This window comes from Centruroides vittatus, unplaced genomic scaffold, assembly GCF_030686945.1.
Source record: "Centruroides vittatus isolate TY-2023 unplaced genomic scaffold, ASM3068694v2 contig_728, whole genome shotgun sequence".
Classification (NCBI taxonomy): domain Eukaryota; kingdom Metazoa; phylum Arthropoda; class Arachnida; order Scorpiones; family Buthidae; genus Centruroides; species Centruroides vittatus.
Window position 1 is genome coordinate 52,899 of NW_027122465.1, and position 112,850 is coordinate 165,748.

The 112,850-nt window shown below is 29.6% G+C and overlaps 6 protein-coding genes across 6 annotated transcripts; 3 read left to right on the top strand and 3 right to left on the bottom strand.

Moving 5' to 3' along the window:
- The first annotated feature begins 1,035 nt into the window (after positions 1-1,035).
- Positions 1,036-8,297, top strand: LOC136980864 (glucose dehydrogenase [FAD, quinone]-like). Its single transcript, XM_067277063.1, has 11 exons — positions 1,036-1,149; positions 3,005-3,207; positions 3,294-3,483; positions 3,595-3,723; positions 3,891-4,012; positions 5,517-5,687; positions 6,036-6,186; positions 6,319-6,479; positions 6,577-6,754; positions 6,826-7,048; positions 8,080-8,297. Exons 1-11 carry the CDS (start codon positions 1,065-1,067, stop codon positions 8,234-8,236), a joined length of 1,770 nt encoding a protein of 589 aa, XP_067133164.1. The 5' UTR covers positions 1,036-1,064; the 3' UTR covers positions 8,237-8,297.
- Positions 8,298-8,674: 377 nt separating this feature from the next.
- On the bottom strand, positions 8,675-11,696 carry LOC136980886 (transmembrane protease serine 3-like). The gene is made up of 7 exons (XM_067277094.1): positions 11,661-11,696; positions 11,597-11,609; positions 11,473-11,528; positions 11,312-11,400; positions 10,975-11,243; positions 8,950-9,104; positions 8,675-8,863 (listed from the first exon to the last, which is right to left on the bottom strand). The coding sequence occupies exons 1-7, from the start codon at positions 11,694-11,696 to the stop codon at positions 8,675-8,677; spliced, it is 807 nt and encodes a 268-aa protein (XP_067133195.1).
- A 4,279-nt stretch (positions 11,697-15,975) lies between these two features.
- On the top strand, positions 15,976-63,252 carry LOC136980870 (coiled-coil domain-containing protein 141). Its single transcript, XM_067277070.1, has 36 exons — positions 15,976-16,228; positions 20,734-20,856; positions 20,943-21,134; positions 34,295-34,403; positions 34,594-34,853; positions 34,954-35,073; positions 36,668-36,859; positions 36,932-37,129; positions 37,210-37,308; positions 37,385-37,507; positions 40,826-41,014; positions 41,086-41,241; positions 41,338-41,508; positions 42,567-42,692; positions 42,769-42,957; positions 43,027-43,353; positions 43,489-43,611; positions 43,690-43,863; positions 44,211-44,394; positions 44,506-44,654; positions 49,304-49,573; positions 50,260-50,440; positions 50,515-50,811; positions 50,888-51,051; positions 52,338-52,489; positions 52,575-52,704; positions 54,186-54,366; positions 58,215-58,236; positions 58,485-58,668; positions 58,740-59,009; positions 59,127-59,304; positions 59,609-59,648; positions 61,840-61,963; positions 62,192-62,396; positions 62,468-62,665; positions 62,735-63,252. The coding sequence occupies exons 1-36, from the start codon at positions 16,139-16,141 to the stop codon at positions 63,112-63,114; spliced, it is 6,270 nt and encodes a 2,089-aa protein (XP_067133171.1). The 5' UTR covers positions 15,976-16,138; the 3' UTR covers positions 63,115-63,252.
- LOC136980872 (uncharacterized) lies at positions 22,491-61,044 on the bottom strand. The gene is made up of 3 exons (XM_067277072.1): positions 60,876-61,044; positions 26,546-26,696; positions 22,491-23,273 (listed from the first exon to the last, which is right to left on the bottom strand). Exons 2-3 carry the CDS (start codon positions 26,587-26,589, stop codon positions 22,646-22,648), a joined length of 672 nt encoding a protein of 223 aa, XP_067133173.1. The 5' UTR covers positions 26,590-26,696; positions 60,876-61,044; the 3' UTR covers positions 22,491-22,645.
- A 67-nt stretch (positions 63,253-63,319) lies between the features above and the next one.
- Positions 63,320-80,357, bottom strand: LOC136980871 (myosin light chain kinase, smooth muscle-like). The gene is made up of 22 exons (XM_067277071.1): positions 80,124-80,357; positions 71,934-72,082; positions 71,587-71,617; positions 71,317-71,493; positions 70,580-70,689; positions 69,719-69,811; positions 69,339-69,641; positions 68,630-68,932; positions 68,347-68,436; positions 67,822-68,025; positions 67,623-67,708; positions 67,421-67,548; positions 66,333-66,525; positions 66,093-66,255; positions 65,709-66,023; positions 65,239-65,326; positions 64,967-65,170; positions 64,720-64,900; positions 64,494-64,654; positions 64,230-64,382; positions 64,032-64,155; positions 63,320-63,953 (listed from the first exon to the last, which is right to left on the bottom strand). Exons 2-22 carry the CDS (start codon positions 71,956-71,958, stop codon positions 63,732-63,734), a joined length of 3,354 nt encoding a protein of 1,117 aa, XP_067133172.1. The 5' UTR covers positions 71,959-72,082; positions 80,124-80,357; the 3' UTR covers positions 63,320-63,731.
- An 18,602-nt stretch (positions 80,358-98,959) lies between these two features.
- On the top strand, positions 98,960-106,838 carry LOC136980866 (ras-related protein Rap-1b-like). The gene is made up of 3 exons (XM_067277064.1): positions 98,960-99,266; positions 101,645-101,818; positions 105,910-106,838. Exons 1-3 carry the CDS (start codon positions 99,125-99,127, stop codon positions 106,266-106,268), a joined length of 675 nt encoding a protein of 224 aa, XP_067133165.1. The 5' UTR covers positions 98,960-99,124; the 3' UTR covers positions 106,269-106,838.
- The last annotated feature ends 6,012 nt before the right edge of the window (positions 106,839-112,850 follow it).

Here is a 112,850-nt window from a genome sequence, read left to right on the forward strand (position 1 = left end):
ATCATCATTTAGAATTAAACTAAAACGATTAGAAACAAAACCTTATTGTTTCTAAAACGTTTAAATCATATTTTTTCAAGTGTCGTTTAAAAATTATAAAGTTTAGTTTTTGAGATATACAAACGAAAACATTAAATATCAAAATCGGGGCCTATGACAGTATTCATTGCAAAGTTACCACATTAAAATCTCATCGACAATTACGATTTATTAAAATGATTTATAGCCTCTTGGATCTTAGAAGTTAGAAAATATGTTCTAACTATATCTAATATCCGAGTATTATAATCTGTTATTAATACATTTGACGAGAATAACTATAAATTTCAATTAAAGATAGAGAAAATATTACGCTTTATTTTATTTGATTACATTTATTAATTTTCGAGGAATGATGTTTGTATATGGTAGGTATATATGTCATATAGTCAGGCCTACATATACATATGTCGTTGTTCCCGACAAATATGTTGGAATATCGCTATATACAGTAATTTACAGCACATAGTTTATTTATTAATTAAAATAGAAAAAATAAAATCTACTGTAGATGGCAAGAGATTATATATCATGTATCGAAAACTCGTCCTTATTCTTCTCCAGTCTCTGCAAGTAAAATTGGCTGTTGTCGGGTTTAAGTACATTTACTAAGTGTTCTCCAGTATATTCGGGTTACAAACGGTAAGCCAATTGACCATTATTTTCACATAAACAACTAATTATTTGCATATTATAATCTACGAACTAAATATTAGAAATTTATTATACATATCTACACTATACATACATAAAGACTTAAGTAGACAGTATTTGAAATTCTATGATTTCTACGAAAATCATATCAACTTTCACGAACAAAAAACACCCATTGTAAAGAACTTGAATGATTTTGCAATAATTACGCGATAAATGTATCTTGGAAGATATTAATAACTAGACTTTATTGTTAACTCTAATCTTGACTTGACCTTCGGAACTTAGACGTGTTTATAACTAAGGTGAGACAGCTTCGATGCATAGTAGCAGATTCGACAGATATAAATGATTCACAGATTTACGGAAAAATGTTTCGTCTTATATTACTTGCATTGATTTCATTCATACGAGCAGGCCATCTAGATTTTCGCAAGGAGTACGATTATATTATTGGTGAGTATTATCAATAGAAAAAAAATTATGTTTTGATATATTTATAAATACTTTTAATGATACAAAATGATTTTAAAGCATGAATTTAGAAGGAAAATATTAGAAATAACACATTATTAAAGTTTATTTAATGAAGGAATAATGAGTTAAATGTTATACTTTTATTAGGAAAGAAACTAATTTTTCTCAAATAGAAGATTCTACTTTTTTTCTAAGATAGAAACTCAAACGACAAAAACACATACCACTAAACCCAAAGATCAAATAGCTTAAATTTGAGAGTAGAGATGAGTTTTATAAAAATTTGTTAATGCTAATAGCGAGTAAAATCTTCATTAAGTCCGACATCACTCGAGATGTCGTACCGGTACGTGACCCCTTCTATCTCCCCATCTCCTGGATCTTTAACCACCAAAATTTATTAGCAAAAATGCTCCTAATTTACACTTTTCCGTACAAAATTTCAGAAATTTTCGACAAAACACACAGGAGTTATTAAGCTTGAAAGTGAGTGAACAAAATCATTTTAAGGTTCCCTGAGTTTAAACACGTAAAAATCTTGGGATGATTTTTTGACCGATCGTCATACTTTCCCTCTGTTATACGTAACAGCCGGGGAAGTAAAACTAAATAGATATAAATAGGTTTAACAATAAAATTGGATAAAAATTAATCTTTATGATATACATTATTAAAATAAGGAATAAAATGATCCTCTTCCTTTCAGAAACACACAAAAGTATATAGAATATATAAAACATTAACTAGACCAGTGCATATTTATGGATGCACTGGTCTAATTAATGTTTTATATCTTGATAAAAGATAAAAGAATTATTGCAGCGGAAATGAGATATTTTACGAGAACAGCTTGATACATCCGTACAGACAAGAAAAACAATCAAGAAATTCTTTTAAAAAATTGATCGAAAATCAATAATTTGATATATTCGAAAATACAGAAGTAACTATAAAATATATGTTGAAAAAATAGGGAAATAAACGAATATCAAAGAGAATTTTGAATTATAAACCTCCAGCAAACAGATCTTAATGGCTAATTTGGCCTAAAGCATAAAAGAAAGAAGGAAAATAATATCTTAAAACATACTGAGTATCTTTGTCATTCAATAATTTGACAAACTTCAATGTTTTTCATTATAAAACTACAATATGAACACGTTTTAAAAGAATTTTACGTTAATTTAATAAATAATAAACCAAACTAAATTATAGTATACATTAAATTATCAAATCATGTAATCGAATTGCTTAATCTTTACAATAAATACATTATTCATGTTTCTATTTCGAAAAACCGGAATTAAATTACTTATTAAGTCAAGGAAAAATTTGTATTTCATTCTAGCGTACAAAGTAGTTTGAACAACATTAATGTACTCAATAATTTGTTCTAAATTCTAAGCTTCAGAAAAATTAATTATACAATTATGTGAAGTAGACTCTACACAGTCGATGTGTATTAAAATGTCTACAGGATTATGTAATGAAATATTTCTTCTCATAATAACTAGACTGATTTTTATAACGCATGAGAACGATTTAAATTTTCACAAGGAGTACGATTATATTGTTGGTAAGTACGAGTAATCAATTATAAATAAAATATTATATATAGGCCTAATATATATAGGGGAAACCACGCCAGAACTTAACACTTAAGTTTATAAGCGTTGTAAAATAGTAAAGGATATAAATAGACGTTTCAAAAGGAACAAAGTTTATTTTGTTACTATAAATGACGTCCACACTTAAAGGGAGGGAGGGGGATTAATTTACAGTGAGAATAAGAATATAATTGTTTTTACTAAATAGGACCATTGTGCTTTTTCAGTCGGAGCAGGATCAGCAGGAGCCGTAGTGGCAAATAGACTGTCAAAAGATGCTAATATACACGTGTTATTATTAGAGGCAGGATCTAATCCTAGTCTTATCTCTGAAACGGCAGCCTTTCCTGCAGAATTACAGCAAACGAAATATGATTGGGAATTTAAAACAGTTCCTCAGAAACTGTCTTGTTGGGGACTTAAAGATCAAGTATGTTTTTTTTTTTTTTTCCTAAATGAAAATCTTAATAAATTTTATTATTTCCAAAATAATTGTAATAATTTTTTTCACAATAGCGTAGCCGCTGGCCTCGAGGTAAAGTTCTGGGAGGAAGCAGCATTCTTAATTACATGTTATACGTAAGAGGAAATAAAAGAGATTTTGACGAATGGGCTAAAGACGGTGCGACAGGATGGAGTTATGATGATGTTTTACCTTACTTCAAAAAATCCGAAGATAACCGAATCCCCGAAATGAATCAAAATGGTACAAAATTAAAAATGTTAAAAGCATTCCATAAATTGTCGATACTAAATATAGAAGGGGTAGATCTATTTCTAAAATTAATCATTTATAGTTATAAATCGATTTATTTAGGTTATCACGGCATAGGAGGAGAACTAACAGTAGAAAAAGGACCCGAAAACCCTTTTAAAAGAGCATTTTTGAAAGCAGGGAAAGAACTTGGATACGATATAGGAGACTACAACGGTGAATTTCAGAAAGGTATGAAGCAAACGTATTACTCTTTTTCATTGCTAGTGGATAAGGAAGAATAAAGATCATTCTGTATTCTTCCTTATCTCGATATAACGTAAAATTACATTGATTTCTTTTTATAATTTAATACCACATATTCTGCTATTTCTTAAATTTTATATAAATTTTTCCAGTATTTTCGGAAGTGCAAGGAACATTAAAAGATGGAACTCGATGCAGTACAAAAAAAGCATTTTTAGATCCAATTAGAGGAAGAAGAAATTTAGATATTCTTACCTCTGCTTTCGTAACAAAGGTATCTTAAATTAATTTTATTATTTACTACATTAATTAAATCAAATTAACTTTTAAGATTTTACAATGTAACTTATTATAGAATGATATGTTGCATATCTTATCTTAAATCATTCTAAATCAACATAATTTCTTTATAAATATATTTAATAATTAGTTTGTAAATAAAATTAAGTTCATTATAATCATTATAAAGGTGATTTATTATGAATTTCGATACGAAAATCAGCAAGAAAATAGCACACTACGTCACAATTTTCAGATATTGAAACCCTTATTAGCCTATATCAGGTATCTCGCTCTCTACTTAACGTACCTATCTCTCTTTCCTTCCCAAGGCTATACCATTGAGTCAGGCCTTTCCTTTAACATCCTATCCTATATCAGGTATCTCTACATTTACCAATGTGAAGTAGATGATCGAAACGTGGTTCGGATTACACCTAAAAGTGTGGATTCCCTTCTTGATATATCTGCCAATGTTCAAATAGGGTAAATGAAAAACAAAAACATACCCTAGTATGATTTTTATAGGTACAATACTACTGTACAGTACAATATCCATATGCTATCTGTATGTTTATCATTATACAAAAATATGTATATCTTTTTTTATCCTTACATGTTAGAAAATTTTCATTTATCATTTATATTTTCACACACTGTCTTATCTTAATATTGTCAAGAAGGGAATAGAGCAACATAAATCTAATTGATAAATTCAGTTAAACTAATGCAATGACATATCATATAGAATCTGATGTTCCGATTCACCTCCGAACGTGATCGAACTTCCTGATATACACTGTCAGAGATCATATCATTGCCCACTAGCGTTATGAAAATGCTTTAAAAGTCGACAGAAGGAATGTGGTCAGGGACGTCGAGAGGAAATGGAATGGGAATTTTTCTCCAGCTTCTTTCCTTCTCGACAACTGGGAGGAAACTTAAGGTTTCCTACCCTTATAAATTAATGCTATTTTTACTAATAAAAAAAACCCTGTAATTAAGATTGCTTTTTATTCACAAAGAAACAATGGCAAAAAGGACCCGTTCTATCTCCGGATCTCTAAAGCGTAAAAGCTCTTGTGAACCCGAATGTCTATAACACTCCTCAATACCATTATGAGCAATGCCTTTACATTTGTTCGTAATAAATGATAACTGGAACATTTCTTTAATGAGAGTTTCCAATCGCATCTGATAGAATGTGTGCCTATAAAATGCCTTTCACTAGAGATGTTGATGTTGACCAATTACCCATCGTATTCTGGACAGTTCTAGTTAAATTTCTTGGACAGTATATTCTTGATTTTACGATTATATGTAGCATTCTAAGATGCTTGAATATATCTTTGTTTTAGAGATTGCTCTTAACTCCAAGAACACAATGGCCCTTTACCTGTGGGTACAGTCTAAATCATAGTGCGGAATAGTACTTAAATATTGTATTTGAATGTAACTAAAAATGTATCATAAAATAAATTACTTACTTAAATTTACAGATTAATTTTGATGATGATAAACACGTAAAATCCGTGACTTTTGATTACAAAGATAGAACAGAAACAGTTTTAGTTCGTAGAGAAGTAATTTTATCTGCAGGTGCGATCAATTCTCCTCATCTCTTGATGTTGTCAGGAATTGGACCAAAAGAAGATTTAGAAAAATTTCAAGTAAGTACATAAGATAAAAAAACTATTTAGGTCAATAATAATAATAATATAAGACGTTGCTAAGTCGAACCGAGTTAAACTGACTGTTTATAGGTCCCGAGAACAGTATATAGGGTTTTCTATATAATACGATCGGCATAGAGCCATAGTGTTTGTTTTTCTTAGTCACTATTACAACAACACCATTACAGCCTTGCATGGCACCGTAATAAGCAATTTTGTACGGTGCTATGCAACGAAATACCGATCACATAACTAAAATTATTATTACTAGAAATAATTGGGTTGCGTGTTGTTCAGTCTAATCCCACTTTCCTTTATGTTTAATTAAACGCTATATTTTTTCAGATACCCGTAATTTCCAATTTACCAGTTGGAAAAAACCTACAAGATCATGTCGCCACTGTCGCTTTGATCTTTACAACAGATGGGCCACATACATTACTAAAATCCAAATTGACTACTGATGATGTAATAGAGTATTTAAAGAATGGTCAAAGTAAGAACATATTTATTTCAGAGTTGCTGTAATAATTTAATGTCAGGACGGCCGAGACGGTTAAGGCACTCTGACAAACTCGGGTTTGTTAAAGAATCGGTTATATAATAAAATCGATTATTTTTCTTTTAGATAATTTAACTACAGTGGGGGGTGGCGAAGGAGTTGCCTTTGTGAATACAAAATATAATCTTATAAAAGATTGGCCAGACATAGAAATAATACTTTTTAAATTTAGTTTAGCTTCTGACGGAGGAACAACATTCAGAACAGGGGTTGGAATTACAGATGAGGTAAGTAATTGGCATGTAATGATAATTTTCTCTCTTACGTTTCTTTTGTTCGATTTTTTAATGAATCAATTATAATATACGTTCGTCTATTTTTCAGATGTTTACAAAATATGCAGGCTCGTACGTCAATGATGAAACGTTTACCTGCTTTCCATTGCTACAAAGGCCTAAAAGTAGAGGAGAAATTCGATTGAAATCGACAGATCCTTACGAACATCCAATCATCGATCCAAAATATTTTTCTCATCCAGATGACCTGAAAGTTTTAGTTGAGGGTATAAGGATGTTTCTTGAATAACTGATAAAATTATTACGAGTTATTCATTCATTGTATTAAATGTTTTAGGAATGAAAATTTGTCTAGAAATAACATCTACTTCCGCTATGAAAGAAATAGGAACAGAACCAATAGAAACTATTATTCCCGGTTGTGAAAAATACGAGAAATTCTCAGATGATTACTTAGCTTGCGCTGCCCAAACATTTACCCAAACAGTATATCATCCAATTGGAACTTGCAAGATGGGAAGTGCCTCTGATGACAGATCTGTTGTGGATCCTGATCTCAAGTAAGTGTAGAAATTCGAATAATTATTAGCAACATTCAATGAGCTCTTGTATCATTTAATGTTTATTGATAAGTTAGGTGAAATGTATCAGGCTAAGGGGTGCATGATATCACAGATTCCGTCCCTCACCACCTGGCTGCCCCATTTAGACCTGGCCAAACCCATAACAGGCTTGCTAACAGAAGCTCTCTTAGTGTCCACAGGGAGGAAAGAGTTCAAGAAAAAATAAGCACTAGCAATAAACAACTCAGAATTACAAATAAAAATACCTAATCTATGAAAAATCTATGAACAACATAATAGATATAATGATAATCTGTTATTGTGTTCTTTTCATTTTAACTTATTTTATATCGTAAATGCCTTATAGGCCTAACAGTTTTTTTATTCAAGAATAGAGTTAGCCTAATATTATGGCTTTGGTACTGTACAACTAGATTGCTGGTTTCTACAACTAGGTGGTAGGTTTCAAATCATACCCATTATAGACAAGCATAACTCATTATGGGAGTTGGCCGAATAGTCTAGTGATAACTAGACAGGAACTTGAGATTTTGGCTTCCCAGAAGACTAAATGGCCTCCAAAAATTTCCGAAATATCAATACTAAAATCAAAATGAAATTCTCAGTGGTCAGTCCAGAGGAACCAGAACCCAGGACCGCTTAGTTAGACAATGATGGTAAAGAACAGGGCTTTTATTTTGTTTTGTGTGCACTAAGATGGCGTCTTTTCCATACCCATCGTGTAAACAATGTTCTTCAACTATTCTATTTTAAACTATTTTAATGTAGTGAACTTGTGATGTGTTCGATTACGATAGTTGAAAAGAATGCGATAATTTGACACTATATTTTGAAAGGCCAACCTCATTTCTATCAATAATCAGATGTTTGAAAATTATGATTTTTTAACCACTACTTGTGATACTTTTTACCGAGCATTTAATTTAATTTTTCCTGTTACAGTTTTTTTTATGTGATTTTTCTGAACCTGTGAGCCATTTCACCCCAACATACTCTATATTTTTCAGAGTTATAGGTGTTCAAGGATTACGTGTGGCAGATGCTTCTGTTATACCTCTCATGGTGACCGGACATACAAATGCACCTGCAATTATGATAGGAGAAAAGGCTTCGGATTTGATTCTTAATGATTTAAAAGCAACAAGATCAAAGAAAGAATTATAAAAAAAATAATAATAAATAAATTCGCTATATTGAAAGAATTTAACGTACGAATTTATACATATAAAATACACGTGTAAGTTATTGTTATTTTACATTGTTAAATTAAATAGTTATAAAAAATTTAAAATTTTGTAATAAAAAATATATCAAAAACAGTTCTTCAAATATATCTTACACTCTCGTGAAACATTTATTAATTTAAATTATAAATAAATTTATGTATACAGAATATTTATTTCACTTAAAATATAAACAATAGACTAAACATATAATTGATGTATCGATTCTGTAATTAAAAACTTAATTACAAAATATTGTGGGGAAATATGTATTATATCCCCAAAAGTACTGTATGTATTTCAACAATGGTTGATTATTTATAAAAAATGTGATGAAATATTTACATAAATGATTTTTTAAACTGTATATATCATCAACTCAGTCCAAATCTACTATGCAAAAATCTTCATCTACATTATCTTTAATCCATTTTACATAACGATTGATAGCTGTATAAACAGCAGGTATACCTAATGGAGCGCATCCTGCCCAAGTTCCGAAAGAAGTGATACCCACAGTTATATTTCGATCACCTTCATCGAGAATAAGAGGACCTCCCGAATCTCCCTAAAATTTTATTAAAACACATTTTTATCTTCGTATAGAATTGTTATAATAATTCAAATTCTTCAAACTAAAAGAATATTACTTACATTGCATACTCCAACCATTAAACTTCCCGCACATAATTGATTTTTTGAGAGATAAATAGTGCCCAAACCAGCAACCCAATAAATGAAGCTGCACCAACGGTGAGAAGAAATGTCCACCTTCACTACTTGCAACAGTTCCGGTATGCGATTATTGACTGCAAATTAGAAAATATCCAGGCATATTTTGAAAAACATTTTTCAATTTATTTATCAGTTAATCTTACTAATAAATTATTGTTTAATTTATTTAAATATGTACAAATTTGCAATTATTTTGCATCTATATTCTTAAGTCTTCGGTATTGGAAGAATGGGAAAGTAATGTTTGGTTATTATTATTTTATTTTTCAATAATTCTAAAATGACTTGGAATTTAAAATGTATATTAAATGGAAATGAAACAAAAATAAAATCAAGCTAGAGTTTTATAAAGCTCAAGAAAGATTTTACGATTTTTTTTATACAACACAGTCGAGATATTTTAAAAACTATAAAATTATAACTGTAATTTTTATTATTAAGTAGATAACTCTCAGCGAAAACTGGTGGTTATGTATAGTACTTAATAAGAACATGGAAAAGAGAATTTGCAAATAAAAAAATTAGTTAGTTTCCATGCCACCAGGTGACATTAGTGCGCTATAAATAAAGAACATCAAGTCGATCAAACTTTCTAGTGTGCCTCACGTATAGCTGGCTACAATATTACGATAAATTAGCAATGTTCTTCAGCAGACTTTAACAAGAAGTTTATTTCCTACACTTTACGTCTCACTAAATTGTTATTTATTTATTACTCCGATTATTGGTAATGTCGACAAGGCAAGAGACTACTATCCCCATACAATAAATATGGTCCTAATAAAATATAAAAGAATTTGTTTAAGTTAGTATCATCAGTATTATCACTGGACAAGATCGGTAGACAAAAATTTTCTAATTAATCTAAATTCATCTTTAGCAATGAATGTGTTTTTGAAGGAAAGTGGTTCATGAATCTATTATATCCCTTCTAAGTGAGAGCCGTTATGGAGAAGACAGTTTAAGTATATGATATATTCTATAAATAATTAGAACAATCTATTTAGAATCTATTCTATTACTGTATATCTAGAATCTAAAAACTGCAGTTCAAAAGTGACACTATATGCAGCTGCATTGATCAATCAACTATTAGTATCAGTTTATGTAGACCCGAAACATGATCAACTAGTTTTTATTGTATACTACAGTAATATTACACTGCTTCAACAAAAAAAGAAGGTATTTTTGAAGTTTTTATTAATAATTACTTTTTCTTATATACTTTAAATATATAAGAAATATTTTCGTATATGTTTCCTGTACTATAGATTACTTTCATATAAGATTTAATTTAATTTATATACATTAAAAGCGTGCTGTCAGAGCACTCAAGGTAGGTTGTGCTTACCCCAAAATACCAGTAAGAAAGTCTGTTTGGCTAAGTTTTCAAAGCAGAAATGTGAATTTACTTGAATCTCTGTGTTAATATACATGCATTTTGTACCTCCCATTCTAGGTGAGGGGCTAGAGTTTTAGATTTTCAAGTCTCCTGCGAACGAGGACAGCATTAGGCGATGCTTTTATCTCCCGTAAAGTTGCTAGACTTAGCTCTTTAAATGTTACTCAACGGGTAAATAGATCGAAAGGTAAGCATTTGTCTCCTGTTTCTGTCTAATATTTTTGGCCATAACTAATGTAATTCTCGAGAAAATTGATTTTACAACAGTAATATGATACCTCAAATAGTTCTTTATAAAATACAAGATAAGATTTGCCAAAAATTTTGCATAAAGTACTAATTGTTTCTAAAATAAATAAATAAAAAAGTCATGAATTAGAGCAGTGCAAATACTGTCGTCCAGTACCGATCGGTAACTATTCTCAAGGGAATTAAGATCTTAATGATAATATACATTTCTTAAATAAATATGTAACATTTATTGTACTTTCAGTATCTTGATATTAAAAATTGAAACATATTTAAAATGCAGATTAACTTACTTCTTCGAGTATTTCCCCATCCCATGGCAAGAGCCATCTTTCCTACAAAATCTTGATTTGTATTTGGAATACAAACTGCTTGAGTGTTTTCATCAAATTTTAAAGGTGTCGACAGTTTGCATAAAGCAATATCGTTTTTCACTCTGAAAGACTTATATTCTTTATGAATAATTATGGACGAAAACGAAACTTTCGTCGATGATGAAGATCTGTTAACGTTGCCCACGACAGCAGAAAACGAACGAATCGGATAAACTTTACCTCTAAAACTTAAAAATAACAATAAAATAAGATATTATATATTTAATTTAATTAACTATGACAGAATTTTATTTACTCCACTAAACAATGCGCTGCTCCTAATAACCAGGACGAAGATAAAATGGAGAAGGTGCAAGTAAATTTTTTATTTCGATAGAGCGCAGCCTAAAAATTGTATAAATTAAAGATTCGTGTATAAAAAATCAGTATTTTTTATTTATTTAAAACAATACTTACTACCCAAGGATATTCTCCTTGAGGAGCATTTTTTCCTCCTATTATTCTAGGAACTTCTATATATAATTAAAATAACAATTTATATTATAAAATTTTTAAAATAAAGGAAAATTCAATAACTTACCTTTCCCAATGAGCTAGAATAAAAATATGAAATCCTGTCATTAACTGTATTATATAAAGTATACTGTATATGGTGTGTAAAATGCAATTAAATTTCGCATAATTTTCGGTTAAAACAAACAAAAATAAAGTTTACTCACGTTTTCGAGTCCAGCTTTGAATTCAAATTCATCAAAGAAGTGTTCATTTGTTAAACACATCTATTCATAAAAAATATATATGTATAAATAAAATTAAAGTAAACTATATACTTACTTTGTTTAATTATTAAATACCGTCACTGAATGTAGAAAAACAGCAATAAACAGAAACGAATGCCACTTAACAAACATAGCACAAGAGAATTATATCTGTTGTCGGAAGTAATAAATTCGGAGTTAATATGTAAAATGAATTCATTGTAACTAAATTGTGAGAGTTATTTATTTATAATATAGAGCGAAATCGAAACAGTTTTTGAAATTTTTCTTAATGAAATCGGCATTATTATTAAGAAATCGCTCTATTCATAGTTGAAAAATCTAAAAAATAGTGTAACTTTTTAGAGGTGATATGCAAAAAAAAAAAAACAATAGTCATGATATTTTATAAAAGAAAAAAGTATTTCCTGAATATTGCAAAATTCAAAATTTCATTGTAAATAGAAAACAGAAATTTCATAATTGTAAATTTAAAAATTAGATTATTATTAGTTAAAATACATAACATCGATCTTACCTTTAAACATAATAATATTAAGGTAAAAATCGTAAGCGTAAATACGTTTAACATATTGTAGTGAATACAGTTAGTACTTTTTAAAAAGTGTAAGTGCTTTTTATTCAAAAAAGTATGACACACGGAGGAAGCCATGTAAATTTTAACCCTTATTTTAACAATAGAACATCAATTATTTTAACAAATCGAAAGTATATTATATTATTAATTTTAAAATTCGGTCAATTATGGAATTTCAGCAGCAGACCGAAGCCGTTGTATATTATTATTATTTTCTTTTTTTACTTTCTCTTCCGCCATTTTTTATTTTTTTTAACGGAAAAATATTTATTAAATTTGTCATGTCAACGAACGTTTAATAATGTTTGCATATGAATGTGTTTAATATAATGCAAATGTATACCACATCGGCAATAATTTACTGTATATTTACAACGGATTAGTATTTGCATAATTGTTATTACCGCATAAATCTTATTTGACATATTTATTTTCCAAGATAATTAAATCGTTAAAATACGTCTCGATAATAATAATAATAAATTATTTTATTTTAAAAAGAAATCTTATTACTTTTAATGGATATTTTTACTGAAAATTAACTTTGATTTACTGAACTAAAATACCTAAAAAATGACCTCTAAACAAAGGCCAATACCGAATAACTGCCGTTATTTTATTCAGAGGTTTGACTGTATTTACAATATATATACATATTTAACCTTTATAACGTCTCTAACATTTGATATATGTTTTAATGTTATAAATGACAATAGCTCGTATTTAAATGCGAATTACATATTCATCACACGTTCAATATCACTTTGAGAATTCAAAGTATAAAGTTCTTTTTCTATTTTGTATTTTTATGGCGGAATTTAACGTAAAGATTGCAATTCACGAGAGAGATTATATAGCTTCGAATTAAAGGAAACTCGTTTTATGCCGCATGATTTAAGAGATAAATGGTCAAATGATGGATAGATCAGATTAAGCTTAAATTTATAGACCTGTCATCCAGATTGTTAAATACAGATGAGAATATTAAACTCTTAATTTCAGACTTAGTTCTTAGAAATTCTAGATTTTATTTACGTTAAAAATACAATGAAACTGTTTTAAAATGATTTTTTTTTTAAATCTTTTCTGAATTAATTTTATATAATCTTAAGAATTTAGAGAATTTTTTTGAAATTTTTATTTAAATTCTTAATATATAAACCTATATATGACGTTACCGTTTACAAAATGCAGGAATTTAATTACAAACCTATTATTCAACGTATGAAAGCGATCACGTCATAATTTCTTATGATAAAAATCTATTATTTCTTCATTGCATTTTTATTATTTAACTGTTAAAAGTAGGTCTTAACTATATATTTAGCATATTATTTGTTTAAAACAGATAATCTTTATAAAAACTTTGTTACGAGTTGTTAAACTATTTTATTAAATAATTTTTTTATGATTTTTGAAACATTTTAATTCCAATAAGTATGAAAAATACTGAACAAATAAATAACACTAAAACTATCGTTATCAGACATTGTTACGGTCGTAGCACAATAAAAGACTCTAGTTAAAGATGAAGAGATATTCATCTCCGACACTATTTTCTCCAAGTTTATATCCTTTTCTCTTAATCTTGTCTCGCCATCGTTTATTCTGTCTCATATTACTTTACTATGTTATTTTGCACCCCTGCTTAACCATTCTTCATCTATCTCTCTTTATGGATATTGGTTCTCTGATCTTAATTTTGTTTCGTTTATTTTTTATCTCTAATCTCGATAAAATCTCAATTTTAGTTTATCTATTTTATATTTTAATTCAATGTTATACAAGATAAGGATACTTTTTATTATTGCCGTAGGATCAGTTAAATTGGTTTTACGATCGACACAGTTTATATGACGAGTAGGATTCCTGTATGTAACATTAGTAAGTATACTTTCGGATTAAAGGATGAAAATGGATAAATCTGTAAATGAAATCTATATTATAAGTAATTTTTACACGGTAGAAAAGTAAGGAATGTGATATAGAGGTATTAAAGAATAAAAAAATCTCTTCTCGGTGGAGCATTATTCTATAGGTAATAAAGGGCAATTGCCTGGGCTCCAACCAACAAAGGGATCCAAATCAATCTTTTGTAAGAAAATATTTCCCTCAAAAAATCCCCCCGAAGTAAAATTTCTGTAGTCAACACTTCAAATTTCAAACTCACTTGGTTCCCACCAAGCTATAACGCGCCATTGACTCTTCTTATAGCTTTTAAATTGTATATACAAAGTACACAAATGTGTAGTTTGTAGGAAGGATTTACTTATATAATAAATGGACTTAATAAATAAAAAATGTATATATTTAAAATATAGTTTACTAAACGTATTAATTTATATTGTAAAAGTTATAACATCATATGTGTAAGATACGTATATTTACAGACTCCCACGTTAATGAATACGGAAATTCTTCGCCTAAATTCCACCTATTCTCGCAAATAATTAACTGCTGTTGATTTCCATTAAAATTAAGAAGTAACCGTGTATTATACAATAAAATTTAATTTACTAGACATTTCGGAAGGGTTTAAATCTTTATCACTGATGCTTAATCATAATATATCACCCCATTTCCAAAAGATGGCGCCATAGGTATAATAGGAAATAAAATACGAATTTTTTAAACAATAAAACTAATTTTTAAATATAATTTTTTTAAATTAATAAATAAATAAATTTTAAATTTCTGACTCATTAATCATTATTACATAAACGTATGAAATTTAAAATGTTAATATATGTATTTTTAATGTAAATTATTAGATAATGTATGTTAATCGTAAAAACATTATAATAACTCGACGAATTCAAGGACGTTCAGATTTACGTTTGGATTTTTGCCACCATTATTCTTCTCAAAAAATACAATTTTTCACTAATCAAATAACAAAGATCGGGTTACTTATTTGCAAGTAATTAAAAAACGTGCAAATGCGGTACCTCTTAAGCCATCTGCTGCCGGCGTTTACATATGTGAGGCCCGCACCTCGTAAGAATCCAGTCACGAGACATGCCTAGAATAAATTTAGTTTTCTCTCCCTCTATACTAACTGGATACAATACCGCCCGGGCATTTATTCTAGGAATTGTCAGGGTGACAAGATGATGAGTGTCGGGCAATAAGCGGCTTCCAACAAGCGTGTTATTACCCCGCTTTAGTCTCCGGACGGCTTAAAAAAAAGAAAAAAGAAAAAAAACACTTATTTTGGATCAAGAAGTTCTTAAAAGAAACATCATCCTCCCCCCGTTTAAGTACCCTCATTTTAGCTATATTGACAAAATATTCTCGTTCGTATAAATAGAAAAAATAATAATAATTATAAAAATTAACAATGAACGTTTCTGTTCGACATACACAAGGCTGTGTTTACGTTAAGATAAGTAAGCTTAAACACGGCGTAAATCGCAAAGAAAAATAAGAATAGTAATAAATGTAACGATTATGTTTAATTTGAAACGATAAAATATTAATAATAATAATTTATTTTCGGAGTAAAAATAAATAAAAATGGAAGGAACGGTAGCGCAGCATCACACAGCCTTAGGCGTACTTTTCGTTTCTGCCGGTAGGAAAAACCAGTTTGTAAAGACCGCTAGAGGGACTGAGATCGAACATAAGAAAGAAGTAAAGTATGCCGGTTAGGAGGTAGAAATCGCTGTTTCATTCGGCCGTTTCTTGGCTTGAATAAACGTGGTGGCAGTGAAGTTAGAGAGATGCGCCTAATCCCTATACTTGTTCATGTCAGCTAGCACTTATCATGACTGATAAAACCAAGTTACCCACTACGGCCGTCAGCACCATAGCTGTGCAGTCGGGCAATACCAGAATTGTCACCGCACTTTTACAGGTGAGTAGATAATTATATCAATATCAATCTTTTATTTGTTTAACTCCTCTTGTCACTTTTCATTTCTCCTTTTTATTATTATTATTATTTTTTTATGACTTGGATACATTCGGCGCGCTTTATTATGATTTAGGTCATATATTTTACCGCACACCTGTCTTTCTCCGTGTTTCCTGTTCCATAAAAATTACATATATATTATTTAGTTTAGAAATTGTTTTATCCTCGATAACGAGTCTTAAATAAGAAGAGTTTTGAAACATATTCTTCCCCTCTTCCATTCTAAAATTTAATTAGTTGTTTCCTTAAATGATTAATTAATTGTTATTTATGAATACTTCCTCTAAGAGAAACTTAATTATTCAGAAAAACTGTAGATTTCGTAACATTTTTGTTATTCAGTAATGACTTTATCATACCTAAAAGTATCGTATATCAATGGCTTTTATAAAAGAAAAGAGGAAAAGAAACTGGATTCACTTTTGCCGGCCATTAAATAAGTATAAGCTATTTGCTACATCAATAAACTAAAGAATCGCGAGATGTGACGCAAGCAAACGTTTTGTTTTTTATTCTCCTGTGACGTCTAAACACGAGAAAGAAAATCGACACCAGAGGGACTTTGTTTTAAACCTTTCGGTATTTACTCCAGTCACGTGTTGTGGGAATAGAATGCGTTGAAATTTTAAAAGTAAATAAATAGTTGCTGATATGACCTTGAAGTAAACAGTTTAATATTAAGTTAAGAAGTATGTAAACTGTAGTAGATGAAATCAATTTGACCTTGCTTGTAATAGACCTTGCCAGGAAACGATGTAGCGATAATGTACTTTATAACACTGCCTATTGGTAATAACACAAGATGCACTTATCTTTTCTTTTGAATAATTCTAATGAAGCAGGTGCGAAAACATTATCTACTATATCGAGTTTACTACCTCACGTTCCATTTTTACTGGATAAAATACTTGTTAGCCTCAATACTTCTTTAGCCTGGCGCAATAAATTGTATGCCACAGCGGTACACGTGGGTGGAGTGGACACCCTGTAAGTGGGTTGATGTCGATTTTAAAATTCTCAATTTTCCACGGTTTTAAAGATCAAAAGAAAATGATAGAGATGTCTACATACAAAACAGGATATACAATCGATCGACATTAATTTGTCAAGCTTCGATATCCTTTTTATGTACTCTACTTTCCGATATCCGATTGTTTTTTTTATTAAAAGTGACATAATTTATATCCTTTATAAAACAGATTAAGGGATATTCCAGCGGAAGACCGACCAAAGGGACTTGTAATTATTCGTAATTGCTGATAACGAAACCAGATTGTTCTTTATTATCTTCGGTCTGGGTGGGGAAACTCTTTTAACAGTTGTTTATGGGCGGGCGAGAGAACTTTACCTCATTTCTAAATTTACACCAGGGCAAAGGAGGAAGTCAGCATTACTAGAATATTAACATTTCGCTGATATGTTTTATGTAATTTGTGTCACCGGTTTGTTCGACCAGTTAATCCAGTTTTAAAATTAATAAATAATAAATCAAATTAAAAAACATCAATTTTTTAATTATTTAATTACGTTCAATCTTATGTACAGATCACTTTTTTTATTCGACAATAAATATTTACAGGGTTTACCCTCAGAAATAATTTATATTTAAAGAATAACAGTTGTTAAGAGGTAGCTTTGTTATCGTCGAATTTATTACTAAAATTAAATGTGCGAATTAATTAACATCCTTTAAAAATCGCCGATTCATGTTGTCTGCTTATGTGTGTCGATGTTTATCAGATTTAAAAAGTCACACGCTATTATTGATACTTGTGAAAAATTAAGATTGAACTTCATTCAGAGGTCATTAAGTGTCAAACGAGTCATAAATATCAGACTGATAGTCGAGACGTAAATCCTACGTAATTTCCCTCCTACCCACTGTTGAATACCTACACGATGGCCTTGAAATTGCCCAGTTGTCACACCTCATCGATATACCTGTTGGATTTGTTGCTCCTCGACTCGATTGTTCCGAACAAACTCGAATGGCAAAGTAATCTTAAAATAAAATAATTTGACTCTTCTTAAAAAGTTGTTTTGAATAATTCTTCGAATTATTATTAATTCATTCCCGATTGGGAAACCGGATAAATAGAAGTATTTGTTGATAACTCGGGACAGGAAACAGATGTCGACCAAGTTCTTAAGCAAAGAATATTCTTTTACTTCTATATTAAAAGTTCAGATGCGGTGTGTTAAACAAATACTCGTTCTTTTGTTTAAACTTACGCAACAGTTTCTAAGTACATCACATCCTACGTTGTCGGAAACAGGTAAATAATAAAGCATCGAGATTTATCTCTCGTTTCTGTTTTTCTACGTAGGAGTATGATGTCATTTTCCCATTTGTGGGTTTGATTTTTACCATATATAGCTAATAAACATTGTTGAGAGATGAATGCGAACTTAGATTAGTTTACATTACACACTGTTATTTTATATGTTTTATTCGTCTTAATAAATATAAATTTATATACGAACATTTAAATAGATATATTTTCTTCGTATAATTAGTTTAATGCTTCAAACGTATCTGACATTGCGTAAATTTAAGTTTTTCTTTATTATTTAATTGAATAAAATTAGCGCCCGACAATCATTCAATTGTATGTTTAATTGAAGAGATTTTTCAATTGAATTTAATTTAATATAAACTTGAAAAATTCTTTTCTTAATCTGTCAACTGTTTAAACTCTGTAGATAATGGTTAGACTGTGTTTGTTGTTTATTTTGATTATGTGAGATTATCTTCAATTTTCCATAGAAAAAAAGTAAAGATAATTGTAACGGAAAGCATTACTAGAAAAACCATCCCACGCTTTATTTCGATCTTACATTTTTATGATTGATATGTGGGATGTACGCTTAGCCCACCGTATTCAATCTCAACCCACATCTAGGTATGAGGATTCATTTTCAATTCAACAAATAAATTTTTAATGGATGAGATTCCTGAGATACATATAGATACAAAGTGAGTTTTGCATGATCAGAATGTTAAAAAGTATGAACTATTTCAATTTTTTATTCCCCTTTCTAGTATCTTTCATTACTTTTATGTCATTTTATCCCTACGAGTACCTCATTCGATTATAAATGGAGATAAGTACAGCATACATACATCCTTGAGCGCAACTCCGTCAAACCCGAAGCCAAAAAATCACATTAAATCATCATGTTTGGGGATCAGTAAAGGGTTTACCGATTAGTTTATCTTTTTTCCTGGTGCAATAACATCTTGAGTGTCAAAATTTGAACGAAATAATACAGAAAAATTAACAAATTTTGATGTTACTTTATTTTTAATAGAATATTTATTATATAAATATAAACATTTCAACATAGGAAAACGGTAAAGTGAGACTCGGACGATAAAAAAAGCGGTATTCATCGCTTAATAATCTTGTAGGCGGGAACGGAAACAGACGAAACAATTAATTAATATTAAATAAAGAGTGCATTTATATAGAAAAAGTAACAAAATATTGACTAGAAAAATATCATCAAATTAAAATTTTAATAATAAACTCCAGTGAATAAAATATATTTTCCAAAAATTGTTAGTTTGTGATGATATTTCTATTGTTTAGATTTATAACGATGATCTTTTTTATATATATATATTTGACGAGAAATTTTTATTAGAGAGATATTTTTATAAACGTTGTTGCAAATTTTATTATACTCGGACCGAAATTAATTATATAAAATGTAAAAGTAGTGGGTGTAACCATCTGTCTGAAGTGTAATTGCAGAAATGATTTAATCGCATCCAAGTGCTCATCGAAAAGCCATTACTTGGTGCTAGATTTTAATCACAAAAAAATAATAAATATTTTTGAATTAAATCTCTCATTTTATATTATTAATTAACCACTCGTTTAAATGTTTTGTTCAAAAATTTATAGATCCAACGCGTATAGACATTTAAATAAAATGTTCGAAAATATACTGTTACAACTGATAAATATATGAACTAGTATTCTATGTTATATTTATACAGTATTATTTCAATTACGAAAACCGCATTTGGTAAGAAAATCTCACTTCACAACGTGGAGTTTTCCGGGTTTTCTTCGTGTGTCTAACTTCTGATAGGAGCCAGTTTCCCATAAAATCCCTCCCGGGAGATACTTGTTCCCTTGGGAGATCGCCCATGTTTTGTTTTCCCTAATTCCATCAATCCAATCTTTAAATTTCATCTTATTAATCTTAATCTTTTATTATCGTACTTTAGATTTTCTAGAAATATTACTGTAGTTTAGATTATTAAAAAATTTAAAGGATTCTCAAAGTATTAGATTTCTAAATTTAGCATAAACAATTATACCAGTGGATGTCTGTCGGAGTTTTGTTCGGCTCTTATGCATTTTATTTTAAAAAGTTTCTATAGAGATATTAAAGAATTATTTTGAAAAAATTAACAAACAGTTTTATTTCAGAGTAAAAATACCTTTCAACTGAAAATACACGAATTGCAGCCATGTATGACAGAAGTAGGAAGTTGCCTAGAAGAAGCTTCCAGTTTATTAAAGCAGCACAAAGACGTAATGGAAAAAATTCGGGTATGTTCTTCGTTTTTATAAACGTTTTCATGATTATTGATTTTATTAACGGGAAGAATTATAGAGAATTGATCGAAATTTAACAGAAACAACAAAGCCCTGTTGAAGAACTGTTGCGCCAAGTGGACGGAGCCGTAGTGACTCAGAAATCGAAGGCTGTTGTGTACGATTGTATGGCCAATAATCTCAGTCAAGCTTGGAAAAATGTAAATGAACAACTAGAGAAACGCTTAAAATTGTTGGAGCTGGCCGTATCATATTACTCGAAAGCTAAAGAGGTATCTTCATTAACATAACATTTATTTATTTTCTAAGCCATAACCTAATCTTGATTAATCATTCTAAGTATTATTAAGTAAATAAGTTTAATATCTATTATATAAAACAATTTACATAAATTTTTTAATCTAACAAAAGTCACTAAAAACTAATTCTATTCTATATAAGTAAGTGTTTAAAATAATTTTTTTTTAAATTGAAATATTGCTTATTTTTTGCAAACTTAATTGGCTAATAGGCTACTGTAAAATTGCGCCTACTAACACTTCTGCACTTTGCAGAATCCAAAATTTTGTGGTGTTAACTGTTTCTAGCTGTTGTATGAACATTTAAGACAATTCCTTTATTAGATAGATGATCATGCATGTTAATAAATGATTATTTTAAAAGCATGAAACAACTTAAGCATGAAATGTAGATACTCCAATAACTATATTGGAGTATCTACATTTCTTGTGTGAAAATATATGAAATCTTTTCATGCATAGAAGATATTATAAATAAAATCTATTAACGATTTTTAATAATAAATTTAGAAATTTCAAGTAAATATCACAATGAAAAATTTGGAAAAACGATTAAGAGAATTTGAAAACCGCTAATTATTTGCATAATAAAGTTATGAAAGTTTGAATACGTGTCATAATTTTAAAAGTAATGCATAATTTCTTCTAGAAGTATTATTTAATTAATATACAATTAAACAGCAGACACTTATTTATCATTTTCTGTTCATTTTTGTTTAAGGATTTTAAAGTGTTATAAGTTTAGGTAATTACTTAATTACTCCTTGTGGAGAAGCATTACTTCACTTTCCTTATCGAGAACAATGATGTAATTCACTGTTTTGTTAAGATGAGGGTCCTTCCCTTATACCGAATACGATAAGATCTTATCTAGTAAAGTTACTGCCACTTAAATCGAAAATTTTTATCTAACTTTCCAGAGCCAAGAGGATAGAAGAAAACTATAAATCGTTCACTTCTAACCAGTAGAATTCTTGCTTTTACAGTATTATCTTTATAAAATTGTGAAGATTTATAGTAGATAACAACAGATTGAAAGAAATTGTGACCAGAACTAGATGACAAAAATCTTTACGTCATTATACTTATTAATATGATTCATTGATAACGATGCATCATGCAGTATGGAATGAAATAATCATCCATTTAATTCTATCATATTCTTCTTGCATTATTCATCATCCGTATGTTATCTTGTTAAGAAAGTAACTTTTTAGGATGTGCAAGTGCAATAGTTTCTTCGATGATTTTGCATATATTAGTTAATTGTTTCCTAAAAAAATTACATCAATCATAACATCTAATCTAAAGCAAACTGATATAAATATTGAAATATTTCAAGATGAATATTTAACTGACTAGTCTCTTTAAATTGTTTATTTGTTAACTATATATTTATCATTTCAATATAAAAATAAATTATAATTATAATTACAGTAAATATGAATATATTTATATATTTTTTTTTTCTGACATTACCCGTCTTATTCCCTGTTGTATTCGGCATTATACAATAGGCGCAAAATATCCATACGGATTATTGCACGTTGCTGAAGAGGAAGTCGTCTCATTGTAGATGCAACAATCTGTCCAAAATAATGTTCTTCGTCTTCGGGTGCTTCCGACTCCATTCGATGCTGTAATGATTCGAGTAATGCCGCAGCTCGAAGCTTTAATTTCGAACGGCGATGATTCTTATTATTTTTATTATAATTGTTGTTTTGCTGTAGAGATTTGGTTTGATTTTCCAACGATATCGACTCCAGCTCTGGTGTTATTGGTACAGATACTGGTACCGACGAATTTGGTATCACTGAAGACGATACCGATAAGGGTACAAAGGACGTTGGCATCGATATTGGTACTACCGGAGTTGGTATCGATATTGGTCTCAGCGGGGGTGGTTGTAGGTCGTTCTCTAAGAGGCCATCTATTTTTGGAACGATATATCTCGGTTTTGCGGTTATTAAGTCTGATAATCTTGGTGGCAGAGGATCGTCGTCGTTACGGTAGTCATTCTCCTCCTCGTATATTTTAGCTTCAACATCAGTATCTTTATCAATTTCGAGGTCGGGTGATTCTTCACCTTTTGTCTGTGAAATCTTCAAATTACTAATAAAAAGATTAAATTGTTTAATAAGCTTAAAAAACTTTATTCGAATTTATTAGTTTACTGTCATTTTTAAATTCATCTTCGAGTTAGCTAATATTTCCTAAGAGAATAAAGAAATAATGCATTAACATTTATATTTATAATCAACTAGATTTCAATGTCAATCTAATCAATAAAAGTATAAATAAAGTAGAGAAAATAAGAGAGTATAAATATGTCATACAGGCCTACGTATTGTTCTAGAAACATTAATAACTGATAAATTTCAATAGTGTAATTTACTGAAACATGTACAATATTTTGTATAATATAAGGAATGTTTTTTTATTATAAATTTTAGGCCGATATTATTGTGACATTGTCATAATGCTGGGCTCCAATTTTTAATTATCATTTAATTTTAAAAATCCACGTGACTTCCAGTCCAAGCCGGAAGTTAGTGTATAGTTAATTGGGGCCTCTGGCACCTAAGCTTTCCTTCCGTATCTGGTCTCGATTTTCATCTAACTCACCCCGTTCTCGAGATCAACGAAGGACAAACGGACGGACGATAGTGAGAATGTATAAGTCTGCAATCTGAAAATTGCACCCCATCAAAATACAATAATTGAATAAGAATTAACTTAGGAAGTCGTAGAAATAAATACATAACAGTTGAAATTACAAAAAATCCGAATTAGATCAGTATTTAGATCAGTATTTAAAAATATTTTGAAAAAATTTTATTTACAGATAATTACTCTTAACATTTATCCTCATTTATATATATAGAAGATGCTTGTTTGTTTGTTAGCTATACACGCCCAAGCCGTTCGACCAATTGCTACGAAACTCGGCAGTTACGTTCAAATACTTATAACTTAGAGAATGTCGTACACCCCACCCCAAAATATCGATTAAATTTCTATTTATCAATTAATTTCCGTCTTCATTTGATTTGTCGGCTTTATATGTAGCACCATCTATTGACAAAAAAGTAAGAAAATAATAAAATATAATTTATAATTTTAAAAATATATATATTGTATTTACTTAATTACTGCGACAATGATTTAGCGCGATATATACGCGCTATTACGTCATTACTGCGACAGGTAGCACATGGCACTTGCCTGAGCAGAGTGGAAAATGTTACCCTGTCAAATTCTATAAGTACACTGTATTTAATTTTCCACATCTAACAACTGGGGTTTTTCATTTCTGAACGGTACTTTCTTCATTGTAACGAGCGATTATTTGTCATGACATCGTCACAATGCCGGGCTGCAATTTTTCGTCACTGTGTTTCTCAAATTTTTAGTAGTGTTTTGCCCCTGTACATCATGTTTTTTCCGTTAGCAGCCGAATCGTGCTGGTTATGTATCTAACTCTCGTTGAGGGGAACTTTTGAATCGGAATAACGTCATGTCCGGTGCAAAACGGAAGTTCGTATATAGTTAATCTGGGCCCCCTTCTAATAAGCTCTGCACATCTGGTCTCGATTTTCATCTATCTAACTCCGTTCTCAAGATTAAGGAAGGACAGACAGCCAGACGGACGACAATGGGAATTTATAGGTCTACAATTTTTTCGAATTGCAGCCCAATAAATATCTTCCAGTAACGGAATCTATAAAACCATCGAACACCGGTAGTCGGTCGCGAGTTCGCGTATGGCCAACGGACTGGCCACGTGGAGTTTTCCGGGTTTTCTTCACGTTAGTAACACCAAAATAGGGGCCAGCTTTACATAAAAGTTTTCCCGGAATGCATCCTCTTTGGCAGATCGCTCATTCTGTAGCCTAATAAAACAAATCAATTCTAATAATTTTTCTATAAATATGATATTTACGAGGACATACTTAACTACAACAAAACCTGGACACCCTGTCCCTCCCCTGATCTCCCCTTTTTAACTCATAAACCCGTTGCCCCAAACTTCTTTCACTGATACTGCTTAAAGAAGTTCTAACGTTCAGACAAATTAATATACGTGCAACGATTTTAAGGCACAAAGTAGAGCTTGAAGTATTTTCCTGTGCCGATGATTATTTTTCCTATTTATTATCACGGTGACATTGCGTCATTCAAAATTCCCTATAGTTGTAGTCTGTGTAATGTGCACTTTATTCACATGTTGAGTCTTATTGTCGAATGTGGCTCTACTATTCTTATGTCACAATTTCAAAAATTTTCTTTACTTACAGATTAGATGCTTTTGCTGAGCTCTACTTTTTCAACCTGGTTTTACGCATTTTTACAAGTTTTTTTTTTTAATTATTATTATTTAAACAAATCATATATGAAGTCTTCGGACGTTAAAAGTTAGCAACTTCGATCACATGCGGCGCCATCACAATCTGTCTAACACGGATATCACTTTTCAAATATTAATAGTAGTCCAATATTAATTAGTAGTCATCCTGAGCATCCTCTCTACCTTGAGGGGGTCCACGACTACTTTTCGTCGAATTACTTCAACCCCCTTCCGCAACAGTCCCTTCTTCCTACAGGACCAACGGTATGGTGGCATTCGAATAGGGAGATTACATAATACAAGGTTACTTTCGAGCAGACAGTGGTTTTCCATTCTGCCAAGTTTAAATATTTGGACCGTTTTCTCGAAATTTAATTCGCTGGCAGATTACCATTTGATATTCGGCTGCAAATGGGATAGTTGTTACAGCTAACACTTCATAGTATGACTACTATGAAGTGTCCATTCTTTCATGTCATTAAATTTTTATTTTTCTTAACGTATTTGTATATTATGTCCCATTCTTATTGAGATGCACGTTTATTCAAACAAGAATGTTCTTTTTAAAACAATTTCAAAAACAAAATTCTTTAGAACAATTATTAATTTATCTTCAAACGGACAATAAAAAATAAAAATTGTCTAAGTGATCAGTAAAAGAAAATACCCTCAACAAAATATTGTAGATGAATACTTCCGGAATGGCATTTTTAAGTTTTTAAATTCATTACATCAGCTCTTCTTTTGATATACAGAAAGTTAAATATTTATTTTTCTTAAATAATTGTGAATATTTGATAAAAATGTAGTATTTTCCATTGTTTTTAAAGTTTAATCAATCCATACAGCTCTTTACATTCTCATAAAATTTCCCGAGTTTTATTTAATCAACGTATAGCCTAAGTTTCCTTCTAAGAAATGAATAGAGTCGTTTAGTCTATAAACTATTTAATTTTGTTTTCATGTATCCTTTATTACTTATAATAAATTTACTCAAAAGCGCATTCAGATAGTAATTACGTAATTATTAACTTACGCATGTTTTTCCGCTGCCTTTTTCAAAAATTCCATTCGAGCCATGTGTGGCCATTTTGACGATCTTCCTTCCGTCGGGGCACTTGATCCTCTTTGTATTATTTTCTTGTAAGTATCTCTCAGAGTTCTCCACTTTTCTTGGCATTCTTTGGCTAAAAGCATATTTATTAATTCATTTTATAATATTCGTTATAAAGACTTAACAGTATTATATTAATATAAGTTAACTAGTTGTGCCTGTGCGAATTATTCGCCAGGTATATAAAACAAAATATTGAATAAAAATAAGTAATTATTTGGTAAATTATCGGGACAGAATCTTTGCGAATATAAACGGTGTTTTCAGTTCTCGATTTCTATGCGAGTTCCTCTTTTTGGATATGTTGTTGGGAAAAGGCAGGCACTCAACACTTAGGCAATCTGCAAAGGGGTCGGTCTCCTGGGACGACTTTCTGGGAAAACTGATTAATATTTAGGAGTTAGACACGTGAATAAAACCCGAAAAACTCCACATAGGTAGCCTATTGGTGAGGCGCAAACCCACGACAACTACCATGCGAAAATCAAACGTAATTTTTTTTTTTTTTTTGCAAACATAAGATCGGTTTTTCTCGAATATTCTCAGAAAATATGTTAAGGTGTCAAATAGCATTGGACTATATCTCAAATATACAGTACATATCTTGTGTAATTACGGAGGTGATAAAAATTTACATATAAAACAAATATTCTGTTCATGTAGTTTGTATACATGTATAAAATATTCGTTTTACCTCAGAGAAGCAGTGAACACCCTAACTGTCGCATATGGTCCACGAAAATCCCTCATTTTCCAGCACATTCCACTAAACTTCCTTAAAGTTAGTATGGTGTCATGTTTATTCTTGGACCAAGAAGAACAGGCTAGTCCCAATGGGCTCTCTTCCGTGGACACTAAGAGAGCCCTTTAATCAAGCTCATTCTGGATTCGGCTAGGCCCACAATGGGCCGACCGGATGATGAGGGATGAGGCCAGATATATCCAGGACGAAAAATTCCTGGGGTTTTTCAACCCGTCCGAATTCGAATCCGGGTCCCCCAGAGCAGTAACCAATTTAAGCGTATACATTATCCAAACGTAAGTTACACATAATCACTGTCATAATATCTTCAGTTTAATATACATTAGCTTGTTAATTTTGGGATATAATAATCTATTTTGCTTACCATAAATTGAGTTATGAAATAACTCAGTTTATGGTAAAAAACTGCATAAAATCACGTATGAAACTATAATGTTGCTGAATAAAATTTAAAATATTGCAATATTTTTAGATTATTTTTTTATATATAGAATTTATGCGATATACTTATCAGATAATTTTAGCAAACTCTTCATCAATATAGTTGAGAGTAGTCACGATTCTTTCATTTATTGGAAAATATTTTTATAGATAAACTATATTTTATTGGCCATTTAGTATATTGCTGTATTATGAAATGCGTATCATATTACCATTAATCATATGCATGTATTTATATAATAAAGCATCTAAGAAATTTCATGTATATATTTACAAATATTGATAAATGATTTCGGTATTGATCGCTAATCAATTTGTCACGTGTTTCACTTATTATATTAGTATTTATGATTAATGCTGTTGTATAATTATAGAATTTTAATTTATATTTTCAGGTAAATAATACGTATAATAAATATAAATCTAATTGTAAAAGAATAATAGTTAAGAATATATTTTAAAAAATATGATAACAGATGGAGCCACCAAATGTCGCCGGAAAGTTAAGCAACTGTTTATAAACATAAACAGTTGCTTAATTTCCTGGGACTGGTTATTTTTGTAGTATTGGAGAGTGGCAATTATCGTCTTCATGGCTCACCTATATTAAAGCAATAAGCAAATTAAGTAAAATAAAATAATTGTTTGTAAGTTTATAAAGCATTTTGCTGTATTGTATTAACTTATAAAGGTTTAATTATGGGGATTTAGGTTCTATTTGTTTTGATCTGAAGATACAAATGATAACTAAATGAATTTTACGATTTATATCATTAATATTTTTCGAAAAATCATTAACGATAAGTAAAAAAGGCAATTTTATTTTTATTTTCCTTTGGAACATATTGTAAAAATGTACAATACGAAAGTAGTTTAGTAAAAAAGACAGATAAAAAGGAAAATAATTAATATAATTGCTATCATCCTGATTATTCTCTCTAACACTTATAAATGCTACAGCAAGTATAAATATTAGAAAATCAAATTCCATAATATTTTTTAATGTAAAATAATATGTTTATGATGAAAAATACATGTTTTTTTCGTAAAATTTAATAATAAATTTTAAGTATTGTATGAATATATAAAAATCATTTTAAAAAATATTTTTTAAAATTGTATTCTTTGTAAAGAATACGCAGTCTTTCTACAGTAAAAAAAAAAAAAAAAAAAAAAAAAAAAGGTTTCTTTGACAATTATTTTAACTTGTTAAACCAAACACATCGAAACATTAAAGCGTGTATTAACACAATTGATTTGACATTTATTCACAATAGGAGCAAGTATTTTGTACTCAGGAAACTGTTTGCACTGTGAATGATGATTTTTTTGGTTTCTAGGTATTTCGATTAATTAAGACAATATATACCGTCTGATATTAACTTGAGAAAGTTAAGATGCTGCGTATTAAACAAATGTTATTACACAGGAAGAATCCTAATCATCATAATGAAGTGATGTATTTGTCAGGGTGCATTAATGCTAAGTATAGTTTCCCTTAAAATAAATAAAATCAGGAGAGTATCTACAAAATTTCCGAGGAGACAAAAAGAAAATACTGAAAATTACGTACTGCTTCGGATTACAGAATGATTTATTTGAATCTCACTTGTCAGAAAATTTTAAAATAAAGCTTAAAAGCCGATAGTAGTTTCCACGGTCTCCCGTTAGATCCTCCCAAATAAAATCTCGGGCTAATTTCTCGTCGGTCGGGTGCTGAATTGATAGGTTCATACGCCCACTGTTCTCTCGCCTACGAGAAAAGGCGTGGATGAGTGTAAGCACTTGATCTCTATTTTGCACGAAAACTGGATATAATGGTCTTTTATCGCTATAATAGGATATTCTCATTAATTTATTTAATTTAAAATATATGCTCTCCATCTCAAATTAATAGTGGCTTGCACCTGTACATCATATTTTTCCTTTAACAATGGAGTCGTGCCGATTATCTATTAACTGCTTTCATGGGAAAACTTTTGAATTGAAATGACGTGACTTCCAGTGCGAACCAGAAGTTTGCATATAGTTAATCAGGGCATCCTTCCCCTAATCTTTCCATATCTGGTCTCGATTTTCATCTATCTAACTCCGTTCTCGAAATCAAGGAAAGACGGACGGTCAACAGTGGGAATTTATAGGTCTATAATTTTTTCAAATTGTAGCCCAATTACTAAACTATAAGCTTATGAATTAAATTCTAATACTTTGTAAACTGATATAGTAAATAACTTTTGTATAGTTATATAGGTCTAGTCTATAACTAGCATATAGACCCTATATATATAGGCTATATAATATAATATAATATATAAAAATCATCTTTTGACTCCTGATTGATTAAAATCCTTATCCAATTCTACGAAACAAAGTTCACTAAAGTTTATTAATCTAATTCTTATGATTTACCATAGCCATCTTACATAACTTATATCTAAAATGACCAGATTCTGGAGAGACGTGAGGCGAACCCTTCGACGTGACGTCAGATAAATCACGTGATCGATTCCACACTCTCTGACATCATCGATGACGGATAATACGAACAACCAATGAACATTTTACTTATCCTTATAGGACCTACTCTTGTTTACAAAATAATGACCGACAGCGATAACGACAATGAACAGTTAATTACGGTTCCGTGTGTAGCTTTGTTGGTTTTAATCACCTTTTTTTAAACTTGGATAATTAGCAAAAACCATCAGCTCCCTTTTTTTTGTAACCGATCCTCACGACCGTGAAACTTGCACGTGATCTGGTTGGTCATTATTACTATCCCAGCTGTGTTATACTGTATGTAACAGAAAGTAGGGATCATTTTTGACCGATACCAAACATATTTAAAGGAATCGGAACCTTGAAACGTCGAGGAATGTAAAATTTGGTGGTTTTCTTATGTATTATGTGTATGTAGGATGGTTTGTTCACCCACTTTGAAGGTAATGACCGACAGCGTTTAGTTAGTTACGACAACGCAACATGTGGAAGATCTGCTTAGGAGACTTGTCTCCCAGGAGGACTTTTATGGGGAATCTATTTAAGTATTAAAAACGTGAATAAAACCACGTGGCCAGCCCGTTCGAGAGGCGCAAACACACGACCACTATAAGTTGGTGGTGGGTTCGCGCCTCGCCAACGCCAATAAAGATATTTTCAGGTAAAAATATATTTATATTCAGATCAGGTTCAGATATTTTTCTTATTTTTGACTAAGTTCTCTTCTTTTTCGCTCTTTTTAACGAAATTGGCATGGTGGCTTGTATAAAGGGCATTGATGCTATTGAATTTTGATGGTTAAAGGAGATAAAGGGGCGTCATGTGTCATATTTCGAGAAGAATAGGACTTAATGAAGATTTTATTCCTTATTAACATTGACACTTTTTTTTTTATAAAACTCACTTCTACCCTCAAAATTAAGCCTTTTGCCATTTTCTAGTACAGTAATACCCCGAACTTACGCGATAGGTGGGACCGAGCGATAACCGCGTAAGTCGGGGTATAATTACGCATATAAATACATACAAATTATTTTAAATTGGGGCCGGAGAGTAAAGAAAACAATAATTTAGAAAAAAATGTTTAATAAAATCTTAGATAATACATATGTGTAACAAATTATATTATTAAAATCGTAAACCGAAGTTATTTTGATGTAGAAGGCTTCATAAAATCTAACAAATTCGTCTGACGGATCAAGGATTTTTTTCTCTAGCAAAATTTCCTCGTAGCATGCTAATAAATTTTTTTATTTCTCGTTTTGTAGAAGAAATGCGCTCTGCGTTGGAGTCTATATTTTCTAAAATTTGTAACCTCTTTTCATTTTTGTATCGAAGTATCGAAGTTTTTATAACAGATGTCGCCTCACACAATTTTATTTATTTTGCTTAATAGTACAAAAGTTATTTGTTTTAAATAAAAAGACTCGTAACAGCCGGGAAAGTTACGCATCTCGTTGCTGAATATTTTAGGTTCAGGAAGTCTTGAAACGTGGAGATTTGCAAAAAACTCGGAGGATCAAATTCGACACGATTCCAATACTTTCCTTTGTTATGTATACGTAACAGTGGGAAAATAATATATTTTTCTGTGTTTACATCGTAAAACGACGTTTAAGCATATTGCCTTTTAAGTCCGTTCAGTGGCACCTCCCCAGTAGCAGTTTCGATCGACTTTTTCGATGCTCAGAACCTACTGTTCTGACAGCAATCTGACATGCCTGATATATACAGAGTACATAGAGGTCGACTCGATTCGTCTGATGTATATGCCGTTTCTGCTTAACCTACCGATTTTTCCACTTGATTCGTGCAGGTGGCAATTCAGCCAAACACACTATAATTCAGCTGCTGTCGGCAGCCAACGAGCAGCCGAAAATATACAGGCGGCACACTGGGAGTTTTGTCGTGGGTTCTGGCTTGCCACGTGGAGTTTTCCGGGTTTTCTCCACGTCTGTAACGCCTGAATAGGGGCCAAGTTACCCATAAAAAGACCTCCCGGAAGGCATCCCCCTAGGCAGATCGCCCAAGTGTTGCGTTGCCGTAACAAAAGGGGAGATAAAGCAGACAATCAAGTTGACCTAAGGTTGCTATGGATTTACATTAGTAACAATAGTTTGGACTAACGCAACCTAATGGAGAATGATCACAAATTTTAGACGTTGGTTCCTTCTAAAGCCCTACTATAGCACCCAAATTACATGCTAGATCTATCCTCCGAATAGTTCTTTGGGAATAAAATTTCATAAGTGAAATCGAAAATCATTTTTATCTTGCTATAACTACTAACAAATAATTTTTTTTATCGTTTATTAATAAATGATATAAAATAATAAATTTTAATATTATTTCTTAACTTTACATTTACACCGATTATAATTGACATTTTAACCGAAATTATTCCGTTCCATCTGACAACGCCATCTACGGAAAACCGTCGTTAACAGGCAACAGCAACATATCGGGCGTCGTTAATTTTACTAGAACCAACTTGCCTGGTTTTCGCACAACGGTGCTTATCGATCTCCACGCCATGCATTTCTTTCGTATTTTTCGATAATCCCATCTCAAGGGGTTCCACAACCACGGATAACGTTTCACTTCCGTTATAAGAACCGAAGTTAGTTCCGTGCTCCAACTCTCCGCCATTAAAGAAAAATTAACGGAACGTCCTGTGATTGGTTAGATTCGGCAGCACGATGCATATTTCTGCCGCAGACGTCAGAAACTAGCTGAGGTCATCGATGCACGCTTTGTTACTATGGAAACCAGCCGTCGTATCGTTCAAACTGATCGATGTCTCGTTCGATCGATCGATTGATCGGATATTTTGAAATAAATATAATAAAATGCATAATCAGTATAAAATTTAAGGAAATAAATTCAACTGAAGCTCAATCCAAATATTTTTTTTACATATAAAATTGGTTAATGATCAAACATAATTAATCAAACATCCAATTGGTTCATGTTTGATTAATTGCAGTGAAAGATAAAATATATTTTATATAAGTTTTGACTTTTTCTCCAATTACATATTACAAAAACTCAGGATTTCCAGTGTGAAATGCTTTAATAATAAAATTATTACAAATAAACACATGAAATAATATATAATTGTTATTATAAGTCCACTTATAAAGGAAGACATTTATTCATAAATTAATGGAATTAGTTATATTAAAAAATAACAATTTATAAGAATGACAGTACAATCAAATGAATTCTAATATGGATGAACAAGAATAATTGAGTTAACAATTTATATTAAGATAATTATAGGTTTTTTAGAAACAATTTCTCCTGTTGATATTGAAGTCTGGTATTGATAATTTGAATAAATTCTGTAAATTAATTAATAAATGAAATGTATTATCACATACATTGTGTGTCAAAATTTACAGCTATATTTTCACTTTAGATTGTTATAAATTAATGTTATCAAATTTGTATAAACTTAGAAAAAGATAAGTATAATTTAAGAAAATGAAATCACAAATACAGTACAGTCAACATATTTTTTAATGTCTTAATACTTATTAATGCATTAATACTTATTATTTTATCACTAAGCGTTAGGCATTAAGCATTGTGATAAAAGTTTTTCATTTTTAAAATAACTGTATCTTTTACTTTATTTGTTACTTACTGCCATTACAAACAATCTAACAAAGATGATTAGCTTTATGTTTTAATAGAAAATAACATATTACATATTTTATAATAAAAATTCCAAGTTTAAGTAAATATTGAATTATTAATTCAGAAAAATTATTGGATGGAATTCAATGAGAATGAGATTGTAAATTTTCAGAGTAGATTTTAATGAAAAAAGATTTGATTCAACTTCAAATTAAAAGTTGTGCTTTTTGAAAAAGAAAAAACTACTTTAATTCTAAATAAATTATTATATTATTATTTTATTGTTTCTGTTTTTTATTCAGAATAACATATCAGTGATAATTTAGTTTACAGAGTACTTGAATAAAATTCAGTCTGATCTCATCGATGATACTTTACCTGCCGATTCTAATATGTGCCATATTCAATTACAACATTTACAGTATATCAGAAAAGGTAAATCAAGTTTTAATAAATCTTTACGCCTTTCAAATTAAAATAGTTTCATGATCTATTTCAATTTTATAGATATTTATCAAAATTAAATAGAAAAGGTTGTTTTTTTTTGTTTACTATTTGTCAAAAACTTTTTCCTTATATTTACTTTATGGATATTTAATAAATAATTTTATGTTAAATATTTCAGGTATTCTAGAATCATCACTTCATACATTAAATGCTGGCCATATTTTGCTGGAAGAATTGCATCAAGTAGGAGAAGATAATTTGGGTGATGCTCGACCAAATCATGTTTATCCTGCCGTCCAACAAGCCACAAGCATAATTGAAAAACACATGGAATTATTGCATGATCAGAAATACAGGATAGATATATTCTGGAATAAAAGAAAACTGATTCTTGAACAGTGCTTAGAAATATTCACTGTGTCAAATGAATTGGAACAGGTATATATATATTATATATTGAAATTTAAGTACATTTACTAATACATATATATATATACAAGAAACATCTCAAATTGAACTTACAATAAATATATTCTAGATACATAGTTCACTAATAGAAAAAGTTCAGAACAGTAAATTTAATAATGAATTGGGTGATTCAGTTACTACTGTTGAAAGACTCCAGAAGAAGCACAGTCAGTTAGAAAATGAAATTAAGGTAAATTATTTTATTAAATAAATAAATGATAATTAGCTATTTATATTATAATTGATATTACATTTAAAATACTTCTGTTCATAAAATTGCATTTCTGAAGTGATATTTGAAATGTTTGTATGAACATTTTTCATTAGTTACAGATACCTAAGAAAACCAAAACAAATTAATTTTACATTTGTTAATGACTGATAAATTATATATGAAAATAATATATATTATTAGTTGTTTTACAATTAACAGAAATTTTTAATATTTTATTTATAAAATTTGTTTAATTAGCTATATCATCATTTAACTTCAGAGAAATTAAAAAACATAAAATATTAAATTGACACGATAAAAATAAAATAAGATAACCAATTTTAATCTGTGGGGAAGTTCTCTATAGCTAAGAGCAGTGACGGCAAACCTTTTGAGTGTGTCAAAATTCATAAAAGTCAACAAACACTTAAGCCCAGATGCTGTCTTGAAATTCTGCAAGTTGCATCTCCAAATGATCAATTTGTATCCATTGGAAACCATTTAATTTCAAAGTACTGTAGACTACTACATCTGGAAACAGTGCATGTCACCCAAAATGTGTGGTGTGTGACCTTTGACACACGTGTCATAAGTTTGCCATAACTAGCTTAAAGAGTTCCCCATGCAGGTATGAAGGAAAACATATCCAATAAAGAAAACATGCTCTACAACTCTAATGAAAGAACCAAAAGTTTATTTCACCATCCTTCAGTTCAGTTCAAGACTCACAATTATCACAATATATACCTTAATTCTCCATCTCTCTCCTGCACTCACTGTTTGTGACATGCACAACCCAAGAACAAAGAGAGGAAATACCATCTTGCTGCACTTTGGGACCTACTTCTCACCTCATCATTTCTTCTCATTTGCCAAACCAAAAGTTTTTACTTTCTGTCCTATAGGCTCGCACAAGGATTCTTCTAGATCTGGGTCCCTCCGACGTTATCGAGCCATGGGAAGCTTGGATTCTATCTCAACCCTTCCAACCATGACAAGCCAATTTGATAGACAAAACATCCATGATGAACTAAACCATGTGGTCTTAGGATCACAATGCATTGAATTTAAATTTAAATATTGAATATTAAAACAAAATTGTAATTATTATTAGGAGAGAAATCATTGCTGAATATTGTGTAATTTTTTACACAATAACAAATTTTTTAATCAGAAACATTTTAATTCTTTTAGAAGAAAGCTTTGAAATTACAAAGTGCTTTAGAAGAAAGCTTTGAAATTACAAAGTGCTTTAGAATAAATTTGAAATTTTAAAATTTTATAATGGTCGAGTGAATAAAATTTTATTTAATCAAAGTTCTATATTTATTATCAGTTTTTTAGTTAGAAGATCTATATTTAGATACCAAATTTGTTTTGGTTTCCTGAATTTATCATTTTTCTTCTGAATTTCATTTTGTTTAGTTTAAACAATACACTACTATGGAATATTTACTAAAACTTTTCTATTATTAATTAAATACGTTAATTGAATTTTATACAATAATCACTTTTTTAATGAAAAATAAATGTAAATGCATATTACAAATAATGTATTTTTGTTCAATAGGATATTCAAAATCGTGCCATTCATCTATTACATAAATTAGAGAAAGCTGCTATTGCTTCCAACCCATTATCTGAAAGTGTAAAAACAAAAGCTTATTGTATGCTTTCTGAATGCACAGAATTTTTTGCCCATCTTGAAAATAGAAATCTTTTATTATGTGTAGCACTTTCGTTTTTTACTGTAGCACAACAGGTAAATAACACTTATATAATTTTAATTTTTAAAATAAAATACATTTTAAAGCAAATATTATTAATTATAAAGGCTATAAGAAAATTAGAAAAAATTGAAAATCAATTAAGAATGCTATCTGGAGAATCTATGAATTCTTCCTTAGTTCAAAAATTTGCTCAAATTCAGCAAGAGATAGAAGATATTGTCAATCCAGCACTACAGGAAGGGAGATCACTATTGGAAAAAGTTGATAGATATGAGAAAGGCTCACAAGGTGTTGTAAGAAAGGTAAATTTTGTATTGTATTTATCTATGTAAATGATATTATATTAAATATATATATATATATATATATTTTTTTTTTATAGATAAAGGAATTAGAAAATCATTATCATCAAATTAAAAATATAATACCAGATTTTAATACACTTGAAGGAATAACAAATTTTTATAATAAATGTAGTTCAGTAAGTTTTATGTGCTATTTACTATTTTATTGATTCAGTTTATGATTTTTACTAAAATAAAATAATTTTCTGACAGATAGAAATTTGGTTAAATAATATAGGAGATAATTTTTTGAAAAACCACACTGATATGGGAAGTAATTTTACCACTGCTACAATATTTGTTGATTTACACAAACAATTTCATGCAGATGTTAAGGTACAGTAATTTTGAAATTTTATATATTTAACTAACATGAAGCTATTATTTATAATAATTACCAAAATTTAAAAAATGAATTGCCATATTTTCTTGATTTTAAAATGCATATTTTTTTGCCTATTTTTTACTTGACCAAAATAAAGATTTGTCTTACAACCAAGGGCATTTTTTGTTTGCAGTTCAAAACAACAATCAGCATTCATTGCAAGTAGATCACATAATGTATTATGATCCAATAATAGATATTTTTAGCTAATTTTCTTAATAGTCATATCAGTTCAAATGAGTTTTGCTGTAATATGCATTTAATTTAAAGTTCTTTTCAACATTTGAAAAGCCTTCAGGATAACAAGATGCAAGGTAGAAAAGTTATTGTATGTACAAGTACAATGCAATGGATCATGGAAATACAGTTGCCAAACATCTATATCATGGAATTTGGTATTTATATTGTTTCAAAACTTAATAAAACCAATTACAGTAAAATCTCAATTTAATGGATCTTTATTTAAGGGACAAAATTTCTGGTCTATATCATATGTCAAAATTAATACCCTGCTAATTTTAAAATGCTTTTTACATTTTTTCTTTTTTTTTCAAATCCAAGAATTACTGCACTTAACTTTACTCACAATGGGAATGTCTCAATATATTATCATCCAAGGAATAAGTAGGAAATTCGTTTTGTCTTTGTCAAATTTAAATTTTGTTTTCGTTTTAAGTTTATTATTTATTTCTTTAGATAAATATAATTAAAATTCATTTGTATTTTCCAAAAAAATGTATTAATGTGGCCGTCGGCCATAATATTATACTTGTATTTTAGTAATTTTAGTTAGTCTTAGTATTTCCTTTGTTCTTTGTCTTCTCTTTTCCTAATCTTTCAAAGATCGTTATTGCCTTGGGGTGGGATTAGTGGTTCTAAGAATCGGAACAAAGAAGAGTAGAATGTGCGGCCGGGTGGATAGCGCCCAAGAAGAGGCACTTTTAGACGTGACACGGAGGAGATCAGACGTGTAAGGAAGAGCTCGAGAAGGAGCTGATCGAGAGAGAAGTCCGAGGCTGTCCAAGCAGGAATCAAGTCAGAGAACTTATCGTAAAGAAAGAATTTTGAATAACGATATAGTGAAGCGAACTTTGGAAAAACGGAAGTCAGGATAAAAGAACCGAGGCCCTCCCAAGTGCGTATCGGCTTGAAATAGAAAGTCCCGGGTGAAGCAACATTTCGATTCTTATTTCTTCTCACTTTCCTATCTCCCTTATTATTTCCTTTAGTATTAAGTTAGCTTTAAGTTAGAATTAAGTTAGGTTAGTTCCGCGATATACGAAATTTCATTGTCACGCGATTGGGTAACGGCCACCCCGTACTTTGTGCGGCAAAAAGGAAGCCTTTGTGAAAACTACGCTGGGTCTAAAACCTTTATGTAAATAGTTGGGATACCTGATTGAACCTCTTTGTACAAAGTGTAATAAAGGGACATTTGTTATTTGTATAATTGTTGTTGGGTCCTTCTGTACTTACGTTCGCGGACAGTACGTTAACACTTGTATGTACACCACATTAAAACATAATTTCCAAAATATATTTGTTTGTTTATTTATTTATTTTGATTTAGATCATATACTTGTTTATTACAGTCTCAGAGCTATGGTGAGTAAGTTACATAATCATTAATATATATAGAAAACTTTTCCGTGAAATTAAACTTCTTATACATATTTAATTTTAATTACACAAACTTATCTGCATAAGTAAAACAAACAAACTAATTTGTGAATTTAACACATACATTCAGAAAACCTACTTTATTGCATAAGAGACTTTTAGCTTTAATAGACACTCCCTGTTTTGAATTAGTCCATTAAATCAAAGCTTTACTGTACTTAAGAAATTTTATCTCCAAAAAATATCTTAAAATTCAATTTCACTCTCATGGTGTGTCTTAGAATTCAAGAAATATGACATGTTCTAAAAATTTTAAAAATAAATGTTCTAATAGAAGTAAATAATGAATCTTTTTTAGAAGCACAAATGCAATAAAATTATGTAAGTGCTTACTAACATACTGATGAAGACCGAGTTAACGGTCGAAAACGTTTGTTTTCAAATTTTTATTACTGGTTTTTAAAAGGTTGAATGTGAATTATTAATTACTAACATACATCTATAACTATTGAAGTATAAAAATAAATTATTTAAAATGCTAAATTCTTTTAAAAAATTACTGTTACATAAGTAAAGATGTGAGTATGCATAATTCAATATGATGACTATATTATATATGATATGTATAATTATCATAGGGTAATCCTCAAGTAAACAGATATTTTTATTTTGTCGATGGACATTTACTTAGCCCTTTCAAAACTTTTCCATTTCCAGTAAAATATAATAATATTTACTTACACAAACAAATGTTTTCGTATCTCTATCGAGAACTGCTTTAGTCTCAATAATATTCTACCAATGGAATGCCCAAAATTCAAAAATTAACTGCCAATCAAGTATTCGAATTATTTGGTGCAAATTAACTTGGCTATTTATGTTCTACTCCTTTATATACATTCACTGTCCACATATTAATATTTTATCCCAAAATTCTGTGAATAAGATGTTAATTTTGTTGTGGATCTTTCTGATGTGTATATTGCTATGTGTATGATATAGTATTGTTGTCTTTATAATTTATACAGTTTCCTGCTCTGCTAGCTTTGTATATTTCCAATTTTTCCAATTCTCTTATATGGTCTATTTGGAATTATTTCTTTATAATACTATATCATACACATGGCAATATACACATCAGAAAGATCCATAACAAAATTGACATCTTATTTATAGAATTTTGGGATAAAATATTAATATGTGGACAGTGAATGTATATAAAGGAGTAGAACATAAATAGCCAAATTAATTTGCACCAAATAATTCAAACGCTTGAATTGATTGGCATTTAATTTTTGAACTTTGGGCATTCCATTGGTAGAATATTATTGAACCTGAAGCAGTTCTCGATAGAGATACGAAAACATTTGTTTGTGCAAGTAAATATTATTATATTTTACTGAAAATAAAAAGGTTTTGAAAGGGCTAGTTATAAATTCCAGTACTCAATTGTGAAATTTTGATAAGGACATTTACTTATTTGTTTTCACAGTTCTCTAAATAAATTTGAAATATGTTGTAATTATTTTAAAAAATTATTATAATATATTTTTGTATATTGTATATTAAAATTTATCTTTCAGCACATATTATTTTTGAAATTTGTGAGTATTATAATAATTAAAAAGAAAAATAATTTATATTTATAGATGAAAAGTAAAGATATTGAAGCTTTAATAGATTCTTGTTCAACTGTAATGACAATAAGCAAAAAAGCACTAAATGAGATACAAAAAAAAGATGAAATTCATCAACGTTGGCGAAAACTCTGTAATATGATAGAGAAAAGAATATATCTTTCAGAATCATATGTTTTATTTCATCAGAATTATAAAGAGGTAATATTTTTATTAAGTGAATACATATAATAAGTTTTATACAATGAAATTCTTAAAATTTTTTAAAATAGATTTATGAAAATATTGTAAATGTTGAAAAATTATTTAAACAAGCAAGAGATAAATCATCTGTATCTGAAGACATAGAAAGGAAAAGGATTTCTTTAGAGTGTGATATTAATAATATTAGACATTCTGGAACTGCATTTATTGAAGCTGCTTATAAGGTAATTTAATGATTTTATTTATTACCTTTTTGTTAGAATAGTAAATTATAGAATTTTATTCATCCAAAATTATATATTTTATTATCAATTTTTCAGTTAGAGGATCCATATTTAGATACCAAATCTGCCATTTCATGTGTTGAAAGATTATTAAAAAATCTTAAGAATCATTATGATGATATGAATACTATTTGGACCGCTTGGAAATCACAACTTGCAGAAAAGGATAGACAAATATGGGAACAGTTCTGTAGAGATGTTGAAATGGTAAAAATATTAAAATTTTAATGATGAAATTATTAAAAATTTAAAAAATTCTAAACTTGATATATTGTAGATATTTCTTTAAATTTTTATATTATTTTAATCTCTAGGATAATTCATATAATAAATAAATTTTATGGGTTTATAATCAAGTTACAATTTAGTAACTTGATCATATTATATAAAATGTTTTAAGGATAATAACACATTTCCGAAAGTATGGGCATCATTATTTGAAATCATTTTTTAATTCTAAGGAATCATATGTCATCATGATCTTTCAAATTCATTTGTTCCAAATGTATGTTCACTTGTAGAACAGTTTTGTAATCTGATAGTCATTGCTTAAGGCAATTGAAAACATTTGTTTTGCATTAAATTTACATTTGTAAACTGGAGTTTCAGTGTTTGGTGGACATTTTATACATTTAGCTCTATATTCTGGTATCCAAACTTTCTCCATCTGAGTTTCTATTACAATGAGGGATGTTCTTTAGTACTTATTACATATCCAAATCTAATAATCTTGGAATTATTAATATCTTCAAATTATATTTATGAAAAATTTTTCAAGTTGTGCTAGTTAACGTGGGAAGCAAAGGTTATTAGATATTTGTTGTATTTTGTATAATGGGAATCAACTATAATTTGTAATTATCCCACTTAATTGGCAGCAGTACCCTCACTTTCTTGTAATATTAAATTTTCATTGCTGTCCACTGAGTATATATTAAAGAAAATGAAGTTCATGTACACTTCCTAATAGGAAGGACTATACAAACTTATTTATTGTGTTACTAATAAACATATCCTGTAATGACTTCATTTAGTGTTTGTTAGAAAAATAATTAAAAATTGTAATATTGCTGAAAATACGTATTGATAAGTAAATATTGATAGATTTTTTCAGTGTTTTAATGTCATTTGGGAAATTACTTGAGATTATTCAGAATGACCAGGAAAAAGTTAGAATTCTTCCATTGAGAAGTAAACTAATATTTAAGTAATGGGATATGCCTACATATATTTATATAAGTATTTAATTTGTTTAATTTTTTTAGACAACTGAAAATGTACATAGACTTGAAGGAAATTTATTCCCAATTTTGTCACGTGATATGGATCAAGTTGGTATTGTAGTAGAATATTTGAAACGTTGTTCTGATGATACAGCTCCAAAAATAAAGGTACTTTGAATAATATTACATATTTATATGTATTACTTAACATTAATATTTTTATAACAAAACTTGTGTATATTAGCAAATTCAGTCAGAAGTAGAAGCATACTTTAAAAGATCAGATTTCATATCACCAACATCAATGCTAAAGGAAGAAGAAGCTGTTATGAAATCAAAATTACAAAGTGTTTATGCAAAACTTCAGAAAGATGTTGCTTCTTATCAGATTTTAGTAGCAAACATGAATGCACTGTTTCATAATTTGAAAGAAGTAAGAATTTTATTTTTATATCTTTTATGGGATATCAATAATTTTAATTAAAACCGTATATATATTTAGTTAGATAATTTGATCGAAAAGCTACAATCAGAATACCGAACAACAGTACTATCACAGGATGCTACTCAAGCAGAAATTCAGCTTCAAAAGTTAGATACTACACATACTACAATTACAGAATTGTTCAAAAAAGTTGAAGAAGAAGCTAAAGAATTGATAAACAAGATTTCTGAATTAGAACCCTTTGATGCTGCAAGAAAAGATAAGGAAAAAATATTATATTTTATTAAAACATGTAAAGACCAATTCACTGTATTATTAGAAGAACAAAAGAAGAAAATGAAAGATAATCTTCAGATGTGCCATTTCAATGCTGAATTTAAAGATGTAATTACTTTTTAATATATATTCTTTTGATTAAAATAATTTCTATAATAATTTATTGAATTATAAATAATTAAAATTATAATTATAAGATTAAATTTTTATTTTAAAAATTAATAATAATAATCAAAATTTTAGATTAATCATGAAATTGATGATGTCCAGAAACAGTTAAAATCAATTGAAAATAGTTTTAGAGATTCTTTAGATGCTGCCAAACAAGCACTTTGGACTTTTAGAGATTTACAAAAAGGTGTTGAGGTATTATGAAATATTCTTATTTGCAAATTGATCTTCAAAATATACAATAAAAAAATATATTTTTATTTATTTTACTAGCATTTGGATCAAAAAATTAGAATTTTTATGGGAACTTTCAAATATAGCAAATCAGATAGTATTCAAAGAGAAATAGAAGCATTAAGAATAAAATGGACTTCAATTCAGGCAGAAATAAGCAAAGTTCATCATCTTATTAACATAGCTATAGAATGTTTTCAGCTCATAGAAGAAGTAAGATATTAAATTTTGTATTTGATTTCAGATAATTTTGCATAAAATTTTAATGTTTTCTAATCAAAATACTACAGTATAAATATAAATAAATTATATAAATATGCTACAAAATTATACAAAGATTTAAGAAATATTTTGATTTTTACAAAATATTTATCATTTTATAATTAATTTTGTTTTAGAGCTCATTGAAAATTGTCATTAATTACTAAATTTTTTTACATTTGTTCTATGCATCTTTCTTGACCAAATCTGTCATGAAGATGGTTTTATGTTATTAAATATGTCCTGGAAATCTTTTTCTAAATTGTAATAAACATTATTTTTCTTTAATAAAATTTTAGGCCAAAGACTGGTTTAAAGAAGGAAGTCAATTGTTAGTTACTATTGCTCGAAAATCATCATTGTGTAAGACAACTAATGATGCAGAGAGATTATTAAAAGAAGTTGAAGATTTTCTCTCAACAGGCAAAATTAAACAAGAAGAAAGATTTTATAAAATCTCAATACTTGTTCTTCAATTGTTTGGTAAGATATACACAAACTTTGCAAATATTTCAGTGCAATTAATTAGACAATAAAATTAATACTTTATTTTTATCTGAAATAAAATGTAATAATATTTTTTTTAAATAATAGAAGGAAAAACTCCTAGTATAGTTCAGCAATTGACAATAAGAAGCAAAGACATGAGTGAATCATTAGAAGTAATTAAAAAAGAATTATATAGTCTTATTGAAAATCTGAAGGCAGCTGAAGAAGAACAAGCAAAAGAACAGATTATTAAAGTAAGATATTTTAAACTTTTGACTAAGATAATGGGAACAATTTTTAAAAATGTTATTATTGATGTTTTTTGAAGTTATGTTGTGTAATATACTAAAATTTTTTAAATTATGAGTAAAAATAGTCTCATCTCTTTTATTATTTTCACAACTAAAAAAATATAAATATTAATTTCAATTAGATTATTACAACATAGTATAAACAATGTTTCTATAGAGATACAATACTGTTTGAACAAGGGTTTCTCAGGAATGTTTTTTCATTTTCCTGTTCCTGAATCCCAAGAAAAGTTAGTTGGGAAAGAGGGAAAATTGGCTCTTAAAACTCAGTAATACCCACATTGGGAAATAAATGTATTACTCACAATGCATCTTTTAGACATTTTTCCTATTTATTGCTATGTAAAGCTACATTGTGTTAAATCAGTGGTGTGCTGTCCAAGGAAGCTGTGGAAGCACCATTTCCCTTGTATTTTCTAAAATATAAATGCAATTATTTTCATATTTGAATTACTTAAAATTAATATTTTATTATAACTGCATTATGTATCTTTTAACAAATTTCTGTACTACATGTGAAAAACAATGATAAGATTGTTATTGTATATTCAAATATAAATTCATATATGCATATTCCCAATGGAAATGCTGTATTGTCAAATACAGGACAGATTCCATGATGAAAATATTTGAATCATGTAAAGCAGCCAGATTATATGCATTTGCACATGCACTTTGCAGAGCACCAACCTCACATGGTTTAGCTCGTGAATGCTAAACACCAAAATATCGTATAATGCTTCCAATGATTCTATCCACAGCCGGCACAGCTTCCCTATGATCAAATGTCACCGCACACCACTGGTTACAATATTACATGCCATTAAAAATCCATGTACGACACCAGAATCAGATAATACATAACCAGCTAATTTTAGCTTTTGTAAATCAAGCACGTCTGATCATGGGGAACAGAAAACAGTTTGTATTTACACAGAAAAATATTTATTTTCACAACCCAGGATTCAACTCAAAGTCATTTCAGGTAAACTAACTAAATCTAAGGTAGCTTATATTAATATGGCATTGGGTTATGAAAATAAATATTTATCTGTGTAGACACAAACTGTTTATTCTCCACGATGAATTGTTTCCACAAAGTGATGGCCGATACTACCAACCATATTCAATCAGTTTGTTTGTGGCTGACAATTGTGATGTACAGTAAAAACTTGTTATTTCGAAACTCAGGGACCAAAAAACCCAATTTTGAATTATGTGGGTTTGAATTAGCCAAATGTTTTTCAAATTGAAGTTTTTTTTGTAATTCTCAAATAAAATTATGACATCTTATATAATTTCACTTGTTTGTTTACAAATGTATTAATATTAGGAATTATTACTCAGTAATTTAAGCTATTTCAAAGAAAACAGTCAATTGGTGTTTATTTAATCAAAACAACAAAGCATAACCAAATTACATTCAAAGCAAGACCTGAAAATAACATATGGAAGAAGCTTAGCCATTATTACAGATTATTAATGAAAATTAAATATAAGAGATTATTTCAAGAATTCTAGGGAAATACAATTTCCCATTTTCAATTTCCAAAGATTTCAAAATGTTGGGAATTTGGAAACCCTCATTTGAACTATAAAAGCTACCTTGAAATAACCATTAAAAAGTTTTTATTATACATTTCTCACAAACTGTTATATTCCAAAATTATAGTTCATCTCACAAACGTAACACAAACTATTTTTCTATATACTGTAATTTATATTAATACAAATTATAATTTCTTTAATGAAAGATCATTTTAATCTTCAAAGCAAGAATATATATTAAAAGATTCTTGCTTTGAATATTTAATTCAATATAAAAATATTTTCAGAAAAAATAATATTTTAACAGTTTAAAGTGATGAAAAATAGATCAAAATGATATTGAAAATCTTTTACTTGTGAAATTACTGCTGAAGATATTATACAAGGTCTGATCAAAAAGTATCTGACCTGAGGTCAGGGAAAAATGTGTATGTATCTGTTAGATTCATACATTAGTCCCTTTCAAAATAGGCTCCTTTTGAGTTCACATACTTCTTCCAACAGTGCTTTCACTGTTGGAAGAAGTAAGCATTTTTCAAAGTCATTTATCAGGATCTCTATCACATGCTTTATTGCATACTAATGCCATAAATCATCTTTGCATCCTAAAATTTCTTTCTTTGAATATCATCTTTAGTTTGGGAAAAGAGCCAAAAGTCGGCTAGAGCTATATCTAGGGAGTAAAGAGGCTGCTGAATGTGTGCAATACCATGTTTTGCAAGGAATGTCTGGATGAGATATGATCTGTGGGCCAGAGCATTGTCTTGTTAAATGCTGTTAGATATAAGAGATCACAGCATCTCATAGGTGATGTAAAACAGTCAGATAGTACTCCTTTGTCATAGTTTGTACTGTACAGTACATGAGGGGCATACTCCTGATGAACTATGCTCTAGTGGTAAAAAAAAATCATCACCACCTTTACATTGCTGCATGATTACTGTTTCTTCTTTGGCTGTGGAGACCATAGCACTTTTCACTGGAATGATTGTACCTCTATTTCAGGGTCTTACGTATAGACCTAGGTGTCATCTCTGGTTATAATCTTCATGAAATCAGGATCTGTCATGTTCTTCCATTTTCACTTAATCACCACTACACTGTCACAGCTTCCCTAAAGGATGGCCAAGAAAAAAGTGCTTTCCTGTGCACAACACCACACCAATTGCCCTGCGCACCCAACCACTTTCATACAAGCATTCACTCATCTTCCAATTCCCTACCTATTCTGCCATTCCTCTCAAAAGTACTCCCCAAGTAAACATTCTCTAACCTGCTTTATCATCACACCATTTAGCTGTATCTTGCACTCCCTCATTTGCCATCTCTTTCAAACACTAAAACTTTTGTTTTCTCTCAACTTATTCTCAATGCCATTTTTTTACAGCTCTCAAGATACTGCAGTTAACCTTGGTTTCTACAAGTAAAACAGTATCATCAGTATACAATAGGCAATTGAATTCTCACCACCCACTTTCACACTGATTTGCTATTCTTTCTACTGTCTCACATATTTGTCCAAGTACAAGTTGAATAACCAGGGAGACATCACACATACTTTCATTCTCATCCAGACAATCCTGTCATTAATGCATTCATAAGATTTAATACAATTTTTAAGACAGGGACTAACATAGAGACGCACTCCATGTTTGCCAAATTTTCTTATAGAAACACCAGAAGATACATGTAAAAAACTCTCCCACTCATTCAAGCACTTACTCTTACATTTTGTTTCAAATGCACACAATACATCCATCTTTCCTTCATGCATCACATTCAACAGCTGTTGCTCTTTCAACATAGACAGATCCTGAACATTCCATATACTGAATCTCACCTCATCTTCACATCTTTTAACACGACGCACAGAGGCCTCTTTCCACACTATTCCATTTTTAACGAAAGCTCTTTTTTTGGGGGAAGGGCTAACAACCCCTTAGTCTGACCCAGGGCAAATCAACATAGGGACTAATAGGACTTAAGCCCTGAACCCCCAAGTATCAAGGACCCAAAAATTGAATTATTATAATAAATTTTTAATACATTTTTATTAATTCCATTAATTTCATAAATAAATGTATTTCAACTATGATTTTGATGTTATTAAAATTTTAAACCCCAATTTAAAGATTCTTAATCTAACAAAAAATGGTCTCCATTGGACTTCATTAAGCCCTAGGCCCCAAAAAACCTAAATCCGCCTCTGGTCTGACCTCTCACCAGCAACCTTTCTGACATGTGTGACCCTGCCAGTAGCCATGGCTACCACTGGTTAAGCCCTCAGGGTCATTGAGGCACACAAACCCCACCATCATGATAAGGTGGAGACTTAATCACTAATGCAACAATAACAGCATAAACTGTGTTATCGTCACATAAACTGAGATAGCTGCATGTCTAATGCATCTATCTCAGTTGTCAGTTGCCTGACAGTGACTGCAGGGTAAGACAGGCTCACCAAAATTCACACAAATACAGTTGGGTCTAAGGTCACATGATGACATAATCTCCCCAGCTTGCAAAGGAAAAAAAATAAGATCAGAGGCTTTCTGATCAGACCTTGTATATTATTTGATGATGATAATAATAATAATAAATAAATATTCAAATTATACATTTTTTTAATTGTTTAACCTGTTTTTTTAATGTTAAATTTAATAAAACCAGAGTTTTCTCTAACTGCAGTCTTATTTACTTACTCTACCTAATGTTACCAGTTCATTATTCTTAAAATGTAAGTTAAGTTAAAAAATTTTAATAATTTAAATTTAAATGAAATGGTTAAACAAATTATTATGAAATATTGTTATTTATTCAATAAATTTCTAAGTATTTCTTGATCATAATATTAGAATCAAAAAAATTTATTTAAAAGAAAATAATTAAAATTATATTAATAAACATTTTTATTTTTTAAAAAAAGTGTTTATTCGTATACTTTTAATAATTTTTAATATTAATCTTTTAAGAAAAATAAGCATTATTTAAGAAATAAAAATAGCATTTTAAATAAATTATTTTATTTTTAATTTTTCTAACAGGATATCAAGGCTGAAGCTTCAAGACAATTTCATTCAGAATTTTCAACAATTATTCATAAACCAATTGAAATTTCTGAAAAACAAGTCACAACAATTCATACATCTTCTCCAAAAATTATTAGAAAGGAGATAATTGAAAGTCCAAAACTTCAAAGACGGACAATTAATGGAAAACCTCCTATATTCACAGTTCCCTTAAATGATAGCCAAGTGCAAGAAGGATCAAAATTTGTATTTTATTGTCAAATTGAAGCCGGCCATAATCCTATAGTAGGTTACAGAAATTTATTCAAAATATACATAAACCATTCTCAAATATTTTGGATAGAATCTTTTTAATGTTACTGTACACCAGTGGTTCTCAATTCGTGGTTTGCGAAACACGGGTGCTCCGTGAAGCCACTTCAAGTGTTATGTGAAAAAACAAATATACAATTAAAAATTGTTGCATAAGAAAAATCAATATAATGTAAAATAATTTTTGTATGGGAATGTAATTAGCAAACACCAATGTTGTCATCTACTAGACCGAGTGTGCTTGATTTCAAAAATGTTTGCCACCCCTGCTTTAAAGCTGATGTATCATAACTGTTCCGTGGAAAACAATGTGAAAGTTTAGTGTTTCCTGACTTCAAAAAGATTGAGAACCACTGCTCTATACTATATTGCAATTTGAAATTTATTGTTTAATTGAATTGAATTTTTTTAAATAAAAATCTTAATGGTGGAATAATGGAATCTAAATGGAACTTTTAATTTTACATTATTTAAGTAACTTATTTTAAAATATTACTTGAAATAGAAAAGTAATATTTTCATTTTTTTTTAATTATATTAAATTTTATCTTATAAAAAATAAATGTTCTTAAAAAAATTTTGCAAAATTCTATAATTTTAGTCACTTGCATTTATGAGACAAAATGTTACTTATTTTTTATTTTTATTTAATCATTTAGGTTAGATGGTATAAAAATGATATGTTGATTTATAATAATCCTGACTATGCAATTGGTTTGGAAAACAATATTTGCACTTTAACTATTGAAGAAACTTTACTTGAAGATTCTGCAGTATATACATGCAAAGTTGAAAATGAATTTGGTAAAGCAGAAAGTAGTGCTCATTTACATGTAAAAGGTTAGTAGAAATTAATTAAAAATTTACAAATTGTTCTGGTTTATTGAAATTCACCTCATCTTCAATTTTTAAAGAAACCAGACCTCGTATTGAACCACCTCACTTTACTAAAGAATTGGAGCCTGGTAAAGTTAAAGAAAGAGAATCATTTAAATTTATGTGTCAAGTCACTGGAAATCCTTTACCACTTGTCTCATGGTATAAGAAAGATGTCTGTATTGATAGTTCACCTGATTATATTATCATCTTTAATAATGGATTTTGTCAGCTCCATATAAAAGAAGCCCATCTAGAGGATGAAGGATGTTATTCTTGTCGAGCAACAAATAAAGCTGGACAAGCTGAATGCAGTGCTACATTAAATATCATTTGTAAATAAAAGTTTTTATTACTTATTAACTTTTAAAATGTACATTTATTAAATTATATATATATATGTATTTTCAGCTTTATTTCCCATTGAAGCTCCAGCATTTTTAATTCCATTATCAAATGTCACAGTAAGAAGTGGTCATAATTTACATTTAGAATGTCAAATCCGTGGCTATCCATCTCCAATTCTAACATGGTCTCATAATGGAGTAATATTAAAGGAAAATAGCAATACTAGGGTAAATATCTAAAAGATTTTTTCAGAATTACAAGAAAATGTATTTGTATATATCTTTAACTTAATCATATAAATAAATTTCCATAACATTAAATATGTGCAAATAAATAAATTTTTTATATAAGGTTTCAAATAACAAATACAATTATGTAATACAGTAAAAATTTGCCATTTATTTTGTTGACAAGACTATGTCTCGTCTCTAAAATTGCACAGCTGTCAATGGCTGCACACCTTCGAGGTATGAAGGAGTACATGTCAGAAGTTGCAATTTGGCACAGAGTATTTGGTGCCCAAATCATGTGCACAGAAAATAAACCAGACTTGTAGATAGTCATGGGACCAAGAACTGCATCAAAAGAAAATATGAAATGCTGAGGCTGTTTCTACAAACAGGCACAAGTGCGAGACTTGCACATGCATTGCTTGTGCTCTCCGAGACATAGTCTCATCCCAAAAATGGTTTTGCATTTTACTTGTTAAGATTTATATGTATATTTGTAGTATGGACTCAGGGCTCTTTTTCTGAAAAATTACTGCTGGTATGCATTTGTAATGACTAAAAATAAAGTTATGTGTTAGTGTAACAATAAATAAAAACAGTGTTTAATACTACTAATTATTTATTTTTTCTTTTTAATTGTACAAGTTTATAATGTAGTATTTACAGTATTTTGTGTATAATTTGGCTGCACTTTCTTCTGTGTTTCTTGTTTTGGATTTAGTGTCATTTGCTAAATGGTGCTGTTTTAATAACCATGTGTTTTTCACCTATATCTCTTTCAAAATATTATCATTCACACTTCTCTAAACCTTGTTTTTTGACAGGAGTTTAATGGCAACAGACAATTACCTGACAATATTACATGTTCAACAACAGATGGCCTGCAACAAATGGGTCCATGCCTCCATTTACTTTTGACATTAGATCCAATTGGCCCAGTTCATTTCATTCATTTTTATCATGCCAGTACCAGACTTCTTGCCTGAACTTATAGAATGTTTCTTACTATTCAACTGCCAGTATTATGTACAGGCTATCATACTTTTTATGCTATCTGCTGGTACAGCATTCCAGCTGAAAAAATAGCCCTGACTATAATGATATATTTCAAGAAAGATTTTTATAAAACTGTTTATGACTTTTTAACTATGAACTGTACTTCATAACAGTGATTTTATTTAATTTGTAATATAATTATATTATTATTAAAAAATAACATATTGTATTTGTATTGTAACATTATTGTATGTAATATTTTATTGAAACAATCAAAACCTTTGCAGCTTCGTTTTGATCAAAATAAAGCTGTACTAGAGAAGCCAATTGCTACTCTTAAGGATTCTGGTACATATACTATCACTGCTAGAAATCTTGCAGGAGAAGCCATTTCATCTAGTTATGTCAGCATTAAAGAAAAATTAATATTAGAAGCTTCGTGAGTTTATGGTTATTAATTTTTCATATTATATTCTGTTGTATTAAAAAAACTGAAATTGTAAAATATATTACCAATTACTTAGTGATTCAGATGCAATATCTGATACAGACATTGTTAAACCAATTATTAAAGAAGCTTTGGAAAGTCAGCAAGTCTACATAAATGGCTGTATTCAGTTGGATTGTGTGATCATTGGAAATCCAGAACCTGAAGTAAGGATTATTATTTTATAATACAGTAATTAAATTTAAACAGAAATATTAATGATTGTTCCTTTAACATGATATTTAACTTTATGTATAAAATCCATTAAATTTTTTATGTCATATAAATTAGTGAATGTGATATATCTTTAATTTATTATTAAGATTCAAATAAAAATGTAGAAATAATGATAAAATTACAAATAAGGTATTACTACTAAACATAGGCATCTAAATATATTTATTTACATTTAATTTTTTTTAAAATAAATGATAAGTCAGTTTGAATTATTATTTATTAGAAGTGTAAATTGTTTTTAATAATTCTATTGTAGAGCTTCATTAAATTAGTTTTATTAGCTTTCGAAAGGTTATTCAATATCTAATTAAATTAGTAATTTTATAGTAATCACAAATACATCAATATTTGCTGTCATTATTTTAAGTTAAAATATCTAATACATTAGGTAAACTTTTTAATTTTTGAGTTATAAAAGAATAAAGATTTAACACATCGAATTAATACAGATGCGAAATGCCTACTTTGCATATAAATTTTATTGCATTGTAAATTAGACTTAGAACCAGTTGCAAGATGATCAATCTTCTAGAAAGGTATTCAAAGCTGTCATACTCATGTCACACTTATGTAAAATGATTGTCATATATTGTTAAATTCAAGTTGCAGTTACAAATTTTTTTCATCTAATCCATTTTGTATTAAAAAAATATTTTGGGAGATTAATAATTTAATAATAAATCATCTTGTTTGATCATATAATATACATAAAGTTATCTATACCAATATTTTATTTCATACAAGCAATAGAAAAATCAAAACAATTTTTCAATGTTTTATATATGTAAATATACATTCATTTAATATGATTATTATTAGCAAATAAGCTGTATCTGTATTTAAAAAAAAAAAATAAAAATAACAGAAATCGGTTTCTAGTTTAACATTAATTTCCAATCAAAATCTCAATTACGTAATAATTATTTAATATATTGATATTTATTCAATTCAACAAATTAAACATATGCAAACATGTAAAAAAATACCACTATAATATTCCAGCAAAGTATTCCTGTTGTGTCCCATGCTTTGAATTATATTCTTTTTTATGTTTTCTTTGTGGCCATTCAACATAGTCAAAAACATTAGTTGTTTGATTTAAACACACATTGCTGGAATGTTATGGTGGTGTTTTCTTACATTAAGCAAAAATGAATATTAATGAAGATGTTAATTGAGATTTTTATTGGACTTCAATGTTAAATTGTTAGGAATAACTGAATGTTTATTTCAATTCACTTTTTTAAAAAAATGATACAACATTTCAGAAGTAATGCATTTATTAAATATTTTATACTGTAAATCTTAGATTTTTATTTATAATGTATTTATGATAAAATTAATCTCATTTCAATAATAAATCTTATAATTAATTACTATCAAATTTTATGATGATATAAAATTTTTTTAGGTAATCTGGTATCATAATGGAAAACCAGTTAAAGAATCTGATAAACTGAAATTGCTTTTTGAGGGTGATAGATGCTCATTAATCCTCAAAGATATTAGTTTAAGTGATGCTGGAAGTTATAGGTGTGTGGCAATTAATCCTGCAGGAGAAGCATCTAGTGAATGCACCATATCAGTAAAATGTATGTATTTATATTTATAGTTTGTGCTAGTGATTTTTTTTTAATCATAAATATCAAGAATGTTAGAATATTTAAAAATTAATGAAGATTTATATTTCATTTAAAATGTAAATATAAAAATAGATTTTTGTTTTGCCAAAATACAAATTTTTAAAAAGAAAATAATTTACGTAAAATATACAGTGATGTATCAAAACTCTGGGTGTCAAAAAATGTATATTAATTAACTCTTTTAATGATAACTTTGTTGTTGATGATCTAATTTTCATTCAGAATTCAGAATTTTTTAATTTTGAAAATACACTATATTTTTTGTTTAAATATAATGATTCTGTAAATTATATTTGGAAAATCTAAGTATTCCTACATTCCTTGTAAAATATTGGCTTGAACTTAGAGCACCTAAACTTAAATTACAGTATATTTGATGTTTATGATACTTAAATGCTAATTTACATGTATATTTGAAAATTCAGACAGGGTCTAGCTCCAATTAGTTCAGATTTTCAATCTTTCACTGTAATATATTTTCATTAGATTTTAATTTTCTGTTTCTAATTTTATTGTCTTCATTACAGTGGTCTTATTATAGTCATTTTACAGTACTAAATGTTACCACTTTATCTCGAAACTAAACTGTAAAAAATTTATACTGTATACAATGTTTCTAACTTTAAAATCTATAGTTCTCATGAAAGAGGACAGCAGTCTTTGATATACAAAAATGACAACTCCGTCTTTTATATTAATTTTTATACCAAAAACAAACCTCACTCAAGAAAATGATAACAAAATAAAAATTTAGTTCTTTGATTGAAGGTTTGTTTGACATGAAAATAACAGGACAACGATTTTTGATTAAAAGTAAAATTTCCTCTCTTCACAAAGGTTATAATCCTAGCATAGGACTCTGGTATAAAAGACTGATTGGTGCACTATACCAGCCAATTGGGTTAAATTTGCTTAATTGGCTGGCCATATATATTGATGCTTAATTATTTGATATATTACTGATGTAATAACATTTATTTTATTCATATGGTCAGTCAATAATATATTCTCACTAGTGACTATAATTTATATAACAAAACAAATCACTGTAGTTTACAAGAAAAATGGATATATATTTAGTGAGTTTAAAACTTTATATTCAGATTCTGCTCAAGTGCTGTATCCATTTATCCTGTAAACTACAGTTTATTCTGTTACATTCATAAGTAATGTGTTGTGCAAAGATTCAGTCTAACAGAGAAATGGGGCAAACTGTATTGTATGGAGGTTACTTGTAGTTTTAAAATTATCTGTTACATAACAACAAAGCCATTTGTTGAATGAATATATATAATTCATTGTAGTTAATAAATTTTTGTACTATCATCTAATTCTAAATCCTAAATAAATATTAATTTCCATCACTAGTTTTAATTTCTTGCCCTCTGTGGATATTCAAGGCTTTTCATATTTGCTAAAAGACTGCCTAAATCTTTGTTACTTTTTCTTAAATAATATAGGTATTGCTCCAGCCTCTACAAAGCCTTTTGTTTTTGCTAAACTCCACAAATATAGAAATTAAGATTACTAGTGGAGAAACTTACAAGACCTCACAGAAGGAATTTCCCCTTGCGTAACATCGCACACCAGAGAAGGCAATGGAGAACCACTTTGATTGTAACTTCCCCCAGGATACATCTTGGTGCCTTACTAACCACTTATTAACCTGCGCCAGGTGCTTGCCGACATCAGGATTTCTGATATGGCACACAGAGAGAGAGAGTGGAGAAAAGTCACTCTCCACATACCTTCTGAATAATAATTTCTCAATACATTTTGCTTTTTGTGATTTTATCTTCCGACTGTTGGTAGAATTTTCCTTACAATACATTGTCTCTGAAGAGAGAACTAATTTCAAATAATTTGAAATAAATTTCATGAGATCTAATAGAAGTTGGATGTTTTGTTTGTATTTTCAGCAAATTCTCCTCCAGCTATTCATATATAAACATAATTTTTATAGTCAAATATGATTGCTAATAGAATCTTTATTAAACAATGTATAAAATGTTTGATATACAACTATACCGATTATCTAAATCTAACATGTTCCTGAAAATGATTTCAATGTCAAGAGTTTTCCATTATTTCATACAGGAAAACAATCCAACTTAGTTCTGGTTCATTTGAATAAGTGTAACCATTTTCTCAAATGACAATAAAATGTTGCAAAATAACCTATTTACCTATTACACCATGTCTTTATCATGATTGTAAACAAATAAATGAGAACATTAAAGGATCTGTCTGAATTCAGTAATGCAACAAATAAAATTTCTAATAGGACTAATGAACAAATTTAAGTAGTGGACCTGTTGTAATGAACTGTTAAAAATAAGCTCATAAGATTGCATTTGAAATTTTGTGATAAAAATCACTAGGAGTTGTCTGTATATGATGTCATGCCTCATGCAGAAGGGGGTAGTTCAGAATGTGACAATGTTATAAAGAGGAGGAGATGTAAAACATGACATCACAAGGATCATTTATCATTAATCAGTATCACACATGCTTTTTTAACATGTCATCTTAAATAAATTTAAGTACAAAAAAATTTTTTAAAGAACACTGTGAAAGATAGCAAAAAGTAAATGTGTACAGTACATACAGTAAGTTTACTGTGACTATAATAGATTGCACAATCACTTTACTGTGGTTCGTAACACACAATGTCTGTTACTATAATAGTGTAGAATATACATTACCTTCTCACTTTATGTTAGGCTAAGTAACATTATGAAATTGTTATGAAGCCATAGGTCACCTTTGTTTCTAATATCTGTTGAGTTAAACAAACTAATTTTGTATATATGTAAAACTTTGACATCCATCAGGACTGAGACTAAGCACATTAGTATATTTATAAGTTTGTGCAGGCTTGTTAAAAATGTTTATTGAATTTTTTAACAAATTCAAAGTATATTTTCAGAATATTACCAAAGTAAAAAGAAATATAGAGAAGACACTCAATTATGTTCTCTAAATCCATAGAGTACAACACTTCTCATGGACTGAAGGGAAACAACTTTTGAATTCGTTGGGAATGTAATGCAGATGAATGCTGATAGCATAGACATGACAGAACAAAGCATTCCCATGGGCACGTCTCTAACACTCATATTGTGTCAATTGAAAAATGCCTTACATTGTAGTAAAACTAAAATTTTAATTAATTTGCTGGCAAATTATTTTTTTCTCAAGGGTTTGTAATTGTTATGTAGTGTTTTATTTTTATACAAATGTTATGTAATAGATTTGAACATACACTTCATTAATTAGTAAATCATTTTATTTTCATTATAATAACGCAAAGGCTTTATTGGGTGAGGTGAGCTTGTCATAATGTGGCAATGAGTGACATGGGAAGGAAGAAGTTAAAAATATGGACCTTAGCATGACATCATTTATGGATGGTCCCCTAAAACTGAACAACTGTTAAGAATGCAAACATGAAGTCACTAAACAAATGAAAACAGATGCTGTAATCAAAATTATTCCTTACTTCCCACTTTTACTGTAGTGACTTTTCAATTTTTCTCACAAATGCTCTTTGAAGAAATTTGTAATACTAGGATTATTTGATTCAGATATTGTGATAAGAACTAAAAAAAATTATTAACTGTAGCAGGAATTCAGATACTAGGATATGCTTATGTATTTATATTTTATTAATTATAAATTGTTTTGCAAAATATTTAATTAATATATTTATGAAATTAAGAATAGTTATTAAAAATTATTTAATGATTTCATATTATAAAAATAAATAAATATATATATTTATTTTTTTTCAACAGCTGACTCACCAAGTCATAAAATGTAAGTAATAATGCCATATTAATCAAATTAAAAAGCATTTATAAAAATTTCATTTACTTAAAAAAAAAATATATTTTTAATAATAATATTTCTGAAGAGTAGACCTATGATTAGAAAATATATTAATTTAAACGGTATATTAATGCTGTAAAGAGTTATTCTGCAGTTATTTGAAACAAAAAAAATTAAATATCTTGTGTAGAAATCCTTTACATTATTTTGAAAGTTATTGCTCTTTACTTAAACAGTTATAAAGAATTTAGAGTGTTAGAAGAAAGAATTACCTCTCCTAAATTTGTACAACTTTTGGAAGACATAACACTGTCAAAAGGGAAAAACATGAAACTTCAATGCAAAGTTATTGGAGAACCCGAGTTAACCATCTTTTGGTATAAGGATGGGCAAAAATTACACAATTCTAGCAAATATAAAGTAAGATTTAAAATAATAATCAAATAGAAATATGTAAATGAATTTTACATATAACAATATATACTTTTTAGATTGATAACGATCATAAAACTGGACATCTTTCTTTGACAATATATGATGTTAATCAGAGTGATGAAGGAAAATACGTTGTTCAAGCATTGAATAAATATGGTGAAGCAAAATGTTACTGTTCCATACTTGCATCATCTCCTAAAGTGTCGCAAAAGCCTATTGTTCCGGAAATACCACCAAAATTTCTTATCTTACTACGGAATACTCATGTCATAAAGGGACAAGAAGCAAAATTTGATTGTTTAATTAGTGGAACACCAAAACCTGCAGTAAGTAATCATGCACAATGAGTCCTTTAACTCAAAGTGCTTCTGGCTTTGTACAAGTAATTACAAAATTATGAATAAAATGTAGCAAAATCAATCTTTCAAATGTCTATCTTTCAGGTAACATGGTATTTTGAAGACAAGCCACTCAGCAGAAGTGAAAATTATATTATTACTGAAGATGGCCATCGGCAGTCATTAGTAGTTCTTAATACTTCTGACAAAAACAGTGGAAGATATAGTGTAACAGCTGAAAATAACAGTGGAAAAGCTACTTCTTCTGCATATTTAACTGTTGGTAATTAAGATTTCCTATTAATTTCTTTATTATAATAACCCTCATATTCTATTCAATATTTAGTGTTAAATTTCTGTTAATAAATATTTTACACTAAATTAAAACCAAAACTTGCAATTTCTAATAACAACAGTGTCAAGAACACTTAGTCTGGTTTTTATATTGAATTTTCAATGAGTACTTTCACTTTAAAATTATCCCCAAAGAGAAAGTATATTTCTTTGAGAATAAGGAAAGTATAACTATATCCTTAAAAACTTAGGAATAACTAGACAATTATTAATTGTGTAATTTTTAATTTTAGAATCTCCCACCAAATCAGTTTGGAATGGCATTGAAGAAAGGTACAGCAATTTTATTTTATAGATATTTGTTTAAAATATAAAATTTCATAATTACATAAATTACTTGCACAAGTTTTATTTTCCTATAAAATGAGCTATTCTTTACTTTTAAAATGTCATACTTTATCTTATAAGCATTATTATTATTTCTCAAATAGATATAGGAAAAGGAAGTAAACTTGATAATTTTTAATATATGCTAGTTAGTTAACATATTTTTACAGAAAAATAAATCTAAGTAAAAACAAAATAGCATGTTTATAATAGCTAGTCATTTCTTTATATATTCATTCCTTTGTTGTTTATTTTACACAAGCAGTTGCATTATACATTATGCAAAATTATTGTCATTATATGATAATCTGTAATAAAATTTAATGTTTGCTTTTTAGTTTAAATAAAGGTGTGATTGAAGCCTGTAAATTTGAAAAAGAGCCATACACTCGTTTTCTCATATTTTGGAATAGTTTATAAAATGTGAATGTTCCAATATGATGAAAAGAAATATATGAGTTGATTAGCTTGTACATTCTTCAGAAGTATATATTTTCATTAACAATATAAATTTTGGAAGAACAAACTTGGGTTTTATTGCCCAACAGTAATAGCCTGATTCTTCAATGATAATTAAGAAAGTTTTAGCAATAAGAATTTCAGTTCTAAACTTTTTTTATTATATAATTAAATTATCTTCCACAGATTTTTTTCTTAATTTCAAAATCAAAATGACATTATCCTCCTTACTTTCAAAGTGTGTGTGTTTCAGATCCAATGAGAGGGGAAAAAAAAAAATACAAAGAAAAAAATTTTACGGCAGAAAGTTTAAATGAATTTAAAAAAGTTATCATATACTTTTTTACTTGAATTGTATAGTTGAACTTCTTAAATTACATTAAGCAAGCTAATTTCTTTAAGTTTTAGGATTATTCAAATTTAAAGTACTAAAACTTTGAAATAAAATTGTGCTCAGAATTAATTAATAAAAGTTTGAATCTTTTTTGATAAAAAAAAATAAATTTTATTACATGATCTTTATTTATTATTATTAAGAATAAGTATTACATAATTAGACATTAATCTTAATTTAAATTTCATGCTCTCTAATATGCAAATTTAGTGACACATTTAAAACCAGTAAAGAAAATTGTTATTTTTTTAAATCAAAATTGCATATAAAAACCAATTATGATCAATAAACATCATTAATAATATCTCATACAAGTTTACCTGATTCAGTCACATGAAAAACCACACAAAGATTGGAAACAGGTCAAAATAGATTCGTGTGTCAAGAAACTCACATATTCAATCAAATAATTTCAAGAATACAACAGTAAGTTCTTGACTTTCGACTAGTCTTTTGGAGGATTCACTGAAATTGTTGCTTTAAGACAACATCTCATGTAAAAATGTTTTTCATTAATTTTTCAATATACATTCTATACATTGCTCCCTTAAATCATTCTCACAAGAGTTTATTTGATTCAGCAGTAGTAGTAATTGTAACTCACATCAGTGGGCCAATGTTCTTTTTAAAGTTGAGTTGAATCTCAGTTTATAGACTAATTCATAATATATTTTCATGTGGTGAGAATAAAAGATCCAGAAGTTTGTGTTTGCAGGATTTCAGAATCTTGACATAGCAGATATAATATTCTTGAGTTGTACAACTTTTTATTGACAGTAGTGTCTCAGAAAAGCAATTGTATGCTAACAAACACTGTTGGGATTCAGGGCCAGTGGCACAGTGTTTCAGGGTCCAGGGCAATTTGGGAAAAAAAGGTCAAACCATACCTTTAAAGAATGGAAAGAAATTTGTTGTCTTCAATGAACATTCCCTACAATGATGATGATAATTATATTCTGTTCTAATTGTCTGTAACTGATGACATTTCATATTGCAGTTTAGTATCCTATGCTATTAGTTATTACAATAATACTCAAATTTATCAAAAAAGATTTCTTGTAATAATAGATTTTATTAAATACAATTATCATAATAAGACTAAAAAAAAATTATTATTTTAGAACTTTAAATTAGCATATAAGTCAAAATTAAATTATAATACTTTTTAAAATACACACACAATTTTTATTAATCTGTATATTAAAAAAAACTATATAATAATCATTTTATAGAATTTTCTCTAAAAATTTAGATTAAAATTTATTATATTTTAAATATTTTCAGAAAAACAAGTCAAAAAACATTACTTTCTCAAAGCAATTTTACTAACAGAACACTGCATCAAGAAAGCAATCTGTTTGAACTTCATCAAACTACTTCAGTAGGGTACCATGAAGAAATTCAAAAGGTATCATAATTTTATGCCTTTATTTTAATGAAATTTTCAATTATTGTTTTACTATTATAAGAAAATAAAAATAATTTTGTAAATTAAAAACTTTCATTTTTTTAAAATTCAAGTTTTTTTAGAATATTCAAAACTAGACCTGTTATGTATCTATTATAAAGTATCTTACTTAACTGACACAAGAAGCTAGAAGAGCATAATAAACTTTAATAAATTAATATTTTCCAGGCAAATTTTGATGTTTCTAAACTCAATCACACAGCAATAAGTGCTACTGAAACTGCCACAGTTTCTTACGGTCTTTCTTCCAGAAGGATTCCACCAACAGTTTCTGTTAAACCGAGCAAATCTCTTCCTCCAAAATTTGTGAAACCGGTAGAATGTGCAGTAGTAGAAGTGGGAGAAGATATCATTCTACAAGGCCAAATTGAAGGTTCTCATATATTATTAAATTTATATATTAAAAGTAAAAAACTAAATCAAATTATATATTTTTATTATTAGGTTATCCAGAGCCTAGTGTAACATGGTCATTAGGTGATAAAGAAATATTCCCAAAATCTGGATTATCTATTTCGTTTTCTGATAACGTAGCTGCGTTGAAAATTTCTAAAGCAACAGAAAGAGACAGTGGTAGATACACTTGTACGGCGTCTAATTCGGCCGGTGTCGCTTCCAGCACTGCCGACGTTATTGTGAGACGTAAGTCAAATTTATTACTAATAAAAAAAAATATATATTTAATTCTTACTGACACTAAAAATTTTGTAGCTCACAGAAATCCTCCAAAATTCGTCCATCCTCTTCAGCCGTGTCTCTTTAAATCCGGAGATCGCGTCCAACTAGATGTAGAAGTTATGGGTACTCCACTTCCGCAAGTAAAATGGTATCATAATGGAACTTTAATAACAGATTCTATCTCATTTTATACAATGTCTGAAGGTACCAAACATTCTCTGGTGATTCCAAATGCAACATCTGATCATTCTGGGAAATTGACAGTAAAGGCAATCAACGCAGGAGGAGAAGCCCAATGCACAGTCGATCTGATCCACGTGGACAATGCATCTCTGGTAGGAAAAGCTGTATCCTACAGAGAGATGTCTGTCGTCCAGCAAACCGAAAAAGTAACCTTAACTTCAGAAAAATAACTTGATTTAAATTTTTGTATAAACTTTTTTCACACTAACAGTCTTCATTAACTTGGGAACAGTTGGTGCTATATATTTTTCTAATGATTAATATACAAATTTGTTATTTTTGTTATAAAATAAAGCGCTATAAAGTAAGATTCGTATACATACGATTCTAGTTGCAATGTTAAAATGTAAATTTATGGATAAAAATATCTTGCACTGCCTGTTATAAAAGTTTTTTTTAATTTAGAAATTTTTTTTTAAAATACAACATGGAACAGTTTCTGTTATTTAAGAATATTTTAAAAACTTTCGGATTAGTGCATCAGTATCTTTTCCTGAGAATATAAATTCGAACAACACAAATTACAGTGATCATTTTGTAGCGAGTATACATACAAAAATATTCAGGACTAGGTAGAATTCCAGATTTATCAATTTTTGACACAATATATACAGATAGGCACTATTAATAAGGCACTCTTCCAGATCACAAGGTAGTACAATGATGGCAATAAATAGAAATTTTAAAAAGTATTGCACAATATATAATGAACGAGTGAATATATGTGAATAGAATTCAGGAACTTTAAAATTTTTTTTTTCGTTGGAAAGAAAAATTAATATAAATTTTATTCGGGTAGTTCGTGCTTATTTAATCCTTCCATATATTCCTGAATTGGAGGTTGGCTACTAAATCTACTCATAGAAGTAGACGTGGGGGACGAAGTTTCGCTGTCACTTCTTTCACCAAAACTACTGGCACTACTGAAGCTGCCCAACGAAGATCTAGATCCGCTTAATCCCGTTAAAGATACCATTCTTCCGATTGCTCTGATGGCATTACCACTTTTCTAGAATAAAAATGCTCGTTTTTTAAGATCCAGGTACACATGTACTGTAAATACACGTAGGTAAGATTATAGACAAACCTGCCATTTTCTACGAATTATAAATTTCTTCAGTTTATCCGTACTGATCTGGATACCTTTCTTTTTATCTACATTCTCGACTAACCAAGGGTGTTTTAAGCATTCCGAAGCTGTCATTCGTTTACTGTAGATACAATGCGGATTTTGTAAGAAGAAATTCCTCAAATTAGTTTTTTATAAAGAAGTTTTTATACTTACTTAGGTCGTTTAATAAGCAATTTTGTAATGAAATCTTTAGCTTCGTCCGAAATACCATCGAATGCTTCGTCGTCGAAATCGAATTGAGATCTTGTGATGTTGGTAAATGTTTCTGCATCGTTATCGCCCATGAAAGGTGATAAACCTGATAATCTAAAGGAAAAAAACACTCAATTTTTGGCTGGTTATTATTGATTACCTTACATATATGTGTGTATTGCAAATTTAATATAAATTAATGAAAAATCACAAGTCTTTGCTTACAGGACATAACAAATAACGCCGAGACTCCACATGTCACTAGCGGGAGAAACAGGTTCGTAACTAATCACTTCCGGAGCCACAAATTCGGGAGTGCCAAATAGTATTCTGAGATTATCGGCTGGGTCGTATACTCTAGCCAATCCAAAATCAATTATCTTGATCTGAAAAATGTCTCTTTTCAGTATTTAATCGAACGAAGCGGAAACTTTCAATACTCGAGACATACCTGATGACTTGTTTTGGTTTTGCATAATATATTCTCGGGTTTTAAGTCTAAATGAATGACGCTATTCTGGTGCATATAACTGACACCTTCGCAGATCTGACGCATGAAGAGAATGCAATCGTCTTCTGTCAGAACGAAATCGTCAGCAATAATACGTTCGAACAATTCACCACCGCAAATACTTAAATATAAAAGGATTTTATTAGATTTGCTTTAGGTTTGAAGAAGAAAATACCAGAGAACTTACTATTCCATCACAAGGATAATATCGCGAGGATTTTCGAAAGCTGCAGCCAGTTGTAACAATTTAGGATGGCGCAATCTGTTCATAATATCTATTTCTTCTCTCACTTTCATTTTGTCTTTAGTCTTCAGACACTTGACAACTTTGGCGGCTCTCTCTTCCATAGTCGCCATCTCTATACAACGATACACGGTGCCAAACCGACCCCTGAAAGTATTCACATTTTTATTTTCTAGGCAGAGATCATTAAAAAGTAGATGGAAATTTCACTCCACCTTCCGATTTCTTCTTTCAATTCGTATAATTCCGGAAAGTGCGAACCATTTTCTAAATTTACGATACGATGATCGAAAACTTCAAAATCTGTAAAAACAAACAAAAATCGTCAAATTTTTATTTCATTTACGGCGATATTATTTCATATTGCAACATGTAATAGATAATTTGGATTTATCGAGCATTGGATAGTGACGTCTTTAGGGGAAAAGATGAATGATATATATCTAAATATTTAGAGTTTGTAGTTGTATAGATTAAAATAAAGTAAATCGTACGAATGGATAAAAACAATAACTGTTACGAAATATTTTTCTAACACGAATTGTCCTTGAAAATGTGTTTAGTCAGTTAGAAATAGAAGGAAAATTTAACTTATAAAATGTACTGTACATTATTAGCAAAATTAACGTTCTACCGATTCATTAATTATTATTATTTTAATAAGAGGACGTTCTAAAACTAAAACCTTCTTCTTCCCCCGAAGCATCATCGGAAATCAGTACAATCTCCGACTCCTTGCTGGGTCTGCTTAATCCGTGAGCATTTTCAGTTCTCACACGAAATCTGTATCTTTTCCCGGGAGACAATTTATTTACAACTAGACAAGTACTGTGGCACACGCTGATTTTTTCCCAGACGTCTCGAGGCAGGCTGCACATTTCCACTACGTATCCGGTGATTATACTTCCTCCGTCATACGTGGCACCGTACCAGGTGAGAACTACCGAATGCCCGGTGACTTTAGATATGTTCGGTTGACCCGCGGGTGGATCGGGAGGACCTACGACACACACAAAGCAGTCTTATTATCGATGCCAGCATTTTCGGGATTAAAATTGGCTCTACTCACCGACTACGGCCACGGATGCGAAGCCACAATCCGAACCCGCGCTGTTTTCCACGGTAACAACATACTTGCCGCTATCGTCCGCGATTGAATTTTCGATGAAGAGTTTACTACATTCGTCATCTGTTTTTATTTTAACGCGATCGTTGCAACACATGATTCGACCCTGAAAGAATTACCAGCAAATTAATTATTAATTACGGGTTTATAAATATTAATTCTTTAGGGTTTAAGTTTACTTACGCTTTTGATCCAAGTGACGGAAGGCTTGGGACAACCGGAAAATTGAATTTCTAGTGTCACAGATTCGCCTTGTAATACTGTTAGACTTTGTGGGCCTTTGAGGATTTGAGCGGATATCAATTTCAGAGATATCTTTGGAGGCATACATTCCGTTTCTGACTGGGTCTCGCCGTTTTCTATTGTAGGGCGCTGCCTGTAAATTTATACAATTTATTCATTAATAAATATTTTAATATCAAATGATCTAAGTTAAAAACAAATGAATTAAGAAATCACAGGCCTTAATAGTTCAATAAAGATAAGGAAAATATATAGGCCTATAGATCTAAACGATAAATGCAGTTTCTTCCAAATCAACGGAGACTTCCTACCATTGATATATTATTAAATCTCTCTCCTGTTTCTCGAGACATTAATCGTTAGTAATTTTCAATTAAAAAGTCATTGAAATTGTCGATATCGCTCTAAACAAGATAATTAACTGGAATATAAGATATGCACTTGTTATAAAAGTTGTAACTGATACTAATCGCCAGAGCGGTGTTGTTACTACCACCAGACTAATTACTGGTAATTTACTACTCAAAAACACATATCGCTGAACAGTTGACATATAATTTAAAAAAGGGTTACAAGTTTTTAGTTCCTTCCCCCTTTCTAAACTATCCGGTGATTGTTCATCACATCATCCTTTGATAAACTTTCGGCTGTTATTTATTACTAGTTTGCCCATTGTAAAATGGGGATTGTCTGGAAAATAATACGGTTAGGCCAATTTCTAGCCGATATAAAAATTGTCTATAGTAAGCGGATAACAAAGTTAATTTGACACATCACACGATTGATTATTCCGGTCGCCGGTCGCTATCTCCTCTAAGCAATTCTTTATCACCCGTCTAACGTTACGGGAATTGTCCAAATCTGCTTCGGGGCTTTCATATAGCGCTTTTTATCGGCGCGAATGCTGATAAATATATATATATATATATATACTTTTTACTATAAAGTATATATATATACTTTTTACAAAATTTAACGAGATTCGGACCTGAAAAGTATTAAAAGAATATCTTAACAGTAGATTATACCTCGATTTAACGCTTTCCGTTCTGCAAACGGCCGATTTTACGTTAGGTTCGGTTTCTTTGGTTTGTTGCTTGACTTCTTCCTCGTTTACGTCGTTGTTAAAGCAAGCATTTATTTCCCGCGAGGAATGCTAAAAGAATTAAAAACGATTTCTTTAATAATAATTCTCAATATAAATTTAAAATGGAGAGAAATAAAATATACTCTTCTCTCCGCGGTGCACTCTTTTGCTTGAGTAACATCGCAAGTACTTTGAATATTTTCGTCTTGGCAATCGATAGGAAAACGCTCTGGAAAAAAAAAAAAAACAAGTTAAGGAGGCGATCTAGAAACAATCACGAAAGGCAACATCATCGTACTAGCGCTTACGCTACTTAAATTACTATTTTACGAGGTTGCATACCTCTGACGGATAATTTGCATAATGTCTCGGCATCTCCGTAATGATTATAGGCTTCGCAGACGTAGAGCCCCGCATCTTCGAGAAAAACATCTTCAATGACTAGGGAATGAGTGATTCCGTCTTCGTGAGACACGTAACAGAAATCCTTGCAGTTTTTGATCTCCTGATCGTTGTGAACCCAAATGACTTCTATGGGCTTAGTACCTGGAAGAAGTGACACACGTTCTAATCAGAAAAAAACCATCTTAATTACATAAATTATCTGTCTAAAACATTTATAATATATATTTTTTTAACTTGTTTTATACAGTGGATTGCATTTTAATTTGCATATTTTACTATTACTTCAATAGCAGGTTGAATGTAAAACACTCGCAAATGTTCTTTTGAGAGCAGATGTTATTGTTTATTGCATATTAAAATAGTTTCTAGCAAAATTTAGATTAAAGATGATTTGTGTAATCGATTATAAATGAAAAAATAAGAACTAAAATACAATAAAGTTAATGTAGGATAATTACTAACCTTTTATTTGAACCGTAAACGTAACCTTGTCTCCGTCAGTCACTTCCAGGTCTTGCAACGTTCCCACGAAACTGGGAGGACTTCCCGCTTCTACGAATTTTTAAAAATTCGAAATAATTATATTAATTTAGTAACAATAACTATCTTCGTACATTGAAAAAAAAGTACTAGCGTACGTGCAACTGCTATTTAACTACAATAGAAATTCGCATCTGTTATAAGATTATAGATTATTATAGGGGAGACTTTATTCGTGTATTCACGAATAATACTAAGGTGTTACCTCTTACGGTCATGTAGCAAGAGGTTTCGGCTTCTCCATGCATGTTCTTGGCAAGACAGGTGTATTGTCCTTGGTCATCCGGGTAGATTTCGGAAATAACCAAACTGGCTTCGTGTCCGTCGTACACCATTTTGAAATCCCCACTCTGACTGATGGCTTTTCCATCTTTGTACCAACGAATAGATGGAGTCGGATTTCCGGTCACTTCGCACGTTAAAGTCCACGATTCTTCGTCCGTGGATACACAATCCGTTAAAGGTCGCAGGATCTTAGGGGTGGAGGCAGAACCCTGGTTATTCTTGGCTGTCGACGAGAAAAAGCTCATGATACTTCTATTCTACGGTACGAACTCGTTATAAGTAAAAGGCAATGGCAATCGTTTATTATTACTAATAAGGAAAAGTAGAACAATGAGTATATAGTGTGGTTATGCAGTAGAGGCCCGTAAGGGAGAAGCGCAAAAAGGTCAAGTTTGAAGTATTTACAAGAAAGGTTACTTGATAAAATGTTTTAAGACAGGTTACAAATTTTATTTTTACCGCTAGATATTTGATCGTATATAAGTTTAAACATTTAAATGTACTCTATATTAATTGTGAAGTACGTACTGTACAGTATATATTGCCACATTAATGATTTTACAGTACGTCCTAAGTAATTCTCATCAAAAGTAATTTCTGAATGAAAAGTTCGAAATATTTGCTTCTACCTTTGACTTCTAAATGAGCAGAAGCTTCGATCTTTCCCAATTCGTTCTCCAATACGAGAATATAATCACCTCCATCTTCCGGAACTACGGAATTTATCTGTAAAATGTACAATGATTCCGTTTGCACCAGAGACAATCTGTCACCAGAAAAGGATAGTCGCCGTTGATCCTTGAACCAAGAGAGTTCCGGTTCCGGATAACCCGTATAGGAACATAGAAATCGGACGTTTTCTCCCTCGGATACCATCTTGCTTCGAGGAGGAAGGAGGAAGTGAGGAGGTCGTTTCCTCTTTTTTACATTATCTAGAAAACGTGCAGAAAAAAAGTTTAAATGCCTCCATTAATAAAAACAAAAAAAAAAAAAAAAGGAAGCTGTTTACTATCAGTTTGCGTTGCGTGCCCATTGTTTCTTTTTTCTAATGGTTCAGCACGAATTCCGTTGGGCATTAAAGGATCTTGACCTACCACTGCATCTGCAAAATGAGATTCCAATTATCATTTCGTTAAGTTAAATAGTTGCCAAATTTATTTACTCTAAATATAAAATCTAACAATGAAAGTTCTTAAAATTTATGTTTATATGAAATATCATTTTATTTTATTTTCTCTGAAAAGTTACAAGTATAATAATGACAGTAACTGTAGACTAATTGGAAATTAAAGATCAATATTCCACTTTTCAATGCAGAAAGATGAAAGCGAAATGTTTAATAAAGTAAAATCAACACTCCACTTTCAATAAAATATTGCAAATAAAATGACACTTGTAATAATTCCAGTGTAGTTTTAATAGTAATAGAAGTGTATAATCTGTAGGGTAATATCTGGAAGTATACAATTTCATTATAGTTTCTATCTTTGCGTATTTCTTGTCTATTAAAACAAACTAACTCCTCCGTATAATTAGCCTTATTTAATCATTATTCTCCTCGTTAAACCGTGATATATCGTATTCTTCACGAAAGAGAAGTGTCTAGTTAAGCGAGTGACATTTTGTACTACAACAAAAAGGCATTCCTGGCGTTAAAAAATTAATACTCGAGAGTATAATAAACACTTGAAGTAGATAAAGTAAGAATCACGACGAGATAGTGCCAAGGGCTAAGCTACTGATAGAAACATTCACCCACACACACGTATACGGAGGCACACGCAATACAACCAGTGATAAAACTGTGCATTCACTTCACGTCCGACAAGACAAATGAGATTAATATCTTAGCTGTTTAGCAATCACTTACCTTCAGTAGTTAGAAGGGCCGAAGTGCGTACCGAGCCTAACAAATTACTAGCCATACAAATGTACTCTCCGACATCATTGGGTGTACAACAAGGCATCCTCAATCTGCACCTAGAAAGACACAAGACCAGTCCAAATATGTGCATGCTTGTTTAATCTAGCGGATTATTTATAAGGCTTCGTAAACATAATAGACGAGAACAATAACTTGCACTGACTTAACTAGATTGTACTGTTCGTACTTCTATTCGCTTAATAATTGTGTCGTTCTAACGAGTCTAATTATAACTTTTAAATTCATTAGAATTCACGTCATCTTTTAATTTACATAATACGTTTTCGTGTTAAGAAGGAAAATGTTTATAAAATTTAAATCCTTAAACACTATTGTCGAAGCTCGAGTTTTTGTTCGTTATATATTTTTTTCCCCCTACTTCTGGCGGAAACAAGCGCTCATTGTCTACGATCTGTAATGATTATTATTCCTCCTTAATGTTATGGTCTGTTAACAAGAATAAAAGGTTCAGGTCCTGTAATCGGTACAACAGTTTTCCATGTGTTTCTTTTTTAACGAGTATCTCATTAATTCAAACCTCGATTCTCTAAGACGTCGTTAATTATTCTCGTTAGAACGTCAGTCTTAAAAATTATTATTAATGGTAAAATATAAAAGGATTGTAAAGCCCGGTTCAATTTTATATTATTAAAAAGGAATATCGGGGTGGAGAGGTTGCCTACCATTCCCCATCCCGTTCCAAAACAACATTCTCTGACGTCACCAGCGAAGTGTCGGATTTTTCCCATCGTACTTCGGGCATCGGATGGCCGGTAACACGACATTCCAGGCACAAAGGTTGTCCAACTCGCAACCGAGCATTGTTCAGAGGGACGACGAAACTCGGAGCCACGGAAGAGCTGCTTGAAAAACAAAAAAAAAAAAAAAAAAAGACATTAAAAATCTCGACCAAAGAGACTAAAAATACCTATTTACAATTGTAATTAACTTACCTGGGCGATCCACTTTTACTTTTTGCTTCACCTGTAAATATTACTTAATGTCAAAAGTTGCAGACAACCCCTTCGTCGCGACGGTAAATTACCCTACGGGCTCCGTACGTTACGAAACTCGATTCCAGTTCGTATCGAAAAATGTCTTAATTCTCATTAACATGCACAAACTCGAATATTTTCTCATTAACCGAACCTCGACTCGACTTTTTTTTTTAAAGTTATCATTATTATAATCTTTTAGTGGGCGCCTTTTAAGATTTTTACGGCCGAACCCCACTTTCTCTTCACAGATTTAATGACGAAAAAGACATTTTCCAACGAGCAAAATAAGCTTTGAAAGTTACCTAATTGATCTATTTTCCGATGCATGGAATTACGGCTTTGACGAAATGTGTCATTCCAAGCTGAAGACCCCGCAGACACCTCAATCACACTTTACGTATCGTCGATACGGTGGCATCGTTTAGCTTCGTCCAGTGTAAACGGGTGTTTCCTTAAAAATAAAACGAGTCGTAAGGCTACAAACAAAAGGGTTGTAGGACGAGAGAGAAAGAGAGAGAAAGGCAAAGGTGAGTGCAACTCGTAAAACACCTTGAGCGGATTGTTTTGATGAGTATCGCTACAAAGACGAATGACCGAGATCACTGACAGCGACGCCTGCTGGGCCAAATTACTGTGCCTTTCAATAGCAAAATTAGGGGCTCTTATCTACCAAACTGCGTACAGTTGTAGATCCATGTTGCCCGTTTTCCCTTTATTATTCTATCTCTTCTAGCTACTATTAAGAGAATTTTATTACTTAGAATGAAATTTATAATCTCCTCATCGACTCTGCCCGTTTTTATTATTATTTTTTATGTCTCGGAAATATGAAAAGTCGAGTTTTGTTTTATTTCCATTACCCTCTCGCGTGTGATGGTAACAAATTGTGCTGAATACGATTGGAAATTCTTAATATATGAAGAATGGTTTTTTATCCATCGACCACCGAAGTGTTGCTGTTTTGGCTTCGCATAATGGGGCCACTTTGGGGATTTTTAACTGGTTTGAACTCGCACGAACTTTTTATCAACCCGAATCCGTGGGAAATTTTCCAAAGGGTCCCGAAACGGTCATCGAAAATGGGACAATTTCTAAAGAAGAAATGATACTTAAGGATTTAGCGTAAGATTTTTTGATATTTGCGTTTAGGATTAGGCGATTTAGCCAAATGTATGAAATCGATAAAAACTCTGAATTCTGAAATAAAGTTTATCTTAGATTCTAGACACTAACGGATGTCTTTTTATTATAATCTAATAAAATTCCAGCCTCTAGAAGAAGAGAATTTAGGCTATAAACTACACGAAGATTGGGGATTTATATATTACAACCGTACAAAAGTGAAGACTTTATCTACTAATTAGGAAGCTTAAACTGTATGCTTTCCCGGGTGTTTCACCTAATACCATAATTAGAAGAAAAATATTGTTAACATCATTAAAACTTGACTCGTATAATAAATTAGAATATAAAAACGTGTCTTGAAATATTGTATTCGCTTAGAAACTAGCGCATTACACAATATGAATATATTATCGCCGTATCGTTTTAAAATTTGCTACTTAACTGCACGCAAAGTTACAAATTCGATAGGAAATTTGTTTTAACTCGGCAAATTAAATTCTGAAGAACAGCATAATTGGCCTAAAGTATATAAGACGGGAATAAATATAATTTCTGATTAATTAAAACACTATTCATAGTATGACTTATCTATTAACTAATAAAGAAAACTCGACCGGATTAAAATTGATAACATACATTAATGGGATTCTTTAATCATTAAAATAAATTATGAGGAATTAAATGAATTAAAGGATTTATCCTCTTCTCTCTAATCCACATAATTAACTCGCTTCGTACCTATATTCGAGTTAAAATATTGGTTTATAAATCTAAAGAGATGCTCAGTTTTCTAATTGACATCTAGCATTACCAGAAAGATAGTGCCATTAGAAAATATGGTCGGCATCATTAACTCTTTAATGTGTTCCCCATATTAGCTACACAATCATTAAATTAAAGTGTAATATCATATTTCCATCCGCCTATAACTTTAACGTGGTGTAACTGACTCGACTTTATCTAAATGTTTTCTATTATTCTCTAACCGGGCACCTGTTTTATTCAACATAACACGCATAAAAAAGAATATTTAACAAGTTAATATATACATTAACGAAAAGATCCTGTACTAAGTAATGCATTACCGAGTTAATTTTAGCATGGAAAAATTATTAAGTTTTTAATTCCTCCAGTTATTACTTTATGCCAATTTTTATTCGGAAACAATTCGTTATCAAAACAAACAACACCATTCGACCTTCAAATTCTCCATAAAGTCTATGAAACTTAACACTCAATCGTCCCGAAAATCCTCTGGAAGCTTCCTAGAAGTGATTTATTGGTGGCATTAAATGTTCGACCAGCTGCAGCGTGTTTTCTAATCGAGAAATACCGAGATAAATTTATATCCTTGGATGTAAAAGAATTATGCAGAAGCGAATCCTCCTCACTCTTAAGGAAAAGCGGATGCCACACTTGCGAAATAACTCTTTTTTAACGTTATTTTTACAATCATTTACCTACTCTTTTTAGGAAAAATACGTCCTTCTTTATTTATAAATTTCGTCTTTTATGGTATTTACGGGTTAAAATTTACTCGGAAACGTCTGTCGCTAGATTAAACAGGAAGAATTTAAGGGAATTTTTTTTCCTGGTGGATTTTAGCACATTTGCGTGTTTACGTGCTGTAGATTCCACGTAGACGTTTACCAACACCTATGCGAGGTTTATTGTCGATATCGAGCTGTAAAAGCGAACATATGTGACTCCTCTGGGATATATAAAGGAAAAAAAAAAAAGCTTAAGGTAAAGAGGAAATCCTGTTACGCTTCTCCGTTCCGGATTTCGGGCATACCCGATAAAAAGAGTTCGTTAATCCCACCACAGCCAAAAATCTTAATTATGGCGTCAATTAGTGTGCCGAATCGGTTTTTCACTTTAACAAATAAACGGCCTGGCGCTGCTTTCCTTAAGAGACTGAGTTACGCAGTCACGTACGTTTTCAACGTCACGAAGAAGCTGACAAAAGAGTCGAGAAGGGGAGGTGTCGTTATTAAAGGTTGGGATTAAATAAAACTTGGTTACGACGATGTTTTTCTTTAGCTTTATTGTCGGAAACGTAACTCCGTTCCGGATAAGAGCCGTAATTATTTATATATTTATTTTAAAAAATTCTCTATTGTCATTCATTTTTAATTTGTGGCTTAAAAGAATCGCGGGGGTTAATGGTGTTTTTGAACTTCGATCGTTTTTTTTTAACGTCAAGCACGCCAATTTAACATAATATTTAATCTTTCATTCTTTCATTAATCAAACTAATCTACACTTTCAACGAGCCGTGCATATAATTTTGTTTATTGGCACCTTTCTATGCGGAAAATTAACCCAATTTATGTATAGTATCGTTTAAAACACAGTATACAGTTAAATTACTTAAAATTATTAAGTTACGTTGAATTCTAATGTTTAAATATTCCTAAATTTAGTGTTATCTTCTTTCGCTTTACTATTATTAATACATCTAGCAGACATCTAAAGCACGCTTGTTAAACCAAACAACATTAACAAAATTATACTTTTTTTTTTTTTTACTCTATTAATAGTTCCAGTTGATTTATTTCCTCTTTTTCTCGTTTGTAATTATTGTTTTCGAGACAGAGACGAGAATATAATACAACAAAACAAGGCACATTTATTAATTACGAGACAGCGGGGTGCAGGGGATGAAGGCGCACCCTTAAAGCCCAAAAGCACATAAAAGATGATAAACGTCATCAAAAGACATTATTCTAATAAGAATTTTATTTATTCTTATCTTAAGATAATTATTATTTACGCTCCTCGACATTTTGTAAGTCGGTAAAGTTTCCTTATGGTGTAACCGGGCCTTAAATTTTTGTTAATAACCTAACACCCCGGTCGATAAACGGAACGAAGAACGTCTGGAGTTATTATTTACACGGTCTCAGGTGCGATAAGAAAGCATAAAATAATAGCTTAAGTGTCAGATAAAACATGAACTTTGCATCAGAAGATTTCAACAATTGTCACTTAAGAACAGTTACTATTCTCCCTCTCCCTGGTTTAATCCGTTTAATATGCCAGTCGGCGAGTAATTTATGTAAAAGGGTAGTTCTGGCTTACTGCAAAAATAACAATTGTTATTTTAAGTAGGCATATTAACGTCTAAACATTACATTCTAGGATATGTATACGTTGCAGATAATCCTAAGGAAATCCTGTTTTTTGATACGGAACACAAACACACCTCTTCTTGCTTGCGCTATCATCGTAAAATACTTGTGTATATATTATTATCTTTTTTTCTTTTTCCTACACGAAAATATATTATTATTGTAGCTTTGTGTTTATTTTTAATGAGCGAGAAATAAAAATGCCAAAAAACAAAAGAAAGAAAAAATACTCCGATGCAGAAATTGAGAAAAATAAATGAGGTGCAAGTTCCTACTGGAATTATTATAGATTAGTTCTTAACTTGTGGAGGAGTGGCAAAGTTCAACCCACATTCTTCCCTTCGTTTCACTGCAGGTATTATCGTTTCCATCTCTAGAAGACCTGAATTTCTTTATAGAAAGCGTAGGAGTTCTTTGTTTGCTGCCAACAACTTACCAAACCATAGCGTACTTTCTAACGTCGTACAAAAACGTGAGTTCTGGGTGAACTCTTAAGCACCGGGTCTGGTTTGTTTGTCATGCAACAGAACGAGTCGCAACGAGGATATGGCCTGGCTACGTTCTTTTATCGTCATTACCCGACGAAAGGATGCCATTTGCAATATAAAGGGTCACTACAATTACCGCTCATATATAAGCTTAATAAAAAGAAGAATTACTCCAAATTAATTATATAGTAACAGGTGTAAGAGGTGGATTAATCGGCTTGCAACTTCATAAAAATTCGTTATCTAACCGTTAAGGAGAGATATTACAGTTTTATTATCAATATTTATCACCTTTACCTCCTCCTCTTTTGAAGAATGGGAATCGTGATTACGTGTTTAACTATGTGACGCGTATGGCTCGAATTCGGCACTTAATTGCTCCCTCGAATACTCGAAATTAAAAGGAAAAGAAGGAACCAGTTTACACCAAACCCTAAGTAACAGTTGCCCGTATCAATAACAGTGATTAAAGAATTTTCGGTGTTCCGATTGGGTGATTCGGGGTGAATGAGAGAGGGGGAAAAACAAAACGAATTTAAACAGTAATATTACAACAACAGATTGCATTTTTCTGTCTGTGTATGTGGAGCACGTCGTTGCAAACAGAATAGTTTTATTGTCAGACAATGATTTATTCGGTTGGGAGTGGTTAGACTAAATGTTGTCCTCCACTTATCAATAATCATTCATCCCAAACACGGATTGCCTTTGTCATTTTAAGACGAATGACTCTCGCGATTGTTGTTGAATTACCAAATATCGGTGAAATATCTCTGATTACTTGTCACCGAGAATTATCTGACTGATATCATTATTTTCCCTTACGAAACCATGTTACGTGCACGAAATGTAACGATGACGACAAATATCACGTAACAAATATATAATTAATGACTTGTTTGTACGTTAAATAATACAATTAGCTAAAACTTAATAATTTTATCCGTAAATGGTCAAAAATTCGTAGGAGACGGGTAGAGTCGGCGCCATCTTGTATTCCGAAAAAAAAAGATTATTGTGGGTTACGTAAATTACATTCTAGTGGTGTTTCTGAGTCTCCTTTCGAATTTAAAATCGTATTTTCTTTAATTTAAACTGTTTCAGTAAGAGATCTTTTAAAGTAATTCATTAATTACTGAGGGAATATTAATTACAATCACTGACTTCAAAGAAGAAGCCTATCGGTGGAGAGATAAGAGCCATAGCAATAACGTCATGATAGCATCTATCAATCTATATAATTTTATGAAGGTTTAGTTTTTACCATATTTATGACTCTTATTAGTATATTCAGAGAGGATGTCGATGCTTTTTTTAATAGTCCAATAGCCGAAGGCACATTTTTTTTTGTTTGTTTTCTAGTCTAGTATTTCCTAAAACCTTCATTAAACTCCGTTAAATTTGTTTAATTACCAGCACTTAAGTTAAACAATGGCCATCCATTCAAGAACGGACGAACGTAAAAATCTTAATTTTCATAAAGACGAGAGAGTAGTAGTTTCACGTAGTATTTTTTTTTTTTTTTAGATTATAAATTTCATATTTCGTAATCTTTGACTACTTATTTAAATTTAGATGTTAACAGGTTTTTCCAGCCGCCATCAATAATCATCAACTAAGGAAAAATGTTTCACTCAGACTTAATAGAAGGGTGCATTGTCCTGTTGGTATTCCTTACTTGATCATTTAGAAAATGTTGATCAATCTTGCGAATTTGTTGCTTCCACTTCCTAACCACGAAGGAGAACATCCCCCTTTCTGGAAAGCCAATCGTTTAATGACACGCAAGGCTAATAGTGAGAAGAAACGAATAGTTTTTCGATATAAAAGATAGCGACGGAGAAACGATCCTTTGTATCCCCCCTACTAATCATCTCTTTTGAAAAGGAGTTTGGGGGATGCTCCACTAGACAATAGCATTTTATTTTGTATCCATTATAATGACCGAACTTGGCCCGGGGCAGCGATAAAGATTTTTCTTTTCAAGATCGCTCGTGTTCATAATGTAAAGAAGGCCGCTGACATTCCGATAGGTCAAATAGGAATCTATTGTTACGTTCAACAGGCATCTTCCTTCATACTGTACGATTAGATATATGTTTCCGCTGTTTACTTAAATTAATTTTCTTTCAAATGTAATAAATTATTATGAACAAAAGAGTAAATTTACAACTTAAACGAGCTTTCAACTACTATTTTATCCCCCGGTGTGATGTTGTGTAACATTGTTAATATAACTTACTAGTTGAGTAAAATTAGTCGCATCTATGGGAATCGAATTCGGGAAAAGTTTACAAAGAAAAAACATTGAAAAAAGCATCAGAAGGAAAAGAAAAATAGCGAAGAATTGAAAATGTTTCGAAAAACTTCCAAGAATGTTCGGAAAAACCTAAATGAAATTCAGGAAAATAAAAAAAAACCTCCTTACAAAACCTTAAAAGGATTGAAAAAATCGTAAAATGTTACAGAAAAATCTCAAAACGATTTAAGAATTCTGGAAAAACTTTGCAAACTTTTTGCAAAAGAAAATATTCGTTGGAAATTATTTTAAATAAAATATACTGTACAGTACGTAAGAAATAAACCTGTTAAGAAGTTAAAATACACAATAATCAAACGATGTAAGACTAAATATTAAATTAAATCTTACATTGGGGATATTTATTTAAACAATTTAACATATATCAATGTAACCTAAACGACAACTTTAGAGTGTAGCTTAATCTATTTACCGAGTAATGAGATCTATCATAGATACATACAGCTCGGTAATTTAGTATAAAGAGATCGTTCATTCATCATCATCATCATCGTCAACAACAATAAAGCAAATCCTTTATCTCCTTACTTGGTATGGATTCGACTAAAAGTTATTAAAATTATCCACATTTTTACCTGGCTATTCCATAGAAGAATATTCATATAAAAATAAGTGACGACCGATTATAACTAATTAAAAAGACATCCGGAAAGCAGTTAAATTACTACAACGTTTCGTATGTATTTAGATTATCATTCCAGGCATAACTGCCGCCATGAACCCTTCCAGTGATTTTTTCTTTTCACCCTTCCTCCTTCTTATAGAAACAAACCGAAGCTATAAATCAAGCATGTATCCAGCCTGTTGAATCTCAAATTTCAAGGACGTTCGAATGACAGGTGATGCCTTTCTTCCTGTTTCTCATAAAAAAAAAAAAAAAAAAAAAAAAACACCATTTTCAATTTTGTAATGGCAAAACGGTAAAGCGGGCAAAGTAATTTAATCGAATATCGCTAGGTTCTAAAACGAGTTCAGGCTCGACCGATAAATATGGTAAATAATTAGATACTGCTGCACGTTTCTAATTTTAACACTATCTCATCTAGTAATTAAAGAATAGGATTTTTTTTTCCTTTAATGGTATGACGTCGCGTTATAAAAACGTTTTAAATGTATTTATTACGCGAAAAATTGGTTATGTCCTATTTAATATGACGTCAAAGGATGAATCATTATCAAAGTGGACGTTTAAAGACAGTAGCGAGCCAAACACCTGTTCTCGAAATATATAACGTTCGGTAACGTTAATAACTTGATAAAGGTAAAAATCGATGGAGGATTTATGTAAATTTAATTGTTAACTTTTTTTTCTAAAACGGGAGATGATGATAATAATAATAACAATAATAACAACAACAAGACTAAAGGTAAAGACGAGTTGACACTAAAAACTTACTTATATAACATAAAGTAAATGCAACTTACCTTTCATAGCGATAACTGAACGTGTGGATGCGCTTTCGACACTCGAGTAGATACACCGTAGTTCGTATATTAACCGCTGTTTGGCGCTTTATTAGCGTTGAGTGACCGAATAGTTGCTGGCTTGTGTTGAGTCGTGCACCCAGCATTCTAGTGGGACCGGGGTGAGTCGCTGCACCTCGACAGCCTCAGGCTGCATCCGACCAATAGAAAGAGTGTCGTGCAGCTGCAATCGGCCGTTTTGTTTATTTACCGTATCTTTACAATTAGATTGAGTTCTAATAATTCGATAACGCATTCATGTTCCCTGCCTACAATTACTTCGACTTCTATAATAATAATAAATGGCTCCATCAATTAAACATTATCGAAAGTGAAGACGGTTGAGCCACTTGGGGGGTCTCTTTACGTTTTAATATATTTAACCGTGCCGTAAGTCCTGGGTGAGAGAAAAAAAAATCATCCCGAAAACGATTAAGTCGTCAGTAATGATACGTAAAGATTTCTTGGCGTGATGATTATCATTATAGCCTTATATGAAATCGTGACGTGGGAAGTTTAACGTTATTTATTTAAATGTCTTCAGAGCGTTTTAATATTTTGGAAAAAAGCTAAGCCAAAGCGAGTTGTATAATTTTGTTTGTCTTAATTGTATTCGGTTTACCTAACCGATATCGAGCGAAAAATCGAAGAATCGAGGACGGGATTAAAAATAATATTTACAGGAGTTAAACATCAGATAATACATCCATAAATTACGATAATTTTAGCTGATAAAACTATCGAGATGATTTACACGGCATAAACTCGAGTCGAGCTCAAAACGAAACAATTATACTTTATTTTATGATGCGCCATATATCATTCGAGAGAAATTTACAAGGGAAAGGTTAAGAAGATGATTATTTTATTTAAAAAATATGAAAAAAAAATCGACCGAGGTGGGTCGTTAATATATGAGGAAACGAGGCGAGAACAAGAATATGTTTTTAAGAATGCAAGAACCAATCGGAAGGAGGAATTACATAGGAGGTAATTGACCCATCCTCCTCACCGACGTGACATTTGGGCGGGTTCTAACCAACCAAAAAATGTCAGCAAATGATTATTGACTGCAGTGTCGATCATCACACGAGTTAAGCGCTTCTCTCGGCCTCCGGAAGATCTAAAATGCAGATAAGGCACCGCATTAGCGCCATTTTATAAAATACCTGTTACCAATTTTCATATTATCTACTCTGCACTATAATTAAAGTGGAATCTAGAAATTACCCTTCGGAAAAGAGATTAATTGTTCAACATATATTCAAAAATTTTACTATATTATAGGACTACAAATATATATATATACACATATAAAATTATAACAAATGTAATGTTGAAATTTTTTAATCTTTGTTTTTGCTACGAACTTTGATATGCCGCTCTTAGATCGCAATCTCGGATTTTAAAAAGTAATAATAAACTATTATTAGACAATAAGGACGGAAAAAATAATTATAGATTATTAATCTTTTATGAGGATATATTATATTTATTGGTATACTTCATAATTTGATTGATGATGATGAAGTACGACCTTCCTTCGGAGACTCGTTCGATACTCTGAAGCAATGTCATCGTGTGTACTGATTAACGAGACGTTTGCTTCTTTTAACTTTCGGACCCCCCTCCATCATTAAGAATATAATTAATTTGATTTGGATCAAGATGCCTCCTATTATTTAAAGCTTGAAAACGGCTAAAGTCATTTAACCGAGGATGATTAATTTCTTCTTTTTTTTTATTTTTTAATTTCCTGGACTGTCGTTTCCTTTTACGACAATAACAATACAAAAATAGTCTTTCAGTTAATGATATTTTTCTAATAATCCTCTTTCTTGTATTATATTTATCTTCTAATAATCATATCTCTGTGTAGATAATGATAAAAATAATCCCATAAAATTTATTGTTTTATTATTACGAGCATAAACAATTCTAGTCGATGATTGCATAAGAACAATATGATTATAAAAATATTAAACCTTATTTTTATTCGGTTAAATCAAATTTCTTTATTCTCGAATTACTCCTATTGTTTGTATAAATAAATGCAAATATTTACAGATTACTTCTGCATTATATTTGAATATTTTATGCCCTAAACCCTGAATAAGCATTTACAATGAGTATTGTTAGATAACGAATTATCGTAATGCGAGAATATATCGGAATTTAATCAAGATTGATTAAGTTCTAATAAAATATTTATTGATCCGAGAATGCTTAAGGAAGGTTTCTTTAAAAGGTGTTTAATAGAATCTAAAAGTAATTGTCGTGTACGAGATAATGTCACGCAAAGCATAAATCGTTCTATTCATGCCTTTAAAGAAGATACTCTATTCAAAAGTACGAATTCTCAAATTTATTTACGCATAAATCAAATACGAAAGAGAATTTTTCTCGTTGCCTGAACTAGTTAACATCAGAGTGCTAGTTTTTTTTTTTTTTTTTTTTTTTTTTTACAGCTGGGAAGAGGCTATCATTGTAAAGAAAGCATTCTTATTCAACATATAGTTTCGTGACCGCTCGTCAGGTGGCGTATCGTCAATATTTGTCCTCCATAACTGGTTCAGATCCTGATATATGACCCATTGATACTGTATCATGTGTCAGAATCATTGTTGCCATTCCTTTCTAATTGTTCACTTAATTTCTATTTCCCCACCCTTCTATCGTTTATAAATTAGACGATTGAGGATCGATCGTGTTCTTGAGTGATCGTGATTTCGTAACCACGCTTGTTATGCACCTTTCTTTAATTGCAGAAACCATTATTGCTAACATATTCGGCAACACTAATAAAATATCAGCGGCATTCACGTTGCTCTCTCGGTTAATGGATAGTAAGAAATAATGAGACACGTGACACAATAGAAATAAACGGGAAATCCCCATCATAATTGCTCAACTCGGAGATTACATCGTGTCTGCTTTATATATCTTCGCTATATATCATCGGTATTAAGTTACTTTTTATTCTCACATAAAATGCTAATTTATTATTTTGTAATTCCTAGGATTAGAAACAGATTTTGTTTTTTATGTGAATTTTAGAAAAAAAAAAAAATATATATATATATATAATAAATGGAGTTGGAATAAATGCAAATGCAACTGCTTAAATATTCAAATGGAACTAATTGGATTGGTTGCATGATCTAGTGGCTTTAACTAAACAAATCTCACGCCAGTTATGCAATTAAAGAGCATCCTAAAGTAAGCTTTTGTAAGATCAAAAAACATCAGTCTCAATTGTATGTTTTTAAGCTTTAAAATAAAAAAAGAATTAATAAAAATTGTGCACACATATACATGTTCCTATATATAAAACACATATATTTTGATTTAAACAGTTTATTTATGTTAAATAATTCTGGTAATAAATAAGAACAGATTAAAGTTAATTAAGTACACATGTAGAGAGAGAGAGAGAGAGAGAGAGGAAAAAAAAATACATTGTATCTAACATAAATTATATAAATTACATTCATAAATTAAATATCCTTTTCTATATTTAATTCAAAGCGCAATGTCATTTCTTTATAAGTGATCCTTTTAAAAGTTAATTCTCTTGTCAGTATGAATGATCTTTCCTAGGAGAGAAAATTTAATTGAAAATTTGAGATTGGCAATGAATTATTTATTTCTTTATTTATAAAAGATTGCAGTCCCATTGAAGTGACAGAAAGGATCGCCCTCGAATATATTGTACTAAAAACAATTTTAAATACTTTCAAAATTAAACAGAATTTAAAATAAATAATTCATTTAAAAATATAAAAATGCGACATTTATAAAGTATTTAACAATCGATTTTAGTTTTAAATTGAATCCAGTAAATATAAAACAATATTCCTTACCAAAGGATTTACAATTCGTAATACAATTCTTCTGGATAGAGATTTGTTTTGTTTCTAAATTGAAAAATCAAAATATATATATATACCGATTTCTTTTAAATATTTGTTTAAAGATTGTTTTAAAAAATACACCAAACTAAATAGAGACAAATGTGAATTAAAAAATAGTTATGTTTAAATTTACATAAATAAACCACGTTAATCTCTTCTAAGAAATGAAAGGCGAATATCTTTAAATTTTTATTTATATTCAAGAATACTGTCAAAGCTTTTACCTTTATATATCTTACAAAGATTTATCGAGTTTCTCCATCTTCAGCATGTTAACATTTTAATTATAACAACTTGCCTAATCAATCATTAAGCCAAAACCCGTCCCTTCTTGGCAAATGTCAATCGAGAATTATCAATATTATTACACGAGTTAAATTTATTTTACATCCTTCTATTAAAATAAGCAAAATTTACTTTAAGGAGAAGTTCTAAAATTTATGAAGTTGTAAGTTAAATACGGGACGTGTTTTCTTATTATTATTATTCTCTCAAGCGACACTTATTCTTTTTAATTAGAAAATATTTAATGTCTCTAGACGTAAATATAAAATATTTTATTATGTCGCATATGTCATATTTCGTCTTTTTATTTCCTTTTTCTCTTACTATTAAATCATTCAAACGAATCAAATTTTATAAATAATTGAACGGTGACAATATAATGTCTATAAAAGATAACAATAAGATGCCATATTTTATTGTCACCCTATAATAGTTAAGAAGATGTTTTAAAGATAAAATTACAATATATATATTTTTAAAATAAAATACTAGTTTAAATATACGGCAATACAAACGGAATTTCAACGAGTTGAATGTCATCCAGACTGGTTGTCAATGTTAGTAATGTTTGTGCGATATTCTACTCAGTAATCACGTATGTAACAAGAGTTGAAGATATAAATAATTTATATTGTAAAATACCAGAATTTGACGTCTACGAATAACAAAATAAAAGTAATTACTATGATTAATTCGCATCCGTGGCCGAAACGCGTTGATTGCAGCATTCCCCCCCCTTGTTGATCTCCTATAAGATGGCCATTAGTTTCGAGATCCGGATGCCATCAATCCTTTAATGCGTAACTCGAACCGCTTCAATCTAGAATAATAGTAACTCCCCGATAAAATTTATAAAAGGTAAAATACACGCGAGCATGTTTAGAATGGCAATTTCGACATATTTGTAGTAAAGGGTGTCGAACACCCCCCGCTAAAACACCCCCCTGTAAATCGAAGATGATCGTTTTTAATGATCTTTTTTGTTTGTTTTTACGTTCGATCTTTAATGATCAATTACTAAAGAAATCGATTTTAGTCATTTGCACACAAGTCATAAAACACAGAAGATTTAGTAATGAAACAAGCACAGAAAATTTAAATAGAAAGAGGAAAATCATAGAGAAAAAAAAAGGAACTTGCCATTATTTTTAAGCGAGTTAAAGTTTTTTTGAAATTTTGAAATAACGTTTTCTTTTATTTTTTTTATATTATAAAACAGGAAAACTTCACTATGTCGGAATTCCATCAATCAACAAAACGTAAACATTTTTACCTATTTCAAGGTTACGGACTAATATAGAATTTGTAAATTTTCTTATCTCTAGACATTTTGAATGTTTACATACTTGCATTACTGGAATGTTACGTTTTAACTTTCTTTCTTAATTATATTTTATTCTCCCGAAGGAGCTTTTACGGCTAGAAATATTAATTTTCCTTTAACCGAAAACATTTCTCTAACAATTTATTGGAGCGTGTAAAATTATTATTAATTTTTTTTTCCAAAAATTCTAATTTTAAATTTTATTCTTTAAGCATAAAATTTTGGAACTAAAGTTCTTCTTTTTGAGAAAATAATAAAAATAATAATGATTTAAATTTACCAATTTGCATTCCCGTCTCGCATTATCTTTAATCAGAAACTTCTCGATGGAGTCCAGCCATTAAAAATAAGTCTTATAATGCCTATCCGACTAGTTTTAAAAACTTTATAATTAATGCTTCGTATCTCGAACTCTTGATTAAAATGCAATACATACCGTTATTTGCATCTTTATGATTTATAACACAGCTCTTATGTCAAGTATTTACACTTTTAATAATATATTTTAAAAGAACATAATTCACATTTTCTTCTTGGAGCGGCTTTATCGGCTAGAAAAATCTTCAAAATTTATTCTTATACTCGTAACGAATGCTGATTTTTATTCATAAAGTACTGTATATTATCAAAGCTTCTACCATAATTCACTGGAAAAAATACAATAAAATAAATAAAACGAGAAGAGGGAGGGGAGAAATGAACAATAATCCAGGGGGTAGTGACCTTATTAAAGTAAAAATGACACATTATAAGTACATATTTTTATATAAGACGGCTTCGGCTTATTGTTGGTCCATCCAACTTTGATATGACACAAAACAGAATTGTTAGAACATAAAAACGACTTGTCAAAACTCACTTGAAAAAATTCTCTTGACACGTGTGTATTAAGCATCGAAGGGACGGTATTTTAATAGATAAAGGATCGATCTTTATCAAAAAAAAAAAAAAAGAAAACTAATTACTCTTTCGATATTGTTATTCTGGAACAGTATCATTTCTTTATCCGTTTTTAATCAGGCGTCAGACTGTATTAATCAATAACAACTCGTATATCCGTAAACCGGCGAGTTACCATCTTTGTTGACCCAACAATGTCCCAACAATGTCCCCTTTATGTCACTTCTGAACCTTAATAAAGACGACTCCATCGCGATAAAACACTGTTATTTTATTTTTATATATTTTTTTCTTTATTAATTTTCATCCGGATGTAAATATCGGTTCATTTGATGTTTGGCGACATTTCGCAGATCTCTTTCTTTGTATTAAGATAAAAGTGATATTAAATTATTTTTATGCGGTATAATAAAAATAAGCTTTTAATAGTTAATAGCCTAGAGTCGAATAGGAGAAGACAATAGGGCCGTAAAGTATACTATCGTCCACTACCCAAGATAGACGATACGGGGATACGAACAATAAACTGTTTTTAATGCACAGTATCGATTCTTATAACCCGGTTACATGCTAGTTTTACTTATATAAATATAATATTGAAGCAAGCGGCTTTTCTTCATTTATTTATTTGGGAATGGTAATAAACATAACAAGGTTTCCTTTCCCGGGTCCCTAGTTAAGCTATACGAACTTTAGAAATTCTGCTGTTTTTAAAACTAATTTAGTGTCTTTGCTGCCATCTAGTGTTATTTTTTAAAACTATCTTTACATATAATTTTATTATTATTATTTTTTAAGTACAAATAAGAGTTTAATTCCATAATTAATTGAAATTTCAAATATTTCTTTAAGCAAAATGACCCTATCAAAATTACAAAGATATTAATTGCACGAATGTAAAAAAAAAAAATCTTTATATATAGATGATGGCAAAGACTTACTGACAGTCGAGATAATCCTTCGGACAATAAAATAATTGAATGTCATAAATCGTTACTTTTGCGTATCTTCTTCAATAGAGAAAACTGCTACTACACCAATCCCTAAGGCTTTTATTAAAAGTCTTTGCATAAATAATTAACGGATACTTTAATTGCTGAATGAATTAAATAAATTTTACGCCACTTATTATTATTGTTTTTTGATATTCTTACTTGCTAATTAATTTTGAAATCTGATTTCTAACAAAATTTTCGATTTTTTTTAAATAAATATTTTAATAACCTAATTAATTAAAAATGACGGAGAATATTTTTATTTATTTATTTATTTTATATAAAAACAATTTTTCAGATTTAATCCTATATTATTTGTTAACAATGCGACTTTTATAGTGTGATTTACGACGTATACAATGGATATTTTTCAAGAGAAACTTGCATAAAGAACCTTATATCTTATACTATTGGAAAATGTCAGACAGCAGCATCGATAATCGTTACAAATTAACGAGTTTTATCAAAATAAATAATAAAATAAATAAAATATTTCAATAATGATCATATACACACACAGAGAGAAATTTTCTCACAAAGATCTATAAACAAATCAATCAATTTATGGCTAATAAAAATACTGTTTTTAATATTACAATTCTTGTTTATTTACAATACTGGAAATAAAATTTATTGTTTACTTTATTAATAAATTACACTATTAGTCAATGGCGGATTGGGACCCCTCTAGGCATTTCCTCTAGGCAGAGAAGATTGGGAGCCAGCCCTTCTATATCATTTACAACATCATAAATTAATAAGGTGCAATTGAACTAAAGAATTATTTATAAATTGTGATATACAATTTCTTTTATTTCCAAATTTCAAGACTACGAGTTCCGGTTCCCTAGGCATATAGGGCCTATGTAATCTTGGGCCATAGAAAATGTTGAGCAAAAATAACATTAATTTATAGGGGTAGGAATCATGGTAGGTAATAATGGGTTCCTAATAATTAATACACTAAGAATATTTTAAAATTATAACTCTATGAATCTTTATTAAGTTCCAGTGCCTTTAGAAATCTTTATACTGGAATTACGTACCAGAAATTTTTTTGTAAATAAAATGATTAAATATTGTATAAAATTGAAGATTGTTTCTATAAATCTACAGCTGTTTTTTATTATTTTTTTTAAAACTCTTCTCGCCTTGCGGGCACCACCAAAAGGGCAAACCTACGTTTAAAAAAGAAGGCAAGTAAAAAGAACTATTGGAGCATCTTTTGTCAACAGAACATATGTTATTTGGAAAACTCAAAGAAAATAAAAACACAGGGTAGACTGCAAGAATCGCCTGAAAAATACCGATAAAAGATACGTTATAAAAAAAAGCCATAAAATAGATCTAACGTTATTGACAATTGCTATAGATGACGACTTTAAAACTAGTTGAAAAATTTTTATGTTGACGCCAAGAAAATATAACAATCCACAAGTAATCACTATTATTCTGTAAAAAGCAATATTAAATTCCTTTATATGTTCTACCTCGAAAAATATCGTATTTTACAATCTGCAAATACTCGAAAAATGAAATGGAAAATAAGATAAACTGTGTAAGAAATAGTAAAAAATAAATAGAAGTAGCGAGCTATATCTTTATGTTTTCATACCATTAAAAGTAAAAAACAGTTTTTAAAATATATATATAATATATGTAATCTTTTTAATTTAAGAGAGATTACTTAACATGACGCAGTAAATAAATTATATTATTTACAAAGGCGATACAAAGATGTAGACCAGTCTTCAGCCATCAACAGTTTCTCATTAATGCTCTGTGGCAGTCACGAATTTTACTATAAAACAACTTCCAGATTAATTTACCAAAACTAGATAAATCAAAAACATTTTAATTTCTAATTCTCTTGCAATAATAAATCAATGACATGCAGTCACTGTTGTTTTTTTTGCCATACAAGAGAAGTATTTTCTTTCAAAATAATCGTGAATTTTAACATAAATTCGAAACTGTTGATGAAATAAATTCATTTACTGGTTAAGATTACGTTAATATCTTCCTGGATTTTGTGTATTGTTTCCAAGTTTGATCAAGTAATTCAAGATTTCGTCATATTCGGAACACAGGTGATAGAAGGGCAACATTTTGAGCGGAAATTGGCTCAAAATTTAATAGTTCTTACATAATGGATATTTTGCATACATTATTTATATCAATAATAAAAGTTAGTTGTAATTTTACCTATATTATTCTTAGAAACCTCCCGTAACTCTCCGTATCCCTGTCACACATACCCATTCCTGAAACTACTCGCATATCCTCGATCAATCCCCCCTTAACTGTACTAAGGAATAATACACAGCAGGGATACATAATGGTACATTATTTTATAAAATATAGGTAAAATAATGGCATAAACAATCAGAAACAAAACTAAATCGTTCTGTTATCAAAGGTATGAAGTTCTAGCATTACATAGCAGTGTTTTTGAAATTTTTTTAAAGGACTTAAAATGAAGTTATTAAAATTGATATTGTTAAATAATATAATTTATTTACTATTTATTAAATAAATTCGAATTTAATATATTCAGTAAAGCAAATTAAAATCGAATTTAAAGTTGTTTACATATAATGGTAATTATTATAATATTAAAAGTGAAGTTGATTAATTATTGGCTTTCAGAATTTGAAAGATACACCTCCAAATATATAATAAATAATTTTAGTTTGTAAAATGTCGATAATAACAATTGAATATTGAATAAATAGTCGAGAAACTTCGTGTGTTCTGGTTATAAAACTATATTTAAAATATGAATAATGTGTATAAAATAAATAGTTGACTTTTATGAATTATATTGTGATAGACTGTGGTGGATTAAAATCTTTCGAGGCTCCTTGACAGAAGATTGGGGACTTCTACATAACTTTACGACATCATAAACTAGCAACTTCTAGTTGTGTTTATATACAATTGCAACAGTTAATTTGTTTACAGTTTATGTGTTCCCCGGGACAGTGGCTTAAATTTTAGTCTCTGAAGCAAAATATGGTAAATGGTCATCCAATGCTTGGGCCCTATCCATTAGGAAAAATAAATCGTAAAAGCTGTTTTAAATAAAAAGTATACATTTTTATTTAAAGTTAATTGTTCCTAATCAGAAGAAACACGAAATTATTAATATTTTTTCTTATACAGGATGGTGTCTGTCCACTTCAACATCTATTCAGGGACAAAAGATATCTTTCCAGCATAATACAAGTGTGTGCATGTGGTGCTTGCTTGTTCTAGCGCTAAGATAACCGAAGGATATCAATTTAAGAAGATTTAGTATAACATATAAATATTAATTGACTGTAAAGGATAAAGACGACATTGTAGAAATTGATACGGAAAAGTAATCTTTTATTTTGTTAAAGAATGTGTTCAAAACGACCAGTCTTCAGCCTGTGAAGTGCATCTCTCGTGTTAGTCAACATCAAGCGACACCGCTAGATATGTATCATACACCAATACTTTTAGGTGTCCCACAGGAAAAATCCTGAGAGGTCAAGTCAACTGATGGTCTATCCAGCGATTGCCAAATCATTTTGCTAGCCACTTACGAACGTCTATCTTGGAATGAATTGGCGTGCCATCGTGGTACCAAACCTGTTGTAGTTGTGCCAATGGCAAATCATAGAGCCATTCGTCCACCTTCGTGTTTAAGATGTTCAGATATCGGTCACTATTCAGGGTGACATCAATGAATACGAGACTGAGAAACTGCTTAACCCAAATTCCACACCAGACGTTTAGGGTAAAGTGAGCTTGATGTTGCGTGTATCGTAGGGTACGCTTTGACCAGTTGTAACTTTCATTCCGGGAAAACGGTGCCTTATCAGTCCATAAAATGTGCCGAAGGAGTTGTAGTTTGTCATGCTGTAAATTTAATATCATGTGCACTACTGAAATCGCTGTATGGCATCCCTATATTGTGTTAGTTACAGATAGTCGCGAAATAGGTCCATGTTATAATGACATAATAGCTAGTGAATTAATGTCTTTTCATAACTCTAAAAGGCACTAAAAGGATATTTTTTTAGCAAATCCAGATTTAAAGATAATTTTGGACCCTTACAGAAAATCATTTTCGAGAGTATTTAACATGATTAGCATTCTGCTGTCTATGATGCATAAACAGTGAATTTTGATGCAGAAACAGTGAACAGTGAAACAGGAAAATGTTCCTTATCAGCCAAATGTTCTCATGTTCCTTACTTAAAGTATCCTATGTTCCAGAATTGCCAGAGTTATATTGTATTCTGTTTTAATACCACACTAAAAGATTTACAAAATATCTTTGCTTTCTTCATTTGTTGTACCAAGAGTAGTATTACACGTGTTATGATTGGAGAAAGATGTTTGAATCCCCAGTTATGAATATTGTGTCAACCGAGAGGCAAGGGGGGAGAGAACCTCCATGGTCTTGGAGGGTACATAAACGCGAGCGACAAATTCTCCCGTGAAGGGACCAGGGACAATGACATGGATCCTTCAAGACCAGTGGTGCATGACACAATGGTGGTTAAGACACCGACCACCTTAAAACAAAGAGCAAAAAACAGTGCCACAATTTATGCCCGTTGACAAGCCTACCCCGCAACGCCGTGAGGCGCAGACAATATTAGGGGCAACCAGAGACACATAGTCCCAGAGCAAACTTTCACAGATGCCAAGCCCGAGTTGATTGATACCAGGAGGGTCGGTTACCTGGTGGACTTCAAGATGTCTGTTGCCCTGATGAAGCTTTCGAAAGCCTGAAGAATCCTATGATTCGTAAGGAAATCTTTCATCTGGCGAGGCCAATGAAAGCCAACATCAGCCAGACAGTAGTAAATGGGTGGATACTCATTGTATCAAGTATTGTCATAATACCAAGTATTAGAAAGGCAATACGCAAAAGATCTGAGCCAACATGAGATCGTAGCTGGTCGAATGTCTGAAAGCTCCTACACTTAAGCGATCTTTGAGAGCTTTAATTAGGAACGTTTTCAACGTTGATGTCAGTTTAGGCTACTTAGAGGTTCAATAGAGATGAAACCGGAAGATCTGTGTATTCTGTCCACCAAAACTACGAAGTATGAAGAGGTTTTATTGCAAACACTGTTTATGTGCTGTGTATGGGAAACATCAACGAAAATCTTGTACAGAGTGTGAGGCATAACTCACACTCTGTACAAGATTTTCGTTGATGTTTCCCATACATAACTCCGTGCTCGTAAATATAATTTTTTAAATTTTGATATGAGTAACGTCTTATATCAAAAGTTTTGCCAGGCATTTCAGGGACACCACGTAGGCTGTAACTTTAACTAACTCGGTGCATAGAATAATATCCTTGGAAATTAGTAAAATAAACTTGACTTAGTCTAAACGAGTTAACTAGTGCAATTAATATAAACATTAAATTATATATATCACTTCTAAAATCGAGCTGATACGTAATCTAATCTACGCAAACAAAACGCATTCAGAGTGGTGGATGACCTTCTCACTAAGTGATTGATTGAACAGAAACAAGTTTTTAAATTCAAAAATTAAATGCAAAATATAAAGTTTCTAATATTTATTTTTTTTAAGTAATAAATAAGAGTTGTAGAACAAATTTTAACAACTCGTTTTTCTTCATCATATAATGATGAGGTCATCCAGTCTGATTTATTTTTATATAGATCAGTTTACATAGCAACTCAATTATAAAAATGCTATAAAACATGATAAATAATATTTAAAAAATTACAACTTTTTATAATTAAATTCTTTAGAAGATTCTTGACATTAGAAATTCAATTTAGTAATTGGATTTAAAATAGTAATGTTGAAAATGTTCTCATTAATTTATATGTCTTTCCTTACTGAAACTCAACACTTTTTCTCACAAGTCAGAAGTGAATTAATTCATCTAATCATCCAACTGAATCAATTTCCAAATTGAATTTTCTTCCCTGATGAATTTCATTACGTCAATATTCCGTTATCGATAGAATTCGTATAACATTTCCTACTAGAATAGTACAGATTAATTCGGCCAACATCAAAACATCTAGTCAATTTAATATTTAAAAACTAACTTAAAATATAATAAATAAAATATACACCAGAATTTATTTCTCAACGTACGTTCAACAGAAGTAATTTAAATTCTAAATGTAGAGCTTCAGTTATTTACATCTGAACTAAATATGTAAAATGTTTGTAAAGCCATTAAAACATTTTCCTGATTTTCCTCTAAAGAAATTGCTCGCTTCCAAGTAATATTAAGTTTCCACATATCACGAACTAGTTTGACCTCCTATGTAAATATAAACGAACCATTTTGACTATGTCATCCAGGTCATAGCCCATATTTAGCCTCCGCAGATTTTATTCTTTTGTGTCCTTAACGGGTTTTAAAGTTTTAATATTACGATAAATGAAAAATTTATGTAAGAAAAATTCTGTAAAATAGTTTTAATTTTATAATTAGAAGTTAACTTTGTGTGACAATCTTTGAATAAGTAAATTTATCAAGTACAGTCGAACCTCCAACAATGGCACTTCAAAACGGCGGCCATTTTTTTTAAAGTCAGTAGGTGTTGTTCCAAGGTTTTACTGTATTTATTTTATGTCCAAATTTTATATTTTGATAATATTTATTATCCATTTACGTGCTAGACCATCGAATATACAAATTATTAATTAGTGTACCGGTACATTCAATTTTACACTCGGCCAAGACTTGAAAATTTTTAAACACAATTTACCTCGAAAGTAATTAACTTATAAAGACACAATTTAAAAATTTTTCTACACTTTTAAGATATTGCTATAACTTATAAACGAGATTCACAGATGGCGTTATGATAGAGCACTCGATTATCCGTAACAATACGTAACAACTCGAGTAAACGTAGTCCGTTATCGGTCATTAAAACAAATGATTATTAATACATAATGAACACTTAACAATTTAGCCAGTGATGATATATTAAAACCATTATTCAGCCGAAAGTATCAATGTTGATTTAACGTTAATGGATACGGAAGAATATTAATGATATCAAATATCATCTACAGGATATTTCTTGAAGAGCAGTCTATTCCATTAATGCTCTATCAAGGAGTACTTGCTAGTCATCAGGTACTTAGTGATAACTTCAGATTTATCAATGACACCGAACGATATTCGCTAATAACTTACTAGGTGTTATTATTTCATCCAGAAGCACTTGACGATAAGAAATTATTAATTCGTTTAATAATTTCCTCGCCGAAACTGGAAAATTTACTTTAAAAAAATCATTATTTTAATGCTTTCTACTTCATCATTATCAGCCGAATTCATCAGAAAATATCATCGTCGATTGATAAGGAATAATGCATTTACACTTTAATTACACAGAGTTTTGTTTGTTAAATTGTCGAAAAATAAAATAAAATTGGTTTTCTTAATGTAAAGAGATGTAAAAAGTAACAGTAATATATTTTTTAAAATATTAATTAAAAGATATAATCGGTAAATTACTGAATAAAAATCATTCTGAGCTCTTTGTGGAGGTGTTGATTTTTTTTAACAATAGACTGTAAAAGTTTAATAGTATAATTATTAATTTAATTGCTGTTTAACCAGTTGAGATTTGTTATTTTATGAAGTATTTATGTGGATTTTTCCAGATAACGCAACATTACAGCATCAATTACAAAAGATAATGGTTTTCTTCTCATTAATTCTTACCTTATTTAACACAAAATTAAATACCCATTAATTTTTTTCCCTCTACATTTTAATAAGATCTAAATAAAAGTACTCGTTTAGAATGGAAGATATTTTCCTTATTGCTTAAAGAAAAATAACTCAGAAGGTAATTCAATTTAATTAATATTTTATTTTATATTATTTAATCGCTGTAGAAAATTCGACGTTAACGAACATTAAAGAAAAAAAGAAAGATTAAACGTCTCTATGTAAATTAATATTAATAATTAAATTAGCTTATTATATTAAAATAATTGATAATTAGAGATTTTTAATGATGTTTAAATGTATTTTAATTTTATTTTTTTGTATAATTACATGCGAATAGAAGAGTGTCGATAACGAGTTGTGTGGATACAGATGTTTTCTTGTGGTGTTGACTTCTTCCTTATAGAAAAATAAAACACCGAAAAGAAATGACGGATACGCATTTTTATTTGAAGATAAATAAAGAAAAGAATCGAATTTTTATATAAACATTTCCTTCATAATTTCCACCGAATAACTCTTATTTTTTTTTTAAATACGAATAAAAGGTTTTATTGCTTCTATTTTTGTTTCTATGATAACATTGAAGAATCAACGACATTTTCGCTTAAATTTATAACAATTTGTATACGATTCACAATTGATAAAGTTAGAATAAAGTTGAGTATTAATAAAATCTATAATATTTTTAAATGAGAATTTTTGATATTTAATTCATAAACCTTAATCTTCTTTTGGTATATTATATTGAGAATCATTGAAAAAAAATATACCCTTTAAAGATTAATGTTTGGTCATCAAAAATAAATTTTATTTTCGTCGATTATCAGCAAGAAAACAAAAATAACGTTCCTTCTGGAATTAATATATATTTTCAAATATCGATTTTTATAAAAGAAAAAACAATGGAAACTTGATGAAATATTAATTTTTCCACTGAATATCATTTTAAACTTAAGCTAAACACCGAGAAATTGTTGATGAAAGTTAGAAGAAAGTTGATTTTTGCATACATTAAACGGTCGAATGCTTTCATCAACTAACTTCTTATCATTATTATTCCTTTTTTAAAAAATAAATTTTTAACATTATCATATATTAGGCCTAAATAATTTATTTAAAAAATATATATACAATAAATTATTATTATCATTATTATTAATTGTCTGCAAATGAATTTAATTAATCTAATTTAAAAAGCTTTAAAAAATGATTAATTAGTTATTTAGTTAATTTGAAATTAATCATTTAAATTACTTAATTATAATTAATTTGGTTTAATTTTAAATGGAATTTGTTTAATTATATAATTTATATGCTTATATTAATAAGTTTTTTTACTTATAATAAATTACATAATTTTTAATCAAATTATAATAAAAAAGTTAATAAATATTTCATATTTTATTTATTTATAAAATTCGTAGGTTAAATTCTGTAGAATAAATAAATAAACTAATTGTAAAAAGAAGTAAATAAATTTTTTAATTAATTTTTTTATTATTATCATTTTAATTTTCTTAATTTCTCGAAGAATTTTTCATATTATTTTGGTATCAATAAGGATTAAAAGAAAGGAAAAAAAAAATGGAGTAATTTGTTTGCTGGAAGAACTTCGTCCGATTTTTCATAATGATGAAAGGAAAAGAGATTTAATTCGATTTATTTCTCCTTTTATACCACCGACGTCTTTGTGTGATCGAATGTATTCAGATTAATGTCAAACAAAGTCGAGAGAGTTCATTAAGATTTTCAAAAAAGTAATGAAAAATTCTCGTTACGTAATAAATTTATTATCTAAGTATTATCAATTGCTGGTTATTTATTTCAAGAATCACAGTACTTGGACCACCCCGTATGCCGATTAAATAGTGTAGAAAGACTTTAAAACATTCGGTCACCTCCCAACATTGTTGAACAACACTGCAACGATGGCCTTTTTTTTACGTTCCTTTGTTCGGAGGTTTGACTGTATTTACTGTTTGGAAATTTTTAATTAAAAAATTGTAACCAAATATAATATATATATATATATGTTCCTTTGTACAGAGTTAGATAACGCTATAATTAACGGATATCATCTGTTGCTTTTGGTATACACTCAACTCTTTGACGTTAAAGGAATAAGTTGTATCAAGTTACTCTCCTTGATATTGACATAATTTGATCTAAACACGACATAATTTGGAATATTTCCATAAATTTCATGGTATATGGCTTTTCTTGTTTATATATTAAAATATATAACAGAAACGTGATACGATATATCCATTATTTATCAAGAGTAAAAGCATAGAAATCGGATATGCATAAGTTAATTCGGAGAACGAAAACAAGTATTATTATTTATTAGTTTTATTTTTCAAATAAATTCCCGTATAAATTTAATATCAAATGAAAAAAAAATCGATAACATTTTTGACATGTGCATGATACTTAAATGACATTTTGAATTACTTTACTTTAATTATTTTCGAAGCAGATACGGTCGAATGAATATAATTAAACTATTTTTATTATTAATTTTATTATTATTTTTTTTAAATTTGTAAAGGAAGAAAATCGTTAAACATTGGAAAACTTTTGATACGATCGTTCGAATAGATTTACAATATATTAAAAATTCGTGTCTTAAAACATTAATAAATGCATTGTACAATATACTGTTTTCATTTAAAATCAATAAGACGAATTAATATTTATTTATATTAAATATATTTATTAATATAATAGAGAATTTTAAAGATTTATCTTTGATAAAGAAGCAAAAAGTATTTGAAATGTCGAACAAGATCAACAAAATCTTATCAAGACGGGGGGAGGATTTCTTTTTAACCACGAATTCTCTCTACGAAACAGTCAAGAATAAACTTTACTTTTAAAGAAACAATTTAGAGAAGAATATAAAACGGAATTTTTAAAAGAAATAAAGGAAATTTTGAAGCAAAATCAATTATTATTGTTTAGAAAAAGAAGCAAATTCATTTGGAATAAAACAAAAGTTTTCGTTGTTTGAAAAGAAAGAAAATTTTGATTTCATCAAGAGCTTGTTCTGTTTGTTGTTCTCTAAAGGAACAACTTTAATTACAACAAACAAATTGTCGTTTATGTTGCTGTTTTCATATAAATAAATTCTGATCGAATGCAGAAATATTTTTGTTTACAATAGAATAAAGGAAAAATGTTAACCAAGAGAAATAAAATCCTATTCGCATTATTCTTAAAATATAAATTTCTAGCGAAATATGTAAATATATTACTTATATAACTCTAGAAAACAGAATTATATTATATGTGTATGAGGAAATTTTGATAACTTCACCGTAAAGTTCCTTCTATCGGATTTCAATGTCTTGTATTGGTTTTTATACTTTTAATCTTTCTAAAAATCATCTTCAATAATTTTAAAACAAAGTATTTGGTGACACGTGCCTTTCACAATTATTAAAACAAAGTACAGATGTCATAGAAGTAGACAATTATTGCTTATACGTATTCGTAAGGTCCCGACGGAATAATTATTATATCGACGAAAGGAATAGACGTCGATGTAAATAACACTCGAACATTCATCCCCCCACGTGACTGCTAAGAAACATGCGCGAAATGCCGTCATTCATTCGATTTGAACGCCACTATTCACTGGAATTAGCCGACAAGCTAGACCCATGTCATTGGTGCAGCGGGCGCAACCGGCACAATGCCGTGCTTTACTAACTGAGTGAAGAAGTATCCGGTGCTAACATGTCTGCCCGATGTGAAAATGTCTTTAGAGTATAATTCCTACGTCTCCAGATCGTTTCGTCGGTCCCATGAGAGAAAACAAGTTAGTGGTGCTGGGCGCGGGGGGAGTAGGAAAAACCTCTTTGGTTGTCCAGTTTCTCGAAGGCTTCTTTTCCAACACTTATAAACCTACCGTCGAAGATTACTACAGACACACCATTCAATTACCCGGTAAGTTTATCATTGTTTTCAATTTTTTTTCTTTTATTGTGGAAAAGATAGTTCGTACGTTTTACGCTCGGACGGACATCTCTTTGTATAATCGGTTGAATAATACAACTCGATTTAACCTCGATAACGGGATATATCATTAAATTATCGATAAAGTTTTAACACCGGTAATTTTCTATAAATCTGTTAAGGTAAATTAAAATCGAACGAAAGAACGTGACTAGGAAGATTAATGATATACACGAGGTAGATAAAGAATTTACACAATTTTTGTTTATTTAATAATAAAATAACCATGTTTTTATTACATAAATAGTCTCAAAATTCGCTGAAGGTCAAAATAAATCAATAATGTCGAAATTTTTCTCGAGTTTTGCCATTTTGAAAATTTTTCATCCTCAATTAATCAATTCCATATTTTTAAAATAGATGAAATAGATTTTCATCCTCTTTATATATATATTAAAAGTTAGCATAGAGTAGAATATTATTGAAAATTTCAATATTGACAAATGAAAACGTAAATTGACTTTGTGTTCGCATGTCCTGTTGGCATGTATTGCACCCTTGTTGTATCACAAATAATAGTTACAGTGTACAGTACATTGGTTGTCCATAAAACCGAAATTAATTTTATCACGACAATAAAAAATATATATATATATATTCTAGAATAAATATTTAAATACTGGTATTATTTCAAATTTTAATCACGATTACATTTTTATTTAAGCTATTTTGAAGGCTAATTTATTATAGTAGCTGATTAACGAGGACATAAATCAAGCTTTTTCACAATATGAATTTTTCTCATTATTTAAACTTTAATAAATTTCTAACCGATCCTTTTAAATTGTGGACGACATTAGCACTTTATTATCTTGTTAAAATCACCTTTCAAGCAATTAAAAAAAAAGGTATAATTTAAGCGTTGAAATTCGCATTTTTATATACTTCTTGGCACGTTACTGTTTTAACGAAATCGTAATTGTGTTCAGCGAATTGTAATCGTAATTGTGTTTAGCGAATGTAATTATTTAATCGTATTCTCTACAGAATTACGCTTAAATCTATAAATGTTTTATCTAGGAATTTAATTAATTATATGTACAGTACAGTACATCGATATTATATAGAAAGAAAACAATTATTTTAACTTATAAATTATCTAAAGAACCATTATAATTTAATCAGTGATGTTGTTGTTGTTGTTGTTACATTTTCTTCTACTATAAATAAATCTATCGAATTTAACTCGGTTACCGACTTAAAAAATAGAAGAAACCAAAAGATCCATTAAATAATGATGTTAAGGAGTAAATGTCAAAGCGAAATATATAGATGGTGTTAGACATTACCACTATCATCTAATTAAAATTAGTTTCCTGTTCTTAGCTTAAGTATTGGTAATTACTAATTAGTGATTTAAGCACGAACACATTTGATCATATTCTTTTTAAAATTTTGTTTCAATATATATAGATATATATACATTTTTAAACTCACATCATCATCATCATCATCATCATGATCTATTTCAAAATTAAATACTGAAGAATATATGAGACTTGAAGAATTTAATACTAAAAGCATGAGGGTTTTTTCAGACTTAATCAATCACCTCCTGGAATTAGCACTATAATTAGAAACAAATGATTGATTTAGTTATTCATCAGCATAAAAAATAATTCTAAGGATTCTTCTACAAAAGTGGATTAAAGACATTTAAAAAAAAAACACTTCAAAGAATTCTTTTGCTTGGAGAAATATTTTATATTCCGTAATGCAGCTTCTATTATTCTATTATTAATTTTTATTATTAAATTTAAATTCAAATGTAACTAAAATTATTCAGGGAAAATGCCACCGAATAACGCTGTTAAGATTCTGCTTCAAGTTGTAAATTTCAGAATATTTTTATTTTGTTTACGGATTCGTTTCTGGTAATTAAGTTACAAATTTTTATGTAAATATTTTTTATTAAATAATCACTTCTACACTCAAATATATTAGTTTAAACTAACTGATTGATAATTAAAATATATTGTAAACACGACAAATGTTAAATTGTCTGTAAATAGATTGTGATTAAATACAATTATCAAGAAAGACACGATTCGGCTAAGCGTTTAGAATGTAGATAATTTCAAATAAATTCTCGATATTTTTACCGATAATTCAATTCGTAAAGATTTCTCAACGTAACGATAAATGGGCGCTTTACAATGGGCGCTTTCTTGCACTCCAATGACTCGCGGATCTATTGGAATGACAAAAATTGAATATGTTACCAAATAAAATAATAAACAAGGAAGAATTGATCTTACTTCATATCTTATCACTCCTTACCCTTAAAACGTTTTTTAAATATTTTCCAGATGGAATATTTCATACAGTAGAAATAGTGGACACTGCGGGTTCTCATAACTTTCCAGCTATGAGAGAATTGAGTATCAAGTCGGGAAGGGGTTTCGTCTTAGTCTATTCTGTTGACAATCTGCAATCGTTCCACGAGGCAGTACACGTTTGGGAACTGATCACGAAATATCGAGGTAAGGCTGTTCACGAAACACATTAATATTAATATTTGATATCCTCTTAAAGTTCATTCATTTATTTATAAATTCTTAAATATTACAAGTTTGACTTTCGATATCTTTTATTTATTTATTCAGAATGAATTTGTAAAAATTTCGATTTATAAATCCCCCTCTCGATTGGATTAAAAAATAATAATAATAATCGTCTATGATTAAATGAGATTAGCATTTTTAAAAAGTAATTTAAAAATTAAATTGGTATTCGTATTCTATTCTTATAAATTTTATAATATTCATTTTTTTATTATATTTAATAACTTATAATTCATGCCTTTGTCCTAAATACAAATATAATTGTATCAAAAACGTGACGGTGTGTCATTCGCTGTGTGAAGCCAGAGTCACGCAAAATTTGATACAGATACAGTATTATATTAGTATTTAATTTTCAATTCTTTACGTGAGAATAACGTGGACAAAAATTTTACTTGATAATTTAATAAAACTTCTATTATTACAAATGTAATCGATTTAAAAAAAATAAATAATTAATGCATAAATTACTTTTTATTCTCTCGAAACGGAATTAGAAAGTCAAACAGTAACTAAAATAGTCAATTATTCTTTTTTTTGTAAAATCAGATTAAAGTTAAATACCAAAAATGTCAGTGTTTAAATTGTTAAATATTCACTAGTAGCCTACAATACCGCAACACAGTATTAAAATATTTAATGAAAAACACCGTCATAAATCGCTTTAATAATATATCTGCAGAAAAAGAAATTGTTTTATAATTTCGTTACTGTTTCTTATATATTTTAGTTTTTCATTTCTTCATTGTATCACTACAGTAAACAGAAAAAAATTACCTTAAAACAAGGTGTAAGACCTGATAAATAACTTTGCTAATGAATTATTGTAACAGGGTATCATTTGTATCGGTTCTAAATAGGAATCGTAGCCCAAAAACGTCGAATTTTTTTTTATTAAAAACTTCTTAATAAACTCTTCAATATATTTAATTTCGGGACTCCGTTTTATTATTTATAACTCGTAAAATAAAGTGATAAAAATTAATTCTTCCAAACTTAATTTTTGTTGAAAGAAATTTCATTTTTAAAAATAAAGTAATATAAAGTTCTACTGATTTTATGGTTTATCTACTAAATTTATTATGTTAATATATAAATCTAAATACAATTTACCGTACACTCTGATAGTTATAACTAAGTTAACAATGTTTAGTGTTTAATATTTTTACTAATACAACTTTGTATATAAAGATCTATTTGTCAATAAAAGCAATAGTAAAACTTCGATTTCTAATATAATGTAGGGACTTCTGGATTGTAAAACGTTTAATAAGCGTCACAGTAAAATCTATAAATACTCGTACAGTAATAAAAATCTAGTATAACTTCAATGCAACTTTCTCCATTACACGTTGGAATGAGATGAGACTCGCTGTAATTGTGAATGTACCGCGCTTGAAGGGGGGAAACCTTAATAACTTCCGTTTCCGGTATTGGATTGGTCTGAAAAATCAAAAACGCCATTTGCATTAACGTAAAGAATTTCAGTAAATGCGGTAAATTAATCATACACGCACATAAGTTTGCATTCTCTCGAAGCTCTTCAAACTGATCGAATTACGTCGAGACATTTCAAAACTCGTGCTTCAATGAAAATATCGACATGAAAGTAATATTTTTTCTATCGTGTACTATGTATTATTTAAAAAAAAATGAATTATTAAATTTCTAAGATGTTTAATCCATGTCGAAACTGCTTTGATCTAACCGTAAGAAGATCGGAATGGAAACAATCGATAAAGAATATGATTAAGTGAACCTCATTCACGTTCATTTCTATCAGCTAAGTTATGATATAGAACTTGTTATAATATAGTCGATAAACGGATCTATCTGTACATAAAAGTTCGCAGTGTAAACATATGGACAAATATATTAAAAGAATGGAATTGGACTTCACTTCGTAAATGGTACCAACATGGCGGCTTTAATCCGAGAAGTAAAAGAAGGCTTTTGAAAAGAATTCATCTTAAGCAAACTTGTATCGTTTAGAAACAAAAGAAGCAATCCGAAATAAGATCTCCCGCAGGTAGTATTACAATAAATGTCGATGCTATTTCGAGGAACGATGACATCAATTTTGCTATGTGACGTCTGATTAACGTCACCGCAATACTCTGTTCCGGATGATCATTTATACGCAAACGATTTAATTTGGCCATAATGTTTCTGTAAAATAAATTTACGTACGTTAACGATAACGTTATCGAATTATTGTAATTAATTATAATAAATTAAGATTGGCGCCTAGCAAGAAAATCTGTGATCGATACTCTTCGAGCAGAGTACTATCTATACAATTCCTAAAATATATAGAATTTCTACAAGAAAAATATTACCAAAGTCGATATAAACATTTATTTTATGTCATACAACTTTATATATCAATGTATTATTTTTTTTACCAAAAGATAAGATTAAAACATTCGACTAATGGTGTTTGGAGGAATCTGTTTTCTGTAGGATGGAACATTTTCCCCACGGTCTTTCAGATAGAAGCATTTCTAAGTGATTCTCTTTAACGTGAAACTGTAAAGCTGCAAAGAAATATTCCAGTTCGTCTCTCAACGACATACCTAGTCGATTCTTTCATTAACAGTTAATCCTCGCAACTAAGTCTTTTCGGGTTAATCTCTAATAATCTTTCTCGCAAATATCACGCACGACTCAACAAATATAGAGCTAATACTTGTTACACAACCGAATCAATCTTTTAACGTAGCAAAAATTCAGTTTTACGTGTAACGCGATATCTTTTAACACGAATATTAACTTAATTATACGAGTTAATAATAATTTTGTTATAGAGACATTCTTGAATTTCACAATTTTCTTTTTCCAAACTTTAAGGTAATTAAATAAGAATGAAAATCAATTTCCATGGAAACGAATAGTTCCGGTGTCGTTGCTATTATATCGGGTCATCAACTAAGCCCTTATGAAACGTGATAGGCATTTTGCGGCTTCTATCTGTCTTGTCATTTGCACTATTTGCTTTCTTCGTTTGCTGGGAGTCCTTCATTTCAATTACATCTGGTGGTGTAAGACATTTTAATTTTAAAAACTTCTCTATAAAATATAAAAATATTTCGAGTAACCACGTGTTATTAAGGTTATTTTTTCTTAAACCAACCGCGGAGTTCCTATTTTTGACGTGTGCAAGTGTGAGAATTGGTATAAGCCTTTTTTGATGGTGTCTGTTTCTTTCGTCGTTGGATATTTATCTGGACAGTATATCGAATTTCGTACTATGTTCGACGACGGCGATCGAAACCGCTATAAAATTATCTATAGGAAGTGTGTAGCCAAATCTGTCTTCGTCAGCGCAGGTGCGAATACGGATCAATAAAGACTTGCAACGAAACCTCACCTTTTCAGAAACCATTAATATTCCATATAAATATCAATATTAATAAATGAAAATGATTTAAACATATTTTTACGATTCGTTGATACTTACCTTTTCTCGTTATTATTTTAATTCGATAATTTAATATAGGCCTAAGCATATTAAATTTTAAATTATAACCGAACTTTTGTGTTTTAAAGTGATAAACAATCGATAACTCTTGTTTAATTTTTCCTAACAATTTACTGTGTAGCCATACTCGAGATTCAGTATATTAATTCTCGGTATTATTTTTTAAATTGTAAAAAAAAAGTTGTGGAAGAAACATTATTTTAAAATGTTAAAGAGTAAACGTTTTTGAATTACTTTGCTAAATTATTAGTTATATTATCTAAATTCTAGATTCGGTCCACGAAACATGGTAATTTTCAAAGGGTGCACATCGTAGAAAGCGATTAGTTTAATGCATTTTCACCTCATTTCATCACGAAATAAACATTCTAAACCATATTTCTGTAGTGTTAATAAGTAAAACACTCGATAATAACCGCAATTAAATAAATCGCTAAACTATTTTTTTCATTTTCTTTTACGAAAATGAAAAAAATAATTAAGTTTTCTATTCTCTTATATAATTTAATCCATATTATTTATTGTTCAGGATCGAAAGTTCCCATCATTTTGGTTGGCAATAAATCCGATTTAGTAGAAGAGAGGCAAGTGAGTCACGAAACGGCCAAACAGACTGTATCGGAAAGAATGAATAACTGTAAATATATCGAGACAAGTGCCAAGTATAATATCAATGTCAGCCAGCTGTTTATCGAACTGTTGCAACAGGCTAAGAACTTGGAACAACCCGCTCTTCCCGAACCTTCGGAAAGAAAAGTGTCGCGACGTTTAAGTAGAAGGTTGAGCTCTTTGGGTAATTTGTCGAGTTTGGGCATACGCCGAAAAATCAGTGTTTCTAGATTAAACAGCACCGACGAGAGAGACGAAGGAAAGTGTTACATCCTGTAATTAGATAGACGTAGAATTTTAATAGAGAGTTCATTTTAGATATAGTCGATAAAGAAAAAAAACCCTATGTAAGTTTGCATTGCTGAGTATTAACAACATCGCCAAACGAGCGATAATTGCCTTTGATGCTTCTAATTGTACGAAGAGATAAATAAAGGTCCATTAAAACTTGTGGGCCTTCTATTCTAAATTTTATACTTAAGCTTCAGGAAAAAAATAATAATCAAAAACTTTAAACTTTTGAATATATAACATTTTGGAAACGTAAATCAAAATGATTGGATAAACCTCGAGATTTTATGGGGAAAATATATGTTGTAAATAGTAATGTAATTTGTGCCTGAAATATGCTTAAATATAATAAATATATATATAGTCACAATTGTATATTGATAAAACTGCACTTAAAAGTGATGGTAAACTGCTCAAGGAATGCGAAATTTGAGTTCAAAATATAATCTGTACCACAGTTATTTTATCACGGTTATAACGATAAGCGTATAGATAATATTTTTTCATAAAAAGTGAGAGTTTGTATTTTGTTCTGTAACAATATCTCGATTAAGTATCGTGTACACCGTGGTTAAATGATTAAAATTTGCTCAAAAAAAACCATAATTTTCAATACAAAATACAAATTTAAAATTGCTGTGATTAAAATAAAAGTGTAATGAAATCTCTGGAGATAATTTGAATAAATTACGAATAATTTTAAAAACGTAATAATAGACATATCTGGATTTTAGCGTTACTATATATAAAATGCCTTAAGCAACAAACAACGACTTAAATATCTATTTTATTAATTGTTTATTGAACAAAATAAATATTTCAAAAGTTAACACACGACGTTAGTGTTAAAACCTCGTGTGAATGGTAATTCTTTTGTGTAATATTTACAGTATATTCAGATAAAAATTCAACTATCGTTTTTTTCTCTGTAATAATGTATATTTTATTGGTATCGGTTGTTTAGAATTCTTCTTTATATGTGTAAATATTTATAACAATAATTATATAAATATAATTATATTTGCGGCTTTGTAAAAAAAAAAAAAAAAGAAACAATTGTAAGACTCATCACTGCATGCATATCAATTATTGTAATTTCAAATATGATGAGATTTTTAATTAAATGCTGTATATAAAAAAATAAATACTGCATTATTAATCTACTTTGTGTCATTTTATTATCGTCATCGTCATCCTTCATCTGTCTGGTTTTTAGCATCCATATCGAACTTAAAATTGTGAAGGTAAGTATGGATTTTATTGGATTGATGGGATGAGGTAACATGCAAAGTGGGTGTCTCCCGTAAGGACTTGGACGTTAAAGATAAGTTAAGTAGAGTTAATAGAAAAAGGAAATATAAATCCTAACATTGAGATTTATATTTTTGTTTTTACTATGTAAAAAATAGATTTTAAGCCTCAATTACTAATGGTACAACAAATGAAATCGTAAATGAAAAATTTAAAATAAAATTTTATTTAGAAATACGTTTAGAATTTAAAAAACTAAACCCCACTCCAAGTTGAATTCGAAGTCTTACAAATTCTAAAACAAGTCGATCGTTTTGAATTCGAAGTCTTATAGACTCTAAAACAAGTCGATCACATCAATTTTTTATTCAATTTCAATAGGCAAATCCATTGGATTCACTTTACATTACGGTATTTTACTTCTAATATTTTTCTTATGGAAAAAAAATCTATCTAAATATTTATTCATTCGAATGCCATTAATCCTAAAGAAATAGTAATATAAAATTCAAACTTCTTCAATATTTTATCAATAAAAAAAATACTTTATCTAAATATAACTTAATTCGATTATATATAAAGGACATTCTAACAAAATTTATTATTCAAACATCTCCACTATGTACTTTACTCGTAAACGAAGAGATTTAGTTGATATAATTCGATTCGAATAGAAGAAATTCTTATTTATCAGCTCTAATAGAGACATTATTGTAAAATATTATTAAAATTAAATCGTAATTTAAATTAATATTTAGCGAAAAAACCAGCGATAAATATTCAAAAGTATGCAACATGTGGGCGATCTGCCGAAAGTGGTACCTCCCTATAGGACTTCCTACGAGAAACTGGCCCCTAAAATATAGGTAATATCTTTGTTAATAAGTAACACTACAATTAATATATTGATTGTATATAAAAATCCATACTTAAGTCTTGGACTCAATAACTATACATGCCTATCATTTAGGATCGTAATCCATATTCATTTATATATAAGTTATGGTATAAATAATTTATATAAGTATTAATCATAAATTTCTATTTATGAAGACGATAAAGAAAAAATCTAAAAAACTTTATGATCTGTTGAAGGTCTAAAAAGAAAATTCCTCGTCAGTCAACAAAATAATGAATGAGACGAGACGTTCTACTCTAAGAATATTGATCCATTAAAATCTAAAATCTCCAAGCTTTAATTTTATGCTATCTTTACGTATCCATCAGGTTTTCTTCCCCTAGAGATCCATATCTCAGGTTTCCTCTTCGACATCTCATCTCTTATCTTTTGCTTCCTTCCTTTGCACATTGATCCCATTTTCAATTTTCAATACGACTGTTTACTTTTCAACTTTCGAATAAATATTATTTATTATTATATTAAATAATTACATAATATTTTAGAAATTAATAAAAATAGTCCATAATTTTCATTATTTACATTCCAATTTGACTTTTCGTGTTTATTAAAAAGAAGTTTCCAACTTTTCTGTATTCTTCCAGATTAATATTGATTTTCTGTTTTATTTATTTTTTTCTTCTATTTTTGTCAATATCAAAATCTATATTGTATGTAGACTTATATATATATATATATATTTTTAATAACTTTACAACATTTTTCTTCAACATTCCTAAAGCTAAATTTAGCCGAAACAGATTGCTTTGACATTTACTTTTATACATTTACAGAGGTGGCTTTTTATACTTGAATGTGGATAAAAGTACATTTTCCGAAAACAAATAGCGTGTTCATTTAATTTCCTTAATCGTATATTAAAATATACTGTTTAAGATGTAAAGAAATATAACAATTTCCTTCTATTTTACAATTCGATCCACTTAAAAAACTTTTTACTCCTATACTTAAGCTTCTTACTAATTTTTAATGCATTTTTTATATTATTTTTTAAAAATTAACCATTGTTTCGCATTAATTATATTTAAAATATATAAAATTAACTTTTCAACATCCGTGTAATATATATATATATATATGTATAAATGAAATAAAAATCAATGATGCGATCGATATCTACAGAAATTATATATCTGGTAAACATGACATTCATAACATTTATAAAGTTCTGTACAAAGATGGACTGAATTTTGTCTTTCGCATTAATTACCATGCTGAAAATAGCCTCATTGCATCCGGTAATTAATGAACATTCTACAATCATTGTTACATCATTAACTTAGTACAATAGACATTTATAAATTTCAAGCGAATGAACAAGCAATTTTTCATTTCTTTTTTTTTTTAAATTCCAGAGTATCTTATTATGGGAAACTTTGTAAAATCAACTTTTTCTGAAATAAATTATTAATTAGTATATAAAAACTTCAGATATTTAACGTTTAAGTTCGATGTAAAGGGGAGAAAAACAGTAATCATTCTGGCTACAGGTGATAATGATACTAAAGGGGATAGAGCAAGAAAACAAAAATACTATACGCCAAGGGAATAAGATAAACAGAAACGATAGAATGGATGAGAAAATTGCTGACAGACGTAAACTAGATGAGGCTTCAACCGATCCATCCATCAATTGTTGAGAAAATACAGTGTCCCCCCTCTCTCTCCCTTTTCTTTATAGAGAGTCGGAATCAGAAACAAACATTATCAATGAAAAAAAAATATATCTAAAATCTAAAACTTTACAAAATATTCTGGAAGAAAACTGTAAGAAATGGAACCGTTAGCTTTTAAACTGCACACGTTTAAATGGGACTATGAGAAAGATAAACAAAGAATATATCTGACTAAAACATAGAAAAATCTCTCAATGATAAAAGGGTTCGATGTAAGATTAAAAATAAAGATTCATGCTGTTTTTCTAGTTACGGTTTATAAGTGAATAATGGCGGTTATTTTTTTAAATCCAAATTCAGAATACATTTTTTTAATGGTAGCATCGTTTTTATTACAATATGGTAATTATACGAAAGAAAGTAAAGACGAAATTTAATTTACATAACATTCGAAACTACAAGAAGAGTAATTTATAAAATTCCAACCAGAAACATCTTATTTAATAATAGGAAGATTTAATAGAGAACTATCGTGTCGACCTCAACATCAAAGAAGTCACGTCTGCCATTTTGAAGAGGAAAAGACAGCGATAAACATTCGACCATCTTTTATCCTATCCTATCGAAATGACACCAGAAAAATATCTAAAGAGATTTTTTTCCCTTCACACTTTTTGTTTAAGTTAAAAATTCTTGATAAGTAAAATTATTCACCGACAGAATGTAATTGAATATAATTTAAAACCGTTTGAAGCGGTTTACTGGTGGTGTAACCTTTTTATAAATTTTCAGACGTCAACGTCGATATTTTAGATACTAAAATCTAGTAAGCGATATTAAAATGTGTTATTTGAATATCGATCGCCATTCTACTTCTCAAGCTTTCTCTAAGGTTACAAAATTTAGTGTGTTTGTAAATAAAGCGTGTTGAGTCACGGTTCATTAACAATTAAATTAGACGTATTTTTACTCGATAACGATAAGATTCTTTTATAAAATTGATTCAAATAATAGAAAAATATACCTTAATTTACAGGGATTCTATATAAAATCTTCAATTAGTTATATTATGTATAAAAAAGCGTATATTTGTGCATTTTCTATCTAATTCTGTAACTGTAAATACTATTTTAAGAATGTTCATGTAGGATTTTTTTTTATTCGAGATAAACATTCATTTCTCTTCATTAAGAAATAAACACAAAACTTTAATAAATTTTTAAATATTTAAAATATTTACCAGTATAAAAAGTAAATTCGAGACGACACGTAATTTATTTCATTTAAGTATACAATATATTGCATTGTTTTCATATTACTTTCTTATATATTTATATACAGTATATTCATTTCTCTTCGTTTTATTTAAAATTAATGAAAGTTCGAAAAAGAAAGAAAAAAAAATATTCGCAAATATTTACAACATATTCTTTTTCCTTTATAATAATAAATCTTTTGTGTATATTAAAAAGATTTTATTAAAGATGAAAGTAAACAGTAATTATCTTTTTATTCATAAAAATTAATTAAAAAAAACATTTTCCAGGTGTTATGAGGAAAAAAAAGTCTCTTCGGATCCTCCTTAAATAATAGGCTATTATTGTTTTTGTGTCAGTTTACAATCAACAGTTTCATATAGAAGATAAAGAAAAGAAAGCAAAACTAAAGTCATTCTCAACGTCGTAAATATTATACAACCCATTTATAAAAAAATAATGTATATAGCCCTTAACAAAAGCTTCTTAATCATCCATTACCAGTGATTAATCATCTCTTTTTTCGTTAACTCAATGCTATCTTCTCATAAAGATTCCCTTACTTCTATCCATTTATTGCATTCTTCTACATTATTTTTAAGATTCTTCTTCTAATGTCATATTATTAAATGTCGTTCCAACTAAGTTTTTCTTAGCTAATTTCATTTTTTTAAATAATTAAATGACTTTGAAAATATGTTAAATTCCCGTTTTAAGTTGTTAAAAGTGCAATTTATTTAAACATCGCTTGAATTATGCAAGAATTTGAAGCTACAGATTAATGACTTCATACGTCTCTTAGATAAATTTCATCAATTTTATAAAGGCCTTTATGACGTTTTCGAATCAATCACCGAATACAAAAAAATCCTTTCAAATTTATTTCTTAATAATAATGATACAGTACACTATCTACTGTATATATTAACAGAGTTGTATGCTTTATAACTGAATAAACATTAGAAAAATAAAAAGAATTTCTATACTTTTTTTTAAAGTGTAAATTAAATTAAATAACCAGTCTAATTTTTAACTAAAATGATAAATAATGACAATAAAATTCTGTAGAAAAAATAAATCCACACGGTTTATAAACATTGAAGCACAACCAGAAAGCTGTAACTTCGAAGAAGATTTACTGTGTATATATTCACATGAGCGGTGAAGTAGATAAATGATATACGGAATTTATTATTATTATTTTTTTAAATCATAATTTATAATAAACGATGGCCTAAAACAATTTAGATTCAATTAGAGGGACGATTATGCCAGACTCTCTAATTGTGTTTAAGTATATTGTATTGTCAGAGATCAAAAGGAAAACACTAAAATTAACCTTGACGTGTTCGAGTAAAATGAAGACTAACCTGATTTGTTATGTTACAGCAACGTGTAAGATAATGGCTTCCTGGTGAATCGGGTTATTACAGTACGTGTTCAATTTTGTTAGTAATATTTTTATGCCCGGTGTTTGATTAATGTTTAATAATCAGACAAATTCTCTTATAAATAACAAAGTCATTAA

Excerpts from the sequence above, each read along its gene's own strand:
- LOC136980871 (XM_067277071.1), bottom strand. The coding sequence starts at position 71,958 with ATGCATCGGAAAATAGATCAATTAG. Across the intron at positions 68,437-68,629 it reads TTGCTACATGACCGTAAGAG|AAGCGGGAAGTCCTCCCAGT; the intron begins GTAACACCTTAG and ends AAAAATTCGTAG. Across the intron at positions 66,526-67,420 it reads ACGGAAAGCGTTAAATCGAG|GCAGCGCCCTACAATAGAAA; the intron begins GTATAATCTACT and ends ATAAATTTACAG.
- LOC136980872 (XM_067277072.1), bottom strand. The coding sequence starts at position 26,589 with ATGGCTCGAATGGAATTTTTGAAAAAGGCAGCGGAAAAACATGC. Across the intron at positions 23,274-26,545 it reads AAGGCAGCGGAAAAACATGC|TAATTTGAAGATTTCACAGA; the intron begins GTAAGTTAATAA and ends TCTTTTTATTAG.
- LOC136980886 (XM_067277094.1), bottom strand. The coding sequence starts at position 11,696 with ATGCGAAATTTAATTGCATTTTACACACCATATACA. Across the intron at positions 11,244-11,311 it reads GCAGCGCATTGTTTAGTGGA|TTTTAGAGGTAAAGTTTATC; the intron begins GTAAATAAAATT and ends GTTATTTTTAAG. Across the intron at positions 8,864-8,949 it reads TAATGGTTGGAGTATGCAAT|GGAGATTCGGGAGGTCCTCT; the intron begins GTAAGTAATATT and ends ATAAAATTTTAG.
- LOC136980870 (XM_067277070.1), top strand. The coding sequence starts at position 16,139 with ATGACTGATAAAACCAAGTTACCCACTACGGCCGTCAGCACCATAGCT. Across the intron at positions 35,074-36,667 it reads AGTTAGAAAATGAAATTAAG|GATATTCAAAATCGTGCCAT; the intron begins GTAAATTATTTT and ends TTTGTTCAATAG. Across the intron at positions 43,864-44,210 it reads GTTTTCAGCTCATAGAAGAA|GCCAAAGACTGGTTTAAAGA; the intron begins GTAAGATATTAA and ends ATAAAATTTTAG.
- LOC136980866 (XM_067277064.1), top strand. The coding sequence starts at position 99,125 with ATGAGAGAAAACAAGTTAGTGGTGCTGGGCGCGGGGGGAGTAGGAAAA. Across the intron at positions 99,267-101,644 it reads ACACACCATTCAATTACCCG|ATGGAATATTTCATACAGTA; the intron begins GTAAGTTTATCA and ends AATATTTTCCAG. Across the intron at positions 101,819-105,909 it reads ACTGATCACGAAATATCGAG|GATCGAAAGTTCCCATCATT; the intron begins GTAAGGCTGTTC and ends TTTATTGTTCAG.
- LOC136980864 (XM_067277063.1), top strand. The coding sequence starts at position 1,065 with ATGTTTCGTCTTATATTACTTGCATTGATTTCATTCATACGAGCAGGC. Across the intron at positions 3,484-3,594 it reads CCCCGAAATGAATCAAAATG|GTTATCACGGCATAGGAGGA; the intron begins GTACAAAATTAA and ends CGATTTATTTAG. Across the intron at positions 5,688-6,035 it reads AAGATTTAGAAAAATTTCAA|ATACCCGTAATTTCCAATTT; the intron begins GTAAGTACATAA and ends ATATTTTTTCAG.